This window comes from Larimichthys crocea, chromosome XXI (assembly GCF_000972845.2).
Source record: "Larimichthys crocea isolate SSNF chromosome XXI, L_crocea_2.0, whole genome shotgun sequence".
Classification (NCBI taxonomy): Eukaryota; Metazoa; Chordata; class Actinopteri; family Sciaenidae; genus Larimichthys; species Larimichthys crocea.
The window spans coordinates 17,492,650-17,636,828 of NC_040031.1; the positions used below are offsets into that span (position 1 = coordinate 17,492,650).

General features: G+C 38.9%; 5 protein-coding genes across 12 annotated transcripts in view; 3 read left to right on the top strand and 2 right to left on the bottom strand.

Moving 5' to 3' along the window:
* The window catches only part of sema4ba (sema domain, immunoglobulin domain (Ig), transmembrane domain (TM) and short cytoplasmic domain, (semaphorin) 4Ba), a 70,729-nt gene extending 58,890 nt beyond the window's left edge, over positions 1-11,839 (top strand). For all 6 annotated transcript variants that reach the window (XM_027272642.1, XM_027272643.1, XM_027272644.1 and 3 more), the window contains 13 exons: positions 1,619-1,779; positions 1,971-2,033; positions 2,697-2,795; positions 3,353-3,464; positions 3,699-3,815; positions 4,037-4,194; positions 6,952-7,133; positions 7,585-7,735; positions 8,017-8,227; positions 8,323-8,438; positions 8,892-9,049; positions 9,176-9,267; positions 9,463-11,839. In XM_027272642.1, coding sequence (XP_027128443.1) covers positions 1,619-1,779; positions 1,971-2,033; positions 2,697-2,795; positions 3,353-3,464; positions 3,699-3,815; positions 4,037-4,194; positions 6,952-7,133; positions 7,585-7,735; positions 8,017-8,227; positions 8,323-8,438; positions 8,892-9,049; positions 9,176-9,267; positions 9,463-10,235 — 2,393 coding nt within the window. In that variant the 3' untranslated portion in view covers positions 10,236-11,839. The remainder of the gene's footprint in view (positions 1-1,618; positions 1,780-1,970; positions 2,034-2,696; positions 2,796-3,352; positions 3,465-3,698; positions 3,816-4,036; positions 4,195-6,951; positions 7,134-7,584; positions 7,736-8,016; positions 8,228-8,322; positions 8,439-8,891; positions 9,050-9,175; positions 9,268-9,462) is intronic.
* A 1,145-nt stretch (positions 11,840-12,984) lies between these two features.
* Positions 12,985-22,441, top strand: rasef2 (RAS and EF-hand domain containing 2). 2 transcript variants are annotated; one of them, XM_010734319.3, is made up of 17 exons: positions 12,985-13,633; positions 14,744-14,896; positions 16,518-16,608; positions 16,948-17,043; positions 18,390-18,467; positions 18,547-18,662; positions 18,763-18,831; positions 19,039-19,120; positions 19,266-19,336; positions 19,438-19,588; positions 19,726-19,827; positions 20,921-21,065; positions 21,150-21,231; positions 21,337-21,451; positions 21,533-21,646; positions 21,755-21,831; positions 21,917-22,441. In XM_010734319.3, the coding sequence occupies exons 1-17, from the start codon at positions 13,323-13,325 to the stop codon at positions 22,017-22,019; spliced, it is 1,956 nt and encodes a 651-aa protein (XP_010732621.3). In that variant the 5' UTR covers positions 12,985-13,322; the 3' UTR covers positions 22,020-22,441. The 2 variants fall into 2 exon arrangements, with proteins under 2 accessions (XP_010732621.3, XP_019111387.2); XM_019255842.2 differs by having other exon boundaries at positions 12,990-13,633; positions 19,438-19,627.
* A 124-nt stretch (positions 22,442-22,565) lies between these two features.
* Positions 22,566-88,041, bottom strand: LOC104921709 (peroxisomal membrane protein 11A). 2 transcript variants are annotated; one of them, XM_027272650.1, is made up of 9 exons: positions 87,447-87,560; positions 51,127-51,686; positions 50,714-50,883; positions 49,804-49,892; positions 28,679-28,896; positions 26,045-26,226; positions 25,701-25,778; positions 23,170-23,307; positions 22,566-23,084 (listed from the first exon to the last, which is right to left on the bottom strand). In XM_027272650.1, the coding sequence occupies exons 2-9, from the start codon at positions 51,557-51,559 to the stop codon at positions 22,998-23,000; spliced, it is 1,395 nt and encodes a 464-aa protein (XP_027128451.1). In that variant the 5' UTR covers positions 51,560-51,686; positions 87,447-87,560; the 3' UTR covers positions 22,566-22,997. The 2 variants fall into 2 exon arrangements, with proteins under 2 accessions (XP_027128451.1, XP_027128452.1); XM_027272651.1 differs by lacking the exons at positions 22,566-23,084; positions 23,170-23,307; positions 25,701-25,778; ... (3 more) ...; positions 50,714-50,883; positions 51,127-51,686 and adding exons at positions 82,384-85,010; positions 87,702-88,041 and having other exon boundaries at positions 87,447-87,565.
* On the top strand, positions 54,884-81,065 carry LOC104921702 (RNA polymerase II elongation factor ELL). Its single transcript, XM_010734318.3, has 12 exons — positions 54,884-55,182; positions 59,345-59,392; positions 70,825-70,952; positions 71,350-71,504; positions 73,925-74,163; positions 74,824-74,948; positions 76,619-76,733; positions 77,229-77,685; positions 78,203-78,266; positions 78,664-78,835; positions 78,940-78,984; positions 79,929-81,065. The coding sequence occupies exons 1-12, from the start codon at positions 55,045-55,047 to the stop codon at positions 80,037-80,039; spliced, it is 1,797 nt and encodes a 598-aa protein (XP_010732620.2). The 5' UTR covers positions 54,884-55,044; the 3' UTR covers positions 80,040-81,065.
* A 22,200-nt stretch (positions 88,042-110,241) lies between the features above and the next one.
* Positions 110,242-126,579, bottom strand: gnrhr4 (gonadotropin releasing hormone receptor 4). Its single transcript, XM_019255840.2, has 4 exons — positions 126,375-126,579; positions 125,354-125,971; positions 111,287-111,491; positions 110,242-111,200 (listed from the first exon to the last, which is right to left on the bottom strand). The coding sequence occupies exons 2-4, from the start codon at positions 125,867-125,869 to the stop codon at positions 110,737-110,739; spliced, it is 1,185 nt and encodes a 394-aa protein (XP_019111385.1). The 5' UTR covers positions 125,870-125,971; positions 126,375-126,579; the 3' UTR covers positions 110,242-110,736.
* Positions 126,580-144,179: the final 17,600 nt, after the last annotated feature.

A 144,179-nucleotide genomic window follows, 5' to 3' on the forward strand; every position in this document is an offset into this window, starting at 1 on the left:
AAGTGCAGTGCAGATTTCCTCATGAGACAGGAAGTGGAAGTTTTTTATTATTGTTTTATTTTTATTTTTATGAGGGTTCGTGCAAAAGAAGAAAGAGGGTGATATGTGTTCTTTCTTTTTGCTGATTTATATTTTATTTCTTCATGAATTATAACCAGGCATTGCCACCTTCACAAACTGGAAAGAAAAAAGTCACAAAGTTGCCACAAAGTTAGCCTGTTATAGAGTTTAAATTTAAACTCTGTGGGTCCAGTTCATTTATGTTCAGAGCAAATCTTTATGAGCCAATAAATTGATTAAAATATTTACTGTTTTGTGCCATACATTTGTAAAATGTGACTAGTTCCATGGTTTAAAATGAGTTCTTTGCCTCCTTTTGGTTATTAATTAGTTGAACCAATTCATCATTGATATACAGTATATATGTTTGTTTTTTTGGAGGTATTTTTCTGAGTCAAAAGGAAAAGAGGAGTGTCCAAAGAAAATATTAATTCTGTTGAGTACCTTGCTTATTTTTTTAAATTTAACATAATGTTCAGCCCCCCTCCCTACCACAGTTGTTTTTGTATACCTACTTTGAGCAGTAATGATATTAAAGTAAATCACAGAGAAGAACATTCCTCTTCATAAATGAAATCACATCATTGAGAAAAACAATATTAGAGGACCTCGCTTAATAAAATAAATAGTCAGTTTGGTTCTTTGCCACATTACGAGGGCAAAGGTCCTGTACCAGAGCTTCAGTCACGTCAAGTTTCCATCAGCTCCCTGCTTCTGTTTATGCTGGCATGCAATTAAGGCAAATTGTTCAAGCTGGGCCAACAGCGAAAGCCTCCGGGCTGCTGCAAATCTGAGATACACATGGGCCTTTAAAGCAGTGATTAGGAGAGTTGATGATTTAACCCTTGGCTTCACTTAGGGGGGTGTCAGTGTGGTTGAAGCGAATCATTCACTTAGAGTAGGAGAACTATGGGAAATACTTTCTTGTTCTTTTCCTATTGGTTTCTTTGTTGTGCTGTAGATCTCATGTAGTGGTTAGATTGAGTATTGAAATAATGAAATTTTCTCAAGCATTTATATCCAACTGGACTATCCTGGTTAGCACATCCTCTTGATTTTAAATCCAACCAGGACTTTTGATGCACGTCACCCACCTCTCTGTCCTCATTTCCTGTCAGTACTGTCAGATAAAGGCAGAAGTGCCATAAAAAAAATAAAAAAAGGGGGGGTTTAAAAAGGGTTTCTGCAGAGGTAGATGATCTGTCATTTAAGGATGTATTATGCATGTGTTTTTGCTTTTGATATCTTTCGGTAGTGTTAAAACACAAAATGTTTCCAGGCTGTGAAGTTGAGCTCAGTGAGGCTTGTTAGGAGTGGCACATTGTGCAAGGGTGTAAAACAGAATATCTGCAGTATATCTCTGGTGTACATGCGATTTTATGACCACTTAAAACATCTTCAAAATGCTTTAATTTGCATATTCAAGTGCCATTTTTTTGCATTTTCTGTCTTCAATTGCTTGTGATGGCTTTTATCAGTCAGAATGTGCAGTATCATATTCATCATGGTCAGATTAATTCATGAATTACACCCTCTGTCTGTGCCTGTTCATGTCCAGATGTGAAGGAGAGGACAACCAGAAGTTTCTCAGTCGACGGAGTCTCCAACTATACCTCTCTGCACCTCAGCAAAGAAGACAACATGCTGTACCTTGGAGCCAGGGAGATCCTCTTCTCTCTCAACCTCACTGATATCAGTGCAGTCAAGCTACAGAGAAATGTAAGAGCCAAGCATCTGTAAACCGTAGTATCGTATGCTGTATCAATATAAACATAGTTAGAATAAAATCCCAGAGGTACATTATGAATATGTTTGTAGATATGATATGATCCCAGAAGTACAATGAGAATATTACCCACCTCCCTGTCTTATACCTACAGTATGAGTCTGACAGTGTTTCTCTCCTGCAGATCACGTGGAAAACTCCAGAGAAGAAGAGAGATGAGTGCAGTTTCAAAGGCAAAGACCTGCAGGCAAGTGAACTGCTGGTGTAAAAGCTCAAGTAACTAAACTCACATGGTTCAGACTGTATTTACACGACTGCAGGTCGGCCTTGTTGTGGCATGGCACTTTGGAAACGGACCTAGGGCAGAACCCTGGAAATTTCCTGTCAAAGTGTAACTTTCCATTCTAACAATGGATTTTTCCCTTCCTCTCGAACAAACTTTTCTTCTATTACACTCTTTCTTTTATCAGCCTACCCCACTACCACTTGTAAATGTAAACATACAGGCTTAGAACCTTGTGAAGTTTTGATTACTCATTTGTTAGGAGGGAACACATTAGCGAGGGGACTCAGTGTTTTTTAGATAATAAAAACAACCTGAGAATTACTTGATATAAAAATAAATGGCACAAAAGTCTAAGTGGAGTAATTTAATAATACAATTTGCAACACTAGTTTGACCATTTTGCTGCACTGTGATGAAGTCTGCAGGCTGTTTGTGTTGTTTCTAATAAGCTGCCATGTATTGAGACAGGAATCAAAGTAATTTTTGGAAAGATGAGTGTGTTGTTTGGTGAAAATAAGTCAAATCCAAACACAATCAGCCTGATTTATCTTTAGAAATGCAGCCTAATCACCTATATTCTTTAAAAAAATGTTCATGAAATTCTTTTCTCTGTGTCTAATACAGACAGATTGCTTCAACTACATCAAGATTTTACTACGCATAAACAGCACTCATCTCTACGTGTGTGGGACATACGCCTTCAGCCCCACCTGTGCTTACATAGTAAGTATTTATGTGAAACACGTCACACCTGCTGCATATAACTCAGCGCTACCTGTGCATGCCTTGTTTTGTTAGGATCTAAAAAGCTGTGCCATTCACTGTTTGTTTGAGATAGATGTTGATTACCCCGATGCAGGACTTCATATCTGACGTTTATTTATTAGATTCTAGGGGAAGAGCATCTAAAATCAGATGCACTCTTCCTGCCTCTCAGTTCACTTAGCAGGCTGGCTGAGGCCCATGCCCAGCTGGATACAATATACTGTTATGTGCATTATTTTATTATCTCCTGCGCCAAAGGGAAATGGATCAAAATATTTAATGCATGTAATCAGATTATATGAAGAATCGACCCAGTTTGCAATCTTTTCCTACACATCTTTTAAAGCCTTTTAGAACAATCCATAACAAACACAGAGACATGACCTGTGCTTTACCCAACTTTACCCAAGACAGACTGACTGACTACCTTTTCACTGTGGGACAGACAGACAGAGGTGAATGTCAGAGCAGGTTACATTAAGCATAAGACATTTGATGTGTGTGTGTGTGCGCAGAAAACTGCAGACTTCTCCCTCGTCAAGAGTGAAACCGGTGAGATTGTTACAGAGGATGGACGAAGCCGCTGCCCATTTAACCCTGAGTACAAGTCGACTGCCATCATGGCTGGTAGGTCCCAGAATGATTATCAGCTGTTTTATAAAGTCAAGCCTTTTTTTGTTTGTTTTTTTGTTTACATTTTTCTGATTTGCAGAAACCACTGTAGAAATCAGCAGAGTAACTAGACACAGGTGGAGACAAATTGGGGCATAACCTCTGGATTTCATTACTGTGTATGACGCAGAAGCCCATTCCCCCCTGGTAAACACTGTCATCATGCTTGTCTTCTTCATCGCATTGCAGATGGAGAGCTGTACGCTGGTACAGTCAGTAATTTCCAAGGAAATGAACCCATCATTTACAAGAGTCTCAGCCAAGGAACGGCTCTAAAAACAGAAAACTCACTCAACTGGCTGCAAGGTACGGGTCTTTGGCCGCTTTTCATTATATCTGCGTATAATTAAAAACTTCAACACCATTAGAAATGATGTAGATGCAAAGTGTTTACCTGCAAGTCCCTGATGCAACTGAATTTTCCATTTAGTGCGTTGATGTCAGAGGGAATAGGGACGTCTCTCCCTAGATGGTAGAATTTCATAAACTGTAGGTTGACAGTATTGTTCACGTTGTTTTTCTTTCAGACCCAGCTTTTGTTGGCTCTGCCTACATACAGGAGAGCCTGCCCAAGGGCAACCCGGTGGGCGATGACGATAAGATTTACTTCTTCTTCAGTGAAGCAGGAAAGGAGTTTGATTTCTTTGACAACACCATTGTGTCACGCATTGCTCGCGTGTGTAAGGTGAGTGATGTTGAAGGCAGATAGTCCATCTAACGGGGCCTTTTTCCCCTTGAGCAGCATCATCCTCACACCCCCTTCCATCACTATAGGAATCTATCAGACCATTGCAATGCATTACATGTGCGTATATGTTCCTATATGGACCTATATGTCGTCCTCTGACAGCATGAGCAGCATGATGAGTATGAGCTGCACAATCTTTCTGGGCAGTGACGCAGGTTCTCTTGTTACAGAAAAACATTCCTCATGCATGTTTCGCTCTGTTTGATTCTTTTTCTCTCGACCCTCTCCTCCCCTCAATTCTTATCACGTTTCCCCAAATATTTGTGTTCAGACGGGACTCAGTAGCCAACTCAAAATGTCTTTAGGATTACTGCAGCACAAGATCCGTGCACAGAAACAGATTATCACCTGCTGAAAAAGTTAAGAAGCTTTTACAGTGAAACGCAGACCTCACACAATTTTTGTTAATATTTTTACATCACACGCCAGTTCTGCAGATTGCAGTGCAGCTTGTCTGTGTGAAAACGATCACATTCAATCAGTTCAAGGACAATGAACAATACTAGTTGACAGTTCAGAGATTATGTCATCTTAGAGCTGTTGTTTAACGTATGTAAATTGTATGTATTTTTTCATTACTGTTGCAACTTTTGGGGAATCTACATGGCGAGCCAGTATATCTTTTGGTAACACTTTATTTGGATAGAAGTTTTTGTAACATTTCAATAGTTTCAACAGATACTCTATCAACTATCTATAGGCAGACTATCTAAACAAAGCGTTTCCTATTTTTATTTTCAGACAACCTCCAGGTGTGTGTCTGACAATCATCCTGCTGTCATATAAAGGCAAAACACCTACAGTGTATGCATCAGATGCATATAAACCATGAGGTGGTACCATAGGAATCTGTGAATCACAGACACTGCCCACAGGGTTATATTTTTTTCATCCTAATGCAATTATCCACCCAGTTTTTCCATACATCCAATTGAAAAAAAATCATTCCACTTAACGGACTTATATAAACATTGACTCATGCAGAATGTTGATGATGGGTTTTCTCACATATGCTTAAAATATGTGCTGAATATAAAGTACCCTGGTGCACCATAAGGAAATGAGTAATAATGTGACACTTTTTTTTGCAAGTGTGCTTCCCAAATGAAGGTCAAACTGATTATTAAAATGGAGTACAAAGCTTTAAAATGAGGTAAATGCTCAGAGGACAGATGGTGTCATTTCCTTTGAATAATACTGTATAGTGACCCGTGTTCAAATAAATTACTTTACATTCGATCCCATCCCTATCTCTCTTATCCCCTGTTTGTCTTCTTATGTTGGCTGCAGTCCACCTCTTGTTGTTTATTCAGGTGTTTAGTACGCAGGCTAACTATGGAATGATAAACAATGTTTGGCTTGAAACAAACAAAACAAAGCATTTTCTCATTTGCAGGATTGTTCAGTTTCCCTGAAAGAAGTCATTACTGCCTACATGTTCATGGCTTTTTGAACAGCCTTTTTGAATAAAGGATGCTTTTACAAGGGATTAATGAACAGGATGCATTTGCTTCAATTATTCAGAAGTCAGTTTAAGCACAGAGTGGCATTAAATTATAAAACTAGGTTCAGTCAGGAGGATGAGAGACTATGCTATATGTTGCTCGTTATCTGCCTGGGTTGCTAGAGTAAGTAATTGCTTCAGAAGCTTAGTATTGGTCATGTGTCATTTCCCTTCCCATCCAGCACTACCATTTCCTCTGATTAATGTAATACTAAAGTGGACTCAATTGAAGCTTCATGTTAAAGGTTTTCCTGTAGAGTAGATTACTGAGTATTTCTTTTCGGTTCTCCGCTCTGTACCTTTTTAAAACACTGTGTACAGTTGTCATTATGTTAGATCTATGCCTGTGAGAAAACTGGAATAATTGTTGCCATGATCTGAATGTAAACAGATGGTGGTTTGCGCAGGTAAAACATATGTAGTCACCTTCCCGAGGCCCGTAACTCCCTGTGGAATTTAGTCTGCGTTACAGTCATTCATCACAGACTGTAAATCACTTTCACGTCGAGGTTTGAAGATGTAGATGCGCTCCAGTTTGCACTGATATCCTATTGTGTAATCTGTGTAGCCAAATTAGTCTGCGTGTCAGGAAGGTCCCGTGCCACACATCACTTTGAAGGCCAGTGCCAAAGGCGGCAAATCACAGCGGTAGTGTCAGTGAAGAAGGATTGTCGGGGCAATCCTTCCTTTTCCTTTCATTTAAAAGCATTTGCCCTCCTCAAACCCCCAAGTGTGTGTTTTTTGTTTTTTTTTTCAAATCTAAGCCAGTTGTGATGATGTATATTGTTTTCATGACCTAGAAGTCTGCTGCCTCGGGGTACATCTATGTTACACGCACATTTGATTTATCTCGTTACGGTTTTACTATTTGAGGTTAACGTTTTACAATTACATCAACTCAAGCTGCTTCACCTTTGAACACAGCACTTTCACTTTCTGTTTTTAACCATGAAGAAGAAGGTTTTAAGAATTATTTTCTTAATACAACATAACCTATAATGTATGTACTGTATGCAATGGTATGTCAGGTCTGCTGCATAGTGCACATTATTATTTCATGCCTTTTACAAGTCAGATCAACAAAAGGATTGTCAACAATCACTGCCTTAGACACGTGTCAATCTTATATTCTTGCACCCTCTACTGGCCACGTGTTAAACAGGTCCAAACCTACTATATTTGTGTTGCAGGGTGACATGGGAGGTGAGAGAGTCCTGCAGAAGAAATGGACGACCTTCCTGAAGGCTCAGCTCTTGTGCTCTCTGCCTGATGATGGCTTCCCCTTCAACATAATCCAAGACATGTTTGTGCTGACGCCCAGCCCCGAGGACTGGAAGAACACTGTGTTTTATGGAGTCTTTACGTCTCAGTGGTGAGGACCAAGTATACAGTATATATACACACACAGTTTTACATCATTTTTCATTTATGTGAACTAATAAATTTAATTGACTAACACCTCACTTTACTAATGCAATGATTGAGCTCCAAGATCCTCTAATAGTTTGAGTATTTTTGGTGGACTTGTCCTTTACAATACAATTGACAGTGTACAATTACACACACTTTGGTTTTTTAGCGCTGATTCTGATATTTATTTGACCGTTTGTCTTTAAATTTTACTGTTTAAGGCATAAAATAAAGTTCAATTAATTTAATTAAACAGTGAAAAATCATTTAATCTCTTTACAGAATTGTTTAGGTTTTCTGTGTGAAATATCCCCTCTGTAAGCTGACAGACAGCTTTCTTAAAGGTTCTACAAGATCAGGATGAAATAAATGATCGACTGGTGTTGTTGAAATGATTGTTTCTATCTTATTAGGTATAAAGGTGCTTCAGGAAGCTCTGCGGTGTGTGCCTTCACTATGGACCAGGTGGAAAAGGCATTCAACGGGCGATACCGTGAGGTCAACCGAGAGACTCAACAGTGGTACACATACAACCATCCGGTCCCAGAGCCTCGGCCTGGAGTGGTGAGTACCATCCTGCTGCCCTCTGCTGGAGAATCTGTAGACACATAAACATCAGCTGCATGTTGATTTACATTCTTGTCCGCTCAGCAGTCCTGGGTTGATCTTGACTGGCGATCAGCGTTCAAACAGATATCTGTTGACGTGATTCTGATTCCTATGAAATTACTGGTGCATTCATTTACAGGCAGGCTTATCAGAGCGGAATCACCAAAACATTGGAGGTGTAGAGCTGCAGTTCATGTCGCCAACGTGAGTGAATGTGTGATGTGTTGCCTCCGCAGTGTATCACAAATGCTGCCAGGGAACAGGGCATCTCCTCCTCGCTTCACATGCCGGACAAGGTGTTGAATTTTGTCAAAGACCACTTCCTGATGGACAGTGTGATCCGCAGCCAGCCTCTCCTACTGAAACGCAATGTCCGCTACACGCAGATCGCTGTCCATCGAGTCGTACCAGCAAAAAAGGCGTATAATGTGCTTTTCATCGGCACAGGTAAAGAACTCCTATCTCACTAATAAACTGCTTTGTAGCATCCTGTGTTACTCCTCCTTCGTTACTCTATTTACAAGTTATGCTATGTCTTCTAGATGATGGGAGACTTCATAAAGCCATTAACGTCAACAACAAGATGCACATCATTGAGGAGATGGTGCTCTTCCGTGATTCCCAACCAGTGCAACACATTGAGCTGGACACTGAAAAGGTAGAGCGGAGAAAAACAAGCCCAGCGTGTTATTTCTTTTTTTCTTTTTTTTTAACAGAGGTTTCTCATGGTGTAAACTAATAACAAGCTCAGTAAATGCATTTATTGGCAGTTTAGAGATTTCATGAGCCGTGAAGAGTCGCTGCCTAAAGCAGACCTCATGTTCAATGAGCTAATTACATACAACTTTCTCTCAGGGGATCTGCAAACAGCTAGGGTTTTAACAGCTGGAATTGTGACACTTCCTGCATCCTGGCTCATCTTGGATACTTACTTACTTATATAAATATATTTGGGCAAAGAAATTACTATTAAACTGGTATTAAGAAAAATGAAGTGTGCTGTGTTTAGTTCAGGGTGAGACATGGAAGATTCTGGATTATATTAGTAACCTGATCATTGTATTTGGGGCACTTCTTTCCTGTCCCCTGTTTTGTTGTCTCTCCTCCACAGGGTCAACTTTATGTTTCCTCTTTCTCTGAACTGGTGGAGGTCCCAGTAGCCAACTGCACTAATTATCAGAGCTGCGGGGAGTGCATCCTCTCCAGGGATCCATACTGTGCCTGGAACGGGGGGCAATGTGTGGATGTGAGACAGGCTCCACCAAGCAAGTATGCATTCCTCTGCACAATAATCTACAAACAGCTCTACAGATGAAGCCTTAAGACAAGCACTCCAATACTATGTAAATATAAGCATTTCAAAATCCCCCTTTCTGATATACATCTTTGTTTCAGCACCTGGCAGCAAGATGTAGATGAAGCAGACACGTCAGCTATTTGCAACAAGATAGCGCCAAGCCCACGGTTTGCTAGACCTTCACCTACACGTAAGTGAACTCCTCTCCTCTGGACTGTCATAGATTTACAAAGCAGCACTTTCAGTTTGAGCCTTGATTGTAGGCTGATGATGCGTTCCTTTGTGTCAAACCATTATTATTCTGAATTCTGCACTAGATAAGGCGGTACAGCTTATTTCATACAATATCTGACTCGATCTATGTCCCTGCTTTGCCTTTCCGCAGGAATGTCTTCATGCCAGGTGATCATTATCCCAGCCAACACGTTCAAAGTACTGCCTTGCAAGCTGCGCTCTAATTTGGCTGAAAGAAGGTGGGAGTTCAGTGAGAGCGCAGGTCACTTCCATTACCCCAGCCCAGAGGGGGGGCTAGTAGTGGTTGCTCAAGCTGACAGGCAGGAAACCTACGAGTGCTGGTCAGTGGAGGAAGGCTTCAGACAGCTGTTAGCAAACTACTGCGTGAGGGGCGAGGCCAGACAGGAGAGCACCACCCTGACAGGCCGTTCACGTACACCCCAGATCTCCCAGGAGGAGTTTATCATCCTGCCAGGAGAGACCCGCTCGCCGCAGATCAACACTAAGACTTACTGGAACGAGCTAATAGTGGTGTGTGCCCTGCTGGCGTTTTCCCTTGTGGTCTTCTCTCTGTTTGTGGTCTACAGGAACCGCAACCACATGAAGTCCATGCTCAAGGAGGGAGAGTGCCCCAACATGCAGCAGAAGAAGCCCAGAATAGTGGGTAAACCGGCTGAGAACTTGCCACTAAATGGCAACGCAGTCACAGCATCAGTGTCAGATCACAAGGGCTACCAGACCCTTAACGACAACTACATCTGCAGCACTCCACCGCACGAGTGCTCGTCGCCCGACAACAGCAAGAGCTTCTCAGAGTCAGAGAAGAGGCCACTGAACTTAAAAGAGAGCCACGTAGAGATTTCTCCCACATGCCCGCGGCCACGAGTCAGACTGGGCTCTGAGATTAAAGACTCTATAGTGTGAGGCCGGCTCCATGTTGTGTGGAGTGACTCGTTTTGAACTGAAATGAAAAGAGTGCACTTGCTGAGAAAGACAAAACCCTATAAGAGGGAAAACTGAGGAACATTGAACTCTTCAACAGAGACATATTTCATTACACAGATTTTGCACTTTGTCTTTTCTTCTTTCTTTTTTTTTGTTCTGTTCCTGTGGTCCATGTGCATTTAATTTTATTTTCCTCTCACTGCCCCTTTATTCAAGTGCATTCGAAGCACACTGAAGAAGTTCCAGTTTGCCTTCAGACTTTTTGACGCTTTCACATACGGCTCACAGGAATGTAACAAGCGTAGAGGTGGCGTCACAACTATGATTCAGTGATTGAATTTCATAGCGTTGCCACTCAGTCCGTCCATGAAATCTGCTGGTAATGCTTTGAAAGGCAGGGTGATAGTCAAGCATGTTCCCACTAACGGCTGACACAGTGTTTGCTGTTGTATTTTCATTCTGTCATCTGGTTAAAAGCCTACCCTTCCCTGAGGCTATGCACTATGTACTGTAGCAAAGTAAACACTCACACCAGAATATACACTATCCAGTGGCAGGCAAGAAAAAAACAAACAAAAACGGCCTGTCATAGATTTTTTTTAGATAGCCAGTGTGTATTCACAAAAATTTAGATTAGACTTAAACACAGGAACACAGTCAAAGAAGGGTTGTGGTAAGAGTTTGAAAAGTGAACGAAACAAGTGAAAATGTTGTCGAAACTCTTACCACGTCAATCACTACACACCAAAAATCATAAATGAAGACACATTATGCTTTTCTTTTTAAAGTATTGGTATTATTAGTCGATACAAATATTCCTCTGTGGAAGCCTGACGTTCGACAGGGTTTCCTGTCACCAAATGTGATAAAGGGAAAAATAAAATCTCATTCCAGGTATTATCATGCTGTTCTTCACGAGATGGGCAGTCTATGCAAAGCAAATAATGTGAAGTGAGGTGAACGCCAAGAAAACCTCACCTCGAGACTGAGTAAGCACAAAGGTGTCGCCACTGTTAATTGCTTTAGGATCAGTGGAACTACAAACACACACCCATGTACACACACTCACACTCTCATTACACTAACGTATGCAAGAGATTTTTAGCCATTATAGGGAGGAAGATTGGCCAGAGAGACATTTTTCATCATAATTCTTTAATGTTTTAAATATCTATCCCTAATCTCAACAGGAAATAATAACAATACATATTTAAATACACCTATTCATAATCTGATATAAATAACACACATCTGTATAGTCTCAAGTTTGATATACATATTAATTGATGAGAGTTTGTGAATGGAAGAAAATGCCCTCTGCTTGCTGAAGTGGTTTTAAAGGCAACCATAAAGGCAATAATTTTTATTCCCATCCAGTAATAAACAGAGGAGCTGTGCATTTTAATTAACTTGATTAGTCATCTCCTTTATTCAGAAATAAAGCATATGATCCACCACATTTATGAGCCAGACGTTGGAGTAACCTGAAAGCATTTTTCATGTCATTCAATATTATGTAAGTCTTACATGAGTTTGGCTCTAATGTTGTGATGCAGCCAGCAAAAAAAAGAAAAAAGAAGAAATCACAGATACAGGAAGGTCGACTCACAGAATGCACAGGATTTGCACATGATGTTGAAAAGCCTTAGTACAAATGCAGGTTATGGGTTTGATAACAAATCTGCCTTGGGGAAAACGGATAATGCCTTCTGAAACAATAATCAAGAGACGTGCCTCTTGGGATAATAAACTAACCAGGTAGTAGTGTTGTAGAGTCAAATGCTACACTGTAGGTGTGACAGGACTGGCTGAGCTCAGAAACAAGAGTTAAAACATGGATTACATGTACTTTAATACTGTCAGCGTTGTACAGTATGTGCTCATGAGGTGTCTTTTTTTTAATTTTATTTAAATGTTTTTGTTACGGTGGCTTCAACCTCAGTCAGGGACTAAATTTTATTCTAAAACTGTAGCACATAAATAACCACTGGCTGATTTTAAAAATATTTGAATTATAAATATGCGTTAGTATTACATTTCTTGTAAATGGCACTGCAAAAAAATGACTCTGTGAATTTCAAAGACTGGTCAGCTCTAATCAATCACGCAGTATGAAAAATTCATGCTTTGACTGTTATTGGAAACACAAATGGCAGCTTTCGGTGAAGCGGCTGTCATCTTTGAACAATATTCAATTTGCTAAGTGCAGAACAAATATAAAGTGGCAGTGATTTAGTAAAATATGTGCAGGTACTGAACATGCTTTTATTTGAATACAAGCCTAAAGTAATAATGCCACAGTGAAAGTATCGTCGTCTGCTCTCTATCAATAAACCACTATAGTCTGGCCTTCTATTTGTGACAGTACAAGTTGCTCAGACTCTTGTCAACATGTATTGTAAAGTAAAACGAGTTTTTATGTAAAATTGTTTTGTAAATTCAGCTGCCAATGTAAAAAAAAAAAAAAAAATTGTGAATTGTATTTTTTTGTATCATACATCACTACTGTTTTTGTTTTTTCTTTAGTTTTTTCTTTTGTATTGTATATAAAAAGCACTTTATTTTAATTTTTCAAATAAAGATAAAATGAATAGTTTGTTTTATTTTAATGGCTCATTATTTTATAAAGTAAAACACTGTTTTTTACGCAGATTTTTTTTCTATATTTTTACAGTTTTAATCTGTTGAGGTGGAGTCAGAAAACACCAGAGGGACAAAGAGGAGTGTCTGATAAAACTCTCACATGCACCACACACCTTAAAGGTAAACACAGGCGAGCACCTGCGTATGGATGACATCCACTCAGGATTAAATCAAACAGTTATAAACCCGCAGCAGCAGCAGCAGTGACTGATAGATCCCAGGTAGGAAGTCGCACACTGGGTCCATTAATTCGGATGATACCCGCCTACACGTCGATCTGGACCAATGAGTGGCTCTTTGGTACCTTTGTGACACCTTCATTGAGACGTTCAGGCCTTTATTTTGTCAGGACCCGCGGCTGAAAGGAGTTCACGAAGGAGTTTTTTAGCTTTTTATATGTGTTTTTAATTAATATATTTCACTATGGACCGACCCAGCCTCCGGAGACTGTTTTCTGCCTGTGATGTGAACAAGTCCGGTCAGATTGAGTATGAGGACTTCACGGTTGTCTGCAGGGAGCTCAACGTCCCCGAACCTGAGATCAAATCTCTGTTTGACAAGTTCGACCCGGACGAGGACGGATACATCGACTACAGCAAGTTTTCCTCCAGGTTTCGGGAGGTTTCACAGACTCTGGACCTGGCGTCTTTTGGCAGTGGGTCGTCCCAAAACCAACCCCTGCCCTGGGAAGAGTTTGTGGGCGGGATAGATGAGAACTGTCTCCTCTCTGAAAGGTAAAACCTGCATCCGGCTGCCCGCGAGCTAACAGCTAGCGGCGACAGTTAGGTGTGGAACGTTTTTTTTTTTAACGTACGTCAGTTACACGTTAGACGACGTCAACGGTTTTTTTAACGTACGTCAGTTACACGTTAGACGACGTCAACGGTTAAACCGAGGACCTTTAATTTTATTGTTTTACATTAAACTTATTATTACGTTATTTTATATTTATACATTAAAGTCCTGGTGACTCATAAGCCATACACAAATGATACACAACAAGTAATTTAATTTTTTTTTAATAAAGCTTCGAACCTCTGCCCTGCGGCACAGATTAGTCATACCTTTTTAAAAGTAGTGGTTGTTATTAAATTACATGTTCAGTCATCTTATATAACCAGTACATTCCCCACAACTTTGTGTAAAGTATATGAGAAACAAAATAAAATAAATACATAATAAATAAATAAATTAATTAATTAAAATGATAACTTTTAAGTCGTGTCTTAATGATTGAGTTGGCTCTGTTGTCATGGAGATAGCTCAGTTGTTATCATAATACTACAATAAATGGACACGCATAGCTAAGATTTTATAAAAATGTAAACTTATGTCACTAATCAGAGTTCATGTTGATATATTTGTCAGATATATTATTTCTGTATGGATAACAAAGGTATTTGTTGAAGATATATTATTTCTGTATGGATAACAAAGGTATTTGTTGATACCAAAAAGCAAATTCAAGCTGTTAGATAACTGCAAATTGAATTTTTTTTTGCACTTATTAGTTGCTACCTGGTTGTTCAGGTCATATACTATAAACACAGATATGTCTATAAAATGTTTAATGAGCTTTATGAACATCCACCTGTTGCTTGAGCCAAACGGCGTGAAGTTAATGATGATCCCCGTGTGGGATTTTGAATACGCAATCATAATATTTGTTTATTCAAATGCAGGTCAGTTGCTCAGTATTTTGCATGTTTGCAGACATTTACATAACATTCAATGGTATTTGACACTAGAAAGATTTGGTATCCATACATATCGTATTGACTGATTGTGACACTGAGAAAACAACACTGACCTGTTGATGGAAGTAACTATTTGTTCTTCCACAGTCTGAGGGATCAGCTAGGAGATCTTTACCAGGCCATTCATTCCTCTGCAAACATGACGCTGCTGCAGCAGTATGAGGAAATCATCCACTCTCTGATCAACCAAAGCCTGGACAACAGACTGGAGTGCGAGCAACTGGAGACCAGTTTAAAGCGGTGAGGTCAAATGTCATGGTTTTCTCATTCAGGGTCAGTACGGTTCAAACTTTGTGACCTGTGAAACAGAATGATTCATGTTTTGATGAAACAATGAGCCATTATTTAAGCAATAAGTCACCACACATAGACATTAATCCTTATGGACACTCTTCTGTGGTTATAATTTTTATATGAGCAGTGACATTTAGATTAAGCATTTTAAAGTAAATGTTCAATTCGAATTTGTTGGGAAGTTTAGTTTTTTAGTAAGCCCATACTGTAACCAAACTGCATGTAAGTGGTGAATTGCTGCTCTCTTGTGGATAAACCGAGTCACTCACTCAACTGGATCAGCTGGGATTAACTGCTTGATTTTTAAAGCTGCATTAATTGATTTTATTAACTCACTAGACTAGACGAAATCCAAACAAGCAACTGATATCATCACCTCCCAGCTAATATGTAGATACAGTAGCCATGGTGTAGCATTCATTTGAAACCATGTTTCTGATCATGAGACAAATGTGAATTCAATGTTTGTTCAGTTTTTAATCTCAGTTTTGGTCTCCACCAACTCCTGAAAACTGCATGTCTATGGGTTCAGCTTTCTTGACCAGCTAATTGCTAACTAGCACTATGAGCAATTTATTTTATTTGATTCAGTTCATGTTGATTATGTATTAAGTATCCTTTTTTTCTTGTGTTATTACAATGTAATGTGCCCTCTGTCAGCGGGCTCACTAGTCACTATAGTGATTTAGCAATGGAAGGAAACTGAAGTATATCTATTGGTCGGCCAGTATCATTGGCGGTCACAGAAAGTGGTCCACTACCAGATAAGATATTATCCTTTTTATTTTTATGAATTTATTAATGCATTTTTTTATTGACAACCTGCATTAAACATACGTGATACATGTCTATACAATGTATTTCAGATATAGTAAATTAAATATAGTGACGTTTGTTATTGCTGTTATTAATAAAGTCATGAGCAGTAAACAGTCAGGGAGTGTTTATTTCCCTTACATGATCATTGAACCTTGACTACAAAATCAGTAAATCTGTGAAGTGATCCCTCACGAAGTTCTTTGACCCGATTTAATTTCAGTGCTACACATGAAAAGGGATTGCGTGCCTGGGCTGTTCTGCTCTCTCTCTCTGTGGTTCAGTAAGTGCACGGCATGAGAAAGGTGACATTCCTCGTTCAAGGAAGTAGAAAGAACTTAAAATTAGAAAGAACTTAAAGGTGCAGCCCTGCCTTGTGCTTTTAATCTTATTACTAACTGAACATACCTATAAGTTGTACCTATAATTTCACAGTCTGTTGAAATAAACTTTTGAAATATCGACAAAAACTTAAACTAAACTAAATCACATGTGAGTTCTTATTTAGAAATCTTCCTGACACTCACCTATGGAATCTGCCTTTCAAAGGCTGTCCCTCCCTCACTTCTGGTTGGTTCATGCGTTGTCTGACGAGAGCAGAGCAGTCTCAACGGCAACATGTTTGAAGTCAGTCAGGTAGAATTGACATAGCGGGTGAAAGTATTTTTATTTTTACTCTTGCTGTATTAAGCTGTCGGACTACTGTTGGGCAATCTGCTTTGATTCAGCAGCATCTGTTGTGTTCAAACAGAGCCGAGGAGATGAACAACAGTCAGCTCACAGAGCTGGAGGAGGATATACAGCAGCAATTGGCCAGAACAGAGGAGAGGGTGAGAGACGAGGTGAGTGTGATACCGGCAGTGTTTATATTTCCTGTGATTTACTCTAATATTTATAGAAACCCAGAGTTAAATGTATAAAAAAAAAACACAAGACTGTAGCTGTTGTATAAGCAGCTGCATTTAATTATTAAACAGCGCACAGAGAAATGGACTGAAAGAATCTATTTTATTTCACAGTAAAGTAAAACTTCTCGTGAGCTACCTGCATACTTGTGGTGCAGCACATAGCAATAGGTTACACGTCCCCTCACAAAGAGCCTCTGTGAAGGCCGGTGAAAGCACCTCTTCAAGGCCTGAGCCCGTGTGCACCTCTTAACTGCTTTGGTTTCATGTTCGTAGGAGCGAAAGAAAATGGAGGTAATGTTGGCGACTGTGCAGAGGAAGCATGAGAATAAGGTCACAGACCTGCATGCAACTCTGGACAGGCTGTTAAAGGTAGGTTTACCCACACAACATGGATTTACTTTGTCCCTCCATTGTTAACAGATTGTATGAAGGAGGCATAATGTTTTCAGACTCTTGTTTTTAGGCAACCTTTCAAAGAGCATCTACCTATTAAGACCCAATATCTTGCACCCACATACAGTACAGTACTTCCACAGTGCATCAAGATCCTTTTAGGTATTTCTTCTCCACTTACAAAGCTAAACTAAAAGGTTAGTTTGCACAGCTAATTAGTACTGCTTAAGGTGCTGTTTGTATACAACTTGTGGAATGCTATTGTTATCCCACCAGGCGTGCTAGTTCACATAGTACTATACAGCTACATGCTATTTCCTGTTCTGCCTGCTTTTCAGTCACTTAACAAAAAGTTTTGTTAAGTGCTACCTAAAATAATACAAAATAATTAGTACCATGCACGTTCTTCATCTTAAAAACTGAACATTATTTTCTCTCACTATATCCAAACTAACCATTATAGCAGCTTTAACTTACTGAACACACTGAAGTAGTTGTATGTTTAAATTAAAGCTTCATACTTGTACATTCATAAGTTATGGCAGAGCAACAGACCCTCTGTGTATGCAGTAGCTGAGCTGTAGACTGTACAGGAATCAATGCGCACCTCCTTTTAAAAAAAAAAAACACTCACTGCATTCAGTGCTACAGTTGCTTGTAAAGACTAAAATAACTGTGGTCGTCTCATGCAGCTCGACGACTGCTGATAGTGAAGACCAACATTGAGCATCTCAAAGACAGGCTCTGGGATCTTTCTCTTTTTCAGTAACACGCATCTTAGAAAAGCCTGCTCACAGAAGTCATGCTTTATATCACAAAGTGAATTAAACAACGTGAACACAATTACTAAGCTATTGATTGCGCAGCACTCGTCTTCTATGCGTTACTCGAGATAAAGCAAACCTTCCCATCGCCTCTCTACATCGCAGAGAAAATAAATCAATAATTGTGCAGCATAGAATAAAAACACCATATGTCCTGATAATGGAAGACTATCTATATTGTGTTAAGTGGGGACTATGAACAGAAGAAATCTGATGCTGTACTATAGGGCAATATCAGCACTGTGTCTGTTTTACACCACAACGCACAAAAACAATTCCAGCTCGAGCATTTCCCCTTTTTTGTTCCAAACACTTTTTTAGCTTTTACAAAAATAAAATAAAAAGAACATACATAAACAATACCAGGCTGTTGTACAAGGTGTATTCTGTTGTGATGTGCTATAAAAACAAAGATGGATTCAGAATAATAGATAAACCTGACTGACTGACTGACTGACCTGAAAAATTGTCTAAACTTGTGTAAATGTTTTTCTTAAGAATCAAAACGACTCTGACATCAACGAGTCAAAGGAGGAGGTGGTCCAGCTGAACCAACGAATCAGTGACCTGTCACAGGTAAGTCATTTTGGAAGTGACTGTTTTCGTCGAGTTTGCGCATACAATCGTTCCAGTTGTTCACTAAGTCTCCTCACAGGAAAATGAGCAGCTGCGGGCGTCTCTGCTGCAAGCCCAGACAAACATCGCCGTCCTTCACTCAGAGCTGGACAAGCTGAAGAACATGTATGCAGACCAGAAAGCTCAACACCAAAGGTGAGGCACCATCTCTCATTGTCAGGCTCATGTCCGCTGATACAAAATACATACTGTATGATGCGGCATCCAGCACAACGTGTGTTATATTTCTTTACAGAGAAACAGACGAGTTGAGGAGGATGGTTGTGGAGTACCAGTCATATGCCAGTCAGATTCAGGTTCTCCAGTAAGTTTTATGATATTTGTCATTTTTATTAGGTGCATAGTAAATCCATGAAATTATATTCATCTGTCTTTTTAAAACTTTGCTGAGATCTTTTTGTTCTTCTCTGCATTGTTCAGTCTGGAAAGTTAGACAAGATCAAAACCAGCCCTTCGATTGTTAACACAACTTGTTTACCACACCTGTCTTGTATTTCCTTGAACGCATTAGGGAAACGAACAAAAGGCTGTATGACAGTAATGATGGGCTGCGTTCTGCATTAGCCAGCGAAGCGGTTGCAGCTAAAAGGAGGGTGAGTCCCTTGTTTTTTGAAGTTCTATTTCCTCCTACCCACAAGCTCTACATCAGATAGAGGCTGGCGGTAAATTGTTTTCACTAGTTCAAGTGTAAGAAGAAAAAAAAAGTCTCCTCCTTGACATTCCTAATCTGCTCGACAGCTCTCTCCCCAAAATGAAATCCCAGCCCGAAGGATGAAACCCCTCCGACAGAGCACCCTCAACCACAGCAGGTATATAAAGATTTTTTCACACCTCTGTGAATCTGTGGATTGATCTTGACGAATTAAGTTGTCACAGCTTAAAGCTAAAGTGTGTTTGTGCTCTGGTGCAGCTCAGAGCCAGATCCCACCAAAACGACCTACTCTCATGTGGCGACCTGGGCTGATAGGTACCTGGACAGTGGAGTCTCCTTGCCGATGGACATCGTTGACAGCGCAGGCAGCGACTATGACAGCGATGACAGCAGGAGCTCAGTGGAAACGGTGCACCACAGTTACTCGTATGTCCCGTCTGATGTGGAGGTCAGGAGCAGACATCAGGCTCAAATAATGTGTCAGGTAATGCCAATGTGCTGTTGAGCTGTGAGGACTAACATTTGGATTTTCTTTGTCTGTTACAGATATCAGAGGTGAAATCAGAGGCCGCAGTCTCAGTGGCTCCTAGCAGAGCGAGCTCAATTGCGTCATCGCTACGAAGACGTTTGTCTGCATTTTCCACAAAGGTATAACGGATTTTTAATGCATGCGACGTCCTCAGCAAGCACAGATTTTTGTGATTTAGTGGCTTGTTCAAAAGTAGACCACAGTTTGTTTGTTTGTTTTTTAGCAAAGTATGACATTGTCAGTGGTTCAAAGCAATTTCCAAAGTTACATATGTCTTTCTGTTGAGGTGAGTTTAATCAAAGTGTGATCTATTGAGTTGCACAGTCAACCTCCCAACCTCCCAGGTTGGGAACCACCGGTGAACTACGACCGTCAGGTCAAAACTGGAGTCATCCTCTCCTTTGTTTATGACCAGATACATAAAACAATAATGACATTCCCATTAGCCGTTGTATTTAGTGCTAATGGCAAATGTAAACACACTAAATTAAGAACATTACATACATTAAATTTAACGTGTCAGCAATTAGCTCAAGTTGTTGCATTACAGCCAAGCTGCATGTCAAGGCTACAAAAATTCACTGGCCACTTCATTAGGTACACTCTTATGTACCTCTATTATAAATTCTGTCTATAAAAAGTTGTATGTTCAGTTTTGATTAAGACTGTCAGAGAGGTATTCATTCAACTACACATTAAAGCTGTTATAGTGGTTGTACTGGTTCACATTAAATTGTACAGATGTACCTAATGAATTAAACAGTATAACCAATGACTAGATTTAAATGTGTATTTCAACTACGTGTTGAAATGTGGTTATTAAAATTCTGTAAATTCTTATCATTATTATTTTTTTTTTTTTTTGAGGACTTTTGCAGATAACTAAATCAATTTGACAAAAAAAATCTCAACTCAAGGCCCATTCACAAGGATCTGGAGATTTCAGTCACATCTCACCGGTCTTCATCAGTGGATGGCGTTAGTTCATGTGATGACAACTGAACAAAGTATGGAACATCGTTCATGTGGTGGTGTCTGTATAATGCCAAAGACTGTGAGATGTGATTGAAGGACACGGAAAAACGATTAAGTGGACACTGAGTTTGGGTCAAAAACTGCAACTAACTACATGTTTACTGTTTTCAATTTTATAAATAATCACAAATTAAAATAATTGTCACATTTAACTGTGTTATGTTTTTCTTTATGAAGCCTTTAGAAGCAGACATAGAAGAAACCGAGGAACCTGTTCCGATGTACCGTCTGGTTTTAGCAGGAGACGCAGGAGCTGGAAAGTCGAGCTTCCTGCTGAGACTGACACTCAACGAATTCAGAGGAGACATTCAGACAACGCTGGGTGTGTGCCACAGCAAACACATCATATTTACTGCACTGACACATTCTTGATTTCAGACATTTAAATCTGCTTTTTGGTTCACAGGAGTTGATTTCCAGATGAAGAGGATGCTCGTGGATGGGGAGAAGACGAGTCTGCAGATATGGGACACAGCTGGGCAGGAGAGGTAGCGCACCAAGTCTCATTGTCTTTCTTAAGTAGTCAACAACATTTTCATCATGACTCAAGTATGGAAAATACACTAAAAATATTTATTGTTTTTTTACTGCAGGTTTCGAAGTATTGCCAGGTCTTATTTCCGTAAAGCTCACGGAGTCCTGCTCCTCTACGATGTCACTTCAGAAAGCAGCTTCCTCAACGTCAGAGCATGGGTGGATCAGATTCAGGTAACTGGAAATACTGACTGACAAGAATGACCCGGCCCAAAAGCAGGAATATATTTTACAATGTCCTTTGTTTTTATTCAGGATTCAACGGAGGAGAAAATCCCCATGTGTGTTATTGGAAACAAGGTGGACCTCCGAGAGCAGCTTCCAGAGGGAAGCTGTGTGAGCAGTATGCATGGAGAGAAGTTGGCCAAGGTGTGTAGCGTTTCACTCCACCTGATGGAAGAATGTTAACAGCCACCGGGCCTCCCAGGTGTCTAAATAAACCAACTTCAGTCAGGTATGTCAATGATTTGCTTGCAGGCATACGGCGCCTTGTTCTGTGAAACGAGTGCCAAGGAAGGAACCAACATCGTTGAGGCTGTGCTTCATCTAGCGAGGTAGGAGGCCAGAAAGCGAGTTGAAAGTATTTTTCCTTCACAAACTATGGCAACATTTAGACTTGTTTTTTTTTTCTTTCCACAGAGAAGTAAAGAAAAACGTCAAACTTAGGCGAGAGTCAGATTCTCAGGTCAGACTGAGTCCAACCAGCCCGAAGAAGACTTTCAACGCCTGCTGTGGGCGGTAAATAGTTCAGTAGATACAATGGAGCAATGAAGGACACCAAATGATTTTTATTTTGTGATGAAGAACATTTTCCTACATGTTTTAAACATTCAAATATTTAACTCTTTTCATAATTTCTCTGATCAAAATGAAGATTTCTGTTCGTGGAAACATAGATAATGTTGTAATCATATTTGTTTTTTCTTAGGCTTTGTATTTATTTGGTATTAAAGTAGTTTTATGAAATAAATCAATAAGAAACATTGATGCCTCATGTGAGATTAAAGTTGAAGAATTTTTAATGCTTTTGTCAAACAGGAAAAAAAAAAGCTTTTTAAATGAATGCACGTTTTTCCTCTTTGAGGCCAAACGTGAAGTGAAGTGACACAAAGTGATTGGTTCGTGAACAATCGAGAGAAAAGGACAAAGTATGTTTTTTAAAAACATTTTTATTAAGCATCGCAAGCATTGTTTATGTAAGAAATATTACATTTCAGCTTAATATTTACCTTCAATTATCGGAGCACTGATCAAGTACTTGTCAGATTGTGATGTTGAAAGTTTGTTTACTTAAATTACTTTTTTAGTTTGGTTACATTCTTAAAAGTTTCAGGGTTTCTTTTTTTTTTTTTTTTAATCTGTGATAGAATATTTTCCAGGACTGATATTTTTTTTTATGACACAGAAATGTAATTCCATTTCCAAATAAAACAGGCATAACTGGAAAGACAACTGTTGAAACTTCTGTATTATCCATCAGCAGAAATCTCTAGTGGTACTCACTCATTGCTGCACATTTTCGTATACTGTACAACTTTCACTGAAACATTTTCTACCTTGTGAAACACACATAAATACAACACAACTTCAGGCTTCTGTGCTGCGGCGTTGCGTACATTCTCATGTCCTCACAGTATAAAACTCTTTTTAAATAACTAAAGACTGGATACCAAACTCTGCGGCTGCACATGATGAGGATGAGTGCCTCCTGCAGAGGATTTCAGTTTCTTGCAGTCAGAATCACTGACGTCACTAAGCTGGCCAAGGCCACAACTAGAGCTCCGAGTATAAACTTCCAGGAAATTCCCTAAAACACAACAACAAAGATGGTCAAAATCCAGTTTGCTGGAAAGTAAAGTAAAACATATTCACATATTTTAGTTATGGCTTACAGATGGCTTCTTCTTAGAAGGAACCACAAAAGGTGCGATGTTGTCTCCAAGCATCTCTGCTGGTTTAGCTTTCCATTCCTGAGTGTCGTTGCCTCCTGATTGCCTTCTCACGAGTTTAGATAACTCAACGTGGATCGCCTAAAGACAAGCAGGGGGGGGAAAAAAAACACTATAACATATCCTGAAAAAAAGCTGCTTTCTGTTGGAAAGACGATATAAAACCTTTTCTAGTGAGAAAAAGGTGAAGTTGCAGTTTTTAAAATGTCCAGCAGGTGAGAGCAGAGGTCTGAAACACAAAATGGACCTTAAATATTAAGACCAAATAAACACATAGCATAATAACCCTATTTTTATTTATTTTTTTCTAAAATACACTTTAAACTGTATCCCAAATGTTTATGCAGAGGACTTTCATGTTACATATATTTCCTTTTAGATTTTGTAACTTGCCATAAAATCTATTAAAATAACACACAGAAAGCAGCACATGTATCTTGTTTACAGTCTGTAACTACACGCTTCATGTTTCTAGTGTTCACTCACAAACTACTGTACAATAACTTTCTCACAGGGCAGCTAAATAAGTTTTCTCCAGAGTATTTAATCCAGCATTGAGAGAAGGGTGTAATTACCAAAGCAGCAGATATTTTGGTTTTGTCTAGACAAGACCAGACATATTTGCAACAGTGGCAGAGTGCCCTATAGGTCAGGTCACTGTAATACTGGCAGCAGTGTGCTGTAAACAGCTGGTGAAAATGTACTCCTCACACTTCATTAAGTCTTCCAAATCAAACCCAGCCTGCAGTCACTGAAACCAGTGAACTAAAATAATGTTCATAAACCGAGATTGTTCATTTTTTGTCGTGATCAGGAGTAGACCAGAGTAGTTATCCTAATTATACAGTGAGTCTTTATTGTAGCTATGAGGGTGGCTCTGGCTCTTTCTTACCTTCACTTAACTGCTTTTATAGCACAGGGCCGACGATATTTAGCTCATATGTGTGTGTTATTTTTACCAAGTTTGCTGGACAACTCTGGCCAGTGTGGTCACATCTGTAGACTGCCAGATGTGCAGTTTGCCAGATCCTCTGTGGAGGATTTGGCAGATTAGACAAACCACACAAACAAGACAGAACAGGCCTTCAACAGCAGAGCGCTCACTGGGATCCTTCTCTTCAGGCGAACGTGTGAACAGCTCTGAGTCCTCTAAATTTTCATATTGAACATGAAGGGGACTTTCTTCGTGGTGATGAAATGGTGTTTACGATCTCACACAAATGTTTTCTTGTAACTGAAATGCTGCGGTAAGTAAGTGCGTAGATGAATGTGAATATTGAGAATATTGTGAATTTAATGAGTTGAAAAATGCAATGATTTGTATTCTTGACTGTGCTTTGTATCACAATTTGCAACAAGCATTTGAAAAAGTAACATTTTTTTGTAAAATGAATGAACTGTAAATAAAAATCATACATTTATGGAAAATAACATTTTTTACAGTAGTTTACTTCTTTAATTTTGATGTGTGTATGGGTGATTGTGCCCGGATACACAGTATTGTTAAAATTTGAATTATGACATTTTAATTTTTAACCGTCAGCTGATCTAACCACTGCTTTGGTTCGGACTAAAATATCTCAACAGCTAGATGTAAGTATGATACAAACATTCATGTTCACCAGAGGATGAATCCTGTTGACCTCAATGATCTTCACATTCTTTCTATAGCGCCATCACTTTGTTGGATGGATGACATTTGATTGACACATTCAACTGTTCCCATCAGGATAAACTGTAATGAAAACTGATCCCTTAACTTTTCTTTTAGTGCCACCATCAGGTCAAACCATAAAATTTGTACTTTTTGTTTAAAACCTGTAAAACTAATGACATCCCATCAGCCTTTACTTAGTGATTAGTGCTTATTTGAAAATGTAAGCATACTAAACACTAAATCATAAAATGGTTCCATGTTAGTGTGTGTTTTCATGATAAACAGCCACCTGTTAAATATCAGTAATAAATGTTTGTGTAAACATTGTGAGCGTGTGAGCATGCTGACATTTACAAAGCCATCGGTGTCAAGTCTTGTTAAATTAAGTTTCCAGTTATTATTTAGATGCTATTGTTGGATAGCTCCTTGGACTCTATATACAGTAGACTGTCCAAATTAATATTCCATCCTTACATTGAGTGGATGGTATACATTACAAATTTTCTTTAGTTGTTGATGTATGAGCACAAGAAAATAACTTTTTATATAGTGACTGTTTTTTTTTTTTTATCAAAATCAAAATACAGAATCTACTTTTAACCTTTTCCTACAAAATATTTGAGGTTTTGGAATAAAACTACAAATTTAATCGGCCATCATTCATTTGTATTGATTTGTAGATCTGGTGGCTCTAATATTAACAGTGTCCTGATTTTACAATGACATTTCCTATGTGTGTAAGGAATGGATGAGATTCACAGGCAGATTTAAAAGAAACCTGGCGACGGGAAGGACCAGCTCACCCACATAATCTCACCTTGGTGGCCGGCTCCAGTTTCAAGGCCTTTTTTAGCACCTCCATCGCCTCTTTGTATTCACCCATGTCTGACAGGAGCTGAAAAAGATTAGAAAACCTACAGTATGAGCCATGCTGGAGGACCCATAAATCAAAAACAAGGCAGAGAACAGATAGCAATAATGTCGCAGCTATTTTTTCCTCAAAAATAATTAAATCTAATCCCATATTAAACAAATCCCCCCTCCTTCCAGGAACTCTTCCTGCAATAATCATGTATGAATTGATAAGGATCAAATTAGATGACTCCTCGCAGTTGCAGTGATGTTGTCTCTCAGTAATAATGCAACAGGATGGGCCCTCACCTTTCCCGTCCTGTAAAGGGCCTTGACATTGTTTGGCTCGAGGGTCAGGACGTCACGGCTGGTGTGCAGCGCCTCATTGTACTGCTCCAGTTTGAGCTGAGCGGCGGCCAGGTTGTTCAAACACTTCACCCGGTATTCCTGCACCTCCTCCTCCTCTGCCTTCACACTGCCATTGATACCATCTGTACAGAGACAGAGCCACACAACCTCTGATGTTTGCTCTGCTATGAACATAAGGTTTCTATATTGGTCACATAAATACTGTACACACACAAAAAGTGTTTATAAAGAGGACTTATTCAAAAATCCTGCAGAATACACAAAAACTCCCATCGGGTGTCATTATAAGGATAGCTCATGTTGTGTTTTTTCACTCAGCTGGATATTATATCACTGTCCCTGCTGTATGGTTTCATCATTAGACCCAAACATGTCCAGCTGAATGCAGTAGTGACCCAAGTAATGCACTTGTTAGTGCAAAGGAATTTTGATACTTGGCCTCGAGTATAACAGGTGATAAAATTTAGTAGCTCAGGGACCACATCTGCTTGGATGATTTTTATTACACTTCATATATTAAATTTACAGTTTAATTTATTCAATTCCATTAAGTATGCTCTTCCAAGTTGAATTCTTTCTCAGCGTTTACTGATTTTTTTTTTTTTTTGCTCTCTCAGGGTCAACGGATCAAGCTGTGAATGTGACACACATTATCACCTTTTCAAGTTCGTTCATACGGTGAACTAAAAGCACTTGGCGTTAGCAATTACACAGCAACATTTGTGTTTCTGGTGATCTGATGAATTTACGTTCCATATTCACTCTCCTTTTAGCTCTGTCTTTGGTCTCCACAAACTCCTGAGGGAAATATCTCACTCTTTAGCTGCTAAATGATCCACTATGTTCACCAGCAGATCGCTGCTGCCTGCTGTGGATGGAAATAAGTTTGAGGAGAGACGTGAGCTAACTTAAAAAGCGTAGTTGAACTGAGTTCAGAGTGATACTGACCAGTGGTTTTGTCACAAGGAGGGACATCTTTCACATTATACAAAGTCATTTGATCATTTGTTAATACAAAAATATTTATAAGTGCAGCTTTAACCTTCTCTTAATATCTTCCCTTTTTATGAGGCAGTGAGTAATGCCTAACACATTTAGGTATTCATTTAGCTGTTTAGCACAATACCAAAGCAGTGATGCCTCACACAGAGTTTGAGGTTTTGTCCACTGAATGACAGAGTTTAAATTTTCTAAAAAATTTATTGATCACTAAATCTAAATACTGATTTTTAAAGTTAATCCCTGAAGTTGGAAACCCAAACGTAAAGGACCAGTGTGGAGGATTGCGTGGCATCTAGTGTTGTAGCTGCTGATTGGAAGCTCCTTGCCTCACTGTTTCTTACAGCGTGAAGGCGAAACTATGGCAGCAAAAGGCCCTGTGTAGAGCCAGTATTCAGTTTTTATGTTCTGGGCTCCTGTAGAAATATTGATTCAACATGGTGGACTCCATGGAAGATGAACTGCAGCATCTGTAGATGTAAAAGGTGTTTATTCACAAATGAAAACATTGTTTATGCTATGCAGTTGAATTTGATGCTTGAAGTGATGCTTTATGCATATTATATTAAACTTCTGTACATAGAGTCCCCTGAATCACTGGACCTTTAAACGCTGCGATTTATTTGTATGTATATGACTTTCAACCACATGCCATGGTGAAAAAACATGTAAGTGCACATTGAGTTAAGTTTTCTTTCATATTTTCCTTCTTTCTTTTTGGTAATTTAGTCATTTCTGCACTGACATGTGATGAAATTATTTTAAGATGAATCCTCACTCACCACTGATTTATTTATTTCCAATAACACAGCTAACTGTAAAATTCTTGTTAAAATGATGCCGCGATCATCTCTAATGTTTATGTGAGTGCATGTTCAGCTGGTTAATCAATTAAAATGATTTATAATCTCCACGTGTCTCATGAATCATCTTTGTAAAAATACATGCGATGGATCCAAAAAGACTTTAAAATGTTGGTGTCTTTGTGTCATAATTGTCTTTTTTTTCCTGCATGTCCTAACATCTTTTAATTACCTGATCTCTATGCCCTGATGAACTCCTCTCTTCAGTGCCACAGTGAGTTCACTCACTGGTTCACCATCATTGATACATTACAAAACAGTGCATGTTTTTCTCTTCACTGACTTGTTCAGTCACATTTCCCTCACGGGCCCACCCTGCCTCTTCAGTGATTGAGGTGATTAAGAAGGTGGAAATAATATGAAGGTTGATTAGCTTTGATTATGCAAAAGAATTAGGCAAAAAACATTTAGCGTGGCACTCAGCGCAGATACATGTGGCTCTGCATGATGAACTAGTGTGATGGCAGACTGGAGGAGAGCACTTAACTGTTATGTCATTCTGGGCTGAGATTGATGTTGAAATGTTGTGCCTGAGGTCTCTATCACATGCTTTACCTTTCTAATGCGTGTGTGCGTGTGTGCACTTTTATCTGTTTTCCATTTTCACCTTTTCCTGAGAAGATAACGCTCACATCAACTCCTGCAACACATTCAGTCCGACAGTATGGAAATATTTTCTATGAATAAATTGAACCTTTGATACAGGTTGTACCTTTGCAGCGTGTGGTTAGCATATCCAGGGCCATACAATAGGCTCTGGCGGCCAGGCAGTATTCCTCCCTCTGGAAATGAAAGTTTCCTCGCTCTCGTTTCTGGTTGCCGATGCGGATGCGGTCTGCGATGGGCAGAGTTAACAGATCTGGTTTCTCTCTGATGTCCAGCAGCTGGAGCTGGTAGAGTAAAGGAGCCCAGGCTGGAATATCAGGCTCCCTGTGTGTAACCAAAGACAAAAAAACATGCACATTATCAATATCATCACAAGAGCAAAGAAATTAGGGTCAGGAGTCTTGTAAAATCCAACAGAAAACACATTGATCTCTCAAAGATGATTCAAATCGATCACATAATTCATTTCATTTGAATTAAAAAGCACTGCACACCAAACTCAAAGCTTTGTAACTCATGTATGAAATTTAATGACCATGTGTGACTAAAAGAGAATATAGCTTTAAGCTTCTGAATTTATGATATAAAAAAGTATGACATTTAATAGCTTTGTAACAAACTTAAAATGATTTATTTGCACCTCAAAGAGCACCAGTCTGTATTCTTATTTCAGTCTTTATTTCCCCCCTCAAGATTTAGGGGGAAAGCATCTGTTCTTTCGAAAATAAATGAATCAACATTGATTATAAGTCATGTGTTCTTATTGTTGTGCTTTCTTTCTACATCCAGTTCAGTTGTATTTGTATAGCTGCAAATCATAACAGAAGTTATCTCGGGACTCATGGCTCCACACTGGCAGTAAACACATGGTAAATGTCAACAACAGAGATGACCGAGGTTGTTGTATGTTGGACCCACACTAAACAACACACAGCTGATATCATCAAGCAGGAAAACACTGCCATGCACCTTCTGCTGCTGCTCCACAGACCTGTTTTTATATCAGAGCTCTCCTTTCTTTGCCATCTTATTATCCAGTAAAGACAAATCCACTTAACTCACTTACATTTTTACAAAAACATAGGTCATAAACACACAGATACAGACTTTAAAGTGCCGTCTGTTTCCCTCTCTCTATCACACGTATGTATTAATTTTTATGTACTTACATGTTTGTATGTATTTATGTTCTAAGTAGTAATAAAGTAAAAATTCCCCTATATTATATCAGAAAGTTTAATTTGCTTAATAGAAAAACACAGTTCAAGTTGGAAACTCAACAATATTTGAGTGACTGGTTGAGTTAAAATCCCAGATACATTGATCTAATATCATATTATAACACATTAACCGCATTATGTTAATAACTGTGACATTTTTAATGTTAAATAGTTAAACAGCATTAAAGAGGACTTTATACTTTTTATTCACTGAAATCATTCACCATGATTCAATGCTATCATAACGAGCTAAAATAATTAAACAGCTGCGGTTTAAGTTAATGTCATAGGTTAAACAGCTCAAATTGCTCATTTCTCACACTCATAACCTTCATATTACTGTGTTTTTTATCTGTCAGCACCACTAAAGAATACCGAGTGTTTCAGGATTGTTTTATCAAAGACAAATGCAGTCTCCAAGAAAAGTTTGTTATCAGTATGAGATACACAGTACAAACTGAACATGATCATGTACAGTATGTGTATTTTTTGTAACAAGCTTTTGCAACTGCTCCCTGTGCAGATTACAGTTATTTACAAATGCTGAGTCACATTTCTCTTTTTCTAAACTCTTCACACAGTCAACAAAAGTCACCGTGGACTAAACTGATCCAACTGAATGGATCACTTTTCATTGCTTTGACACAAAATGCATCAAAAACAACCCACCAAATCTCTTTTTTCGTTTTTACACATGTTTGCATACTACTGACAAAATGTTACATTTACATTCAGAACTAAACGTAACTAAAAAATAAAATACAACACTGATCATTTTCATTACTTGATGACCTTTATAAAAGACTTGAGCCAGGTGAGGAAAGGGGGCAGGTGAGGCAGGATCCAGAACTAATTTATAATTGTATGTGACGATGTGGCGTTTCACCACCTCTTCCAGTCTCAGACTGGTTTACAGCTCATCCCCGGGATGGTCTCACTTTTCCTTCCACTTTACTCTTCATTCCTCAACCCCACACAGGAATTCTTTTCTTCATAGATGTGGAAAGTTTATGACCACGATCCACATGATCAGATGTCCCTCTTGGACACAATGAATGCTGGATGTCTGGACATATCTGCAGAAGATTGTCAGGCATGCAAAGACATTCTTTCCCAGGTGTCTTGCAGGAGAGGACAGAAAGTCTGATGAATTGTGACCAAATGCAAAAGATAGGGTTAACTGGAACTGCTGCATTTTTATATCTGTGGTTGTTCTACACAAGTATGTAGTGAAAATAGTTAGCATAGTAATAGTAAGGTGGCACAAACCATGCAATAGAGAAGTGATCTGTTTTCTGGTGGTTTATGATAAATACAATGTAAGATATGTAGATATAAGGACAATAGTGGCATATATTGTACTGCTACTTAATGATCTTTAAGTAATCAGAATCAGGTTTATTGCCAAGTAGGTTTTCACATACTTTACATGCTTTGGTGAATTGGTGGATAACAATAATAAAAACAGCATGGAAAAGTATAATTTAAAGATATAATGACAAATGCTATCAGTTTTTGGGTCCACGTGTTGTGCAGAGCTTGCATGTCGGTAAAGAGAACTGTGTGAAGAGTTTTGAAAACTCAAGAAATATAAGTTAGCAACTGTTAAGAAAAATCCCTGCACATCTCACTGTATCAAGCAGCTCACACGCTTTAAAAGCCGTCTGAGTGACTCTGGCTCATTTAAGCAGACAAGAATTTGAAACTGGTACGAAGCTGTGAGCCGTCGACGGCTTCAGCTTACTCAAGAGTCACTCAGAAGGAAAGTTAATTTGGTTTTCAATCATCGGGCTCCTGTGACCACACGGCACACAATGGGCCATTATCAGTTACTCTGTGGAGGCTCTGATTCCAAAGGTGTGTGTGTGTGAGAGAGAGAGACTGAAGGGGAATGAATGCAATGACAGCATGAGTAAGTCTTGAAAAGCTGATTTCGAAGTGGTGTACTTTATTGATTGCAATAAGACAGAAACATTTAAAAAATACTGTATGTTCCATGTTTAAACACACAAACATGATGCTGCTAAAACCTACTACAAATTCTTTGGCTTTAAAGAAGGATCCTGTCAGTTTTATGAACTCAAAGCAAGATACACATCTAAAACCAAGTCATTCAGGAGGAAGTACCCCACCCAGTGACTGCGTGCTGCAAAGTGATAGTACTGGGAGTTGTGTCAGGTCATGAATTATTCAAACTGGTTGTGTCAATGACACAATTTATGTCTGTCTAACAGAATTAGTTGTATCCCCAGCTACTGGGAGGTTGTGTCAGCAGGTGGGATCAAATTACCCTTTCACCTCTCCTCTCTGGAGACCACGTCCACTGTCACAGGACGCACAGAAGTGTGAAACCTGCAGCAGATCCGAGGCTGCCGAAACCTGACCCGAGCTGGATCCCTGCACCCAGGACTGGAGGAAGCGCCGTTCAGAGCCTTTTATCTGCATCTAGATGCAGATCATTTAGAAGCCGGTCTGAACTATTTTTGACGGCAGCGTTTAGTCCTGTCAACTTGTTTTTGCATACCACTGCATGTTTACAAGTTGCGTAACAGGTCGTGTAAGAGCAGCAGAGGAGAAAACAGCTGATTCATTTATGAAGAACGTACAGCACATGGCTTGGGTTACACTGGGTAATGATAGTCTTTCTGAGACAAGCTTCATACATAGACATCCTTCTTTTCTGATAATGTCACGCATTTAGATACTAAGAATGTGAGTCCATCACCACAGTTTATATAGAACATGCACACACTGTAGCTACTTGTTGTCCTTGAATATTTGTCTTTACTCTTGTCTAAAAATATTACACAATATTCCGAAGGCTGTGCATTATGTAACAGTGCTCAGTGAATAACAATAACACACACAGTGTCCAGCCCACTGTGCCCTGCTAGTGACTCCAGACTTTATACATTTATCAGAGCAGGCGCAGTACAATGTGAATGAGAAACCTGGTAAGTGACTACTTAGGAGTCATTTTAATATATATATCGTCAACTTCCTAAAATAATGATGCTGGCCACCTCTGGTAAAATCGCCTACATCCTCAGTTAAACACAGATCATGTGATTTTACCCTTCTGTAGTATAATGGCCTATGTCAATATATGTAATATTTGGTTCAGTTTTTTGTGTTTTCTGAAAGATACTCTTCTTACATAAAACCAGCAACACAACAAGTCATCAGAATGTCCTTAAAGCATCGAATTCAATTCAGAAAAATGTAGTTGGTTAATTTAAATGTTTTTTTGTGGTTAAAGCTACAGTAATGCATCAGATTATATAAAACAATCATTTTTGTGTTGATTCATAAAGTAATCAGTAACTACATGTGTTAGATAAATGAATTTCAATATTTCCTCTAGTATAAAACAGCAAACTAACCATAACTGACTAAATAATAGGAAAATTAAAAAATCTTTTTCTTTCCCAGTATTCGGAGTTCACTTGTATTTTTGACTTGATAACTTTATCTTATGTCAGTTTTGGGGTTCCATAAAGTAACGAAAATGGAAATTTAGAAGTAAAGTTACATTCCCTGTATAACACGCAGTCTGTTACTCTATAGTGAATAGTAAACACTTCAGACTTGTATTAATCATTATCATTTTTAGTCATCATCGATACAGAATCACACAACTTGTAATGTTCAAATCCATCTAATTTTATCAGAGAGAAGTGTATGTATTTCACACTCACACACTCGATTTAAACAAGAGTAAATAATGACCATGAACTCTTCAAAAACATACCAGACTTCACTAAGGCAACAATAGAAAACAGCACATATATCATCAGCTGACAATGTTGGCTCCCAATAACGGATTTACTGGATGCCTCATTAAAGGAAGGAAAGAAAAAGGTTATTCTATCATATCATTATTACAAACTCGACCTACAAATGTTGCATGGTGTGTTCAACATTGTTTGGTTTGTAAATAACTCAGCAGCAGAGGCTCTCATGTCATAATGTCGTTAGATATTGATTTCTTTCAGAGGAAACACACCCATTTTGCAGCTCGTGACTCACACAGATCAGGACGCATTAGATGAGACGTGATGAGTCATTTTTATATTAATCAATGCGAGTACAGCTGCTTCAGTGCTAACTGAACAAACAAAATGTGCCACATCAGAACTTAATGAATCCCAAATGATGTGTTATTATCCTACAAAGGAAACAGGGGTCACACACACACACACGCACACACACACACACAACCACACACACAACCACACACTACCTCCTTAATTTCACATGTAGCATTCAACAGGTGACCTTTGAAGCATTATGTCATTGAGGTCAGCAGCTAGTATGAACAAGCAGTAAGCATAAAAACCCAGCAGAACACCAAATACGGACGTATGTCTTAAACATGGTGGAATAACGTGAATAACTGAGAGCTGAGCCTCCACTGTTGCCATCATAAGCATTAAATAAAATCGGCATGAGTGGCGAGCTGTCGGGCGTAATCTGAGAACGCAGCGCGCTGACAGATCTATACGGTTTATGGTGTCATGTGGGTCACTGGTGATTAGCACCACACCAGTGTGCTGCTGTGCTGAGCTCAGCCAATGACCCCCCGGGGTCTTATTAGTGCAAACAGGAAGCACAGACTCGTCAACCGGGTGAGATCCCTCCGCAAGATGCTCATGAAACCTGAACCTGCAACTTTAGACCAGGTCCAGGTTTTAAAACTGGGTGGCAGAGCCGGCCTCCTCTTCCTTCTCCTGTCAGCCTCTCTCTGAGACTCATCACTGACTCATTAGTTATTAAGACTCTGGTTGGCTTGACATAGTTGTTGCAGCAATATAGATTTTGAGTATTATTATGTAGCTTAAAAATAGTCACTACTGTTTCTATTTTCTCAGGGTACAGTACGTGGGGTCACAGAGGGTTTCTAAGACTAATATACTAAGATTTGTTTTCATCAGTGGTGGGTTAAGTAGTCAGTAAGAATACTACAGTGTAGAAATACTCGTTAAATGAGTAAAAGTCCTGCATTCAGAATTTAAAATAAGAAAAAGTACAAAAGTATGAGCTAATTATATATGATTAAAGGAATATCTCAACTAAAAGGAGAAGTTTGACAGATAAAACAATCAATAACACTCGAAAAAGAGATGTCAAATGTGAAGCTTAGCATAAAGACTGGAATCAGACGGAAACTGCTCGTTTTCTCAAAATTCAAACTACTCCTTCAGGAGTTAAGGCACCTTGCAGCAACTCGTGCAGCTGTGTCGGGCTTATCATCGTTTTGTGGTGATTTAATATCTATTTTTCCAACTAATGCACATGATGACTACCTCCCCATTCTTAATCCTGTCTGCAAACCTCTGTCATCAGCGAACACACTTAAATAACAGAAATATGTGAGAGAGGTCAGGCTGGTCAAAAGCATATCTATTACTATTATTCTCTCTATATAACCTTTCAGTCCTTTAATAAAATAAGCAGAGGTCTCCTTACAGTTGTCACTGTGACCTTCTAGCAAAACGTTCGATACCAAACAACAGAAATTAATCAAATGTCCAATGACTCACCCAGCAGTGTTTTATTGTCTGACGTTCGTGTGACGTGGTTGTAGTTCTTGTATTGTGACAATAAAAAGATTAAAAGAGAAATATTTCCACTGTCTTTGTGTTCATATTGATGACGTGATAAGGACAACAAGCTTTCCCCTCTTGTCTCATGGGAATTAAAGCATTCATTATAGATGAATTTGATTCATGTGTTATGGCTAAGCAAACTTCCTCATAAAGGTGTATGATAGTGCCGCTGACTCACCCTGTTATCTGTCAAGCAGGCCCCTCGCTGCTCTGAATGAAAGGAAAAACTCCCTCAGAGGGAAAACAGTGGTCACTTTGACGTCATTTAAAAGACGGAAAGGCCAGCGATGTACCTCACACTGGTTTCTATGGTTACAACCTCAGATAGTGCACTAATACACCATAATAAATGTGGTGTGCAGCTTTGATAATACGAAATCCAAGAGGATTTATGAGGTTGTTTATTTTATTTATTTTTTTACAGGTCTGCTGCTGCTGTTGTTCAGTGTCTGTTTTGACTTAGATGAACACACGGCACCAATGCAGTCCTGCAAAGGAGCTTAGCTTTAATCCTGGTACTGGTGAGACGTCACAGCTGTTTTTCCTCGCCTGCTGCCATACTACTTAATTTACAGCAAAACAACCTCCCATTTACAATCAGCGATGTAGAATCCATTGAATGAGCTCCGAGTGGCAGCACATTGGTGTGGGGCTAATCACCACTGACCCACATGACACCTTTCAGCTTCTGTCTCAGCATGCTCTCCTCTCCTTTTTGTTTTTATTTCCTCCTCCAGCAATGAACCAACGATGCTCGCAGGGATCAAGGACAACCACTGCCTACATCCTGGCTGCTGAGCTCTTCAAAAGTCCCCATATAATCTACTGCAGATTTCTTTAGCCTGTTAAAATGAATCCAATCTCAGCCCTGGACTACCTGCAGGGCAAATAGTGGCTGTTTAATAGCAGGGATGTGCAGTCGCCAGGCCATTTCAGAGAGACTATTTGGTTACCTTAACTTTATTAAGCCAGCTTTAAGTAGAGAAAGTGGAGTATATACGGTCGTTTTCTGCAGGAGGAAGGATGGATGCCAGAACCAGTGCCTTCTGTAAATGGGACTATTTGAGGTGTGAACGTATGAGTACAGAAAAATGTGCAAACATCTTAATAAGTACAAAGTCTAGTTTTCTTATGAAAAATGATGTCTACATTGTTTAATGCTAAATAAATTGACTGGGTGATTGAAAAAGAAGCGTAGTGGCTCACATTTAAGTCACGCTATATGATGTGACCTGACATGACCTGAATCATGACCCTTCAAGTTTAGTTTTCCCTGGTTTACTCACATAACTACAGTGATTATGTGTTGGGCTCTGAGCCCCGGTATTAAGTGTAGGTGACCTACACATAATACCGTGCCTGAACACATCCTATGTAGAGGTAAAAAGTCCAGCAACACTTGTATAAGGAAGGATATCGAACCGCTTTACTGTTAAACTGACATGTTTTGGCTTGTGGCCTTCATCATGGTCATCATTGGTAAGTATGAAAAAATACGAAAGACAACTAATTATATACACCCACAAAAATATCAGCCAGCCAATGGGGTACAGTTATGTTGTTATATGTATGTTGGTATATAGTCATGCTGTTGGCTATATGCTGATGTTGCTGCTCTGAGGCTGAAATACGTTGGCCTAACAAAAGTTAGTAAGTTGTTGCTGGAGTTTTGACCTCTTCAGACCTCCTCTTCTCAATGCACCTTGGAAGTTTTCTTCAGAAACATCTACTCTACTTCTTCCGCATCCTATGTGGCATGTGGTTAAGTCTAACTCAGGTTTTAGCTTTAGTCTCCACCAGATCTTAAGACCAAACATTCATTTACTTTAATTCTGTTTCATTCTCAGGATGCAGCAGCAGACTTTTTGTAGATACGGTCTAAGCCTTGAAGCTCAACCATTCAGTCTATATAAAACCAGTGAGCCAAGCCACAAGTGACCTTTTTAAATTGCACAGTCATTTATATTAGAAAAACATGTCACTTGATGGAGCTTAAAACAAGAAATCCTCACATCACTGCACATGTTCAATAGTAAATGGCAAACAAAGTGTGATGAATTATAAATAATAATTAACCATCACGTCAAGCTTGTCTGTATCAATTTTCCAAGTCTCACGTCAAGTTAATTCATCAATTTAATTAGACTGAAGTCAGCTGTGAGCTCCACCTCTCTGCAGCGAGTGAATGAATGAAGAAGGTTCAGCGGCTTTACTCTCACAGGTGAGAAGGACAAGTTTCAGATTCTACCTTATGCAACAATCTGAAATCTCTCTCAGGTTTTGGGCTTGGATGTGGCAGCGTCTCGATAAATAATTCCTCAAAAAAAAGTTCAAAGCTCTCGGTCTGCGTTGCGGGTGGATAAGAGCGATATGTTTTACACATAGATATATTCCCAGAGGTCATTATCAAGACTATCAACCTTGCTGTTAACTGTAGAAGATATCTCATCCCAGAATTCTAAATCCATAATCAATCGATATAAACAAGCAGACATCTCTGAGATGTGCACGATGTGGTCAAGTGGCAATTTCTCATGCAACCCTGGGTAGTGACATTTAGTTTAAATGGATTTACAGCAAGCTAAATGTGTAGCTGTAGTTAACAGCAATGACAGCTCGGTTCTTTCTTTGCACAGACGTTATGTCTACTGTTTATATAAACCGAATCGCTGCCAGTTTTGGATTTCACTTCTGAACTTCAAAGCTTTCAAAGTTACGACAAATTCTAAGCGAGGAGCCAAAAATCCCTTTCTTTGAAGGATGAAAGTCCTCCTCTTCCATTACTCTTATACTTTTCACATAAATGTCTGCCTACTTCAGCGGACATATAAATCCCTGAGTGTTGGGAGAGTATTTTTTGCTTTCTATTTAGACTAACAATTTAATTTTCACTCAGATAAAAGATTCATTTTTTTCTAAAAAGTGTGATTTGGGTATGAAATATGGTGGAGACGTTCATTATCACTGTTTTCCTCCCACTGTGGTTTCAGAGTTGTGAACATTAATGTTTTGACCACAAGCTGTTCATTGCTTTATGTGTGACATTCTGGTACAGGAATAAATGTCATAAAGAGATACTGATCAGAAATTAATTTCCCTCTGAAGTCCAAGCTGTCACACATGCATGTGCTGAAACCAGATAACCGCAGCTGAGAAAATGTCACCTTTTCTCGAATATCATTTTGCAAATTGAGCGCCCAACAAACAGACAGCAGTTATCAGTGCTCTGACTGATGATTAAAATAGATGTAAGGCAGCAGTTGTAACTCATATGCAACTGTACAGCTACACCTGGCCTTCACGTCTTTAATGTTGGACATATTTGAAGAGTCATTTACAAGCACATACATTATGTGCACATGTTGGCTTTTCTGAAGTTGTGCAGTGTGTGTACATCAAACAAAAACATCATTATCATTCACTGTCGCCCTCCTGTCGTTTTGCTGTCCAGGAGAAATATGACTGCCTCTGTGAGTGTGTGTCTGTGTTATCTAACCAATAAAGATTCAGCTTCCTTTCAGCAGCAGCAGCTGCAAGCTGAAACCTCTCTGTGTAACCCGTGAATCAATAGCAGCACACTGAACTCCTGACTTATTAGTCAGGTTGTCACGGAGGAGCAGCCTGTGTCTGTTGGCTGAGTAAAGCAAATGCAGCGATGCCATTAGCACGCTCCTTTAGTCTGTCTCCGATGGCTGTGTAGCTATGAGACCAGGAGCGTCACTCATGAGTGAGGGAGTCACATTTCTTAAGGAGGAAGGATTTGACTTTACTTGACCGGAGCCAGTGGCAATGGCGTAGGTCACTCTCATCACAGAGGGGGCTGCACATTAACAGGGAGTTTCATGCTGTTTTCCAAACAGATGATGTTCTTCTATACATGAGCTCACTTGTATTGTCCTTCAACATCTGGAAATCTGAAATGACAATATGAAACCATACCAAAGTGCAACTAATCCTATAAGAGCTATAAAACAACTGCAATGGTTTCATTTATAATGAGATCTACTTAAATAATCCCTAATGCACATCTGATTTTGATTTTGCAGTGAAGATGTCAGAGGGAGTCTGCCAGTCATTAACTTTGAGTGGAATATTTTTAAAGTCTATTGTGTGTGTGTGTGTGTGTGTGTGTGTGTGTGTGTGTGTGTTTCTGCATGTGTGCGTATGTGTCTGTGACAGACCACTGCAGACGAGTGATGACGGTGCACTGACGTCTCAGCGAGATGAGTCACACTCCACGTCCCCACTGACGGTACTGCTTCACCCCCCTAAGCACAGACACACACACATACACACACATACACACACACACACACACACACACATGCACGCACACACGCACACACACACCAGCACCACTTGTTCCTTTGCTACAGATTTCTTTCCTTTAGGCTCGCAGGCAGCACCCGCCACCTCACTTCCCTCCACAGCAACAGCAGCACCACGCAGCTCTACAAACACTTATTTGCTCAGATGCATAGTCGTCTCTACTTGTGGCACAGTACGTGATGAATTCAGCATGTTAACCTGTCGATACAGACCTGTTACATACTGTATAACTGTGTGCCTGTGTGTGCACAGTGTGTCACTGTCAGTAAGTAACAGCTTGCCCATCCACTATCCCATCTGCTTCCATTCTAGTGGAGTAACAAATGAGCAAAATGTATAAAGTGGGTTCATGAGTTGCCCGGCAACTCTGTGCCTGTTATCACCACTCCGTCTGTTTGAGCTCACGTTACGGGAAAAGTTGCATTCTCTGGTAGATTGAAATGTGTATCTTAAAATGTACAGTTGTAATAAGAAGTGACTTCTGCAAGCCACAAATGACGAGTGGGACTGGGTGGTCCAGGAGGTCAAAGAATCCCAGAACCAGCTTCTGCATTTGAGCAGTGACAGGAGACAGAAAGCAGCTACGAATATAAAGTCATGTGTATAATACAGGAGAGTAAGAGCTGCTCTAAGCTACTAGGAAAATATAGCTTGTGCGGTGTGTTGTAGACAGTGTTTATAGCTATTCTGAACTCACAGGCAGAGTGAAAAGAGTGCTGTCATACGGAGTGGGCGAGACCAAGCAGCAACCTCCGTGGCTGTGAAGTGAAGCCAATGTGGATGTGTCAAAAACTGCAGTTCCACGAACGTCCACTTGAGGCTGGCTACAGAACAAATCAGTCTCCATAAGGCCCACATGTTAAAATGTCCAACTTCACGGCATAACATGTTCACAGTCTGGTACAAAAAATGGTTCGGTCTCTATAGCTAATTTGGCGTTGATGACTTGTTTGAGCACCAAGGCTTCATTCATCCTGCCTTAGGTCCACCGATGATCCATGTCTGTGCCCATTTTTAGATTAGCCGTGAGGTGGAAGACACAGGAATGCCAAGATGCTGTCAACTAGAGCCAACACACTCTGAACTTTACAAAGACACAGTAAGGCTTTGAGCTACATAAAAAAATGCAAAAAAAAAATGTTGCTAAGTAGCCAATCAGGTAATGTTTAACTGGATCAACTTCTTAGTGAACGTGCTAACATGTATGCATTTGCTATTTAGCACTAAACACAAAGTATATATATAATTATATATAATTTTGTTGAAGGTATTTGGGCCATAAAACAAAATATTGGATCTGATGGTTGAGCAGCTGTGGCTCAGGAGGTCAAGCGGGTCGTCCACTAATCAGATGATCGTTCAATCGTTCGATTCCCAGCTCCTCCTGTCTGCATGTCGAAGTGTCCTTGGGCAAGATACTGAACCCCAAATTGCTCCCAAAGGCTGCACCATTGGTGTGTGAATGCATATGAATGGTTAGCTCCTAAAACTGATGAGCAGCAGTGCCTTGCATTGCAGCCAGTGCCATCAGTGTATGAATGTGTGTGAATGCGTGAATGAGATATGCAGTGTAAAAGCGCTTTGAGGGGTCAGAAGACTAGAAATGTGCTATATGAGTACAGTTCATTTACCATGATGGCACTTGATTACCATGCAGCCTGATGGAGGGACACTAAATATGTTTGTACCACATTTCATGGCAATTGGTGCTAGAGGGAATGTCAGGTATGTAGGAATCATCTTCTGAGAACCACAAATGTTCATAGAAATCAGTTGTTGAGAGATTTGATTCTGAGCCAAAGAAGTGGGCTAGACTGGACGGATACTGCCATCCTGAGAGCCACATTGCTGGCATGGTTACAAAGAGAGCTAGAGATAAAATTTCAAAAGCTATTTTCTTCACCTCTGCACACCTCAGGTGGAGCGTAAAGTGGACATGATTATGGGTTTATCGGTTTTGAAAAGTAACAAAAATGGTCAGGTGTAGCTCCCATAATTCTGACTTTGGAAAGGTGTTACGGGTAGGAGGTTTCAGAGGCTTTCAACCTTTACAAGGTGAGTGATTTCAAATAATGTAATTGTTTGTTTTAATGGTGGCTTTTATATTTTAACTTGGACATCATTTGTCCTAGTCAGATACATCCAGATAATAGCACACAGGCGAGTGCAGACTTTCCTGCTAACAAGAGCATTAGGTTACTTTTAAAACCAGTTCTATTTTTTGTCATGCACCACTAATCTCTCTCACTCTCTCTGTCTGTGTGCATTGTGCACAGCAGGGATGGAAGATTTAAAAAAAGAGAGCCTGGCATGGGTACGAAAGGTACTGTTGAGGTTGAAGTGCCATCTCATGTGTGTTTATCTTGTGTCCCTCTTGCATGCCACGCTCTGGAAAACAGACTCTGTTGCAACATCATGGTTATACAACACAGCACAGGCTCAATGGACAGGGGATGATGCCAGTGAAGCATGACAGTTTTGTCAGTGTTTCAGCACAGACGGCATGTTTTGACACCAATGTATGAGTTACATATCAGAGGTGAGAGTCTAACAAGATAACCCATATTTTTTGTACAGTAGTATTTATTTTTGTAGTGTGAATCTCGTCACCTTCAGTGGAAATCTTGTCTACATTTTTTTTATTTCAGCAGCCTGGATGATGAGGATTAAGGAAGCAAGATAAGAAAAAGAATGAGCTGAAAAGAAAAGGTTGTGATGTCAAAGGGAAGACAAACGACAGATTATTGATGTGTTACAACCAGTGGAGGAATGTTAAACCAATAATGTGAGAAATATAATAGTTAAACTCTGATGAGTACTTTTATTTTTGATACATGAAGTACAGTTTGCTGATAACATACCACATCTGTACTGTTAAGGAAAGTTTGAGTGCAAGTGGTATTTAAATGTTTTGGCCACTAGTAGTGCTCTGGAGTATTACTATTTTTACAAGTGAGTTGTCATTTTGTTTGTATCACACATTTACATCAGCACTCCCGTGACTCGACACACAGCCTTTCCGCCAGTTTACACTGTTTTGTTGATCAACAGTTTGTAGTTGTAACTCATAGGGAAACAAAGCAATGCAACAAAGACAGTGAAGAAGAATAGGGCTAGTTAAAAAATTAAGCATTTACAATATTTCATAAATCAGCTCAGTGTGAGATGTGTAATGTAAAAGCGCCTTGAGTGGTTGGAAAGAAAGGTGCTGTATAAGTACAGTCCATTTACCATTTACTTTGACACCGGTGTCTGTGTGCAGGAGGGACTGTGGGGAGTGAGGCCTCTACAGCTGGGCAGGTTGTATACAGTTGACAGTTGTATAAATGCATATTTTAATATACATAATACCTGAACAAACTTGTGTCTAATTAATAAACAACATGACCATTTGAAACTGCACTACAATTCTGAGGACACGATGATGTTAATTCAGGTCTGGTGGGTTATTTCTGCTCTTATACCACAGACTGCACGTCTCCTACTGCAAACCAGTCATAGCTAAAATGCGTCCATGGTTGTGTTACATTGTTTCATTGGTGTGTCAATAGGAAGTGGTTTGTTTTATGCTGACTAATGTACTGTTTGCTCGGATCATATTGTGGCTTCTAGTGTTCTTCTGATGACACAAGTTCCTTCCAGTGAAAACACACCGACCTTGGTCAACATCTTTACTGGGAAGGTCATGTAGTAGACCAGGTTTACCGCACTCTTTAAATAGTTTGTCGCTCCAAAATGGGAATAAACTGGGACAAAAACAAATAAACAAAACTATTTAAATCTAAACTAGCGTTGGCACCACCAACAAATCTGTAACCAGAGTCACATAACTTTACTCCACCAAGTGTTATCAGCTCAGAAATAGGCTATCTACCTAAAATGAAAAAAAAAAAGCACAGTGGAGGAGATTTACTATCCCGCTAAAAACTCCCTGACCACTGAAAGCAGAAGTAAATATAACTGAGGGCAGTGCTATATTACCAAGGTTGTGTCGATGAGAGAGATAAGCCTGCCAGCAGTAGGGGAAAAAGGTAAACATCCAGGGAGATTAGATGAGGGACATGAACAGTTCAAACACTGGTCTGAGTGGCAAAATATTGCTGCGGCGCCAAAACAACCCACCATCTAGTTTCCAGAGGTAAAAACAAAGTCTGTTCAGATTAAATTCACACATTTCTCTCTAGTTTTAGTTCAACGTGTGAAGCCTCTGACTAATGTGGCAGTGATTGTGGCAGAACAGAAGAGCGAAAGCTGGCTGGGAACTAAGCCCGATCTTATCTGGAGCGTGCTACAGCTGTCGGTGCTTGCTGGCCTGCTCCTGGAGCGTGAGGTCTGGGTGTGGTTTCTAGTCAGCCTGCTGTGTCTGTGCTGGGAAAGACACACACACAGCCAAAAAACTACAGTCAAACTTGTTTAGGTCACATGACTGCAAGGGTAAGAGTTCAGCTGGAATCCCTCATACACAACAAAGAAACATGTTCTTCATACCGGTGTCAGTTACTGCAAACAAGAAATGATTTTGTACTGACAGGAAATATCAACGTGGAGAAGACTGGTTTAGATTCATCATTGTGCTTCACAGGGGAGCGTCTGAATGGTTACATTATTCATTTGACCCGAGCGACTCTGCAGAATGAGTCACACTACCTTCAGCACAGAGAGGAACTCCACCTCATGGATATTATGAATGGACAACATGCTTATGTATCTAGAGATTGGCGTGGAGGGCTCAAGTGCATAAAAGTGACACAGTCCAGTCCAGCTCTGTTGTGAGTGACTCACTGTACCTGTCTGCCAGTAAGTGCCTGATTAAATGAAAAGCAGAACTGCCAGTTCTTGCTTGCACCATGTTAAACTGGCCGATAGGAAGGGAATGGTTTGTAAAAAGAGGAAGAACACACACACACGCCATATTCACAAATGGAGCCAACATTTTAATTGATACAAGCAGTTTTACTTCCTTTGCGTCTTCCATTGAATACAGAGACCGAATGTGTCATAAGTCACTGACATCAGTCACGTCTTTCAAAAGGTGGCTACGCCTACATGCATCCTCACTCATCCTCACTGATCCTGCTCATCACATTTCCGGCTTGACACTTTCTCACGTTGACACTGCGTCTCTCTCAGTCTACATGCCTTTCTGCCCTGAAAAATGTCACTGTTATCTTTTTCAGCTGCATTCCCCACTGGATATGGGTGTGCATGAGGGAGAGGCATCCACACAACCCAACTCCTTCAAGAGTGTCAACAAAGATTCCCCTTGAGCACATTCACAAGAAGACGCTAATGCATGTTATCTATTAGTTCTGGTTAAATAGTTCATTTCGTATGCCAAACATAACAGTTGCACATAGACCTAAAATTTAAATATGACATTTAACAATCAGCTTGAGATACTAGCTGGATGTTCAACACAGGAAAATTGTGATCCAATACCAGTTTGGATGGAAACACTGTCTGATGTAATGGTTGCATAAAAACAAGATAAATGCGCCAAAATATGGATTTCTTGTTTAAGATTGTTGAACTTTTTATGATTCAGACACCAGCAACTATTGGATCCATTGTCATCACATTTGATTCACACATCCATGGCCTCTTTAGCATTATAGAATGAATTATAACCTAGGCTGACACACTGTAAGAAATGTCTATAAATTTTACAGTGAAAAACTGCCAAACCATAACAGTAAAAGTATGCAAAGTATGACTGTGTTTTCCTGTATAACAGTCATATTTCAAAACCTTTATTTATCCACCATTTTAAGAGAATTCACACAGAATAAAGTAGTATTTTAGCACAGTAAATAATCTTTTACTGTCATGATTTTATATGAAATATGATAAGTCAGTCTTGATAAAGTTTGGTGGACTGGTGATCGATAATGTAAATAAGTCCAGAATTTTATCAACAAACAAGACTGATATGTCGCATTTTAGAAATTCGTTCAACCAAACCAAATTACAAAACCAAGCGCGCCCTTTTGATGTAATTACACCTACACTATTCTATCTACTTGTACACCATGACAGCCTGGCCATCTGACAACGAACCACTAACATACATGATCAAATTAAACTGCACAGCTGTCTAACAAGATGATGAATATTATGCAATGAACATCAATCACCCAGGTAAGAGTTACAGTATTTTCCCACGAACCAAAGCTTTTGTCACCCTGCTCCACCCTGCCGCTGTAGTGCCAAAAGAGTAAGCCTTGTGTAATCAAGGTTTCAGCATCAGTGCCACCTCCTGATGGGCTCAAAAGGAGGGAGATTCGTCTCTCTCCACCCACCAGTAGGACTTGTTTGTTTTTCTCTGAAATGGAAGGTGATAGCCATCTGGTGTGTCTCCACAGTGTCTCCATTAAAGGGTATTTGTTTAGTATGTGATTATCTACTATACTTGCATGCTGTAGTCTCTGCCAGTTATTTATTATCTGTTATTGTTATTCCACATGGGATACAGCAAGGTTCAATTCTGGGTCCCTTACAGTTCTTTCTGTAAATGGTAATACTTGGAAAAAATGATAATGACAATACAAAACATGTGACAATCAAGCTGAAATGACACAATTTTCTTCACCTAGAATCAGCTACTGCAACATATTACACATGTGTACACACATGTGTAATATCTGACTGTTGCTTCCTGTGTTTAGTGAGTGCACACTGGCGCACCCAGCTGTAGCCCCCCAAAAAATAGGCCATGTTAACCTGACCCTGCATGTTTGAAGCATTTGTGGTTGATGTGCAAAATAAACTTGAACTGTAGTACTTGATCATAAATAGCTCACAATCCCCTCATGACACATTAATGCAACAGTGGAATGATTAACTGGCTGACATTGTCCATCTGGACTTGGATTAAACTATTAATTTAACTATGACACATCCCAGTGGTCTAATTAACTCCACTTCAGCGTGTGCCATTGAGGTAGCAAGTACAGTAACATCTTTGCTGGCAGCACCAGGATTTAAGCTTGTAAGTTTGTTGACAGACAGCCAAAGTAACCTCACAGTGCACCACATCACACTGAGGACGCATTAAAGTGTGTAGACTTTTTTACATACAGCTCACATGAACGCACTTTATACTGTATAATGGAAATAGTGCAGCCTCATTCAACTATGGTTTCTTGTTTGGCAAGTGTGGTTGTATTCAAATGAAAAATAAAGCAGCTGCCAGTGACACATAATGTTGTTGACTTTGGGGTTGTCCGGGGCTGATGAGGCAGATTCCCTCTGGCCCCTGGAGAGTTTATGAGTGTTAAAGTTTAGCCTGTCCAGAGATCCAACAGATGTTAGCTTCCACTGCTCTCCGATAATGACCTGCTGACTGAGGGGAGGCGCTCTGCATCTCTGACTAAGTATTATGTCTCAGTAGGGGATAGTTTTGACGCAGGCTGCTGTTTCGTCACAGCTCCGCTTTCACAGGCTCTTGGCTTTAATGACACAGGGAAAACGTCAGTGATTCTTTCTGTAAAATTAGTCCCAACCAGCATGTCTGTTGTTGTGGTCAATCAGATAAATGTTCCAGACTTTTTCAGGGGTTTCATTATCCTCTAATTCCCCTTTTTTTCAGGCGCTCTGATCACATCAGGCTCTGCAACCAGCCCATCAGCCGCACACTGAGCTACAGACCACTCCACTGTGTTGTGTTGAATCATACTGTCTGACCAGCTTTGCACACTGTTCTTATAAATAACTGTGAAGTGCTCTTAGCGGCACTGTTTGCAACAGACGACTGACAGAGTTCAATCAATGCATCTGCCAGAAAACAGAGAGAGGCTAATGAGATTTTCCCTCATTGTCTCGCTGTCATTTTACAACACAGACATGCTGCGCCTGTCAAATCTACTCTGAAACATGATGTCTGTCACTGCTTGTGATCCTTATTTTTGCCAGCTTATTTGCTCAAATAAAGGATTTATTAAATACATTAGCAATAGAGCTTAACAGAGAGGTTTAGCAGATGCGTTTCTCAAGAGCAACATGCCATGAATGATAACCCAGGAGTTCTGTGTCATATTTGCTTTGCTTTTCCAAGAGTTAGACGAAAAGATCAACACCACTCCCATGTCTGTATGGTAAATAAGGAGCTACAGCTACAGTAACAGAGGGTTAGCTCTGGAAAGAGGAGTAAAGAGCTCTAACAAAATCTGCCTATTGACACCTAAAGCTCAGTAACACGGTTTATTAAATCTGTGCAAAAAACAAAAATGTAAAGTTAAGTGTCTTTGCCATGACTAGTAATTTCTTTGAGTTTCCGCTTGTGCGGCTACTGCTCAGAGTCAAGAAATACTCCAGCACAGAGCGTATTGTAAAACAGCGAAATTATCATTTATTCAATCTACGGACTAAATAAACAAGATACAGTGCATCAATTAGTGAGTTTTGCTTAGCAAAGCTAGCTGGCTTATCAAAGCAAATAAACATATGTCCTCAAATGCCTCACTGTTCCTTTAAGGCCCCCTCAGCAGAAGATTTTTCAGGGTTTTATCTTTCTAACCTGTGTACCTTGGAGTTTAGCTCAACAGGCTGTATCATTGTGCATGTTCTTGATTGCCCCACTAGTCATACCAAATCATTAACAAACATATTTAACCTCAGTGACAGAAGGAAATCACAACCCCGATAACTGAATATTGTTTAAAAAGCTGGCATGAAGCCCTGATTGTCAACCTTATGGCACAGCTAAATTTGACTCCACAGCACACAACCCTAATCAGCTGCATCAAAACAATCATTAACTAACCTCCCGCCGCCTCCCTCCTTTTTTTTCTTGGCCTCCTTCTCTGCACACGACAGAGGGCGAGACTCTAGACAACACCTCAAAGACTTCTCAGTCTCACCTCACATATACCCTGTGTCCCATCATTCCCTTCACAGACCTCCATAAAACAAACAGGACCTCACACACACAGAAGAGGCTGTAACAGTAGAGTACTCACAAAAACATGCTTTCACAACACAGTGTTCAGTACATTTAGTTATGTTGTCAACACAGCTAAATGTACTCTTGTTGTGAATGTTGTGAATGATGAATATAGTTCTGGATCCTGCATGTTTTAAGGCTTTTACCGCCACATGATAACTCGTGGTTGCATGTTTGTTTTTATTCATTACTCCTCTGTATAGCTACTCTGTTAATGGTACAGTATGCCTTACATGTAGCACCGCACAGAGCTTCAAAAATGCAGTCCAGCCCTGTACTTTAGGGTTTTACCAAGCTTTTATATTAACAACATTTTGTTTTAGTTGACTGGAGGACTGTTGTCCACTCACAGAGCACAATGTTGGCTTCAGGTTGAGTGTGTGAAGCCACCTAATAAGGTTTAATTTACTCTAATGGGTGTGGGCTTTTACAAACACTGGCATAGAGTTGATAATATTGCTTTCAGAATTAAATTAATGGTCATAATTTTGCTCAATATAAAGTATATTACTGTCTGCTTAAACAGTCTAACAGTGGCGGGAACTACAGTAAGTAATTTGTTCCGCAATCAAACAGCAAACAAATCAAATCCCATTAAACACATTCATGTTTTCTGTCTAGAGCCGCCTCAAACGGCTTTCCTTTCAGATATTTTCACTTAGATGTCATTGTACACAATCTCATCAAATCACTGTGCTGCATTAATGCCTCGTTCTCGTGTTTTCAGGTTCTCTAGAGTCAACATTAAAACTATAAACAATGGGTTCTCATCAGTGACACACCAATCTCTTCTGTGTTTATACTGGCTCTGTAATGGTGCAAAGGTTATAAACCTTAGACATTGGTCGTAATGTGAGTAGTGTCCTCCCATAGGTTGGGAGGTTACACACACACCCACCATTGATAGGCTGCCTCTAAATGGTGTTAGGAGGAAGCCATCTGCTCCTGTTTATGGTTCATTAACCTCGCTACCTCTGGATAACCAGGCTGCCCCCACAGCAACAGGTACAAGACGCCTGGGACTCTTGTTGGGATGATACTTATAGAAACAATTAGAACTGGCCAACTGGCTTCTCGTGCTCCTTAATTCAATAGTTAACCATTCAAAAACAATAACTGGAAAAATTCTTACCTTCCCAGAAGTCCGTAAGCATACTGTGAATCTGCCAGCAGTAATGTGATCTCGCCCTGCTGCATGGCTATGACACACTCCTCCAGGGCCTACAGGTGTCAAACAACAATCTGTTATTTACTCACTGAGTTTTTACATAATTACACAAGATACGTTCAAGCTTAATTTTATGTTGTGCATCTCAGTGTCCTTAATTGACTTAAACATCTGATGGTAAATTCCAATTCTTGTATATGGAGCAGCTTTTTTAGCTATGCTACCTTCAGCAATGTCAGGCAGTTGGCTCAGATTAAAATATATCAGATGGATTGCCACAAGATTTGGTCCACATACTTGTGGCTCCTGCAGGATTACTTGTGCTGATTTTGGTGGTTGCCTGACGTTTCCTCTAGAGCCACCATACGGTTTTGGTCTCACTATTAAAACTTGGTAAACACATTCATGTACCAGTACTTTTCATCACATTCCTATCAGGTTCAGGTGCAAACTGTGTTTTGTGCTAATATGCAAATGTTAGCACCTCAACATGTTAAACTAAAATGGTAATTTTGTACCTGCTTCAACACCAGCATGTTAACACTGTCATTGCCAACTAGGGATGGGAATTCATAAGATTTTATTGATACCATTTCCATTATCGATTCTGTTTATCAGTACAATTCTTTATTGAAACCTGAGCAATTTTGGTGTGGGGGAAAAAAGCATCAACACTACTGTTGTTGTTGTACTACTACGGTGTAGAAACAGAGTAGAAAAAAGAGGAACTGATGGGTGTTGGCTGGCTGCAGTCTGAGAGATGGAAATGAAATGAGAGACTATTTGCACAGCATTCATTTCCATTTTGTTTTCTTAACTGGAATTGAAGTAATCGTCGTGTGCAAAGATGTTTGCATTAAAACTTTTTTTTTACCTGGTTTACATCTCCCTCTCCAATAACGAAGACAAGCTTGCAGTCTTTCTCCACCACAGTGCGATCTTCCAGGACACACTGCATCTTCACAGAAACCTCCTGGCCCCAGGTGGGGCTCAGGGCGTTTGGGGCGCTGGACTCCAGCACCTTCTTCCTTAACAGCCGGTCCTCTGCGTGAGGGAGAGGAAGTAAAGGTCGTGCAAGAGGAAATGGGGTTAATCTGCTAGTTGTTAGTAAACACATGCCCAGAAACAATGTTTTAATCTCAGACATGTTCGTGTTCTTTTGTGGTCAGGGTTTTAATCCAAACTTAAATGTAAAAGTTAAAGTTAAGCAAATATAAAGCAGTTATTGATAAATTAGTGATGCACCTATACAAAGACTAAAGTGTGTCTCTCCAGTCACTGATGTACCTGTGATGTCCTGCCAATCTTCAGCCACAAACAGCTCTTCAAAGGTTGAGGTAGTCCACTCCTTCAGTGCATATTCTGGAAAGAGACTCTCTGCTGAGCTATCCCTCTCCAACACATCATCATCTTGTGATGGGTCTTGGAACCGCACCATCTTCCAGCTGTTTGTTTTTTTCAGTTTCTTCTGTTCCTTGCATTCTGTGCCGCCACTTTCTTGCTCAGGATCAGAGGGGCTTTTTATCTCAGTGCTTTTACTCTCTTCTGCACAGCGCTCTGTTTCAGCCAGCTCTTTCCCACATAGATCCTCGCTTTCCTCTGCAGACCCACAGGGCAGTTTGGTGTGACTGTCCCTGTCAGCACTCTCAGAAATGGCCTCAGGCTCTGTGGGCTCCACGACGGGATCTTTGTGCTCTTCACAACATGGCTCTGTCTCCATTTCACTACAGAGTGACGGACACTGTCTACATTAGTCTGCAAAAGAGATGATCCTCCTCGTCTAGCCGATCTTCAAATTAGGTGCAGGTCAGTAGTTCTGTTGTGAACCAACTTCTGCCACCTACGCTCTGTCAAAACAAAAAGAATACCTCCATTATGTAATACTTACAAAAATACAAGTCCAAATTAAAGTGCATCCCTAAATCCTGGCTTCCGTCTTAGTCTACGTAGTCCAATGATGTGGCAGCAACAAAAAATGATCAATGTAAAGAAACTGCGCAGCCCAACGAAGCACTCCCAGCCAGCAGGCTTGTGCTGTGGTAATCTGCAGGATTAGAAGAGAAAAACCTAATCTGCCAGAACGTCTGTAAGCTTCTTAATGACTTCACAGTCGTGCCCATAACGCAGTTTCCATGAACGCAATCTACCAATAAGATCTCAGGAGGTACTAGCTCTAACTTAATTTGCTTTGAGTAACGTTTGTTTTATTTTTTAAGACTTGCAATGACGCTCACATACGAGCAGTGACAACTGACACTAGATAGTAAATATACTCTTTTAATGGTGTAGAGCATTTTATACATCATGTGTAAAATTAATTTGTGGAATATTTACAATCATTCATGAAAACTGTAAAAATTTGTCTGTAATCCATGAATGATGTTTGTTTTTGTCTGGTTCATTGAGAAGAAATATTACATTTGATTATTCTAAGCCTTTAAGTATTCAACTAGTAAGAGTTTCTTCTTTCCGTAAGTGCATATTTAATTCTGCTTCCTGGTTGAACCAGTAAGTTCAGTGGATTACAACTAGGATGTACAAACATTTGTGGTATATTTAGATTTAAAGCGAGACGTGTTTTAAGAAAATTGAGATTTACTGGATATTTGTTCTCCTAACAAAGCACGGAGTCAAACATTAATCTAAAAGCTGAAGTTTTCAGGTCCCGAGCTAGATATGTTAGCTAAAAATATCCACTTGTTCACAGAGGGTCATATAATAACAACATGGATGCACCACTGCAAAGGTGTCATCACTTCACGTTTTACTATATATAAGTACTATATATAAGTATTTGTACGCCATGTCAAGTGCCTTTGAAACATTTTTCCAGGAAGTAAACAGTTTGTGTGGAAACATCAGCAGGAGAACAACTGTACTGAGTGTTGTACTAATAACAGTTAGGCAGGAAACGAGTTGTACATAAACACTGCATTGGTGACCGCGAGGCTGCTCTTTAATCCACAGACACAGCATGTTGTCCTTCAGGGATTAAATTAATCCATATTTGTCTTTCAGTTTCACTGACACAGAAAAATCAGGAGGCAAATGTGTCATTTGTTTGGAGTTTGCTCTTTGATAAATACAATAATACACAATTATGAGATACCTCTGATGTCTCCTCTGTTACATTTCAGATGAAAATATTGTACTTGTATTCCACGGCTTTTATTTGACAGCTGTAGTTACATTTCAGATTAAAACACATGATAATCTTACAACTTATAAAGTGTCATTATGGATTAAACTACCCAACAGTACTAGCAGCTCCAACAATAAAATGCTGCTCATACACTAACATGTCTATAATGTAATAATACATTAATTATAGTTAAAATGATTAATTGACCTATTGACACCTATTTTGACAACTGATTCATCGATTTCGTCAAGCAGACATGACAAACATTCTCTGGTTGGAGCTTCTCAAATCGGCTGCTACTAAATGTCTTTGGGTTTTGGATTGTTTGTCAAAACAAGTTAATAATTTTAATATGAACACTTTGACTGTCATGTCATTTAATTGTCACAGCAGCTCGTATACAAAAGGTGGATAATAAATTGCTCATATATAAGAAATATAAGGAAGAAAGCATGAAGTCATGCTGGTGTTAAAGAGTCTGACAGCTGTTGGAATGAAGGACCTGCTGTAGCGCTCCTTCTTACATGGTGGGAGTAGCAGTCTGATCAGTAGATCTGTTATAATGTACTGTATTCTTACTTACCTGCACTGTGTATATTTCTGTTGATTCTGTGTATAATTAAGCATATTCATATCTACCCTACTTAATGTTTATCTGTATATCCAAGAGCTACTGCTCTTTGCACGCCTGGTTAGATGTTTAACTTCCTCGTCTCGTGCTTGTGTTCTGCGCAAGAACAAAGTTGATGAGGTCCAGTGTGTGAGATCTGTTTTCAGAATAAGGTAGACATGGAATATAATATTCATAACTATGTTTTCAAGCATGTATGATCACCGGAAAATAAGAATCTTTCTGGTTTTTCGTTACTTATAAATTAGCCTTTTATATCTACAGTTGGAGATAACAGACTTTTTCCAATATTTACATCAATGCATGTACATATGCATATATACAGAAAAATATTACATCCAGCAGATCCTGTGAGCTGAAACTCACCAAGACCAACTTAACCCCTGCATTTTCATTTCCAGGCGTGTACTTCTGCTTAAAACTCACCCATAGCTTTGTCTTTCTCACATATGTCCATCTCACAGTAAATTACAAATAAACTATATAGATTAGAGCCAGGGGAGGTTGTACAGTATTTCTATTACATCACATCAAAGAAAGGGAAGTAGCACTAAGCCTCAGTGGAGTCATACGAAGCCTTCTCGCTTTGGCATTCAATAAATTCAATCCATTTATTCCAAATTTTGTCAAATTTGTCCTTTTGAATCCGCAAAGAATAAGTGAACTTCTTCATTTTAAATATTTCCAAAGTTATTCCATACCATCAACCAATGTAGGCGGTACTGGATTTAGCCACCTTCTAGTAAAGAAGGGCCTGCAGCAGCTTTGTATGCTTCACATGTCCCAGAGTTTAGTAGGTACTGAGTCTTGAATACTGTGCTCAATGCTTTATGAATGTCATTCCAACACAAGCCCAGTTTGGGGCAGTCCCAGAATATTTGATAATGATTTGCTACCACATTGTCTCCAACACATCAACATCATACTTTTGTATCTCTTCTGATGTGGACTTTAAATTTATTGATTGAGACCATTTTAAGTACAATTTATACCCAGTTTGCACTGCAGTAATACACCACTTTCCAACCATATATTCGTCTGCAGGTGTATGTGTGTGTGTGTGTGTGTGTGTGCTGCAAAAAGACATATAATGCATTAACCAAAATCTATTTGGACTTAACCCAGAGAGAGAAAATAGAACAAAGACAAAACAAACAACTGGAGACTCCGAGGGCACAAATGACTCAAAAGCGAAAGTAAAATAGTTTCTTTACTTTGTACTTCCTGTATGTGTACGTGTGTGTAGATACATGTGTGTGTGTGTGTAGATACATGTGTGTGTGTGTGTGAGTGTGCGCGCGCGCGCGTGTCTGTAAATGTGTGTGTGTGTGTGTGTGTGTGTGTGTGTGTGTGTGTGTGTTAGCCCCGCCCACAGCCTCTCTCCTCCGTGACGTTTGAGGCAGAATGTCTCCAATAGTGTTCAGTTGTAGAAATGGCAGCGCTGAGACAGGAGCATCGGTATGGGCTCTCCTGTGGTAAAATCAACAAAAACACCCCGAATCAAACTCTCTATCACGTCAAACTCACTGACACCGCCATCCGGACCTTGGAAGCTTACCAGAACCTAAAGGTAAGACCAATCACCGGGTTGAACTTTGGAGCTTGCGTGTATGTGTGTGTGTGTGTGTGTTTTTCTTTAAAGCTATATTTTCATTATCTTAATCGCCTCCCAACTCCGGGAACTGTAAAATCCTCATAGGAGACGCAGCTTGTTTTTCCTTTGTGGTGGCAAATAAAATAGAAAAAGTAAAGTTGAAACAGTTCATGAGCTCAAATCTCATCGACAAAAGCGCTGTTGGCTGTTAAATGTTGTTGTCTGTGATACAGTAGAAAGCAATGAAAGCTTGATTTGTTGTGATCATAAATGGCAATTCAATAGACTTTGATGAATGAAGGGATTTCATTAAATTCTCCTACGGGAGAAGCTTTGAGTGTTTGGAGCAAGAAAAGAAGAAAAAAAAAAGAGGAGAGGCTCAGCTTATTTTAAATTGTGCGTGTCTGTTTGTTTACCAGAGCCAAATCTCCCGAAAAAAAGAAACCCCCGCAAAAAAGCTGTTAAAGTTCCCAAATGACAGAGACTTGTGAATGTACCCTGAGCTGTAACAGCGTGTTTTTAATCATTTTCTTTACATTCATGAGCTGCAAACATTTCGACGTGGATCAGACGTCTGATCAGCGTCGGTCCCGGAGGTCGATACGACGTCTAGTGGCTGATATCAAAGTTTTTTTTTCTGACGTCGGTCTCTTAACCAACGTCGTTTAAACGTTGTATAGACATTATTTCAACTTATATGACATTTACTGGCAAGTCAATCCACTAACAACACACACAGAGGGAAAAATCATTGAGAAAATGTACTCTCCACCCTAAATTTACCTTCGCCTTTATAACTAGACATAAAGCCTCCACTGCTGCTGCCTATAAAGTTGACACTGACACAAAACCTATAAAAAAGAAACACAGCTCTTGTGCTACATGTAGATAATTGTATTCCTTATTCTGTTATATGCATGTTTACTATAATAAGACTTGACTTCTCAATCCCAGCCTCAAACTGCTTCGTGATATTTTGACCCTTTGACCACATGAGGACATCATTCATAAGGGAATCAGGGAAAACTTGTTTTACAGTGAGGGTAAATAAACGACTATTATTCATGATTATTTATGAATACTATAAATGAAACATTAATACATGCTTTAATCTTCAACAAACGCAGTATTCAGGGTATAAAGTGTGTTACCCAAAGTACATCTTTAAACCGGAATAGAAACGTAGAACAGTCCTTGCAGGCTCATACTTAAGTTTGTGGACAAACACGGCTGGTTTGAGTTTCATTTCTGCACAGCAGCTGGAAAGAAGGCATAATAATGTTCATCTGTACAGAGTAGTAAGAGCATTTTTAATCTGTCAACTCCTGAAATAAAAACCTGTCCATCTATCATCTTGTGCATGAAAACGTCAGTAAAAGGAATGTGTAGAGTAAGACATTTGACTGGTCAAAACAGACAAGGGTTTGTCAATGAGCCCAATAAGTATTTTAATACATTTTGAAATAAAGAATGTGCCCTAAAAGTAACTAAAAGTTCACAAGGATAATACACGGGAATTCTGCTTTGCTACCTAAACTAACCACGTGTTGCATTTTCAAGAGCACACAGCTAGCGTGCTAGCTTTCTGCCCAAGTTTGCATGTAAATATATAAGAAAACCAGCTATGACAATATGTCATGTAGCCTCAAATGAAACAGTTGAGCATGCAAATGATAAAACAAACATAAGGCCTTAACTTGCATTTTAAATTCATTCACCTGCAACTCGGGTGCAGATCCTGTCACGCTCGACGTGGATAACACCTGTTGTGCATGCGTTGGAGCTCCCATCTTGGCCATTTACATGATTGTGTATCGCGTTTCCAATAATAACATGTCATTTTTATTTTAAACAGTGTTTATTTGGTTAAACCTTGAAATCACTACTTCCCTAAGATTATGTTTTCTTGTCTACAAATGATAGACGTTGAGTCACCGCATGACTTTATTTCAGTTGGACACAGATCGACTAAATGTTTGTTGGGTTGCATCTGAAATTCATTATTTAGATTATGGGTGAGCACAGATGATTGTTAGTCATTAGATGTTCAAATCTTTTTTTTTGGCTGGAGTAAATTAATGAACAAGCTATCAAGCAAGTTGTTTGACTCCTCTGAATCAGGAGACTGTTTTATTGCTTTTATGGTCCGTTTGATTACACATAGATAAATTAGTCTATCCAAATGGTCTTTCCCAGAGCAACACTTGATAAGACAGTTAGTCGCCCAGTTATGGCTGCAGTTGGAGGATCATTTGTTTGAGTTTTTTTTTCCTTGCTGGATGTGGGAGTCATTGGTTTAGCTCTATAGTCTGCATTGGTCTCTGTGGTAGGGCTCGGCAAGTTGTTGCTGCCGGGCTCTTGTGTATTATTGTTTGTTTGTTCGCCTTTTACACGCCTGGAAGCCCGCCCAGCTCCAGAGCTCATTGGTCTGTGAGGTAGAGTAAACTGCAGAGCTCACAGAGCCTGACAGCTTCCTCCAGGCCAAAGCAGGCAGGCAGGCACGCAAGGGAGGTTACTGCACAAGTTTTCCAAGTCAAAGACCACCCGAGAAAATACTGTTTTTAGACCGCTGGACTCCCACTGTGGTGTGGAGGGAACCTCAACCTGAAAGAGGTTCTGTTATAAGACATAATTCATTTATGTATTTTTGTGTTGTAGGCGAGCAGAAGGGCTATGAAACCTAAGATGAAGAGCTCTTATACGTGACATTGTAAAGTGTATCTATAAATCAAGAAACTGACTTTACTGAAATTACACAAAACTCAAAGGTATTCAAAAGACTAAAATCTAGTAAACTAGAAAATAACCAGTGAAACTAAAAACATATCATAAAGAATTAATCAGTTACCAAAAAGTTGATGATTCATTTGAGCCACTAATTCATTAGTACCATTTTCCCATAAGGAGCCCATAAAGGCTTTACTGTTGTAAATGGCTTTATTAATGGTTAAAAACATAAATCAGGTGCAAACCCTTAATAACAGGTAGTAAAGATACCTAGTGTTTGTAGTGTTTTCTATTACGTATATAGATGTTGATAACACAACACTCATGGTCGTATGTCTGCACTTATGGTGGTTGAAATGCTCCATCTGGAGGAGGAGGTCTTACAAATTCTTACTAATGGCAAATAACTGATGTGCAAAGATTACATGTTTTATTAACATTTTTAAACCTTTTATCATAAACATAATGTCTTATTAGTAAGTGGTGCCAATTAGTCGACCAGTGGTTTCAGCTCTACTCCAAAATCTTTCCATATTTTTCTCACGTTTTGCAAAATGGTCGAGTTCAGACCTTTAAGTCAGTCGTTCCGATTTAGCCCTATGGCTGTTTTGTCTATGTAATCTGTAACAAACATTATGTGCTTTAATATTTATTATTCCATTCAATATTAAAAGCTAACAGATGATGAAGAAAATCACAACAATGCTCCTCAACAGGGAAGATATTTCCCCCAAACCATTAATAATAAATAAAGAGCGCTGTCAATCATGAGCACAGCTATACTTCACAGATAATAGTCCCCATCTATTAACCATGTATCATGTTGCCTCAAAGGCAAATATTTTCTATGATTTTAATATTTCTTTTTCAGTAAGGGGGGCGATATAATGATGGTGAGCTTAAGCCAGGTACACTGTGGTCTTGGAGAGCAGCACGCAGGGGTTATAAAAAGTATCTTTTTAAAGAAATATAATTGGTTTCAGAAGGAGCTTTGTCCTTCCTCTGGGGTCTGTTGTAGTTGTTATTCACTTAATCATTTAGAGGGGAAATCAGCTGGAACATACATACAAAAACATACTCAGTAAACTTATGGTCATTTTCTATAAGTTATAAATGGATCAATTGCACACATTGCTCTGAAGGTAAGGGCCAGGAACCCCTGAACTGTATGATATAGAATAATGACAGTAATTCATTAGGGCAAAGCCTGATGGGAAATGGCAATTATGGCAATTATGGCAATGTTTTTGACATTTAATGAGGAAAGCTTTGTCTTATCAAGCTAGACTGTTGTTAGAACTGGAACAATGGCAATATATTTTCACTCATAATGTATGAGCTGTCCATTAGATTAACATGAACATGATTCCTGACCAGTTTCTTCTCTCTCTTTCTCTCTCTCTCTCCTCAGGCATCACTATCAAATCAGCCAGCGATTTGCTTCAAGGGGAGTCAGGGGGTAAGATGTTTTGCATACTCTCCCTAATGCCTCAGAAATTGAATGCTCTAATTAGTTCTGATTTGCTGTGGAGCGCACTTGTGACAGTTCCTCTGCACATCTTATTTGATTCTTAAGCATTCAATGAGCACATGCGTGCATCCACAAAGAGGTCGGATGTGACTTTCCAAATGTCAGTATGATTTTAGTTTTATTTTAGACGTTGGATTTTGTTGCCTTGGACGGTTTTATTTCCTAAAAATAAAAACTGTGTAGATCCAGTGATCTACACGGAGAATAAGGCTGCTATAGAGTCCAATGCCTGAGGCAAATGTGTCATTAATTTGCCCTCGTTATAATATTGTGTGTCATATTGTGGTTTGTATATACATATACAGAGACGAGGTACATAATCTACTAAAACACTTGGCGCTGAAAGCAAGAGGGCATTCCTGCGAAGCGCCTGTAAAGAAAGATGCCTGTGTCTGACCAGATTAGCCGGGCCACTATTACACCCTGCCTGGCTCTGCCTGCTAGGCTACTACACATTTACCACACAATCGGCCCCGTCTAAAAGGAGCTGTTCTAATCCCGGCAAGAGCCGATTGCATTGACGAAAGTGACTTTGCTCTGTACACAAATGCTGGTCCTGTGTGCTCACACGGGCCCTGGGAGCCCTAAGACAGGGTGCGCTATACCCCCAGGCTGCTAGCCAGGTTACTGGGTCAGGCTTGCAACTGGGGAGGCTTTGTTCAGGGAGGGGGAGGAGGAAAGGGGGAGTTGACGAACCCCAGGGAGCCGTCATGTCTCCATGCCTGTTGTCTCCGTGCAGACATGAAAGATTTGAAATACAGGAATGATACATGAACGGTGGAGTTCTTATCAAGACAGCACACAAAATATGTCCAAAACTCAAATAATATGTGTAGAAATGTAATGAAACATCTGTAAAACGAGCAGCAGATTAACCTGCTCATAAGAGTCTGTCTGTGAAGAAATGTTAAGAGTGCAATTTAAGTGTCCTTTAATCACTGAATAGGATTTGGTGATTATATCTCGGCTGGCACATTACATATTCAAATTGCTTTGCGGAATTCAAGCACAGGCTCCCTCCCCCTCCGACTATAGTCCCCGAGCTGGACGATTGGGCATTAATGAGGTAGCTGCAACCATTGGTGGTGGGGGAGGCCAGATTAAGCCGTTAGTGGGGGGAGGATGTTGGTGAACATGGCAGTCTGGCATACAACAGACAGAGCGGATAACCGATATCTGTGTCTCCATGTTGGGGGTTCAGACACATCACACATGTAGGTCTTCCCTTGGTTTTTTTTTTTTTTAATTTGCTGCATGAGTGTTTGCTGGAGCTCGTCTCTTCCTGAAAAGCAGCGTGAGGTCCAAGAGGTCATGTGTGGCGGGTGAGGAGGTTTGTGTCCACTGACAGTTGCCAGCTGTAGAGCTCGATCACGGAAGCCACGACTGCTTCTATTTGATCTTTGTCTACGCTGGCTCATGTCACATTTCCTGTAAAGGGGCACTTCCAGGGCCACAGAAACCAGAGGAATTCTTCAAATCACTGTCCTGGCGTCACTCCAGGGCTCAGCGGCATCAGGGGCCAGGGCTCCTATCGAGAAATAGCACACTGAGGTTTTTTCGGCTGCCTTTCTCTCTGACCCTGTGGCATTCAGCCCTACTATTGTAAATTGTCTTCCAAGCTTGTAATCATGCGATGAAAAACACAAGCTCTTACATGCCTGTGAAACTGGCTGTTCGAGGCAACTGTGACAATAAATAATTCTGCCCTTGAATCTATCTCATCTCTGCTTTCGCTTGTCTAAATATGGTATAAAGAGACTTAAAACTGGATGATATTGGAGGAAAGAGAACCGAATGGGTTTGATCAATATTGTCTGTAGCAGTGAAAGTTTTTTTTTTTAAAGAGGATGTGATGCAACTATAAAGAAATAAGAGAAGTAGAGCCATTTTTTTTTCCTTTTTTTTTTCTCAAGTTTTGTTAAAGCTGCGAATTGAGGATAAATTAGATTCTGGATTACTTTGAAATAATCACCAGGGATTAAGGAATACATTCAGAGCTGGTCTGGGTTCCCATGGCCTGGAATTTCACATCCTGGTGCTTATTTTCCTTTAGGGCTGGCAATGGCGCCTGCTTGTTGGCATGATCTATATCCATTTAGTAAGAAATGCTTATATATGTTCATATTTGTTGCATCCACGCTGCAGACTACATATTGATTTGAAAATGTGTTTTATCCATTGCATTACAGTGCTAAAAGAACATGCTCCTTTCTTTGTTTCTTACACTTCTGAATGGTTTAAAAGCGCTGTAGCTCACCTATTGGTAATATAGAAGTTTTATCAAGGTAATATCGTCATAGTAAACACAGACATTACATTTAAATGTCGCATGTTGTGCTGTGTCAGGTGTGACATCCGTTTAATTTCCTCCTCTGTTCATAAATGTTGAATTGCATTTGGCAGAGTGATTGTTTTTGTTTATGGCCCTCTCTGTATTTATGTGCACAGCTGTCACATAAAGGCAGCGGCGTTGGGATGAGGGGAATGTAGAAGTGCTCTTAAAGATATTCTCATGACGACTGTGTGTGAAGGCTGAGCTTCCCCTGGGCTCCCTCCTGCCTGCCCTCTTGATTATTTTGCCATTTCACCCCATGCCTTGGCTGAATCCTTGGGAGACATCAGGGCCTCTATCTCACACACGGCTGCTCTGACTCTACCCCCCGCCACCACGCCGCTTTGCTTCGCCTCCCGCTTGCACTGCAAATAAGCTTTTGCAGTGTGCAAGTGTGTATGTGTGCATGCACACATTATTTTTTTTTCTCCTTTTTTTCTGGAAGCTAATTAGAATAACAATAACAGGAATGTGGTTTGAGAGCCGTCCTCTCCCAGTGGCATAGCAGTGAGAGGGAGAGTTGTCCCACGTGTTTCTGAAAGGGCACACGCCACTCTATTCATCCAGATGTGTTAAGCCAGGCAAAAGTCTCTGTCTTCTCTTCACTGTGTTTATGCAGAAGCAGTTGGCCTTAGGATCTTTAGATCATACAGTATATTTTAGGAACAAGCCTCATGCCACAAGAGACTTTTCTTTAGCTCCTCTGTCATTATTGTGTTCTTCAGCTTCAAACAAGGGATTTTGAAGGATGCCATGGTGACTGTGGCAGTATTTCAAGAGTGCTTTACGGTTTCACGAGTGCTGTAAAAGATCGGAAATCAATGGCACAAACTGAGCAAGCGGCGTGACTTAGCGTATATGAAATCTTTTAATTTGCTAGAATTAGAAATACAGTCAAACAGATGCAGAGTTGTGTGTTCTTGTTGTGGCAATTAGCACTAAATATATAACCGTCACCCTGGGAAACATAGAGAAAAACTCACAGGTGGCTGTGAATAAGTGACTGAGGGTACATTTAAATACTGTTTGACTGGTTGATAAGTCATAAGCTCGATATCCCAAACCTAGAAAGAAAGAATCAATATGAGTAACCACAGGAAAACGGCATTGAGATTGGACACTGTGACTGTGTGATATTTGAAGCCGATGATAAATGTTTGTGCAGTGGGAGCTTCTGTGCTCAATCTTCTTGGGTACTGGCATCAGAAACAGCATTATTATAACACCATGTCTTGAGCAATATGAAGATATAATGCTGAATATGTTGTGTATAATTGATGAAAGTGTTCTTCTTTAAATATTTACATGATTACAAAGAAAGTTACTATCTAACAGTCCTCTGATGAATCTTACTGTGCAAAGCTGATTATTAATCATGCAGTAAGACATTTTGGTGTTGTAATAACAGAATCAAGTCGGCGATTGTGAAACATTTAATATGCCGTCTGCGTTGGCCTCTGAGGAATCTTATCACAATTTTTGTTCTTGGAATTGGAAATGCAGCTCAGCAGAACACTAACACTGCAAGTATGCATGGGTGCTGTGTTTGTGTACATTAGTAAGGGGTCTTTAAAGCTTAAGAGTTTGAAACCAACACCAGAGAGATATTGTTTAACAGGTTTATGTAATTCTTATTAGTTTTCTGGTTTTCTTCTCTTGATTTGTCTTATTTTGAGCTTCACCACATTAAAGCTTAACTAGCTTGATATCAGCAGGGACATTTTGAATTTTTCTAATGTATTTTACTCATACTTTTATGAAAAAAATGGGGATACTATTAAACTAATGAAGCAAACCACCTGCAGTCACATGAAAAATCCATTTTTACTTACACCTGTATGTACGTTATGTTTGACAGCACAATGAATGTGTTATTTGGCTTACCTCTTCAGTCCATGTAAACCTGGTTTTACACATCTCACAGCAAATTTTTGGATTTCCCCGTCTTTCTCCAAGTTTCCCTGCAAGTTAATCAGGTTTTGGACATACTTTCCAATGCACAATCTGTGAATTGTTAAAGGATTACAGACTGCCTGCTTGCGTGGAGAGAAAAGTCCAGTAATGGGAGTATAGTGCAACACTCCAAGTGGTTTTGTGGGATTGCTCCAGTGAAACAGCTAGGAATCAACAAGGGAAACACATTACTGTTGTCAGTGCATTTGAGGTCTAATAACCAGCGTGTAAAGGGAATTTCCGAACTTTCACCACATCGTCATTTAATGCAAATGGGGCATGCTTTAGAAGGGGGGAATCCATTTACAGCACAGCCAGAGTGCGTCTAATTGTTTTGTTTTTTATGTGGTTCCCGTTTGCATATGACAAATAAAGGAAGCAGTGTCCTATCCCTTAACACAGGCTTTAAAGATCTCCATCCCTCCGTGTATGAAGAGGAAGGCACCTACAGTAATGGGGGTGGAGGGCTTGTCGGGGGTGGGGGAAACCAGAGAGTGTTTGTTGAGGTTGACAGATTAGCTCCAGCTTCTTGGGGAAAAAAAAGACTGATTCTGCTTGGCATAACAGGCAGTACCTTGGGGGATGCTCGACAGTTGCCCATCCCCATATCCCCACACTAACTCCAGTCAGTCCCCACCTCCCCCTTCTTTTTCTTTCCTGTCTCTACCAACCCCCCTCAATGAATAGATCCTCGTGCACAGGAACCAACACATTTACCCTCACTCACTCAGTCACGGAAAGCATGATTTAGACCATAAGAAGTGATGTCATGTGTTTGTTTTGTTTTTGACAAATTAGTCACAGTGGGATTGTAGATCATACTGTACAAAGCTTGGGGACAGTGGGTAAAAATAATTAATCCGACCCCTGTGTTTCTCTGTGACGCTGTTTCTCAGCATCACTGCACTTACTTGAGTGCATGTGACACTGAAACATGGCCGACAGTCGATTGTTGTTGCTGTCAGAGCAGTGTCTCAACTTGTGGAGTCCACTATAAGACATGTGATCTCAACATTGTTTGACATATAAACCTAAACCAAAAATCACTTTAGCTTTAGCCAGGATCCATCCCCCTCTGCTCTACTGAGCTACTCGTCACATTCCTAAAGGAGGACAATTTAAGGCCATCCTTCATGCACTGGCTCTTCTGGGAGCCACTGCCCCCCCTCCCCTCCATCCACACCCAAACCCCAAATCCCTCCCTTTACCCTCCGACAACACACAGCCACACGTCCCCGCTGTTCATGAATAATCCAGGCGGGCCGACAGCCCATTGCACTCAGCTTTGTGGGGGAAGACGCTAGAACAAAAGACAGGCAGCTCACAGAGCAGCTATGGCTGAGTAGGCTCAGATGAGAAGACAATGGTAACTAGTGTCAATACAGACAGGGGCAGGAGGCAAAGACTTCAGAGTAAATCACATATCCATGCGCCTGCTCCCATCTCAGTGTTGCCATGCCAAATACCAGAGCTGGGAACCTTGCCTTCTTGCTTTCGTCTGCAGAGCAAAGAGAAGAAAGACAGAGAGAGAGAGAGAGAGAAACTATCCTCTCATCTTTCATCTTACAGATGTTTGGCTTGCAAAAGCACAAGACTGGGGGAAAAGTAGATCTCTTTAGTGAAGCTATTTTTTCCTCCTTCACCAAATGGCAGGGTTAAGAACTCTGTTTAACCCCATCAGAGATGAGCAGTTTAAACATGCTCGGGGAGTTAAAGATGAAGTTTTACAAGGACATCACCGGTGGTGTCCTTTGTCCTTGTTCAACTGCTGAACCCCCTGCCAAGATTTTTTGTTCCAGTCCAGTTCACACCTTATAACAGCTTGAAAGTATTTGACATCCCCAAACACACAGGCCCTGGAGTAGCAGATGTGGCTGGGCTGTGGCCACAGAGGCAGTTATTGTATCAGCCTGTATGCTCCACAGGGGGGCTGCACTGACAAGGTGCTAAGCATTGCCGTTCTGAGGCCATTTGGTCACCCTGACTGTAACTGTCCAACGGCTACATTTGACTTGTATCACGATAATGAGCGACATTACAGCGCGCAGCTCTCGCTGCTTTTATGAAGCTGTTCAGTTTTATTAAACTGACCCATGTTAATAAGACCAACTGATGATAACAATACCCCATTAAGCTTTTCTATGATTAATTAATCTTTAGATTTAAAGACTCACACAATCATAATTAGAATACTATGGAGCATGAGTAGTTAAATTTTGCTCATTCTGAGCGGGACAAATGAAAATCGTATAACTTATAATTTAATTTTTAGAAATTTTGGGGGTAAATTCTGTTTCTGTTGTATAGAGCGCTCATTGAAATACATTGAAATAAATTTTGAACCCTGGACTGTGGAAGACTTTTTTTTTAAGTTTCAGTTTCAGCCTGGATATCAAAGTCAATATGCTGTTCCTCGCTCCCCTAAGGTAAAAGAAATTTTCAAAAAATATATGGATAAAATATTGTAAAAAACACACACATAAAGTTAAAGGAACATTTATTTCCAAATGAACAATCAGACATATGTCTTATGTCACAGTGCAAAAAGGGTTACGGTTAGTGTGGGATCCAGTAGAGGCACAAAACAGCATTTCTTGACTTCTGGACAAACAAGGAAGTTTGAGATGCTCTAGCTCACTCTTGACTGGTCAGAGGCCACGGCAACTAGGGTTGCAAAATCCCAGGAATTTTCAAAGTTGAAAACTTTTCATGGGAATTAACGGGAATAAACCGAAAATTTACAAAAACTTAAATATACTTGGAGAAAATATATTTTAGCATGATCTTGACTAGTGCACTTGAATATCTGCTATTCCTCAGTCACATGCACATGCAGATGTATTCATATAGTAGATAGCTAGCTGATCACCCCCAATTACTAAATTACTCCCAATTTCCAGTTAACTCCCATAAATTTCCATAATTTCCATGGAAAGTTTCCAATTTGGAATATTTACAAAATTCCCCAACTTAAGTAGGACATTTGCCAGAAATGTTCTGCCCCTTTGCAACCCTAATAGTGGCACTCCTGCTGATGTGGCCCAACCTTTGTTGATTGGCTGGAGAAAGTCACGTGATTCTGCTCCTTCAGCTTCTTCATAATAAGTATCATTTTGTGCCTCACAGTGCTAGAACATTTACCATCTTGACACGTGCCCTACGATCAAAGTATTGATGAGGATGTTAATATTGCTGAATGTAAACAGTACAAAAAAAACAAACACTTTTTCTGTTTTTTTTCTGTTGCAATCCTCATGTAATGTATGCAGGCTGGTGGAGTCATGTAGAAAAGGCTACTGTCAGTTACATGGATGTGTGTGCATGATTCACCAGGCCTTGCCCTCGTAGTACTGCCGCTGTAACTGTTATTAAATGTGCCTGAGCCTGTGTTTACTTATAGTGACTCGTTGACCAAGTCACTCACATTTACATAGACAAATATAAGTTCAGTGTTTTTGTTTCTATTTTTGTTTGTTCACTGATGATTGTACCTTTTGACTCAACACATATCTGACAGATAATAAGTTACTTTCTATTCACATGGAGCCTAAAACTGTCAGTTAAATATTTGACCTTACTCCCTGCATGTGCCCTGTGGGAGTGCAGGGCTTCCTCTGCTCTAAAAAAAAAGACACAACGACAATAGACACACTCACGCACACACACATAGCCTCAGGGGATCACACCAAAGCTCCATATGGAGAGGTCCATGACTCAGCGTCTCTATGTAAATCTACACCTACTACATGGCTGACAGCAGCTTCAGGAACACAAACCTGTTGGTACAAGTGGTGTCACTGACTAAACACATCAAAAGCCACAGTTAATTTCATCAGGCTGGGTGGGACGATGATGAAAAAAGGCCGCTTTGCATAAACTGGCTGTGCTGATTAGTGCACTCTTTAGTCACTAGTCACATATCACTCTAATTTGTAAACCCCTGGTTGTTCAGGCGACAGCAAAGTTGTTCAGTTGTTTCTTCTTCTTGTTGGTATGCAACCACAAATGTCATTGACTGACCAGGTAACATGACTGTGAACGTGTTATTTCCTGAACTGATAAACATACAAAGCAGTGGCATTAACAACAGAGAGGAACTCTAAACTTATTGTTTTTAGTGTTTAACCACACAGACAATATCATAATGATGTTTTAATTAATAAAAGGTTATACATTTTTAAATGTTTTAGCATTAGAGCAAAACTACAGAACTTTTGTAGCAATAAATAATACATTCTTCCTCTTACAAATTAAAACATTAAATTATAAGCAATAAAATGCACTCGGGTTTCGCAGTTATTTAGTCTGGTAAGACCAGTAGCCAACAGCCTGACTTATACTAGTTAGTTTTATACTGATACCTGAGTTTAATATTTTATATTTCTGAGTTTTATAGAGAGTTTTTTGACCAATGGCCAACAGCAACATTGTTGACAAGGATCCCTTAAATATCCATAAAGCCACGCATTTTCAAACGTTTATCCTTAATCAGGGTCATCTGGGGCTGGAGCCAATCCCAGCTGGCTCCCTTTTATTTTTTAATTAACTAATTGAAAACAGTATTAATTGTGTTTTTTGTTTTTAAAAAATTAAAGTCGACAGTGTTTCTAAATCACCTAAAGATTATTTTCGGCATTTCTGTACCAACATGCACTATTTTTTAAAATAGTTTTTAAATCAGCCAATATGTTGATCTGGCCTATATATTTGTTCAGCTCTTGTGGCTACACTGTCAGCTAATGTTAGCAAACTTTAAACAGGTATCGTTATGTAACTCACATTACTGACTCAGGTTGTTGACTTTATGACTCCTCGCTTCTTTCTGCTTAACACTATATTTTAGGAGCCATTATTCAGCATTATTCAGTTTCACGGGACAGTAATTTCATAGTACTTTGGAGTTTTTGTACAGATTAAACAAGATTTGACATAGTACTTAATAAGTTTGGAAGATTTACTTGCCTTAAAGAGCCATGCTAGCTGTCTTTTTGCTAAGTTAAGATAGGCCATAGATTCATATTTATTTTATAGACATTAGACTGGTATTATCTTCTCCACTAACTTTCTGCAGGAAAGTGAATAGGTGCATATGTCAAACTGTCCCTGTGCTGCACTTTTAGGGTTAAGTTAGTGATCCTGGTGTTAGACAGAGAGGCTCCACTTTAGGAGTCGGGAACAGGGAACTAATGGGTTAAATGACATATGGTTATGAAGCTTGAGAAGGAAGCTGTGAATAAAACGGGGGCGACCTCTGAACAGTCTGACCTGAGTGACATTGATTAGAATTAGAATGTGAAGTGTGCACGGTGGCATGGATGGGGGTGACAGGCAAATCTAATGCAGGAGGGCTGGAGGGGGCTCATACTGCTGCCATCGACTGAAAGCGGGGACATGGTGGCACTATTGCAATGCTAAATGTGTAAATGTGCGCCCTCATCTTTATCATGACCTAGCTTTTGTTTAGCAGCACTCAAATTCAAATGCAGTTCTTCTGCATGCCTTTCTCTACCTCAATAACCCCGTTTTAGTGACTTGTTGCTTCTAATTTTGGTCAAGGCGGCTACTACTTTACTCTCTTAAAGTAATAGCTCCTGAGGACACGGCTCGCCTCTTGTCCCTGCTCACTTTGATGCTTTTTTGGTTGATCATCCTTAATTAGCGTGAAAAAACCCAAAGCAGACATATGCAGGACTCCGCTCTACTACTTCATGTGAACGGTTAGACATAAATAGGTCAGAATTAATGGTCAGCTGTGTGTCTCAAGTGTGCATGGCCTTGTGGGCCGCTTTGCGTTTTGTGTTGACATGGGTGGACATGAAGGAAAGCTGTAGGCTGATGGGGGCAGGGTGAATGGCATGCCTTGGGTTTGAGAAGAGGAGGAGGGGTGTCGGGTAGAGGAGCTGTTCATTGGTTCTGTGCTGCAAAAGAGAGAAAAAAACTGCTTATGGCTTTGCTGCATGACTGGGCATTTGTGACAGCTATAGTCCTGCCTGCCACATCTGCCAGGGACACTGCGCTCTCCGCCAGTCAGCTTATAATCAATCACTTACAACTGATATCTAAAAAGGAAGCTTTAAGCCTGTCTGACTGACATTAGTTTTTCTTGAGACCTGCAAATAAAAAGCGCTTGTGTGCTTTGGCCTGAGGTGGTACCACGAGGTCCGCTACATAAAGAGGTGAAAGAAAGGAAAAATTTGAGCTGCAGCAGCCATTTCACGTTGAGTACAACTCATCAGTAAGCACGTATTCATGCTTTTATAGTATGGGTGATAATCATCGGGCTTCTGTTGAATCTAGGACATTCTATCAACAAAAGTACTAAACTGTCCATTTTCAGGCTGAAACACAGCTGCAGGCGGTGTAGAAGAGAGCCGCTGCCAAATGTGTTTTAAAGGACATATTACCTGTTGGTTAATGACTTTCTGTGTTGAACTGTCCTTTTAGTGAAAGTGGGTTTTTAGGTCATTTTATGTAACAGGTTTCTGACAGAGATAGACTTCACCCTGTTGGCTTGTGTGTTGCTAGGGAGTTGTGGACAGTCTGTGACAGAAGAGGTTATCGCCCAAGTGAAAAGCTGTCCGCTTTACTATTGTTATGTTTTGCCTTTCAGACAGGCTCCTCCCATGACTGGCTGCAGGTCATCGTCTCTGACCTGAGACTTACCATGGAGCCTCTGTGATTGGCTCAAGTGGGAGATTATTTAGGTCACATTTAAGGCGAAAAGAGAAAAGACAAAAAACGAACGAGTCAGGATTTCTCCAATCAGTTTCAGTAAAAGAAGCCACTTTGTTTTTTTTACTTTATCCAGTGTTTTTCCATTTGTGATTATAATTAATCTGATCAGGCTACATCTGGGATGATATCAGGGAGATAAAGCATGCAAATTACATAACACACCACTCATATTAGCAATAATAGCAGCGGATACACTCACACATGTCGAGTGTGTTTGTCAGCGCTGTAAAACTAACATGGCTCGGCTTTAAACACAACTTGGTTGATGTTTTATGAAGATATTTTACTCTCCTGAATAACGTTTCTTATAAATTTGTTTTTTCTTTATTTGTCCTGATAGTACGTAAAGATCCCAGCGCCGACCCCAGAATCTCCCGATGGATTCAGAGTCTTCTCATTCTACCTGTCCAGTGACAGCAAAGACAAGCCTCAGTCGAGTTTCGACTGCATTCACCAGTATGTCTCAGGGTAAGCAGCACACATAACTCTTTCCACAGTCGACCACAAATGGAATTTGTAGTAAATTTAGTGTCAGACTGAGACCGCAGGGCCTTACCAAACAGTGGCCTCTCTCTCTCAGTACTACAACACCAGACAGTGCCACTGTTAGACTATATTCAAACATGACTACAATAACACCCAGAGGTTGTCATGCCACAGCTAACCTTTCAGCCTACATAACTAATGCTTTATCAAACCTGAGCTAAAATTTGCATGCAGACACAAGCCACAGAACCAGTTTGTATGACAGCAAGAATCACTAATGCTTGTGTTTGACAGACAGCCAGCTAATTGAGCTGAGCCAGAGAATTTGTAAGCTTAAACTCTTAAATCTCTTCTCCTTTATTTTCTCCCCTCCACACAGGGAGGGCAGGGATCACCTGGAGGGCCAGGGTAGCATTCAGGACAAGATCACTGTTTGTGCCACAGACGACTCCTACCAGACGACCCGGGAGCGAATGTCTCAGGTGGAGAAGGACATCTGGAGCCGCTCAGCAATCGAGATCAAGCCGGGGCCAAGTGAGCTTTTGCCTGATATCTGTATACCCTGTTTTAGCTTCCAGCTTCAGTTGTGGTAGCCTTCAAGCACACAGGTATCAAGCACAGATTACTGGAGAGCTTTCATATTCCCAGAAATCTTCTAAACCGTTGCTTCTCACCATTTCATCCTGCTGATAATTGCCATATGGTGTGGAAGTTATCACATAATTGATCAAAGTGCTGCGTTGCAATTATTCATGCAAGAGGGATGTCTCTCTCTTTCTTGTAATGTTCCTTTCATTTTGACCAGATTGCTCAGGCAGTGTGCCAACTTGCCTGCCAGCACCATTAATGTGATTGAGTTTGCCAGAAGTATGTGCTAATAAGTCTCATGCTGATGAAGTTTAGCCTAAAATGGAATTACACTGACTGGAGTTTTAATTCATTTTTCATTTGATAAAATACATAATCTAAAGAAGAGCCTACTCTTAACCTGAAGTAATCTGGGCCTAACATGCATGATCTCCTTCATGCAATTAATTTTCTTCATTCACTGCTTCACTGCCTGAGTCATGGTTTTAGAGTCACTGTCGATTAAACTGACCATGCTTCAACTTCATGAATGATGTAATGAGCCTTCATGACATTTAGAGGCGCCATGTGAATTTAAATGCTTGTGTAGATTATATTCTAGGGATGGAAAAATGCTATGAAGACCAGTGGTACAACATGATGTTTAGGGTAATTGCTGTAGAAGCCAGCTGTTGGAAGTGTTCCTGCACATTACATGTCATGCTTTGCTGCAGAAATAGTCTCTTAGAGGCTTTTATGAAATAAACTTAACATATCTGGCACACCTATGCATCAAAAGACATGAAACATCCAGGTTAGAAACATGCAGTTACAGGACAGTTAAACACATAACTGTCCCTCCTTTCTCGTGGAAAGATAAATAGATGAATTATGGATCACAGTATGTGCCATATGCAGTGGAGAGCACACCGTTGTTTTGTGGTGACGGGTGACGTCTTTTTATGGTACAGTAATGCTATACTCATCACAAAAAATGTGCATATACCAACTCACAACTGCAGGTTACAGAGTAGAAAAATGTCCACAATTTACATAATAATTTAGGAAGTTCAATTCAGGGAAAAGGAGACACTGACTAAACGACATGTGATATTTGTGCACACCTGGTGTTGGATGAGTTCGAAAAGTGTTATGAATAAATTCAGCTTGACTCTTTGACGTCATTTTAATATGATATCTTCGATAATAACGATAGAATTTTGTTAACAGATGGTACTTTTAGTGTTTAGTGCTTATGAACTCGCACACAATACCATAAAGCCAACAGTTGTCCTTAATGAGACATCGCTGTCATTATGGGATGTGTCATTCCACAGAAAACAGCCTTGCGAGTCTTAAAACTTCCCTCAAGCTGCTTTAATTTATTACCATCAAACAAAGGTTCTAGTTGCTGCTTGTCTGAAATGTGGACATGCAGGTTGTTTCAGTGCGGGAAGTATATTTGTTTATAATCATAATGTTGAAACAAGCTCCAGCAAGACTGTTGCATTTGGCACAGACTATTTAAATCTTCCAAGTTACTTCAAGTTAATATCAAAATTACTGTATTTAAAGTGTAAATATCTACAGGTTTAACAGTCAAATGTCCTGAATACATCTGATACTTGTACCATGTGGTTGCTGTGAAAGCGCTGTTAGTTGCCGACCTATAGAAACCTCCAAAGTATGGCTTAATGTTGTAATGAGATTACAGTCTGCAGATATCTATAAGCACTGCGTGTCCGGGTTCAACTGAATTAGTACTGCAAGAGGAAGAAAGGGCCTCTCTGTGTTAGTTGCTTTAGTTTCCATGCTCCTCTGTTTATTCAGCAGCAGGCTAACCCTACTGTCAACCCCTTTCACTGTTTTCCACTCGCTGCAACACTGCCTTCCCACACCAAAACAGAAAGGTACATGAGGTACACTGTGTTAAAGGTATTTATGTGTGTAAACTGCCTTTTCAGATCCAGCTAAAAGTCCTTTAAGACAGTGCTGCACCTCCTGTATTTGTTGTGTGTGTGCATACAGCAGATTGTATGACAAGAGAGATATAATGAAGATAAAATATGTGGCTCTCCCTTGTGTGTTGGCCTCTCTTTCAAAATCAGGTTGTGATTTGGATAACTGGCCCGAGGACTGGATTAGTTGTGATATGTTGCCTGCGCTATTACAGGATACTGGGAACGTACATGAATCCTGTTATCAGATCAGTTATAATCATCTAGTTCTTCTCTAGTTTGGTGTTGAGGAGCGGACATTGAAAAACAGCTTTAGATTTCTGCTCCGATAACTTTTTGATTCACTGTAATTGGCAGAAGAAACTTGCCCTCGTCTTCCACAAATGTCACACTGAAACTCTGCTCTGTGTTCCTTTGATTTCATCTTAGGTAAGTGCGTGAAGGTGAGGAATAAGGGTCTGGTATCAGGCTCGGATAGCAGCAACAGGCACTCCCCCAGCAACAAGAGGAGCCTGGTTCCCAGCCCTGTGGCACACCGGCCCCTAAGGGATCGCATCATTCATCTCCTGGCCTTAAAGCCCTATAGGAAACCTGAGCTGCTACTGTGGTTAGAGAGGGAGCGGGCCAGTCCAAAGGACAAGGCTGACCTGACCTCAGTACTGGATGAGGTAACACATCTGGCACATTGTTTACTAATGATAAAACACACTCATATGCAACAACTAAAAGAAAATACTAAAACGTGGCATGTGATAAATACAGATTTAGCTGCTTTTAGCAACAGGTTTGGAAACTACAAACATAAACGAGTCCCTAACTTATTATTTTTCTAATGATGCTAACAAACAGACTAACACAGCACAGCTGTAAAACTCCAAAAAAAGGTGCTGTCAGTACGTTTATTTCAGGCATATATTTCCTGTGTTCACAATGTTTGAGTGTCCCACTGCACTCATCAAGTGGAGACTGCAGGTAGTTGTAATTAGGACTGTGCTTTAATTATCTTTGGAGGAGAAGATTGTGTTTTGACAGGAGAGGGGTGGGGTATCTCCAGCTGGGATCAGACTACTTTCAGAATTGAAAGTGGTTGGTTTGGCTAGATTTGTATCAGTAGGTTTAAGTTGCATAAGGGCAGGGTTAAACTGTTTACCTCAGAAACAATACAGACCCAGTGAAGAAAGGACGTGTTTTATTTAAATATAAGGTGGAGTTACGGCATTGTGGGTTAACACAGTTCTGTGCTTTTATAACCTCAGCTGGCCTCTTTTCCTGTTCTATTCTGTCCTCTTTGTGTTGATTTATAACATTGGGGACTGTCTGTTTTTCAGGTTGGTAAACTGAACCTTAAAGACCACAGCTACTCTCTGAAGGATGAGCTGTACAGACACGTCCAGAGAGACTGGCCTGGATATCTAGAGGAGGAGAAGCAACTCATCCATAGGCTCCTGGTCAGGTGGGTGCTAAGTTAGCCATAATACACAAAAATGTGTGAGAGAATTGGGAATATATAACATATAACAATATGAGCAGTATGAACATAAACAGAGGTTACCAAATTATGAAGTGCAGGTATAAGTACAGTATAAACATTCATGGGATATATATTATAACCCCGGAGGCAATAACATCAATTATACTGGTGATGTGTCACATCCTCATTTGTTTGGGTGCCAGATGACTTTATTTCATATCGTAAATATATCAGAAAAGACAGTGATTATCTTGTGTTTACTTTTTTTAAGCTATTGCTTCAACATTTTTGGAAAATACACTTAAGCTACCACCCACAGCCAGTTATCTTATCTTAACATAAAGACTGGGAACAGGTGGAAACAGCTAATGCACCTACCAGCACCTCTAAAGCTCACTAATTAACACATTATATACAAACACAGAGATTTAGAGGTGCTTGTAGAGGTAGGAGGTTTTGTTACCTTTGCACACAGCCAGACTAGCTGTGTTTTCTGTCCTTGTGCTAAACTAAGCTAATCACCTTCTGGCTGTTTCCCCTGTATGTACCACACAGACGTGAGAGTGGTATCCGTTTTTTAATCTAATCCTTGGCAAGAAAGCAAAAAAAAAGCCTATTTCCCAAACTGTCAAACTGTTGCTTTAAAGTTGCTTTAGACCTTTAGAGAGCCATTTCAGCAGATAATGCAGAAAAGACTAAGGGATGGATGCGTTTTGACAGTGCTGGCGTTAATACAGAAAGGCCACTGAATTAATGTAGAAGTCTGCTGTGATCATGCTGAAAAGGGGAGCTTCTAAATGACTACTTCTCTGCAATGATGAATCTCTTAATGGACACATCAAAGCAGAGTAAAATATTCCCTGTACCATGTTGCCAAATGGCATTAGCATGGAAGAGCAAGACTGAGCTTTTTTAGGGTGAGCTTCCTCCTCTTGTACATTTCTTGTGCCTGCCAGTAAACGTGCAAGCCATGTGCTTCATGAGGATTCTGGATAAAACGCAAGTCATGTTGGCTGACTGCACAACCCCCTCTGTTATCCACCCCTGCTAAGTGTAAAAAGCATACAAATTGTTTGCCAAGTGTCATAAAGCTGTGATATCCTGCAAATACTGTAAAGTTCAGATTTCTTTCCTCTAGTTTATTCATTTCTTGGAGGTGGTCCTGCACTTCCACTTCTTTACTCTGACCATATGATTAAGGGGGTTGCATGAATCCACTTGGGGGGTGTGACATGCTGGAGTGTCGGTTTGAGGAAGGAGCTGTAGGAAGCAGATTAACAGCGAAGAGGGTTTGGTCCTACAGGAGGTGAAATCTGCTGCTATTGTTCTGTTCACTGGACTGTGTTTAGTCTTTGTGGTTGCCTCCTGTAGATTGCCTCACCAGAGACACAAAAATACCAGATAAACAAGCTTTGATTTTTGTTAAGTTTTGTAGTGTCAGTGATTATTTCTTCCATGGAAAAGCTGGCGCTGCTGCTGTCTTTTCTCTGCATGTCATAAATGATAATTGCTCATCCACTTGCAGTCATGAATTTGCCAAAACAAGCTTTATGACCCAGAGTACATACTGCCTCTTCCTGTTCAGCTTTATAGGCTATTTGCCTTGCTGTTACTACCCAACTGAAGTTGCTGTATTCTCAATCTTTCTTCAGGAAACTTCAGCCACTCCACAGTAGCCAGTTGAAGAGTCCCCAGTCCAATCATTCATTCCGCAAAACTCCCGGGGACTCTCCTTCACAACTCAGTCCTGCCAAGAATCTCTCCGTGGTAATTATTTGCCCTGAATGAATTCTATATTCCGACATCTTCTTTCATATAATACTGAGAATAGATAGGGTATGTCCACTTTTGCAGACACACATTCCTGGAATTATGATATTTCTGATAAATCTTTGTGTAATTACCTTGAATCGCTTCAGACTAAATACAGATCTGAGTGGAATTAAAGAATATGCTAATTCACATTCACATTCTTCAGATCAAAATGAGAACATGCATACTGTGATAGCCTATGATATCTTGTATGGTAGTAAATAGGTATGGGAGCTGGATCCGGTTAGCTTAGCTTAACATCAGTCGTCAACAAACAATGGACACTCCAAATTGAAATTTTCCAGCACACAAGCCCTGATAAAATGGCGATTTGTCATTTTTACACTTCTGTTTTTGAATGGATTAAAAATCTCATGTAGCTTGAACTCTAATGTCCAAAACTCAGATTAATCACAATGTTTGTTTTTGTTTTGTTTTTATTTCCTTTAGAAACGCCCATTGCCCTCAGAACCATCCAACTGTCAGACCCCCAAAAAACAAAGACTATTAGACCAGTGTTTGCCTCTGCAGTCACCCTCTTATGGAGACTATGGGACCAATGGGGCTCATAGCTCCTCCAGTAATGGAAACTCTAGTGTACAGATCAAACTGGAGTTTGACAAAACCAACAATCATCTCCAAGGGAGCCCAAATCGTCTGTACTCGCCGCACAAACTTAGCGGGTCTTCTGTTATTCCCAAAACGGAGAGGACAGAGCCAGCCCCTGCTGCACCTAGCTCTAAGCGCCCACACACTGACAAGTCCAATTGCACTGACCAACAGGTCACCAATGGCCAACATAAAAAGAAGAGGTCCAAAAAGCACAAAGACAAGGAACGAGAGCGCTTAAAACCAGACTGGATTGAGACAAGTCCAGACCTGAAGCAGAACCAAGAAAATGTCAAAGGTAAATGGTCATAAAACTAGAAAATCTGTTCAATAAAAACATCTGATCCTCATGTATCCTATTGTGCTGTCATGAATATGTTTTAGATTATTTACTTAGGCATTGACCTTATCAGCTTTCATTTGGCAAAAACAATCCTCAGAGTTGAATTATAGTTGCTGTTGGTAGAAGCCCACAAACAGCAATTCATATATTTTCATTTGAGAGAGCAGTGAGTGTTGTTAGGACTGCAACACTTTCTCGGCTCTCCAAACCTCACTCCTCGCTCGAGTCTGTTGATGATTGACTGTGAAACAGCTGGATGACCTACGGTCGGAGCCAGTCAGCAGGCAGTTTTGCCTCCTACACTGAGCTGCTGACGTGACTGCTTGCCTTGGATCAGATCTCTTATCGGAGACAGTGATAAATGATTCCATCAGCCTTGATATGATGGGCACATTATCGCATTTGCATTGGCCGATTGCTTTAACCTTTATTTTAATGTGTGTGCGTGTGTGTGTGTTTTTCCTATCTACAGACCACGAGGCAGAGAAAACACCTGTCAATCGAACCACAGCAGAGGAACTTCCTGACTATTTAATGTAAGATTAACACACACTGTGTAATATGCTATAATCCCTGATTCAGGAGGGATTTATAAATCAGGAATGACCTGATTTGTCCCAAAGGTGTTAGGTTCAGCTTCAAAACATTCGCATAAATATAGGGAAGTAAAACACATGTCTAAATGAGCTGTCACAAAACTTTCACTGAGAGTGACTTAGAAAACAAATGATCCTTATGGCTTACATTTTAAACATCTGGTCAACACATCATGCTGTTAAATCAGTGACGTGTCAGGCCTCTCGCCACCATTCTGCAGTGCCACCTTCTGGAAGGATTGAGAAAAAGCAACTTGGTGTCAAGAAGTCAATTCGGCTTTTACGTAACCGCTTTCAATAAGTTATGTTTTTATGTTTGTTTTTTTGTTTAATTTAGAAAATACAACACCATAACAGCACTGGAGCAGCGCCAACAGTACAAGGATGACTTCTGTGCCGAGTACGACGAATACAGAGCTCTTCATGACCGGATTGGGGCTATCACAGAGATGTTTGTTCAGTTGGGCTCAAAGATCAACACTCTTTCCCCAGGAACACAAGAGTACAAGGTACTGTCTGGACCAGGAGCCTTCAACTGCTCTATTTCTAATGAAACAGTGAACAGACCACATACATGGCACCCTAACACTTATCCCTTTTGTACTCTTTACAGATTATGGAGGACCAAATACTACAAAAGTACCGAAAGTATAAGAAAGTAAGACTCATTATATGTAACACTTGTAACAGTATACACTCAGCAGCATGCAAGAACCACTTATATGGACATATTTCTTCATATATAGGATTTAAAAGAATTTATGCATTAAACAATTTTCTTTTATTTCAAACTTTCTTTCGTGATCAAGGCTTAAATCAACAAAAATAATAATTAAATATAAAGTAATATTAAAAATCTCTTCACCTTATCAGTCTGACATGCTTCACGGCTCACCATGTCACTTCAAGTCAACTTCTCCTTTCACATTTTATTGGCTTGAGTATTTTTTGGCACAATTAACACAGTTCAGTACTTGCTCGGAAAATTCTGCCTCAGTCAGGGTTTTTTATGCAGCTCGCTCTCCGGGGGAAAATAATCTGTTAAAGCTACTGACATTTTATCATCACCTGTAATCAGATTTATTACCTTCTATCGTGTCGTGTCCCCTGGACCACCTCCCCTGTTCGTCATGGACTTTTTAGCTCTAGTGAAGACATTTGTCAACCCATTCCTTCTTTATTTGTGACATAGCTTTGATAGTATTGAGATGTCCTGATATCACTAGACAACACAACTATATTTGTTGTTTGTGTCACATTTTTGTGAGTGAAACCTTCCTTCAAATGGATCAGACAAATGAGCCTTGTATAGCATAGCGTGTGGGAGCTCCAATTATACTAATGACCGAATCTCACAAATGAGCAGCTACTCATGAACAGGTGGCATCCATCAGGTCGAAACAAGCAATTTATAACAAGTCTGTGCAGTTAAGAAAGTGAGCTGAATCCGACTTGAAACACTCACACAAATCTCCTGGAGAAAAAATGCTAATGAGAGGTTTATGATGAGAATATATAAATGCCATGGATCATGTTAGATTTTAATGTGTGTGAAACTGAAAGCTCACTGATGCCCCCTTTGCTTTTTCTTTTTCTTTCCAGAAGTTTCCTGGGTATCGGGAAGAGAAGAAGCGATGCGAGTACCTCCATCAGAAACTGTCGCATATCAAAGGCCTGATCACAGATTATGACCGAGCACAGGAGCTCTCCTAGTAACTGGCCTCTACCCTCGACAGGGTGTAATATGACTGGACCAAAAGACTCCTAATGGACCCAAAGACTTACCCAGTTGGGTCCCAGAGTCGCTGAGACACTATTCACTTTACTCCTCTGAGTGTTAATGGAATCGAGGAGCAAGGTTATTTTTTAAAAGTGGGCTGAGACCACCGACTCGTGATCAAATGTTGCCCCTTAACACTATGGTTTTGGATTATCGCTGTAAAGTCTGGATTTTTGTTCTGCTGTAAAATGGTCAGATGACGCAGTGAAAGCCAAATCTGTTTTTTTTTTCTGAAGTGCAAAAGAGATGTGATCCTTCCTCCTTACTTGCATTTTTTATTCTATCCTTTATCGTGTCAGAACTAAAAAGCGTTGATTTATAAAAGTATTAAATTGATGGTACAATCAAATCTTAGGGGAAAACGGAGCTACTAAAGTCTTTATATTTAAACACAGATTAATTTGTTTATTTGCTGTTTGCTGATAGAACACATCGAATCACAAAACATATTCATTAGTCACAGTAATAATGATATTAATGTGGTCGTGCCATAAACAGTTGTATCTATATCTCTCTTCAGACCACATGCAAACAGAACTTATCATCCATATAAACCTATATTTCTGCTAGGCTGAGACCCTTCAAAGGATTATCTCGAGAATACAAAGTGAAGTTAAAAATCCTAATATTCTGAGTTGTTGTTCACAGTGTGCTACAGCATCTGTGGTTCAGACCAGCCTCGTTGGGCTGATCTTGAGTACCTTTCTGCCAACGTCCAGTTTCATTTCTAAGAAATGTTGCACCATTCCTCCCAGTATCATAATGCTGCTGGTAAAGATAGTGCTTGTGCACATTTTGTGTCAATTTCACACACATGTAGCCTACCATGAACTGCCTTTTCATTATCAACTCACACGTCTTCTGGTTACAGGTTTGTTTACTGACATAGTAATCATACTTTATTTACGCTGTAGATGAATGACTACAAGTTGCTCTATGAAACAACATTTACATGCAATTTTTTAAAAAAAGCTTACAGGGTATATTCATCTTTGTAATCAAGCTTGTCCAAACATTTTTGATTTTTGATTTGATGACTATGATTTTGATTTGGTTGAGAAAATTTAGTTGAATAACAGTAATTCACTTGAGCGAGTGTTGATGTTATTCTGGTGGATGTGATAGAGATGCCTTTAACAAATTGGACTGTGTAATTTTTAGCCCCATGTGTGAAGCGTGGGGAGGATGGCACTGTGGGTCAGTCGTTCCCTTCAAACCACTTTAGTTCAGCTGGGTGTAAGGAGCAGGCTGACCTCTAGAGGCTGCTAGCAGGACTTTTTAGACTCATTTTAGATTTTCTGGATTTACTTGTACCGTGAAAGGTACATCTGAATATTCACAGCCTGTAATTTTAGTTCATTTAAATTAGCTGCGGCCTGAAGTAGGAAGTAGTGATCAGATTTCAGTGTTCTCTGGACATTTGCATCAGTGTAGCTGTACTCACAACTGTTGTCTTAATGATAAAAAATGGGAGAATGAAGCTAATATTTGCCTTAACATACATGTTCAGACATTTCCAAGATCCCTGTTCTGAAATGTTCCTGGGTTTAACCTGCACAGTTCAAAGCATTGTCAGACTATTTCTTTAAGTGTATTTTAGTTTGAAGGAAAGTTCAGTTACTGGACAGCTGTTCTGCAACAGTTATCTAATCTGTTTGTTGTTTTTCGTGTATGTCTTAATCATTTTCTGTTTTAGCTTCATTTGTTGTCTCATAATCTGTCGGATAATCATGAACTGTAATGAGATTTAATTCACTGTCCAATCCTATCAAGCACCACTACTTGCAGAAATCTATATGAAATAATGTGCTTTACTTCTCTTGATTTCTCAATGCAAATACTCTATACTGGGCTTAATGTCACATTTCAAGCAGCTCTTTTTCATCCAAGTAAAATGTTTGTTTTATTTTTACATCTGGTATTCTGGGATGGTTGAAGGATTAGCAACAGTTGCTCTGTCTTGGCACATATAAATGTTTCCAAGAATATTTATTAGCACTGACTGTTAAAAAAAAGGAGAATTATAAGCCAATTTTGAGAATTAAATATCATCAAAGCTAAAAAAAAAAACTAAAAAACTGCTGGATCCTTAAACGTCTGGTACACCCACATAAAAAAAAACCCAACATTATTCTGGCTTTCTGTATCTCTTCTCAGAACCAGACCTCACGCTGTTTTAGGATTCAAATGTGCTACACAACCTGAGTACTTGTTCTGGTACTATATTTGAAAATCAATGAGTTCCGCTGTATTTAAAGACAAGAGCACAAAGCCCGCTCAGATATACAAAGTCATTTATTTATGTTTCACAGAATTTTCTCATTCATCAACAGAAAAGGTACTGAGACATTTTTAATGACGGTGGGGTGGAAATGTCTACATGACGCCATTCAGACCATGAGACCATAAAATAACAAATTACAGAACTAATTGAAGTTAAGGGCTTTCCATTTACCACTAAATATGTAATCAAACAAATTGCATCATGAGTGACACTCCCTGGGCAAGTATGAATGAAGATACTTGTACGATTCATGTTCATGTGTTTTTTGGGAAACCAGGCGCTTAGTGAGGGTTTTTTTTTTTCACTGTCGCAGAAGCTGACTACTGAAGGTGCCTTTTACATTCAAAGAGCAGGTTGACTCTGCATCTAACATCATCGGTATTAAGAAAGAAAAAAAAAACACTTGGGCCAGCAGTATTTACACATCTGTAGTTTCACACTGTTGCCACTTTTCAAAGTGCTTTGTTCATAATGTTTTGGATTGAGTTGATATCAGATGCCTTGCAAAATGTATGTTATTAAGTGTATCGGCACTGACATATGATATTTAAAGACCAGGAGACCAATTACACTACATCTCATGTTTAGCTGTTTTAACTTCCAATTTCAGCCCAGCAAACTGTTTCAACATATTTCATAAAGGTGTGTTTAGTATGTTTGTTGGTACTGGAAAAACAATGCCCCAACAGAAATGTGAAATCGAACATCATGAATCACTGCAATTGATCTATTTAGGAGAACAAATTTCTTTATTTATTGCTTTGTATGTGTTTGTTCTTTTATAGGATTCATCTTTGCATAGTTAGTTCCTTTTGTTTTCCCACAGCAAAACTCAAAGTATGGTGAAAGGGAAATGGAATATATTTTTGCAATTTTTTAAAGGTGGATGCTTTATCACGATGTCATCCTCTTGAGAAAAGCTTTCAGAAAAAAAAAGTGTATTGTTGTCTCGGTATAATTGAAAAATAAAACTCTTTTCAATTCTACAAGTGTCATGTTTCCCCTGTTTCCCCAAGAGGGCAGTGCTACTCTGTTTATAATCTGTATTACAACTGTTTGATAATGACCACTGCTCAGAGTTAGTCATTAGTAACATTATTAAATATTACATATTAAAGGTATATTAGTAACATTATTCATTATATAGTTTTATTATCCTGTCAAAAACAATTGTGAGATTAAAATATTTATTACATGTGATAATTAATATAATGTGCCCTAGATTTAGAAAGAAAACCCAAACATACAACAATATATTAAGAATTTAATTGTAAACACATGATCTGGGGGGCAGTGGAGGGGTTTGTACTCAATCATTTCATTACACTTTCCTGACGTTAACATACAGTGTGATCTGCAGGCAGTCAAAGTCCTATCCTACATGTCTTGCACGCAGGATGAAAAATAAATATCACCTGATATTTCTCAGCTGTTTTTTTCCATCTGCAAATGTGAAAACTTTTTTTTTGCTGAGAAGTAGCTCATTTATTAATCATTGAGGTAAAACCTTTAGCAGCATTTTATCACTGAGAGTAATGCACTTAAAGTGGCAACACCACTCAGATTAACTTTTTCTAAGAGACAGGAGAAAAGCATCAGTAAGAAGCCCTCATTTGCAAGTACAGTACAGTAGTTACCAAACTGCTGGTGTTATACACGATGTGTTGAAGAACACAGGAATGCACACAGGATTAGCCTTGGCTACTAAAAATAGAAAACGCTACTGTCTGAACTTGATTGGCTCCCTTTAAAACCAGTGTTTTAAAATTGAACTGGTCCCCGTTCAGTGTATTTTTCATAAGCATGATGTAATGAATTCAATCAATTAAAATATTTTTAGAAAACAATCAAATTCATTCCAGAAACTTGCAAGCCCTTCTGTTATTGCTGGCTTGAGTGCAAAACATACAACGTATGTCCAACATAATTGTTACAAAGTGTCCCTGCGATGTGTTGCCTGATCTAACTGTCCAACACTACAGCTAGCAATCTGTCATGATAAACCTGCTTTATTTGCAGCTAGTTAGTCAGGTTTATCTCCGCCCTCGTTATCACGGTTTGATTTTTAACTTGGGTTGTGCAAGGGTTACAATCCCAATCAGTGAGGATATCAGGCCACAAAATCCCACCACTCCTGCATTTGATTTGTATATACCCAACCTGTCTAAAGGAATGAAGAGATCACAGGTATTTTTCAGTGTGTCTAAGGCGACAGCCGGGTGTGATTTTAGGCTCTCGAGCAGCAGGAAGAGTAAAGCATCCAACTGAGGAATGACAACTTCAGCTACTTCAGGATTCTCACTGAGATGCTGATCCATTTTCTGTCTAAAGTGCTCATCTCTTGCTTTCTGCACCATTAATTGGATGATTTCATAAACATCTCTGCTCAGATTCATTACTAGCGAGAAGAAGTAGCAGCGTGAGGCATTTAGGCTCCAGTGTTCCTTGTCAATATCGCGGATAAGACCGACGCTTCTGGCCCAAAGTACATTGTCACAGATAAAGTAGAGGGCGCGGTTGATGTTGGCCACAGTAAGGCACAGGCACAGCACTCGGTCAGAGAGTTGCATGGTTCGCTTAGCAGCCTCAATGGAATTTAATGTGTTTCCCAGCCTGAACACTGACAAAAGAGGAAGGAAAAAAGGAGGTATTAGAGCAGTATTCAAGTTTATATGAAATGTCAGGTCAATGCAGAAAACAGTTAAGCTACAGTATTTTTCATCTTGGTGTACATTTGTTCCTCTGAGGGAAAGAAGTGTGGGCACTTGCTTGCATTCATTGCTTTCTGTAACCTTCAGAAAGTATGCTATAGCAATTCACAAGCCAATGTCACAGGTACATTCACCTCTTATACATGTCTCCTCCACAAACAACCACTGCATCCAGGCATAGATGCAGGAGAGCCCAGTGGCTGCCGCTCTAATGATTAAGTGATGCACAAACAGAGCCCCGCTTTAGCCCCAACACAGCTCCACTAGGTCTGACCCTGATCTATTAGACAGCACCTTATCATATCTTTATTTCCATGTGGCGCTTATGTCAGGTCAGTTGACAAACATCACAGTCAGCATTTTTCAGTACAAATCTAAATTCATATTAAAACCATAACTGTGTCAAAAATTCACCCCGGGTAGTAAAGTAAACTAGACCATGAGCTGTCAAGGCTAGTCGGGTCATTAGTGTTAGAGCCACAGGTCCATGTGTCAACACACAGTGTAGTCACTCACTCTCACACACACACATAAAGATTTTCCTCGTCACCGTTGCCAAGTGAAATGTCGGGTCTCTGTAAATAACATTATAAAGAGTGCGGTCTAGACCTGCTCCATATGAGATAACTTTTGTTATGATTTGGTGCTGTATAAATAAAATTTAATTGAAAATTGAATTACAAAATTTCAGACAGTATGTAGGCAGAGGTTTGTTATAAAAAGATTGGTAACGATTTTGCCGTAAAAGAGAAACAAAATAAAGAATTTTAAATAATGTTGATGCTTATTGATGGCATAATGTATGCAGGTTTTATGAACACACACCACCTTCAATAACACTATAGAAAATGTAAATATTTACCTTCAGAATAAGAGTGCAGAGGTTCTGTAGAGAAAAAGCTGTACGTGTTGCTACTGTTTAGACCATCATCCACTAAACTGAACATGACTTAGCAACTCTGCATAACAATTTCCTGAGGTAAACCCTGGTAGGTCAGAAGGTTTTTGCAACAGAGTCATGCATTTTGCTAAATTCAGTTACATTTTACCACACTACATATGTAACTTGTAGTTTGAAAATACACGAGGGTCATTGTTGAAAATGTGACAACTTTTGCCGATATCTTCCATAAACACAATTGACACTTAGGAACAATTGTCCTAAGCATGCTCAATTTATTCTATTCTTCTTCTTTTTTCTATTGAGGTAATTGTAATTTTCGAGAACAAAGTCAAGTGACACAATTGACAAGTTGTTTGCTGTGACTTGGCTCTTGTCTTGGCCTTAAAAGAGATGTGCAGTCAAGCGCCCATCCTGACCATGCTGAAGAGATATTATTGTGTTTTTAAAGAAAATAATCAACAAGGCGCTTCAGAAAGAAGCTGAATGATTTAAGATGATTATCCAGAAGCCCACGGTGCTATTATGATGCGGCAACAGAGGGATGTAATAATGAAGGCAGGCTTTGTTTCATTCCACTTGTATGTATGTTGAAAATGTAGGAGGAGAAATAACCTAAATTCAGCGAGGCAGCTTAGAACAATATATACAGACAGAAAAATCAGGAAATCTAACACACACACACAGAGCTAGTGGTGCTTATGATTAAAAGACAAAACACTAAAACATTTTTCATGATCAATTAACTGTTCATCATCATTAATCAAGCAAAAATGGATGGCTAGGTGCACCTTCCCAAAAGGACAACTCCAAGGGCCCACGACTGACAGGGGCCCCCAAAAAATAGGTAAACATCAATATAAAATTATTAAACCATCATCATAGAGTATATATATTTCAACTATAATAATGAAATTAATGATCTCTTTGTTTTTACGTGTTTTGGGCAGTAAAAGTTAAATAAAAATGTATGGTGGCTTTATAGTGAACTGCACTGCATACTGTATGCAGAGTTGCATGCATGTACAAATCACCAGCAGTAAATATTGTGCTAGTACTAATATTGAACTACAAGACGCAAAAACAGTTGCAAGCCTTTAATTAATTAGAGTTATGTAAAGCTTTTGATGGGATAGTTAGGTCCTAGAGATGTGGTGACAACAGCTGCACAGAGGGGGGGGCCCGATTTGATTTTTTTGTCATGGGGCCCAAAATTCCTGGCGGCGCCCCTGCTTGTATTGTAAGCGTAGTCTAAGTTTCTGGTTTAATTTTAGACCTGAACACACTGTACATGAGGACATGCTGAACCACGATAACTTATACAGTACATTCTCAGTTGGGTTGAATTTTAATTATGATATTTGTTCATGAAGTTACTTTATTCCTCATTTTGTTTGGGACCCATTAAAACCACCCCTCCCTCACTTCACAGGTATATACTCACATTTTCGTCCAGCGCTCATGGTGGCTTCAAGACTTTTAAGTTTGGCCACAAGGTCCTTTCTTCCTGAGCTCTTCTTTTGAAGTAAATATACGGACAGGGCACACGCATACTGGGTTGCCCTGAAATGAAGAAAGAAAGAGGACGGAGAGAGAAAGTTGACATCCAATTAACAGCTCCCGAAGTCACCAAAACTTCATGTTTCTACTAATAAAAAAACAAAGTCGAGCAGGTTTTTAAAACTCTAAAACAACTCACCTGAACACACGGTCCCTTCCTTGGCTTTGGTTTGTGAATTTAACCACGGCGTCCATGGTTTAATCGATCAGGAACAACTTGTTCTAGTTAGCTCGGACGGACAGACAGACAGACGTTGGTTTGTCTCAACCGCTGACAGAATGTCAGTTACTTCTTCGGTTCCGTTTACAAAAAAAGTCAGCAAAGGTGGTCCACCTGACGTTACTGGTTAAAACTCAAACACACAATCTGATTTTTTGTTGTTTTTTTTACTTCTTCGACGCTAACCCTAATTCAACAGTCTCTTTATTAGTCCATACCACATCACAGCTGAGCACAAGGTATTTGTTTCACCACGGACGGATATTCGAAAGGGACCAAAAGTCGAACGGACGGACCAGCGCGTTGCTATGGTGAACGTACATCTCTACGTCACAATGTCAGTTAGAGCTCAGCCGAGACATAAATAAATAAAAATTAAACTTAAATGGTCAATATCAGTGTCTTAAAACACTACGAGATGGAAATAAGCAAAGCAATGTGCACAAAGAAACGGCCACTATAAAGTGTTATTAAGTTCCACAGACGCATCAAGTCTACATTAATGTGTTTACATTAATTATCTTTGCTTACTTGAGGAATAAATAACGTATATTTGATTATATGTGTTGAAACTGTATGTACCTGCTCGTTTTAAACGATAGAGGGCACTGAGGCAGTTGCATTGACACAGGTCGTATATGTTTTCAGCGCAGGCTTTCTTACTAAGGTTATCTGGCACAGGGTGTTGGATGATGAACTGGACCTAATACACAAGATTTACTGACCCTAGAGGATGCCCACATAGATAAAATGTGACAAATCCCGCTCTTTTGTGTCCCATAAGCACAGTTGTGTATGTTTCTCTCCCTTGTTTATCCTCCTTGCCTCCTTGCCCTCTGTGTCCTTGTGTCCTCTCCCTCTCTCTCTCTCTCTTTCTGTGTGTGTGTGTGTGTCATGCATTGTCTACAGCCTAATTTAATTGTATATAGTTTTTTTTATATAGTATAATATATATTATATTATTATATAGTTCTCTTTCTTATTTCTATAAAAATGTATTTCTATTTTTACATATAGTTTTGTATTTGTAAATATCTTAGCACAGGTTTAATCATGTAAGGTTTCATTTCTTTGTACATGTTGTACATGTTTCATCTATCTATCTATCTATCTATCTATCTATCTATCTATCTATCTATCTATCTATCTATCTATCTATCTATCTATCTATCTATCTATGTGTATTCTGTACGTCTGTGTCTGCATGCCTGGGATACCTCCTCTGTCACACTTTCTGACATTTCTTGGAGTTTTTAATTATCTGAATCGAGCGAGAAAAGACAGAAGGCGTCCCTTGAGGCACATTTGTGATCAGTGGTTTGCCATCTGAGCTAGATGAAAGTGACTTGACTTGACCACTACAGGCACCTTAGGGTGCTTTTTCAGTATAGAAAACATGATTATATGCCCTCTAGGTTCCCAACCTGGAGGGATGCGGGGATCAACAAAGCTTTATGGATGGTGAATCTGCTCAAAATATAAGAAATCATTCATTTCAATTACAGTCTGTCAGGTGTTCAGTACTGTCATTGTTATGCATTGAATATACAGTAATATGAAATATCCATATAATATGTCAGTCAGGTGTCATTTTACTTAATAATAGAAAAGGGGTCCCTTAAGGTTGAAAGCAAAGCTCTAGGTTGCCATTTTATTGAAGAAAATGTGATGTGGCACTGTCCTACATGTTAAAAAGGGTTTGTTAACTGTATCACAATGAATACATGATGAATTTCTTAATGGCTTGCAGCTAGTTCCCTTTTTATGTTTTCCACTCCTGTCCCTCAGACACCCTGATCAGTCACTGCAAATAATATGTCTTCACATCCAAAATGATCACAATTAACTGTTGGTTACATATTTTGAATAACAATTTCAGACAGACAGAGTTTTATGATCTGCTGCAAAGATTTACAACACGATGACATTTATATTTTTCCTTTGTAGATAAATATAGCTGAAACATGTGAGATTGTCTGTGTGTTCTCTCATTTAAATGGGGAACAATCAATCACTGTAACGTTAATATGTCACACTGTACCACAGCCATTTCAGTCTAAGCCACATGGCCAAAGACATAGATAAATGGCTGCATGTGACAGTAATATGCAGGGGGAGCAGAAGCATTTCACATTTTATGCATAATGTAATATCTGAATTCTGAGCAGATATTAGTGACAGCTCACATGGACTGAATGAATGAGTTAGACTTCCACTGGATCACAGCTCGCCTGTCTAAAAGTTGAAAATATATCAAACTCAAATTACACATTATGATGAACAAATTGCAACAAGTCTAATACTGAGTAATGTGTGAATCAGTGGCTAAGTCTCCAACAAGTTAGCTCCTTTGCCGCAGGGGTGCAAACTGTTTGTTCCACATATGTAGAAAAACATATTATGCACATATTATGCACATATGTAGACTACACCTAATTATTTTTCAGTTGGCACTGGATATACTAAATATAAATCCCCTACAATGTGATTTTTTTATTTAGTACTGTTCTGAGAGCCATTTTCTGTGAATGGATGGAGTACAGGAACAGAAGTACTCACTCTCTTTCAAAATCCATAATTATGTAGTTATCTCACTTGTCTGTGAGTTAGTATTTATTGCAAAAAGAAAAATAAATTCTGCTCGTCTTGTGTGGCTAATGTTGATTTCTCAGTGGTCCTTAATCCCTGAAGTCAGGCAGCAGAAGTTAAGTGACAATTTGAAAACACAATTGGCCCATTTTCAGGTGATCTAAATGTGCAGGTGGAGTCTTACATGTCACTGTTTTCAAAAGCCACGTTCAAAGCTTTAGATAAATTACTTTAATGGACCATTGTTGTCGATCAAGGCCACCATGTGTTGAATATTATAATCTAATGCAATAACCAAAGTTAGGTTCAAATATATGTATGTGAAAGAAAGAAAAGAGATAAGAGAGATTAAGAATCTGTATTTGGTTGTATGGTTGTTCTAACTTCTTATCACTAATTATACCACAACAACAAGGTGTGTGGGCAGAACTTGAATTCTTGAAACATTGTAATAATTATTATTATTATTTAAATATAAACAAAACAAAATATTTTGGCTACTAAACAGGACATTTATCCTTTGCTTGTAGGATTGCTTTAAAACAGAAACTGGGGGAATAAGTATATAAGAGTATACCCACGTTTCCAGGCACCACTACACCGCTATCCATTAGTCAGCCAGCGAAAGGCATGAATCAGACCCTCGGCTAACTGAAATAACTATGTTGTTTCACTAAAAAAAAAAAACTGCTAAATTGCTGCTAACATTACTTACTTTCCTGTGACTCATTTTATTCAGAAAGTAGAAAAGCTGCAGCAACACTTGAGTGAACTGGATGAAAAAAAGAGTCGGGCTAGTGCAAAGGGAAACATCAACACTCACAAGCTGCTGTGATCACTGTTTCTTGTCAAAGTGTATTACAGCTTGTCTGTTTATACATGGAAAATCTATTAATTTGTGTGTGTGGCTACAGAAATATTGTTGCAGGGAGAGAAGAGATAGGGGAGTTTAAAAGAAATAGCAGGAAGAAACCAGGGAGGAAAAAGAAGAAAAGACATGATGTTGAGAATGAAATCCAATTTCTTAGACTAAAACTGACTGGGAGCAAGGACAGATCTGGACGTGTCAGACAAAATTAATCTTTGCTGGATGTGTGCAAGATGGTTACCAAGTGTTCCAATTCGCCAAGTGAGGTTCAGTAAATGATGCTGTTGATGAAGTATCATATACAGTTGAAAAAGCAAGTAGATTCATGTAACAGACAGTCATACGGTGTTCAGGATGAGTGACGGAGAAATGTGTGCACCTGTTATGTTACATTTCATATCAAAAATCCTGCCTGACAAAGAATTCTTGTATCATTTCAGGTCAGCAAGTGCTTTTGTTTCCAAACTAATTAAGAACAGACATTGTTGGAAATTTGCACACAGCTTGTTTAGATGTAGAAATAGTTTGTGGGTGCGTGCAGAAAGTCATGAAAAACAGAAAGGATACTCTCCAAAGCGAAGGAAATATATGGTCATGCAGTAATGCAGGTCCAAGAGAAGGCTGAGCCTCGCTGAAGCAGCCAGGGAAGAAAAGAAATGGGAGAACAGATCACGTAGGAGGCATGATGAATATTGCTTTTGTAAGGACAAGATTAAGTTCTTAGCATTTCTGGCCATGGTGCTGCTGAGGTGGAAAGGAAGTCTGTGAGAAAAGACATAGTTGTTAATGCTGTGAGAAAGTTTTGGGATATTGTGGGAATTACTTTCAGAGCCTAAACTGAGTAGGCATATTGTTTTAAAGAATAGGATGAGGAGTGGGGGAAGAAGTCTTCAATCCAGTAGAAAGCGGTAATGCAACATAATGCAACCAACAAAAAAGAAGAATTTCCAAGTGCATGGTATAAGAACACGCACTGGTTTGAAAATAACACTTAATGTTTTTCCTGCTGTCACTATGGTCCATGGACACAGCCCTAGTTTGTTTCTCTAGTCTACAGTTTTTCTAATTAACTTTGAACTTCGGAAACTTCAAGGATAGGGTTAGAGTTCAAATGTTGTCAAATATTTCCACAATACTCATAAAACTCCTCTTTGTGAGGATGAAAAAAATATTTTGAATGTGACTTCAATCAATTTAAAGTTATACACCTGAAGCACAAACTGGGGTTACAGTGGACCATCACTCTATTGTGCTACTTTCAATGCCTTTAGCCACCAAGGTGTAAGGACGGATTCTTTAAAGAGCAAAAACTGCAGTAAAAACTGGACTAAAACAACCCTGAGATGATTCAACGCCCACTGTTGTTATAATATTGAGTAAAGCTGTATTTTTGATATAAGTGTTATTTTTCTTCTGCTGTACTGTAGATTAAATGTAAACATCGACATCTGTTTGTTTTAATATTTCTTGACCTCACACTCCGTGCTGTTGTATTGTGGCCGTAGCAATTACAGTGTGTTCTCTGTGTTGTGTCTCTGTGCACATTTTGCTTGTGTGCTCAGCGGTGTGTTACTCATCCATTTGTATGTAGCTGAGTAGCAGTGCAGCGTCTCCCACCACATCCCCTGAGGTTCAAACATTAGACTTCTTGTGATGTTGACACTGATTGTTGGATTGTGTGGCTGATAAATAAGACCCCATAAACATATCCATATTTTTGTAAAATTACTTCAGTGCTGTTACAGTGGGATAAATAGCTGATCCCATATTTATTGGCAAAGAAGCAGCTCATGGATCTGTTATTTCACAAGTGTGGCATGTAAACAACTCATATCTGAACATGATTTATTGGTGCAAGACGGTGATATCAAAACACACCTGCAGGCAGACCTGCAGAAACCTGGGTGCTGCCATATGAAAATAAGTATGTTTAATATGTTCCATGTAAATGCCATATCCTCAACAACACCAGCATACTAGCATGCATGTAAATGCACTGACTAATGATAAATTATAGTTCCTGCATGTGACTTTTTGTGCTTTCTGTGCCTTTATAACCTTCTCAATATGTTTGTCGGGTTGAGTTTAAATATAAGTTTCTAGTATAATGCAGCAATACCAAAAAATACCATGAGCAGATTATTGAATTTCGATAACATTGTTTTGTACTGATGCTACCGATAGCTGAGTAGTTAGTTAGAGTAGTGTTAATCTTGACCAAAAGCATTGCTGTGATTATCCGACAGAAAATTCAAGGTTTAATACAATTATAAGTTGGAAATGCAGTCATGGTGAGCATGAACAGAATTTATGACAGCTTTAGGCTGAATGAAATTAATGACAAACCATTACATAAAAACCCAATTAAATACTGTGTCATCGGTCCAAAACAAATAAATCATCACAGAAATGGCAAATTACCTCATCCTCCAGAAGGAGGCTGCTCCTGATAATATACAGGTATGCACAGTGCAAAGTGAAATGATGTCATTTTTTAACGGTGTATACTTGATAACTTGGCAACAGCCTCATTGAAATATATTTTTCCATCATAAATCATGCAGAGCTTAAAGTCAGTGTAAAGGCAATTCTGAGATTTCTTTCAAAATACATTAAATATGTTGGAAAATAGTTGCTGAAAACACGTGAAAAGACTTTGAATGTATATTCCTGAAATGTGGAGTTAGAGGTTAAAACAGTTTTCAGTTCAGGATTTTTTAGGCGGTCCTAAAGGGTGGCTTGATGACGCACTGAGGCTACCCTGAGCATATCGCTGCACCCCTAGCAGAGAGATAGAGATTAATTCATCTCGCTCAGAGTGTTTCAAAGTTAGTCATGTCGCTTCAAAATGGCGGCTTGACTGCTCATTTTTACCTGATTTTGACACCTAATTTCATAAACTTCTGCTCATTTTTACCTGATTTTGACACCTAATTTCATAAACTTGTCAGGACTTTTAATGATTCAAATTTGGCAGTGTGACACATTCTTTTCTTCTTTTCTTTGGACAACACATTTATTCTCACTTTACACTGACTTGAAGTTAAAGCATTCAAATTTAGGCACAAATAGCAGATCATTTGATTACTGTAAGTACAGTATAACATTTGATTTGATTTGAGCCTTTTTCATGGTATAAAGAATAGGAACACATGTGGTAAGAGGGGTTTTGTGAATTTCTTTGTGAAAGCTCTGTGAAGTGATCATGATTTGATGCACTACATGAGAAATATTTTTGGCTGCTAACATGTTGTCTCCACTGTATGTGGTTTGTCCACATTGTTAGATAATCTGTTCAAAATTCCACATACTGATTCCAGTATTATGTTTGAAAGTCAGGCTCGCATGTCGTGTTTCTGAATCTCCTCGGCTCTTTGTAGATAAGGTTACTCTGTATCGCAATATCAGTTGGAGTAATTTCCATAGAAGTGAGGCCATTGTAGTAGTGATCCAGGATAGAATAAGTGACCTTGAGAGATTCTTTTGCCCCACCCCCTTTGATGACCGTTTTCTCATAAATTCTATATCTTCAATTAGAATTTCAATTTTGCGAACAAATGTGTAACTTATTTGAAGCAAACGTCAGAGTCAGACTTTTGATGACATTTCAAGGCAGCCTGCCTGCCAATCAATACAGCCGCCACATCTAGTTTCCACAATAAAAACTGCTCCTAGTACCAGATGAAGGGCAGCTCACTGCACTCACATTTTTATATAATAAGTAACTTATTCTAGTTATTCTAATCATTTAAAGTGCCTATATGAGCAGTACTTCCACTAAAGTGGAGAGTTGATTTTGCAACAGTTTATCAATAGATTTCTCCAGATATTAAAGGTTGAGATGAAAAACAAAAGGAGGTTTAAGAAGTGCTATCAAAAAACAAATATGCAATCCCAATACTTCACAACAAAAACATAGTACAAAAAACATAGATGTCAGAAGACAAATTTAATAATATTGATCACCTCTAGAAACTGTAGAGTTTTGCTTTTCAAAGGCAACAACAAATTCCTTGCTGAGAAGAATTATTTAATTAAATTCAATTGTATTTATATAGCACATAAATCATAACAAAAGTTATCTCATGACACGTACTCTCTACTCTCCTAATTCCCCCATGAGCAAGCACTTGGCGACGGTGGCAAGGAAAAACTGCTGAGATCTTGAGCTGAACCTAGCTCATTGGTAGGCGACCAGTTGAGTTAAAAAGAGGGCACAGCAGCAATAACATAATGATAACTGTAACTATTAACTGTAATGGAGATATGACTATAGGTAGTAATAACGATAATGATAATAATTGCATGCAGTGGACATCAGGCAGGACCAGAGCAGCAGGCTCGATCAATCGCTGATCTAGGTGTAGCCAGCATGTAGTAACATGCATTAATGGGACATGAGTGTGCACGGAGAGGGAGAGAAGAAGAGAAGAACTTAGCATTATGGGAAGTCCTCCAGCAGTCTAGTACTATAGCAACATCACTAAGTGATGGTTCAGGACTCACTTGAGCCAGCCATAACTATAAGCTCTATTAAAGAAGATTGTCTTAAGCCTGCTCTTCAATGTGGAGAGGGTGTCTGCCTCCCTTTTGTTCAACGAAGAGGAGCTTGGCTCCCAATCTCCCTTTGAAGACTAAAGGAACCACAAGCAACCCTGCATTTTGAGAGCGCAGTGTTCTAATAGGGTACTATGAGCTCTTATTCGATTGTGCCTGACCATGAAGAGCTTTGTAGCTAAGGAGAAGGGTTTTGTAATAAGTGAAATCATTAATAAATTGAATTAATATGTTTGTCGAAAGTTTGAGGATTAATACTCACTATTAAAAAAAACCCTTTTCAATCTAATTAATTTTAACTATCCCATTGTTCCTAAAGTGCAGACACCGTTCACATGGTAATATCACAGCAGTGTACTTAGGCTCATGATTGGATTTGATTGGATCAGTTTTGCACACAAAAGCTTTACAGCTTTAACCTTGACTGAACAAGGTCAGGACAACAAATATTTGGAACATTTTGCCAGCAGTTTACCTGTCCAATCCAATCATGGATTGTGCCTTCAGTGTGAGGTAGCGAGTGTGAATAAAACAATGTTTTGTCAAACTATTGCGTTTTACTGCATCTTTAGAGACTCCTTAAGCAAACCTTGACACACAGTCACCCTGCCAAAACCTTACTGCCTATTGATTCAACGATATTTCCATTTTTTTATTTGAAAGTGGTATTTATGTTTATCTACTACAATTTATACAGTAAGGTTATTTAAAAGGTTATTTGCTTTTCCTCTGGAGATGCTATTGATTAAAGAGGAGGTGGTCTTTTCCCAAGAAAGTTAAGATGAACAACCTTGTATCACAAAGTGTCAGCAGCCTCATCTGTAGCTTGGCTGTCAGTATATTGTTATTCAGGCATGTTTCATGTTTATCTTATTATACAACACCACTTACATTTAGCCTTTTCCACAGAGACTGTACACTGAATTTAGCAGCAGCTAGAATACCACAGTATCATATCAAGTACTCTTCCTTATCCTCAGTACTATTCTATTTACAATATATTTAACAACTTCAATATGAATACATCCTATAGAACAATCTCTGTTAATTTAATCTTTCTCATGAAGGTCTTACAATGGAGAAAAAGTTGAAAGGGGCTACAATATTCTACCAATTCTGCCACAAAAGCTAGTCTGTAATTATCATCTTCACTAATTTAGCACAATATGTCATTAAAACTGGGTGAAAGTAGAATTACAAAAAAATGTTCATGAAAATATACAGAAAAGTTGAAAAGTACTCTTAATTAGGCCTTGTCATAGTACAATTAATCTTTCAAGCATTTAATGGTGCTGTGTTATATGCGACTTCTCATTAGACTTTAGTACACCATGTGGTCCTCAAGAGAATTTGATATAACGATATGTTTTACATTCACACTTTTTTTTTCGCAGAGAATTGTGTTGATTGCATTTTAAAATACAGCATCAGACACAAAACAGCTATTGCTTATGGTGTTACAAGGACACAATGACTCATAGCTATTAGCATATGTTCATTATGTGAAAAAAGTTTATTTCTGAGGTGCATTTTAAAACACCACAAGTTCAATAATGTGCAAGAACAATAACACGAATAGCTCTCGATGCATATAAAACAATCAATACACCAGCATTATGTAATACAGACCTACAGGTCAAAGGGGAAAAACGTATATAAGACCAGATCATATAGCGTATGAGGCTGTACCATGATGTGGGTGTTCCAACCTTAAACACCTGATCTGCTTCAAACTTCAATCATTGAACAACAAAGAGGGCTCTTTCAAGGTTATGAGCAGCTTTGGGGTCGAGTATAAGCGTAGGAGTTCAGAACTGTAAGCAGGCCATTCCAAACCGAGCAACAGAAACTCGCTCGATAAAAAAATCAGTGAATGAGCATGTACTGGGCTGATGTGCTCTGGATTTAGTCCAACATCAGCTTTCTGTCTCTAAGAGTTTGTTTTTAGTCTAGATGTCATTAGTCACTCCAGTTCTTTTTGAATGATTCCTACGGGAACCGCTTGCATTGCTGATACCAAGGCTCTGCATGTAGTTATACTCGCTATGTGAATGTTGTCTTGTATTCCAAAAAGAAAACAGTTCAAGGACTCTTTTGACAAAAGCAAAAAAGCCATTTTATTATCTAAATGTGAATCTCTTTCAATGCCAAAGAGAAGAACACTGTGCAGTGCATATAATACACACTTTCTAACATAAAATATCTCAGAATATGTCCAGGTCCAAATGCACAAATCATTGCTTTTTGTCCAAATATATATCAAACAGTTGAACGTACATGCTGTATATGCTGAAGTGACAACATTGCTTTGATTGCAACATTGCATGCATCGTTTGTGAAGCTACAGATAGAAGAATAGAGATTTTTCATTAAAGATGACATCGATCTCAATATGACTCACTGTGACTCATCTCACGGATGCAGAGGCCATATATGGGGTTAATTATGTCCATCACTACACCTGGGGTACCCACAGAGCAGTCTTGTCATATATATAATATAACATATTCACTGAAAATGCAATCACACATTGTACTGTAGCCTTTTTTATGAATTACAAATATAGACCAATGCCTAAAATGCCGTTCATCAGGGTCAGCAATACTATTTTTCATGAAAACTTTTAAAGTGCTGCATTTTATAAACAGCTGGTGGCATTAATAGTAATCTCTTTGAAGTCAAGTTCTCTTTTTCAAGAGAAATAGGAAACAGTCATAAATTATAAAGCTAAAGCTGTAAATGTTTTCTGTTACATAAAGGACTCTAGTTTTGTAGTTAGTACCTCTGAAGTAAATACAGTTCCAGTCACTCAGAATTGCCACCCACCAGCAGCTACCAGCCAGATATATCCATTTATTCCATTCAGATATGCAATAACCTGTCATGGACCTGTCATGGACCAGCCAGCAGTTCAAGGCGAATGCATTTGTGTCGCTCAGTTTTCCTCTCAGACATTTTGGTCTGACAGAATACAGTTAATCATGTCCAGCTGAGTACTGCATTTAATCTATCACTTTGCCTTCTTAGTCACTATTTTTTCAAACTCCCACTTCTTACACTTAATAAATATGCTTTGGTTTTAACATTAAAATTGCTACAACTAGATCCCATTCAGTAAAAATCATTTTTAAAAAATTTCTGGGGACTCTGAGATTTATCTAATGTAACAAGAAAAAGAGGTTAATATATTTGGCTTGAAATAATCCAGCCGGGGATGCCTCTTTGCAATGCAATATGTCTTATCAAACACAAAGACCCTCAAAATCACAGAAAAGAGCCGGAGAAACAACAAGGGAATGGTGCAGGTCTTTATGGACTAAGACTAGTGGCTTTTAGGTCTTAAGTGACTCATCTTCACTCTGCTATATATCCCCAAGCAATAAATCTCTTTTTCTTCAGTCATTATATTAAATCTTGCACCACAAGAAGAACCTGTGGCATGTGAGCTGTCAATCTTTATTCCATACATTCATCAACTGCCGGGAGAAACATGCACAGCAATACAGCGTGTGTCTTAAAGGCAGAGAGAGGCAATCAAGACAGAGAATAATGAGAATGATCTTTTTTTTCTGACAGTTGCAACTCAATAATCATACTTTTTTTCTCCTAGTTACTGTATGTATGAGTCAACCGAGAACTTCGATGACAAAAATAAAATGTGAGATAAACCAGATGTTCAACAATACTAACACAGAAAGCTATAGCGCTAATTGAGCACTAGACAGGGCGAAATACATATAGTTCCTTTTTTATGCAAATGTAATCACTTTAATCTTTCTTCATGCTGTCGCTATGGCATGTACAGTTGTCAAGTTAATTTTAAAAGGAGACGTTCAGATGCTAATCATTAACCCAAATTTGCTTCATAAAACACATATTACCTTAGAGTTAATAGAAATTCAGATCCAATCACACAAGCGCTTACTGCAATCATTCATACAGTGAAAGATGACCTACTAATGAGTGACTTTCGTTACAATAAAAGAAGGCCATACTGTTATTATTATACATTAATGAAAGTATTTTTAAAATGTTCTGATCTGAAACATGACTGTATTATGGGTTAAAATACAAAGGTAGTCTATGCAATCGTGAAAAGTCAAGGTTATTTTAAATGGACTTTTCCCGTAAACATTTCTGACAGCTAGCATGACCGGCTTGTCATTTATGCTATTAAAAAGATATTTGTTTTTTTCAGACCCTCATTAGCTTCCCTGAAGTGGTTTCTAGTCTTCCTGCAGGCCACAAATACACACGCACAAAAAAAGATAAATAAATAAAAAAAACTAACTCTCTCAGTATCGAAGGTAACCAGTGAAGCAACAAAAATTAAAAAAAAGCAACCAAAGAGGTTCCAGAACAGCAGTAACCAAAAATCTATGGTGGGATTCATCCATTTTTATTTTGTGAGTTTCAGAGAGAAAATTTACTTTTGGTCTCTCTGATGTTTGGTGTCACAGTTCAAGCAGGGACACAGGGGATGATGGGCAATATCTATTATTATGCATGTGAATGGAGTGCTGTGAATTATACAGCGATATGTTATACATGTCTCAGTTTTGTTTGAAGTTGATAGCAAATACATGTAAACCATACCACTGTAGAGCCGACAAAGAACACAACAGGCAAAGTGATGTAAAAGAAAATGAGTTGTGCTGCTGTCCCTCTACTCATTATAACTAAATGTGTAATACTGTGTAGTTGTCCCTTATTAATCTGTTTATCTCACTAAACCACAGATTGGATTTTGAAGACAAAGTACAGACAAAATAGAAAAACATTGTTTGTAAGTGGGAAAAATTTAAATCAATATGTTTTTGATTAAAACCTGCCATTATTAGATTTACTCAGTATTACTACTTTACTACATTTCCACTCATCGGTGGCATTTGTCTGTAATTTATGCAGGTAAGTGAATGAAAAAAGGTTGATTCTTCCTGAATGACTCATCTTATCCTTCTAATACATCAAATAATATGAATGAAAAATGATGTAACTTCATTGCGTGAGGCCATTGTGAAGCTCAAAGTGTGGTGACAATAGCTCTAGAGTGGAATCTTCCAATATAATAAGTTTATTTTGATCTATCCATGTGTCGCACAGAGAATGTATATCTAATTGCCCACTTACTTAAATGTGTATGCACTTCATCACACGTTTTCAGACCCTCCTCATTAAATTACGAGCTATTCTATTTTTAGCATAAAAGACACAAGACCACCTGTGGGTATATAAGCTGTAGGCTTGCACTGCATTCTTCAGTGTGTTCAACACCTGACTAATGAAAGTAAAACCACTTATGAGGAGCCTCTTAATGCAGTTTTCATTTATTCTTTCAGGTAAGTATATATCAGTTAAGATTTACAGTCACGTAGGCTTTTAGTTTATTGTACCGTTATACATTGTAGATGTGATTTGTTGTTTGTAAGTGCTATTTGCACTTGCTCAGTCTCCTTCACGGGGAGTTGGCATTAGCTTGGTGTTTATTAGAAGCTGTTTTTTCCGTCATATTACCTGAATGGCGTCATTATTAAGATTTGCCAACATTTGGATTTAATGTTAAAGTGCTTTGTAGTTTATATATATATATATATATATATATATATATATATATATCTATATATTATATATTATATATATATAATTTTTTTGTCATCTTAACAGCATATTCGTTGTACCCTACGGTTAGTTTTTTCTTAAAGGTCAATATAATGTAGACAGCTAGAGTCAAAACACAAACAGTTCATTAGCAGTGCTTTATGTGATGGTTGCCAAGACTACCAGGCAGTTCACAGGTTGATAGTCACCTGTTAACAAAAAGGATGAATGACAATGTACATTAAATTACTTATATGAATGTGTTGGGAATAAGATAATGGTTTTATTGTCTCAGAGGATGAGACAAGCTTTTCTCAGAAATGAAAATCCAATAAACAAAATCCTGAACTAAGAAAGAAAACAGGAATGTTCAGACACAATCAGACACTTTACCAACAGACAAAGAATCATAGAAAACAAAGGAACTAAATAATCAGGCAGGACAACTCTACACAGGTGAAACAAACCAGAACATAATAAAAGCTTGGGGACATAAAATCTGATTGAAAAACAGTTTCTACTTAAATTCCTGCTATTCTTCTGATGAAAATATGAAAAACAGTAAGCCGAAAGACAAAAACTGAAATAAATGGAAAAGAACGTTCAAACTCCCTCATCCTTATATAATTAAAAAACCTCCAGAGATCACGACTGGGGTTATCAAGTCACTGTGTGGATTAATGATTTCTAGTAACACTGAACTCAGAGTGGCTCATGCTTTTCCTGTCAGAGTCTTGTCACTTCGTCGTGCTCACAACTAGAGATCTGAATCTACCATGAACGGATTGAACACAGAACATGATGTTTGCCATGGGTCAATTTATTCTGCTACTCAGGATCTCTTTTATATTTTATTACTGATTTTTATTATTGATTATGAGTTCAGTTTAACTTAGCTGCTTCCTGTTGTAGTGGTGTTTGATTCTGTAATTTATATAGTTTCGTGTGTTTATGTTGAGCTCAGTGAAATTCCCTGAATATAAAATGGGTTACAGTTTGATGAGTGATGGGTGGATTGACAGGGAGATACTTGATATGCATAAACACAGTCATATTTCATGATTTTAAGAGAATTTATATAGAATAAAGTAGTATTTTAAATAATGGACTGTTAATGTAATGTTAATTAATGTAATTTTTAGGAGTATTTATTGAATGTTGATGCCATTTTTGTGCAGTAGCCCAGAACAGAGAAACTGATCTAGATATAACCTTTTGCTTTTAATGTGAATTTGAGTTTTTCTTACATGCTTGGAAGGCGAGGGTGGACTGTGGTACTGTAGTATAAATCCTACACACTGGACCATTAATTGTAAAGTAAAACACTGTAATATTTCATGGAAAAAGAAAAAAAGTTATAACGTATTTATTACAGTAATGTTCTGGAAACTACAGCTGCCAGATTTTTTTCTGATGAATTAATTCACTGAATGATTGGAACATACTACTGATCTATGCACTGATTAATGTTTTGATTAAAAGATCAATTAAGTCTCGTTAGATCAACATGAATTGTGGCAGGCTGACATTAGTAAGTGGGTTGAGTTTCATGTCCTTTTGACATGTCTAAAATTACACTCTAAATGTATACAATTAACGTACTGTTGTGAAATGCACTGAAATGTAATTCAACATGTAGCTGAGGTTTATTTTTACCCTCTGAAAAGGCTGAAACACAAGTGGATCACTAGAGTACTATCAAACCAGCATAACACTGAAACACACTGAACAGTCAAAACCACCTCAGAGTGTTACGAGGTCAATGATTATTCTGCAATCTTTTATGAAGACTTTATTAGAAATATTGAATGGAGCTTTTATAATTTGCTTAAATCAGGTTTCCGTTATGAAACAAGAATTTACAGAGTAAACGTTGCATCCAGGTTGGATATTAGACAGTACAGTACCTTTGATGTTATTGCATGTCTGAAAAAGTGGAGAAACGTTTCTCTTTTCAGCTTAGGTTATTTGAACTCTGCTTTGTAGTGTTCTTTTGTATTTCTTGTCTTCAGCAGGTCAGCTCAGTTGAGACTGCCAGCATACATTGTACTCTTCGATATCTATAAACTGTCAAGTGTCATCAGAGTGTGCGCTGTTTCAGAAATCTCGCCTGTGCATTGAATTTCTAATGGTTCCTCACACAATACACTATATTAAATACAAAAAGGTAGTAGTGGAAGGTGTTAAATCTACAGAACGTTGTTTCAAGATGAGGTATAGGGCAGCAGGGTGCCACATGTTGAAGAGAAAACATCACGCTGGCCTATCCAGTAAAAATAGGCCGACTTTTTATTTTTAGGGGGAAAAAAAGAAAGAAAAGAAAAAATTGAGTGAATCCTCTGGCCCCCTTTTATCATCAGTTATCGTGCTGCTCTTCATATCCATCCATTTTCTGTAACCACTTATCCTCATCAGGGCCCCAGGGGGCTGGATCCTATCCCAGCGGACAATGGGCGAGAGGCCAGGTACATATAGGCCATCATCATCGTCATCGTAGGGCACATTGAGACAAACAACCATTAACACCTAGGGGGAACCAATGGTTCTCAAACTGTGTTACAAAACCACTGGGGGTACGTGACTGTCCTGTAGTGGTACTTGGAATAATCCCTTAAATATTGTTAAAAAATCTAATTATTTAAAAACATATCAGACAAATTAACAGTTTGAATTAAATTGAACTAAGATATCCCTGAAATGTAATTTAAAATAAGTTTTGCATTGCCTGAAATATCTTGTTTCAATATCAGGTTGATACGGTGTCAGGTTCATGTGCAGTAAATGGCTACAGGTCGGATTCGAGCCCTGGACCGCTGCAGTGAGGACTGAGCCTCTGTATATGGGGAGCACACTCTACCTACTACTCTACCACTAACCAGCGCCCCCCCAGTAAACAATAATTAATCTTTTTAACAGGAATTAAGCTGCCTCCTGCCAAAACTGTCCATAGTTGAACAGGGTTGGCCTATCAGTTGGATTTTATTGTCTGTCATGATGATTGTACTTGCAGAGATGAATATTTTCTGAAGTGGTATGTGGTGCAAATCACTTGGTCTGAACTAACTGTTGTATAAATCCTCTTTAAGCAGCAGCAGGTCATGTCTATAACTTCATTTTATCATGTTTTTAAATATGTTTAATTAATCCGTGATTCTCAAACTGGGGTCCCCGGACAGTCTGCGAGCCATAGGTTGGAGGTCCCTGAAAAATTTTTGCAATGAATTAATAAGTTATGGCGTATAATTTAAAAAGTGCATGACCATGAATGGGAACCACTATTCCAATGACACTCACTTACATCAGGTTTATGACATTAAAAACTCCAGAGACGCACCACGTAAATCTGTCACGCAGTTAATCTAATTAGCACAATGGACACATATTTAAGTCCTTCCACTTCATCAAGTGATGCAACGGCCAAATCTGCTAAACTAAAATATGATGACAGTTACCTCAAGTTTGCTTTTATTGATAACAACAATGGAAGAAAAAATGTGTGTCTTCAGGTACTAGCAAATGAAGCTATGAAGCCACCCAAGCTAGAAAATAGAAATTATTTCCATGGTATCTAGGAGCGCAAATGGCAATTGGAATTTTTTCTCTCCTGCAAGGGGTCCTTGGCCCCAAAAGGTTTGAGAACCCCTGTAATAAATTTCGATTTTGACTACAGTTTTGTGTCTTTCTCAACTGATATTGTAACTAAAATGACATTTTTTTAAAACTGTCCACTCAGAATCAGGATTTTCAAGTAAAATAAGTGTGAAATTGAAAACAGTAACCCGTCACTGCCAATTTGAATTACCAACAGTGCATGTTAGTAATGGACATTATTAAGTTTCTCTAAAAGAAGTCTGATCTCTCCTTGACAGGTTGTGTGGATGAATACGAGTGGAAGGACATGAGTATTTAGATCAGATTAGATTGTACTTTATTCATCCCACAATGGGGGAATTTACTTGTTACAGCAGCAGAGTGTGATATACACTACAGAATTAAAGTAGAAAGGGCAAAAACACAACCAACAGACATAAGTATCTTATAACCTACACAAAAAAAGCAAAAGAACAAAACAACTTGCAAACAACAGACAATGTGCAAAACAACAAGTACTGAAGGTAAAAGTGGCATGATATAGATAATATTGTAAGGTAAAGTAACCATGATATGAAAAGATTACAATGTAGAGTGACTATGATATAAATAATATTGCAGTTAAAGTGACCATGGTATGAATAATATTGTACATTATAAGGAATCGGAATGAAAATATAAGTACAGATAATAAAAAATAAAAAATAAAAATAATACAGCCATAATGAGTAGTAGTGAGTAGAGACAGCATCAGGTGGTGCAGGTGAGTCTGACAGCAGGTGGAATAAAAGACCTGTGGAACCTCTCCTTCTTCTACACCGTGGGTGTAGCAGTCTGCTGCTGAAGGAGCTGCTCAGTGACCCCACAGTGCCCCTTATCACTCTTCTATTTTATTTGTACACTGCAAGAAAACACAATTTGTCAAAAGAAATATGTATTTGCAGACGTGTTGTATTACATTCAGTATCAGCTTTAGTTGACACTCTCTTATTACCTCTCTCATTGTATTTAGTTCGTTGGTATTATAGTTATATATTTAGTTATTATATGTACATTTTGTGCTGTGTATGCTGTTTAAATTATAGACTTTAAGCTTCATTTCCTCAATACAATGAACGGCAGTCAGGCAGAACCTGACTATGTGGAAAACTTTCTCTCTGTCCTCACACTTTCTGATAACTTAGGCCAAAGATTTTTAAACTTTAGCTTCAATTTGAATTTTGATGCAGAAGAGAAGATTTACACCGAGTAAGGGCAAGCCCCCTGAGGTTTATAGGGATAATGAAAGATATTAGATATAGAGTTTGCTCTGAGATTTCATTTCGGAAATCCCCATTTTATGAATGATTGGACTGAATAAAAATACCTGTGATTCGCGGCTGGTGCCGATGTAATAATCCTCATGTGGGAGGAGAGGGAAAGTCGACACCCCCTTCTCCAAGTAAACATGTTTTCAACATTTTGTGTTTAATTACACTGGATCCTGTGGAGGTTGTACATGCGTGCACACATTTGTCAGATAAAAGAGACAGCGGAGCTAGAGGGGGAATAAACTGATGAGATGCAGGTTCAAAGTGAGTGTCAGCACATTGTATAACTATGTAAAAGCTGTATAACAACACTCACGTAACAATATCATTGGCAGCATGTTGTGTATTGTTTTTAAGTTCATTATTTACGAGTTTGTCTGGAACGAGAAAAAAGAAGTTGTCTAGCAGCCAACCTCCACATCACCAGCAGTCATCCAGAAGGTCTGTCTTTGGGCTGCTTACTTCACTAAAACATTAAAACATTGTCCTGGATAATAACATAACAATATCATGAAGCTGGCTGTCTTTGTTGACACTGTGGTTTACAACAAATGAATGAAGTCTTGAGACGAGATGAAATGTTCAGGTGAATTAAAGACAATAATAATAATCACATAATCAGGGCGATCCTATTTATGAGATTTTTACTTATCCACCCTGTATATTGTGAGCCACTTTAACAAGTGAATTTCCCCAGTGTGGGATCAATAAAGTCTATCTTATCTCATCTTTTCTTATATTATCTTATCTTTGCACATAAAAAGCAGATTAATTAATTATTACTGGTCCTTATTACTGATCTCATTATTGTCAATTTAGGGGGATTTTCTCAGGATCCTATTGGATTGGTAACTGTATTTTATCAGAGATCAAATTGGTCAGCGTTTGGGCGATTGATACGCATTGATATGATACTCTGAAGTGATCCTTCTCCAGCAAGCTATGCAGCACATACAGACTGTGCACACCTATAGATACCAACAGGAGTTAGTAAATGCAGAGCCTCACTGTTTTTCTCTCTCTCCTCCTCCTCTACCTCCAAACGTCAGACTGGAGAGCTCACCCTGGGGAAAAGACCAATCCTCACCAAATGTACCATCCTCAGATGTTGATATACATCCCCTCTATGGCTGTCCTCTGTCCACACAGGAGCTCTTTTTTTCCCCTTTGCCTTTTGCAATGATGCCCTGAGTTTACTATAATTGGATGTTTTTCTGATGTTTGTCTTTGCTCTTGCTGAGGGGAGCAATTTTGTTCGACACCAATTTTACTTTTGGTGTTGTTCTTGCATGTTTTCACACCACACAAATGACATATTGTCAATCCTAACTGCTCTTACGGCTGCCTCTGTCTCAGGATCCGTGAACCAGAACATTTTCTCTTGCAACTGGTCCACTCAGAGAATCACAGTCATGAGTCCTCTGATTCGGTCTCATCTGTAAATGTTATGTCGTATAACAGCCAAGCTAGAGTGAATTTCTGAAGGAATGTTCCTGTGACAGGCGAGAGAGCTCCTGCTAGGTTTTGGTTTAATAGTGTCACTCAGCAATAAGACCCCCTTGAGGTAGAACTGCCAAGATTTATGACCTCATCAGTCTTTGTAGCATCGCATATATGCTCAAGGTCACTAACGAGGATTTCACTGCGCATACCTAAGCGTGTACCTGTCATCCACATCCTATCAGTTTCCAACAGGTTCACCAGCCATGTCCCGCTCACTGCTGAGAAGAAAAGCGGCAGTAGACTGAAACTTTTAATTTGTGCCAACATTAAGGGAGGAGATTAATTATGTTACCTCACATGTACTCATGACAGCCCATTATGCTGGAACTCATCATGTATGATCCACACCACTGTGCATCCGAGTAAATAAAACAAATTAAAGTTGTATTCAACGATTGTCAGGCACTGCTGAGGCATGCGTACCTGATCCCCTTTTTCGTAATTAAAGCCGTTGTTCGACAAGTTCGGGGAGTGTAGGATGTGTGACATAATGAAACACAAGTGGTTCACATCTGGTGTATTGAAATGTTCATTTTCACACTAAATAACACTTAATTATTCAGATAACCGCTATCTAGCTGCAGAAAATTTCTGGCTTAAGCAGCTTTGCATAATTATGTGCCACAATAGAGTCACACTAGAGATTAACTGTTAATGAATATATATTTAAATATTGAAATAAAAATATCTTGACCACCTCTCTTTTAACACACCATGAACAATCCCCCTTGATTGATATAAACCCCAATTTCCTCTTACAAATTCTCAACAATGACTTTTTTGCAGTGAACGCAGAGCGACAGAAACACTTATGATAGTGACAAGGAATGTTAAATCCAACTAAATCCCTAATTAAACAAAAAGACAGAGACAGTTGTATCACTTCACTGTGTAGTATTTCAATTCCAAGTATAAGCTTTTCTGAGACAGTCAAAGAACAAAATTGGCTTATTATAGAAGTGTTATTTTTCATGACAATGGCCGGATCCCAACTCAGATTGGATTCTTGACATGTAATCAGCTCTTTCTTTCATAAAAAAAGCAGGGCTGGATAAACGTTATTTTCTTTGGCATCACTACGGAATGAAAGGACACTGAAAGGAAGAGGAAGATGATGTAATTTTGAAAGAGGGAATTGTCTGGATTGTGGTGTTCACAGCACCTGCTACACTGTGTAAATGAAACATTTTAGGGTTTTACTGTAAATTGACTGTGCCTGCAGCTTTTTTGCCAGCAGCAATAGAAGTAATAGACAAGTCAGACGAGGTTCTTGCGAGGGAAAATAACTGAGAATCAGCTGTAAAAGTCCTCTCTGGTGGTCAGGAAGTGCATTCTTTACCTTGTAAAGAGCAGCACCACAAGGTTGGAGCTTTCGATAATAACACATGATCTTTATGAGCAGATGGAGTTGTCCAGCTGTTTGAATTTCTATTTTTCTAGGAGCCTTTAGAGAGTCTGTTGTATAAAAAACTGTTTTAAAGTTCCCCCTTGAAAACGGGAAAACAGTCTCCCCCATGAAGTCTGTTTAGTAGCTGTCCTATTGTTTTCGATGCTGTTCACGATGTCAAGAATAAACTTCCACTGAATTTCTAAGAAATAAAGAAAAACATCACAACCAGATAATTCAAATAAACTAAATGGATGAGCAGTTATTCCATTTTTTGATATATGAAAGATCAGATATAAGACACGTAGCCATCGTATACTGAAACCAACATCTTCCCACAATTGTGAAGACTTTCTCATTTTCTCTAATTTATCTATTCCCAGCTGCTGACATGAGCTCAGTGGGGGGTGGGGGTGGTCATTGTTTGCTCATTACACAGCGTGGTGAAAAAAGCTATTTTTATTCAACAAATATACACATTGCAACTGTACATAACAACATCTGCCATAATTTGCCAGAAAAAAATATATAATATCAAGCAAACAAATGGCATTAATCTTTCTTTTTTGTTGGGGTGTTGCAACAATGTAGTAAAGTAAATTCAATGTTTACTGTCAACTTTACAATATCAAGCTGTTCCATTTCTTTGTCACAGAAAGCAACACAATTCACAATATAATAACTCTAATAACACTAATACTAATATAAAAAATATAGCAGATGGTATGATGAATTAATTTACAGAGCTTTTTCTCACATTTTGACATTTCAATAACACATCAACAACATGCTACATTCAATACATAATACTTTATGCCATAACATTTATTTAAAAGGCTGACATGGTCACTAATGATCATGTCATAACATTCATTTTGTAATGACACAAAATCACATCTCTTATATAGCACACACAGCACTACCATTTAGACAGTTTAGAGCAATTTAGTGCAATTTCTAGTCGATAAGCAATGATTGGCAAAGGACCTCATGGCAAGAAAATAATCTAATATGTAATAATTGGAGAAAAAAATGCCTACACAGCAGTCACCCAAAATGAAAAATAATCTCTTTGAAACCTCCATTTTTAGCAGTGCAGCAATTATTTTTAATTACAGACAGTTTATATATATAATTGGTTAACTGTGATCACATACATACGTTTTGTGTCTGTGGTTTCCTTGACACAGGAGATAATACAAAAGGGGAGTGATTGCTATCCAACCTGTCAAACATAGGAGTTTTTTTTAAAGCCAGTTAGTGATGCTTTTTTCTCCCACATGAGTCTTTAAGCTTTGTGAAAATCTGATCAGCAGTGTGTGAGTTGGTAAAATGCTGCATAAAAGCAGTGACATGCAGAACTTTATTGTTATGTCAAAATCTGTGGTATTATGTGTGACTAAACAGAAGATGGAGAAGAAGATTGAGAAGAGATCGATCTGACAAACGAGCAGTAGCTTCAGCATTTCATTAAACTATCATCTGTAGATATAGACTAAACTCAACACTGATTTAGAACAGATATTCTTTGTATTGAAATTCTTTAAAGCATTACATCTTGCTCACTGGGATGATTGGTCTTGACACACTTTTCGTGCTGTTATTGTCATTACCCTCCTCTATGTCCGTATTATGGCCACCTGAGGCAGTCTGCCTCTTAGACGACAGACGAGTCATGTGTACAAGGCTAGTGTTTTTCTCTAACTCGGTCCGTGTGTTTGCATTTCGACAGCATCTCTTAAGACCCTGGTGAAGATGAATGGTAAACAGACCATAAGTGATGGGGTCCAGACAAGCATTGAAGAGGCCAAAGATAAACAGCATATGAGTGAGTGAATGAGACACCGTCTCCTCCATTTTTTCTGGAAACAACCAATACCACAGACCGAGCAGGTAGTATGGCGTCCAGCAGATTATAAATGATGTCACGATGACAATGCTCATTTTAAGAGTCCTCATCCGAGCTTTAGGGATGTTGTTATGGGAGCGGCGGAGGTGAACATCTCTAGACAGCACTAGAAAAGAATAAAATACAGTATTTGTCACACACAACTAATCATACTTACTTACTTACTTAGAAAAAAAACCCCACAAGACTTACGGTTGTTCCGGGCCATGCGGCTGGATATCTCAATAAGGATTCGTGTGTAACAGAAGATCATGATGACCAAAGGCAGGAGAAAGAGGCACACAAAGGTGAACATGTTGTAGAGGGTCTCCTGCCAGTGCTGGACGAAACTACCGTGGGTGGTGCACTGGGTAAAGTTCTCTGGGACTGTAATGGTCACATTGTGAAATATAAACATCTGCAATAAAAAAAAAAAGAAAGACAAGTTTGACAAAGAGATTTGCGTAGCGATAAATCTAAATCAGTCAGACAGACAGAGCATGTGATTTTCATTGAGGTCCTCTATTCTCTCTCATGTTGACTGAAATTAAATGACTGTTGACTGTACCAAATCTTTAATTGCATCTTGGGGGAGATGAGGAGAGAGGAGGCTTTCCAAGAAGCTTACAGCATGGACTCATACTATATAGGTAGAGGGTTTTTTTACCAGACAGCAACAGAAAGAAGTGATTACCAACACTTCAAGCAATCACAGCACAGCTCACAACCCCCACATGCATCGATTTGAAGTGCGTCAAATATCTCGTCGTATCTCATTTAATCGTAAAACTTCAGATTTAGCAAACTACAAGTGTAAACAAGAATAGTTGTAGCACCATCAGCGGCTCTGTAGTTTTTCATTTCAATCATGAATGAATCATAAACATGCTTTTTTTCCCCCCACTTTTTTGTCTCTTCTTTTCTTCAGATTATTTTCGTTATCCTAACATTTCTCCAACATATCTGCACAGTTGGTGTAGTGTAGGGTATACACAAGTATACGGAGTGTATGCCCTTCAGTCAGCACTGGGTCTAGAGCTCTCTGATGTGCATCATCCAGTTCTGCAAGCTGATTTTTTCCTTCCGAGGATGATGAACGTATGACCCTAACCTAACCCTAACCCTTAGGCTAGTTGCTGAATGGATGGGGTAAGAAGTAAATAATACTGATGCCATAATACCAGAATCTATTGCAAACTCTGAAACTCTTGCGTGTCTAATGTTGATTTCATGATGATCTTTACTCCCTGCAGTCAAGTAGCAGTATGTGCAAATACTACTGGCACATTTTTGTTAGTCTGAGTTAAATATGCAAAGATAGTCTGTTTATAACACAGAGTGTTTATCCTTTGCTGGACTGGCCACTTCTCCAGAGGTAAAGACCCACAATTTCCAGCCTGAGCATGTAAAGGACAGACTTTCTGCACATGCAGTCTTTCACAGAAAATTCACAGAGCTTATTTATAACACTAATTGGACTTTGATTGTTGCCTCAAGTCCAATTAATTCTCTCTGTAATAAACACTATTAATTGTTTCTTTGGTTTTTCTCTCAGTTACATTCCATAATGCCCTGACGTAATCTATAACCAGTATAATTAGAGCAGCAGTTATCAGGAAGTTCTTAATTATCTCTGCACATTAAAGGGCTGTGGGGACGCTGTGCGTCATCAGTATTTGCATCTTTTCAAAGAAAAATAGTTTCTGTATAGCAAACGTGAGTCAGCACGGCACCTCGCATGGCTGATCCACCTCCATCGTGCACATGGACAAATAAGAGAGAATTGTAAAGTGCCTCACAAGTACAAAATATTCTTTGTTTGCTAAGTGCCATAAAAGTGTAAAAAGACACATTCACCTTTTATCACATAAAGGTATAAAGTCTGAACGTGTCTCTGCCATTTTGAAAAAAGGACCTATAGACAGGTGCAGGTGTGAGACTGAAACACTAAAACAATCTACACTTTCTTTGTGAACACAGAAAGCCTTCAGCTGTGTGCGTCTAAGAGAGGATGTTCCCCACGAGGCACCTGGGCTCCTGAAACACTGCTCCCACTGTGAGATTATGTACACTTGATCTGCTTGGACCCAAAACCAGTAATTACAATTCTTGTGGACAAATTAAATAAGCTCCAAAAGAAAAGAAAATCCTGTGTTTCCTCTGAATCACTTAAATTAATTTGATGCCTAATTGTGCTCTCAGAAAATTAGTTAAAAACACAATGTTCGGTCAACAATGTTGCATGTCTCCCTAGATGATATATTCATTTAATTTTTGTTCCTGTGCCTCTCTGCTCAGGAAAACACACAAATGAGAAAAATAAATTGCAAAAACATTATGTTGTATACGTGCTAGAAACTGTTCTATGTACTACGACTTATATGTTCACAATGATGATGGTTATGGTGATAATAAGGTTTAAATGGCACTTACATTGTGTTTTTCCTGTATAAAGAGAGGTGGTATTAAAGTGGTCCAAATCTCAAGAGGGAGTCTTACCTTCACCTAAGATGAATTTGGAGAGTACACTGGACCCTCGAGCAGAGGAAATATAAATAGCAATATCATTTCTCCTGGCTATTTCTTTTTATTAAGATCATTGTTGCAGTTTGTTTGACAGCACCAGATATCACAGTGAAGATAAATGTCCTGCACAGGCTGAGCTGTACACCAGCTGAGCCAATGGAAGTAAGTATGTGGATAAATATGACTGAGTCTGCTTTTTAGCTCCAAAAGCTTTCTTTAAAAAAAAAAAAAAAACCCAAACAAAACTGTGTATATCTATAAAGCTCATATGGACCTTTGAATAAATGCATGAATGCATAAATGAAATTAATTTGAAAAGTATATTACTTTTCAAATGAATAGAATAAACTTAGTTTTGCACAGACATTCAAAGGCTAAAGTCGACCAGTTAGCCGCTCAGCCCAGAGGAAAGTGTCAAGATAAAAAGGAATACATTTATCTGTTTCCGGCTATCAAACGTGATTACAATGTCTCTGTCTCTGGATATGGCTTTAAACACTTTTTTCTACAACTTCAACCTTGCTGTCACTCAATGTCAGTCGGCACAAAATCATGCTCTTTGGCCAGGTTTATATTACATACTAGTAGTGAACCTAAGGGTTTTCAAAAAATACCAAATATGATGTGCTGGATCTGAAAAAACACGTAAAAAAAAATGCAACCCAAAAACATCCAGAACATTTCCATTTGATGTAACAGTGTAGCTGTATAAACATGGAGTATGGAGTTTAAATATTTAATTCAGTCCACTGCAGCTTGAAATGTTGATACAAGCTGATAGAATACATGTTACGTGATACTGTCACACAGTGTAGAATGATATAATATTTAACCTCAGATTTACATATATAAGCATTATTATTAATATGTTTGGGCGCCCATTAAGACTGAACATGAAAAAACACTTCCAATATACCTGCATACAACCATTGATTAAATGTTTAAATAATGCTTATAATTGGTATTTTTGTTATTCCATATATATATATTGTTATGCATACATAGTTTTATACCTTTAAATACTGCAGATACACAATATGCTGCAGTGCATTTAAACTTATTGACAGGCAGTTGCAAATTGTGCTGACCTTTCTGAATTTAGGTAGACGGATAAAACTTGAAAAACACAGAGTTTGAGTGAGTGAGTTACAATCACAGCTACCTGAACTTACCCATCGAATGTGTCACATTTAAAAAGTAATCTAGCATGAAGCCATTAAAGCTGCATTCATATCGTAGGGTGTTTAATACTTCATGATGTTATCATATATACATTATATAAGTCAAATGATTATGTTGATGCCTGTTTGTATCTGTTGCTAAACATACAACATTTATCAAGTATTTATATAGTACTAAGCTACAGTATCTGTAGATCTCTGTCTTGCAGCAGGGTCAGACGGGGTGAATCACTGAATTTATTTCACTGAATAAACAGAATATATGTGCCAATTAAAGTGGAAGTTATCCTTCTGTTCACAGCCTCAAAAGTGATTAATTATAAGTCTTTCAACCTACAGTAATTTCTTCATCGTGACAGACACAGATATGTGAACACCTACATAGACCTTAATTCTAAATCACTTATATTCCACAATGATATTAAAAATATTGCATATGCTAAAAATGTTAAAGGAAGAATTCAAAGATCACATAAAGCATGACACCGTGGATGGTTATGAGTCAAACCTTGATGGTTAAGCTCAAATCATATAAGCAGCTGTCATCTTTAGTAACAGGCTTCATGTTTTAACAGTTAGATTTCTCAATGTTTCCAAACACCGTATGTATACAGCACAAACTAATGCTAATATATAATAATCATATGTAACCTACAGTTGTCAATTCAGTGGTCAAAAAGCAAATAAGCCTCAATGTCTGTGTCAAAAAAAAAGCAAAACAAACATTCATTCATTTTCATCGTCTGTACTAAATCTACACTTGACACTGACTCAGATTCAGGTATGACATGAATTTATTTCACCGATGCGCTGTTGTTGAAGGAACAAAGCCAAAGGCTGTGTGCTGCAGATAAGCAGAAGAGTGACATTATGAAACGTTATAGTCCAACCTTGAGTGCAGTCACGATTATCTGGTGAGACAGATATGCAAACAAACTTAGTGAGAAATGTTAATGAATGATATTTCAGAGCCATTTATACACCAAGTAGACCATTTCTCTTCTTGTCCTGGTGGAAGAGGCAGTGACGCACAGACTGTGAGTACTCGTCTGAGGGTGTCTCAAGGTCTGTCTGAAACTTTAACTTAAGAAGTTCATGCAAAACTGAATGTGTAACTGAATGTGTGAGGCCATGGCCTGAAAACGGTGGAATGCTTCCTCTAGGTTGGGAGTAAGTTGTTGCCCCAAGAAAAGGAGTTCAAGTAGCTCATGGTCTTCTTTACGAGTGGGTTGTAGCAGTGTTGGACCATTGTGGGGAGGGGGGAGCTGAGCCGGAAGGCAAAGCTCTGAATTTTCCAATCCATCTATGTTCAAGTGACTGAACTGAGCTTCCTCCTCCTCAGCCTTAGAGAAAGGGTTAGGGGCATGAAGCATAGTTGCTGCTCCTTCACATCAAAAGTAACCAGCTGAGGTGGTTTGTGCATCTGATTAGGATGCCCCCTGGGCACCTCCCTTTGGAGGTGTTCTGGGCACGCACACCTGGGAGGAGACCCCGGGGCAGACCCAAAACCCACTGTAGGGACTTCATCAGCCATCTAGCCTGGTAACGCCTCGGGATCCTCCAGGAGGAGCTGGAATGTGTTACCTGGGGAGAGGGATGTCTGAAGCACCATCTAGTTTGGTTTGTCTGTTCAACATGATGGTCTGTGTGGACAAGGACCCTTGGCCTCTATAAGTATTGTTCGTTATTTTCAGGGGATTATACACTAATGAAAACATAGCAGATTATATTACATTTCTGCTATGTATGTGTAATAGAGCCCTCTATAATATAACACACTGGACCTTTAAGACCCTCCTGTGACCCCTCGCGTTAAAGTGAAGAAACTTTACATGTAAATGAGTTACAGCAGGAACAAGCCTGAAGGGTCATACACTGAGAAACTCTCATTATTCAGCAGTTCAACCTTCATCCCTCCAGGGAGGTTCCGACTGAAGACTTAACACATTAATGTTTTCATAAGGCCTTATGAAGATCGCCTGAGATTAGATTAATTTGACCTATATAATTTATATATTTATACATATTTTTCTCTCTGAGGTAACAACGATGTAACAGGTGAGGTTGACGGCTGTATTTACGGCTTGAGTACAGTGAGAAGCAGTTGAAAAAGTTAAGTGAGTTTAGTTGATTGATGACAAATAGTTTATTCACTTCATATCTAATATTATTATCTATCATTTAAACCAGATGTTTCAGTCATTGAACATAAAGTATTACACTTCATTGAGATGTATATATATATATCCTTAAACACTGAGAACAACGCCTTACAGAAATGATGAAAACACTGAATGATGCAAAACATTACAACTGTAGCTAAATATAGTAAATCGATAAAAATACCTTTTACTCATACCATGTCAACACAGTTACAAACAGAGAACATAATGAGATATTAAGATAAATATCAGGGTGACTCATGGACGTTACTAGATATCGAGTTCACACATTCTCGACATATTCAATCTCCCCCGGGTTTCATGCTTTCTATAATCAGGTGTCAAACAGAAAAAATTACAGGATTAGCTGCTGGCTACAGAAATCATTATAGCACACCAGAAAATAGTCATAACTTTCCACCAACCTTTTTAACCTTTTTTTTAGTGGTGAGGAAAGAAAAGAAAATGTTTAACCGGAGTGAAGTAACTGCTGTGTCTTTTTAGGTAGTAGGCAGTATTTTGCACTCTGTATAATTCTTTCCATTAAATAATCAAGGAAATTAAAAATACAAATTAGCACCTTGAAACAAAACAATAGTTTAAACTTTAGCCATCACATCTGTGTAAGCCGCTCCACATTCAAAGAAATTAATGAGCTAACTGAGCACTTTCCAATCAAAAACAGTTTTAATGACATTTAACATTAAACATCTCATTCAGTTTTCCACCGTTCAGGCTTCAGGCTTGACACAACTTAACACACAGCTGGAAACATTTCAGCTCACTTGTTTGCTGCTGCCTCTTTGTGACAGTCAGACATGCTAGAGGGTCTCCTGCAGTCTGTACACTGGGAATCACTGATAAAGCGGAAATTGACTGTTTCTTCAGGGGTCTTTTGTGATACAGGTGCAAAGCTCAGAGTAGAATTGCCTTGTTTTTTTTTATTAAACTCAACTATACTAAAGGAGAAAAACTAACTCTCTTCACCTTTTCTAAGATCACAGCCTTAAAAAAATGATAAACTTGGTCCAAACTTGAAATTTGGTCCTGTGACCTTCCACAGCAGAGACAATGACATGTCCGTGTGATGAGTCCAATATTCAGTCCAGTGCTCCTGCCGCATCTGTATTACACCTGGTGTTAATACAGATGACTAAATGTCAGCTGTATAACCCTGAGATTGATTCCAGACGTCTTGGTATTTTACATTCGGATTCAAATTAAATCTCCCTCCTCCTCTACCTCATCTTCCTGTTCTCTTGTCCTTCATCACTAACCAGTTTTAGAAAACGAAATCTTTGAAAAATCACAGGCATAAATTTTACTGCGTTCACACCAGTACTGAAACAAGAAGAAAAGATGCAAGGGGCCATGGTGCTGAGGTCTGGTTGCTATAGGTTACCATCAGTGAGAAGACGAGCTGTAGACAAGAAAGTCCAGATTAAAAGCCACTGCACAGGATTTATACTCCTACGGCACAAGGCCAGATCTTACAACTCTTATTATGTGATCGATAATCTTCTCCTTTGTCTTTAAACTTGCAAGGTGACACAATTACATATTGTTGAGCTGTTGTAAAGAACGATGTTGCACTCCCACATAACCAGAGTTGTGTCGTCAGCTCAGCTCGTTGGCTACAGTATACACACTATGCTCAGGAAGTATGTGTCTTTCATGGAGGTGGATCAGCAGTGGTGGAGTGGTCTCTGGAGAAGTGGGTACCTAATTTATATCCCCGGGTTTTCAGCCCATCCAGCAAAAGGTAAACACTCTGCATTAGAAACAAGTAAGACTACACTGCCATATTAAGTTTACCCTATAATATGCCAGTAGTATTTGCACTCATTGTGCTGTTTGTTTCTGTGAGCATTAAACATTATGAAATCAGCGTTAGCCACAGAAGAGGTGCAGATTTTACAATAAGTGCTGTCATGCCTACGCCATCCTAGAGTTCAGCTCATAGCTTATTATAATGCTGAGCATCAGCTGGGATTCAGAAGTGGGTATACTCAGTGTTGACAGAAAAATACTCCCCCTGCACTTCACCGCTGTGAATGGGCATGTAGAGCATCCAACTCTCATGTATGGTACTGGAGTTTGTTACAGACATCCATGTAGTATTTTGCTTTTAATCAAGACACAACACTGGAATATAATCTGATTTTGATACTTGTCCTGATTTAAACTTGCCGATATTTTTATCATTCAAATTGTGGTTTTCTTCTTTATTCTGCCAAACTCATATTTATTCTTACTTTACACAGACTTCAAGAAGTTTTGTTTTGTGTCTTTTAGCTCTGTTCTGGTCTCCACCAACTCCTGAGGGACCTTTACCTGTTAAATACTTCACCGTGTTCACTGGCTACTTGCAACCTTGCTCTATCTGCTGTTTGGTGTAGGGCAGATAGTGTACAAGTGTTTTGTTTAGGTTTTTTTGCTGTCTGTTGAGTCTAAGTGACACCTTTCACATTTGCACTCATTTAATACATCGTTAATATAATAATACTGATTGCAGCAGCTTCAATGATGGTTATGATGATTATGATATTACTTCCTCCTTAATCACTAGTTACAATTACTAATACTGTAGTTGCCATATGATAGGGTGACATGGTTGTTGTTGTTTTTTAAGCAGTACTGTTAATATTATGAACACAGACACAAACAAATAATGAGCGGTACAGAAGCCAGCTTTCTAATGGTACGGTACACCTTCAATTAGTGCACTCAGCTGATATAAGGGCTGCATCATAAATCACTATAGTCCTTGTCCAAAACATAATTTAGCCAATAATGCCCAAAATGCCAAAATTAAAGTAAATAGCACACACAAAGAAGTCGTATTTATGTATCCATCAAATGCTCTGGCTTTCATTTTGCACAAATTATTCCCTGATGACTCTTAATACCCAAACGCTGCCCCCTTTTGATCTTTAAAATGGTTCAAAAATACACAGCAAAAAGGTTTTTGAGATAGCTGTTTGCCTTTGCAGAAGATTGTCAGCAGAAAGTGGTTTCTCAGTGGTCAGCGGTTGTCCGTATTCCCCACTGTGATAGAGTACAGGTGCAGAGAGAGCGTTATATCGAGGGATATGGCATTTTTTCTGCCACCTTCACTGAGACAAGGCTTCAGATGCACACCAGCAGGACCCACTGAGACTTAACTGTGTATTTTTGTTTATGTATTTTCAGTTTACACTCTCAGCCAGTCTCTGTCAGGTGAACGTTAATAAAGTCTAAATCCGGCCACATCACATGTAGGGTAGCAGTAGTTTCATGAAATCTGAAAAACATTGCTTGGTAGTACACACAGCGTCCCTAGAAATAATAACTGCACATACACTGTAAAAAGGAGACGTCTGTTACATTACTGCTACATACATTATTATTAGTCTCATATGGCCGTTAAAGGTAAACGATTTTCAAGTGAAACTTGGTATTTGTCACTTCAAGATACAAACCACTAAAAATGTCTAATCCTTACACTTGCATTTACTAAAAGAAATTCACTGAATAAGAATTTCTGTTTGTAATGATGCCTTTTCATTTGACTTGATTGATAACTGCGATCCCTGCAGCTCTACCCCCTCAACATGTTTTTACCTTGTGCAGCACACAGCACAGTTCTCAGTTGGACTTTTCTTTTCTTTCTACCTTTCATGTCAGTGGTTGGTGAGTCATCTTCCTCCATTTCTTTATAAAACAGAGCTCTGCATGATGTCGCCTTTTTTTTTCTTTTTTTTTTTTGTAATTGTACTACACATCTGGCACGCACAGTCTGTGAAAATCAACATCACCCACTTGTTGGTAAGTAAAAAGCTGAAGGGGTCACACAAATATCACAAAAAGATCATTTTTATGACACTTGAATCCACCTGTGAAAAACAGGAAAGCACTCATAATGAGTCATTAATGCAGACAATTAGTGCATGTCATCATGTATGAATTAGACCTAATCAAGAGGCTTTTTAGCAAAAGACTGGCTATCAGTTTAAGAGCAAGCAATGGCTGCAATCAAGTCTGAAGGTAGATGCAGTTTTCTGTTATCTCTGTATTGTGTACTCCCCCCAGTGAGCCCAGCTTTCACAGTGAGGGGTTAATCGGATTGAGAAGATACTGCTGAGAGAGACAGGGGTTTCACAAACACTCCACTTCAAAGGAACATTTACTTCAGTGTTTAGAAGGATCTATTGGCAGAATATGGCAGAAATTGAATATTGAATGTTAAATTTTCAGATGACCTGTGAGGATAAGCCTCCTCTACTTCATGTGTACGACTCATACAGTTTAAGGTCCTCCATAGGATCCACTACTCTAAAGCTAAACTTGCACAAATATACCAAAATGTATCGCAGTTGTGACTGGTGTAGACCTAAGCCACATGTTCTACCTTACAAACTTTCTGGGGCATTTTAAAAACATTATTTGATATTCTTCACCAGTGTCCCTACATTGCCATCTTTAAGGTCCCTGTTGAGTTTTCAAACTGCATGCAGAGGTAGCAGACATAGGAGGATATTACTGTCATGGCCTCCATTAGCATCCTGCTGGCTGGGGACTTAATATCTTTTCTCAAACTTCAGAAAATCAACTTCACATTAAGAGGTTCAGCAGAGAAATTTTTTGTCAGGTGGTCCTCTTTTCCTTTTCCCAAGTTGTCGCTTACTTATTTATTTGTTTTATTTTGCTTATTTATTTATTGCTTTATTTCTTTCCAATCTTTGCCATTGTGTTATGTCTTATTCTTTGTTTATATAATTGTTTAAAAAATGTAATAAAAATTGTATGGGGAAAGAAATGGAATATTAAAGAATGTCTTCATTGTGTTTTTTTTTCACCTTACTTCTGCTACGTTGCACTGGCAAGTTTCTATAATAGGCTATAACAGACAAATAAACACTAGCGTGAGTGCCTTTCCTGTTTTTCTCAAGTTTTACAACCACTGTAGTTTGACCTACACTCACAGCAGGAGACTGAGACCAGGGATGTTGGGTCAGTTGTAATCTGCAACTTCACTGTTAGATGCCAGTAAATCCTACACACTGAATGGAGAGGCACACACTGACGTGTGGAAAAGTGACTGCTGACCAGCTAAGTAGAAACTGTTATTATCTATCTTCTCTCTATGTGGTCAGACCTCTCACAGAAAATCAGTTGCCTTCAAAAGAAAGTCTTGATCGTATTGACGATATGACAGAAAGGCTCAGCGAGCGCTTTCTCTTCATTTTAAACTACACAGTCCAAAGGGCAGCTTAATACTGATATTTTAACAGCGTATAGACACCGTGGCAAGGACAAATGACAAGGACAAACACATTACAATGTCCCAAAATGGTTCCATCAAGAGTAATGGATATGCTGCAGCTTCAGAAATGATGCCAATTGAAAAATACAAAAGATGTGTGTCAGAAGACCACGAAATAATACAAAAAAAACAGAATCCCTGTAGCAGAAAAACAGTGTGTATCCAGTCAGAGCAATGGAAGTTCTCCACGCCTTTTTCTGTAATATTTTACAATACCAAATGTAAAAACAGAATACCTAATTCATTGTCTTTACTTCACTTTTCTTCCCACTACAAAAGCAACACTATTTTGTCTAAGCCTTGGTCACACAGTCTTTTTTTGCTCAGGTGGGTTCCTATCTGACTGAAATGACCTGGAAATGTTTACGTGACAGCCATGATAAGAGCTGTTCATGTTCTGCAAAGGCTAAGGAAAGTTGCTTCAGTGCTTCCTTTCTTATCTCCATTAGTACTGGTCCATCCTTCATGAAAGAAAGATAATGCAGCAGCAGCTGAAAAGTGTTGCACCATTTGGAAATTCACAACCAGGCGTTAAAAAACCCCATCAATTAATAAAACTTTTTTTCGCTGCAGACTGATGCAGAAAGAGATAGACCATGTGGATGAGCGAGAGTGTGTGAATCTGGACAGAAATGTTGGTGTGATATAAAACTTTGATCATAAAGCCTGATGTTACTCTGCAAAGCCAGTGTAGACTGGAGTGTGTTAATAGCCAAACAGACAGAGAAATCCTCATTATATACCCTCATCTCCTTCGTGAAACCTGGTATGTTTCCTCTATGTGCTGCATTCTTATAACTCTGATCTGTTTCTTTGTCATCCAGTCGCTGTCTGTCCTTTTCATCTCCTGCAGCTCTGCAATGTGCTGCTTTGACATACAGTTATCCAACCCATTCAAATTATTGTATAAAACATGAATACCGCATTTTGTGTGACGGTCAATATCTTCTCCAACTGTGACAGATTTCCACCATCCCTGTAGATTATCATGGAAGTTGCTTATTATAGATCTTTTGCCATAACTTGGCAATATATATGAGTGGACATGAGGGTGAGCGTGAGCAACCATTAATGTGACAAACACTTTATTTCATGTTTGTGACAGGTAGCCTAAATTATTTCGGTTCTGACCTTGATAATGAAGTCGTCTTTGTTGCTTATGTTAATATAGCCTGCATGAAACAAAATCCAAAACGTGTTTCTTGTAGTCCATCTTCTGAACATCTTTCAGTAACATAATTATGTAACACTGTGTAAGTGCAGTTTGATTATTATAGCATCGCATGTCTTTACCTACATCCAAATGAATTCTCCTTCCTGTCTTTTCTTGAAACCATGACCATTGAGCTTGAAGAAAAGTCTTTAAGAAAGAACCTGGGATGTATTTTTTGGACTATTCAACCCCAATGAAAGTATAGACAATGGGCACAGAATGAGTGACGTCACCCGTAGGTTTCCAAAGCGCTGTTTTGAAGTTGAAAATATGCAGCACTGGCCACCACCATGCTGCTTCTTCCACAAGGACATGGATTCTCTAATAAGCCATCTGTAACGGCATCTGCCTGTCAATCACGCTGTTAATTATGCATAACTTTAAGCCTTAATATCATCTGAATGGGTGAGTTAAAAAAAAAAAACACCCCCTCACAGTTGTCATGGACGGGAAATTAGCTATACAGACCAAAACCATTGTCTGAACCAGGCCGTAAACAAGTTTAATTCTGCTTTAAAGTTGGACATTTTAATATAGCCGCTTATGGAGCCTGACTCACTTCTGCATCCTGTCTCAAGTGGCTGCTCAAGTAATTACAGTTTTTAGCACTTCCGCATTGGCTTCATTGCCACTTGGTTCAACCCCAGCCCTGGTCTCTTTCTCTTGGGTTCAAAGTCAAGCTGTTTCCCTCAGCACTCCCCCTAGAGGCCTGGAGAACTTCCAATGCGTTGACTGAAAACTGTTGTTTTGATGTTTTTCAGTATTTGTGTGATGTGTTTTGCATCGTTTTCTCTCATTTGCAGCATGTTTGCTGTTTGTTTGTTGGCTTTCGGTAGCACCTTTTTTCATTTGCATTACATTTCCATTGTCATATTTGTTTTGAATTTGTGTTTTTGAATTGAAGCTGCAGCACTTTTTTCATGGAAATGTGTTGGGTTGTAGCACATTTGCCCTTGTTGACCGCTGTATATAGTGACATTTCCAACCATGTGTCCCTCTTATTCAATTTATTCTGTCCACTGGGCAACCATACAAGAAGTTTAGTAGTTTGATTTTGACTTCTTTCGCCCCAGTGTGGTCCAGTCCCACTGGATGTAGTTGAAAGTAAATAGGTAATCTTACACCTCATTAGGTATTTGACAAGCATTCCTGATATTTGAAAATTTCTTGAAAGCCTGTCAGGTCAATGATCCTTGAACATAATGCTGCACCTCATCGGAAAATAAATTTGACAGGCAGCCAGCACTTCAAACTAATTCAAGGACTCAGTTCAAGGATTTTATGATTCAAGGATGATTTTCACTTGTTTCACAAGCAGAACCTTGTACTTGTGTGTTCTGAAACAAATCATATTAATACTACTGCTGCTGAAGATTGTGAAAGCCTCTAACAACTTGTAAATCGAAAGCCTACAACCATTTTTTAACATAAAAAATTATTGCAGTTAAATCTGACAATTTGAGTGCAACAAGTAAGCAGGTAAAGACATAAAGTACATATTTGTAGTATGTGTTTTGTTGTGCAAAGTGGATCAATTTAGCAAAAAACCTGTTTACATGTTTTAATTTTGGCTATATCTGTATGGCAAGCAGCAGTGCAGATTTTGAGTGTCTGATTACCTGAATGTTGTTCTGTCTTGTTCCCCTCTGCATAATTAACACATAATTTAATTAACCTTCATCCACCTTTTTCAAAATCAAAACTCTGCAAGCTTAATTTACTAGACAGCGCATAATGCTGCTTTATGAACAAGGTTTCATTTTCCTACACATAAAAGGCCAGTGATGTGTGAGGTGTACAACCAGGAGCTCAGTATAGATTTGTGTGCAGGCAGGGATTTATTTGATTTAAATCCCCAGAGTGGCAAAACATACAACATATGTTGTGCCTTACCTGTGGGAGGGAGAGGATCACACTCATCGTCCAGGCAACAGTCAACATGATTTTGCTTTTCCTTTTGGCTTCACTGATGCCCAGAGGATTGAGGATGGCAGACTGCCTATCCAAGCTAATGACCACAGTTACAAAAGCGCATGAGTACATGGCCACCAGTTTCAGGAACATCAGCAGCCTACAGGCGACATCTCCCGCCTGCCACTGCACCGTGATGTTCCACACCGCGTCAACAGGCATCACGATGAAAGTCACCAGCAGGTCCGCCACCGTCAGATTCATTATGAGGATCCTGACGTGTGATTTGCGTTTGCCGCCGTTGCTTGCAGCCCACAGCACAGCCAAGTTGCACATAGCTGACACTGCGCACAGAGTAAAGGTGATGATGACTCTGACTTTGGCTGCGGTGGAGAACGTGGGCAGCTGGAGCGCGTCTCCATCAGCGCTCTTATTGCACGCTGAAGTGGGTCCCTGGCAGCTGCCATTCACTGTTGGATCCGTCAGCTGGTGAAACATAATGAACACTGGAGTCTGACTGAGGTGAGCTACAAATAATTATCCGGGCTTCTCCTAGACTGTGTATTTCTTCTCCATCTGTATCTCCAGCCGGAACTTCAACTATGAAAACCGAGAAAAGAAATACATTATTTGAATATTTGTGATTTATTCATGCCACAAGGTACAGAAAGTGTGCCACGATGGCACCTGTAACACTGTTAAAGTGTTCTGTAGGAACTCTTGGCACATGCAGCATTAAATTACGCACAATAAATGTCCAGATGGCTTTTATCTGATATTCAGAAGCATGCAAAGTGATCACACAGACAGCGACAGGCATGGCACTAACCCTAAATTAATGAAATGGGAAATAAAATGAGGCATCAAAAATGACTAAACGCACAGGTGAGAGTAAATAATGCCATTAATGACAATACTGAAGTGCAGTGGACTTCTAACCCTCCTCCTCTTTAATTTTCTCACACTTCCACAGTCATTGTCTCTTCTAATTAAAGGTACTCACCTCTTATTTCTTCGAAGGAAGAGAATAGGAAGAGAGATAATTAAACAAAAAAAGAAGAAGAAAGAAAAAAAAAGAAAGAAAAAAGAAATCACAATTTAAGCTGTTTTCGACCTGAAATTAGGAGCGGAGGTGTCACTGTGCGCGTTTCTGCTGCAGTCACTGCAGCTGTTGCTTCTGTCCGCTTCATTCCTCCGCTCTGACGCGCACACTGACAAACGACAGTCTGAACCGGGTTGGTTTGATCGGTCCATGTACCACAGGAGCATATTGTGAAGGGGTGTGAGGGAGGGTGAGGGGAGGAAGGGCCAGCCCGCCCTCCTGGCCACAAAGGACATATAGATGTTTTGCTTTATTTAAATAATCTCTGATGATAATAAATAAAGTGTTGAAGTGTGGATGCGTTATTCTGTCTGTACATTTAAAGGACAAAAATGTATATGGTTTTATACTTATCTGTCCGGACATGACCTCAGATAAAACTTTAGAGGAAGCAACATAACCTGCCATGACAGGGAGAATAATATATAATAGCTATTCTAAAAACAACTGGCAGCATAATGTGCCGGTATATATATTTATATGTGGGTATTGTGGTGACCTTGAGACAAAGTATTTAAAATGCATAAAGTGTAGTGAGAGTGGTGCTGTTGTACATCAGGTGTTGGTGCCAGGTAGGTTTTATTCTGTTAATGCAATGTTCCTTGGTGCTCCATCTTGCTGTCTGTGACTTGGAGATAGTCACAGACAAGAGCCAGGCAGGGTCCTAGTCCCTCAAGACCTTTGGAAGCATGGGTGCTATCTTGTGGTACATGGTTGATTACCAAGAAGAGGACGATGAGTTCTTTGATTTCGGTATCTTTTTCACAGCTACACTTTACGGCTGCAGGTATCAGTTCCACCTACAGTTTCATCACCAGGTCAATCAAACTTGACGTTTTTGATGAATTATTCTGCAGTTTTTACTGCAAATGAGCAGCCAGAGTGAGACCCTGAAAACAGATGACACAGTTCCACAGAAAATGTGTGCATAACATAAAACCTCGCTCTCCCCTAATAACCCTCAGAACCATCAGTTTCTGTCTTCAGCTGGTGTCTCCATCCAAAACGCCGGGTAACCGAGGTAACCGCTGCGCACATCACCTTTATTTTAACCAGCCCGGCCAAAGTGCTGCATGGAATTATAAGGTTAATTTTAAGGTAGGCATATGACTGATGAGCAGCATCCTGTGGTATCACAGATTATTCAGGCTCAGCTTGTGTTCTCTGAAACAAAAGATGTACTTTTTAAATCAGATTTATTTGTGGATCGCGTTCAATGCAAAGATTAAAAGATTCAACAATTTCGTCCTCATATTCTGAGCAAACCTCAGGCAAAAACTTAATAATCTTTAACTGGAAAAGTGCATAAGTCAACTTTCATTTAATTTAATTTATGGCACTGCAGTGGTTTGAACTGCAGACGATCACAACAAGCTGTTGCGCATGCCATCAGATCTTGAAAGTGTCCATAAAAGTGAACCAAACTAAAATAAATTCATCATCATGTGAAACTCTGAATATGTGAAACAACAGCAAGTCTCTTCTGTGGAAAACTCTCTGCGTGGTTCCTAAACTGTCAGTGCGTCATGGCGACGTAATTATTGCAGGGAGCACACAGAGCACCACGTGTCAGGGCATCCAGCATAGTTTGTGGCTCTAACCTGATTGGCTGTTGCTCCCCAGTGCTACAGTGTGATAATGTATTCTCTCTGATCCTCATTAAGAATTATAAAATGAAGTAATAAGTATTTGTTTTCTTTAGAAAAGCCCCAAATTGCATTTTACTTTCTACTGTGAATCATTCCCAGCATTCTATTTTACAGCACACTGGGATGATAAGAAATACCTTTTCCAGGCTGAGTTTTCTTTGCAGCTGTGCAGCTCTCTTAGGAAAGTAAAGCAATTTTCTTCAGGACAGAAACAGAAACTGGTACAGATCAAACGCTGTACTCCACACTTCCAGAAAAGCAATCTTGTGTATGCTGTCCAATGCAGGGTGGAGTGCACAAACTTACACGTACATCAACAAACGCACGGCCCAACACAGGAGGGTCAACTCATTAGGACTACACTCTGCAGTTTTCTCCCACCTAGGGATGAAGGGACACCTTTTAGTGACAATAATGTTTGTATTTTGGATGGGTGGTTTGAAAGAGGAGTGAAGGAGGCTATCTATGTAAGAGTAGAGAAACCAACCTCAGAGGAGGAGGCCTCGGTCACCACTTATCCCCCAACTACAATGTTGTCATTTGATCCCTTACCAGAAAGATGAGCAGCATTTCACACTTGGTGACTCCTACAATCATCATCCACACTGGAGCTCAGGTGACATTGTAAAATCATCCGAGGTCTGCCGTTCACAGCAGACCTCAAGTGATTTTACAACAATGAACTCTAACAAACCAAAGTGGAAACTATGGCTGGGTCTACAATCCTGCCTGGTCTAAATACTCAGATATGCCCACTAGTCAGTCAGAACTGATAGACTAAAATGATAGCAAGTAAACTCAATGTGCTTTACATTAAAACAGCAGCAACCTCCAGTACTGGGAAATGAAGCCAATGCGGAAAAAGTGCTAAAAACTGTAATTCCTCCTTTATACAGACTGCAGAAGTGAGTGAATCTCCATCCAGTGCCCATATTAAAATGGCCAATTTCACAGCAGAAATAAACATGTTTACAGCCTGGTTCACGCTACAGTTTTGGTCTTTATAGCAAATTTCCCAGTTCATTACAACTCTGAGCATAATTAACAGCATGGCAGCTTGATTGACAGTTGGGTGTTGTTACAGATGGTTTATTCAAAGGCGTCATTCAGCCCAACTCAGGTCCGCTGATGGTCCACGATGATCTTTGCCAATATTTAGATTAGCCGGGAGGAGGAAGAAGCAGTACATCCGAAATGGTGGCGTCTAGTGCCGCATGTTTTCAGGCTCTGTCCATTCTTTATACTGTCATTGATCCAGACAATCCACAGACATCATCTAGACACACATGTCCAGGGACAAATCAAAAGGAAATAGAAAGGTTTTCAGTTTGCTTTTGAAAGATGACACAGTGGTGAGAGATTTCAAGCAATCTCAGTTCAGGGTTTCCATCCACTATCCATCCACTTATGAATTATGAACCAGGTTGTGCAGTTCCCCCCAGACCCCTGGAGGCTGCAAATTCATTATGTGTAAGTTTGTTTTGTGGTAATTTGATTGCAAATTTGTTTATATGCACCATCTTTCCTCAGATGAGAAGGTCTCAAAGCTTCTTTGCTTCAGTCTCACAGCTTGGTTCGATCCCCGGCTCCTCCTCCAGTCTGCATGTCGAAGTATCCTTGGGCAAGGTTCTGAGCCCTAAATCCCAAAGGCTGTGCCATCAGTGTGTGAATGGTTGGCTCCTAAAAACTAAGCAGTTGGCACCATACATGGCAGCCAATGGCATCAGTGTGTGAATGAGATATGTAGTGTAAAAGCACTGTGAGAGGTCGGAAGACTAGAAAGGTGCGATATAAGCACATATACCATTTCCATTAAGATCTCATAGTGTTGTTTTTGGTCATTTTAGCAAAAACAGCCTTTAAAAATGTGCTGCATACTGCCTTCTCAACATTAAAAATCAAACAGCAGGCAGGTAAAGTTAATAGTTACCTGTATCTGAACATCGTGGAGTGTTACAATATTATATAATATTTCCCCCAGGAGTTGGTGGTAGGAGACCAAAAAAAAAGAAAAAGTGATCAGAAACAAAACTCCAAATGAACGATAACGTATGCTGGATGTGTAAATATGCAACTGTTTGACTGCTATATCATCTTAATTAAATAAAGTAATTATTTAAACAAACAGGTAATTTGGGTCAGTGAGTGACACAGCTAATCGCTGTCCTCTAGAGTCCTCTAAAATCTAATCTAGCCTTGGTTCCACTGTTATTTGTTACATGAGATCATCATCAGTGTAAAATAAAGCGTAAAGCTCATGATTACACTCATGATTGTCGATGAATGATGCTAAATTATTAAATTATCAAATGATACACGAGTGATGGAAACTATTTTCTTAAAGTGTGTGTTGTTAATACTGTGGCATGGATCTCTAATATTAATATTAAAAGAAAACTTTAAAAACAATTTACAGCAAGCTACGGTGTCACATATCATAAATAAGACCTCATATATTTAAATTAATCAGAATATCGACTTACCTTATGCAGTGCAGTTTGTGCTAGTGTTGCTTTGTTAATTTCATTTGTTCATCTCCCACTTAACCGCCTAACCCGCATGGCATTATAGTCGGATCCACTTGAAGTGGTTAGGCAAGGTGGCAATGATTGGTACCACTTCCTGCACCTGCCAGTAAAGATAGCCTGTTGAAAATTTGGGGGTTGTGTAACCTTCAATTAGATGGGCTGTTTCAAAATCAAGTAGGTCAGGTGCAGCACTTTCTCTCCCCCCTTCTTCTGCTTCAGTACAGACACAATTTCTGTATTGGACACAAAGTTCCAGCCCTCACACAGTTTTAACATCTCTGTGGTAATGACGTTGCGGCAGACACCACATGCCACAGATTATAATCTCCTCTTGTGTTGCAGTAGCCTGAATCCTACTGTTCACATCTTTAACTATTATGGATCACATGGTGTCTTCAGAAGATATCATCTTTAGACACATTTAGAAAGTAGGTCATGCATCAAGAGCGACTAGAGCTACAGCCCTGTTCTGAAGAGTGTCAATGTGTGTCATATGGTATACAGCAAACAGCCCACATTGGCAAATGGAGCAGACTCACATTTCACAGCAACATGTCAAAGACTGGTTATTTTATTGATTGAACCTTTGATTTAAAAGTTGACACATTGTCATTAAAAACTGTTCATATAATCCCATTAATTGAATATCACATTGATACACTGAACAAAAATATAAACGCAACACTTTTGTTTTTGCTCCCATTTTTCACGAGATGAACTCAAAGACCTAAAACATTTTCTATATACACAAGATAACCATTTCTCTCAAATATTGTTCACAAATCTGTCTAAGTCTGTGATAGTGAGCACTTCCATCCCACCTCACAGGTGTGGCATATCAAGATGCTGATTGGACAGCATGAATATTGCACAGGTGTGCCTTAGGCTGGCCACAATAAAAGGCCACTCTGAAACGTGTAGTTTTATTGGTGGGGTCTGGGGGGGGGTCAGAAAACCAGTCAGTATCTGGTGTGGCCACCATTTGCCTCACACAGTGCAACACATCTCCTTCGCATAGGGTTCAGGTTCAGATCAGGTTGTTGATTGTGGCCTGTGTAATGTTGGTCCACTCCTCTTCAATGGCTGTGCAAAGTTGCTGGATATATACGTCGATCCAGAGCATACCAAACATGCTCAGTAGGTGACATGTCCGGTGAGTATGCTGGCCATGCAAGAACTGGGATGTTTTCAGCTTTCAGGAGTTGTTTACAGATCCTTGCAACATGGGGCCGTGCATTATCTTGAGGTGATGGTCATGCATGAATGGCACAACAATGGGCCTTAGGATCTCGTCATGGCATCTCTGTGCATTTACAATGCCATCAATAAAATGCACCTGTGTTCGTCATCCATAACATACGTCTGCCCATACCATAACCCCACCGCCACCATGGGCCACTCGATCCACAACACTGACATCAGAAAACTGCTCACCCACACAACGCCACACACGCTGTCTGCCCTGAACAGTGAAAACCAGGATTCATCCATTCACCATTGAATTTGAGCATTTGCCCACTCAAGTTGGTTACGACGACGAACTGGTCGGGACCCTGATGAGGACGACGAGCATGCAGATGAGCTTCCCTGAGACGGTTTCTGACATTTTTGGCAGAAATTCTTTGGTTATGGAAACCGATTGTTGCAGCAGCTGTCCGAGTGGCTGGTCTCAGACGATCTTGGAGGTGAACATGCTGGATGTGGAGGTCCTGGGCTGGTGTGGTTACACGTGGTCTGCGGTTGTGAAGCCGGTTAGATATACTGCCAAATTCTCTGAAACGCCTTTGGAGACAGCTTATGGTAGAGAAATTAACATTCAATTCACGGGCAACAGCTCTGGTGGACATTCCTGCTGTCGGCATGCCAATTGCACGCTCCCTCAAAACTTGTGACATCTGTGGTTTTGTGCTGTGTTTTAAAACTAAACATTTTAGAGTGGCATTTTATTGTGGCCAGCCTAAGGCACACATGTGCAATACCTGTGAGGTGGGGTGGATTATCTCGGCAAAGGAGAAGTGCTCACTATCACAGAATTACACAGATTTGTGAACAATATTTGAGAGAAATGGTTATTTTGTGTATATAGAACATGTTTTAGATCTTTGAGTTCATCTCATGAAAAATGAGACCAAAAAGAAATGTGTTGCATTTATATTTTTGTTCAATGTACATTTTACTGAAATCCTTTTATCTAAGCTTATAAACTGAAGTGGTCAGCTATAGAAACAGAGGCCTCTGTTGGCACATAATTATTTTTTATTGATCTCACAGCTGTAAGTTCTAGCCAGGGAATGTCAGGCTGTCCTTGATGACTGTAATGGATTAATCTTCTAGGAAAAAAATCAGCGATTTGCCCACTGTGACACCAACATGCACATGCACATTATCATGGACATTAAAGTGGACAAAATGGATGCAGTCTAGCTGGAGTTAGTTGAATTTGTCACAATTTGTTGTGAGTCAAAGCAACAGATTAGTCTTTCGTAGCTTGTTCTTGCATTCACACACAGAGTTAATAATAGAGAGACAGGCTGAGGGAAAAAACTAGAGAGAAAATATTCACAATTTCATGCATTTTACATTTTTCCTCTCTCAATCAGCCATTTCTTCCTTTCACAAATTCATATGATAAGCCCAAGTTCATCTGAAAAAGAGAATTATCCTACCCATAGGCTATAGCATACAATATCAGCTCTATTTCAACACTGTTGTGAGTAAATACACTGTTAGTGATTTCCTTGAGGGCACTTATCTCTGTTGATACAGCCAGATAAAATGAATGTATAGAACACATCAAACAATAAACAGTTTAAGTAGTATCTTTACATGTGATTTACATAATAATGTACTGAAACACATCACACCGGCTGTCTTCCATCTACAAAGTGTTGAAAAAAAATAATGGAAATATTAAAAAGCTTGACGCAACGTTATGTAAGATCTTGTTATAGTTTCAGCTTTCATTTCACGTGTGCACTGCTGTTTTAAATATGAACAGCTGTACATGTGTTATGTTTACATACATACATGATTCCATCTCCCCCGCAACCCTGATAAGAATAGGTGGTTTCAGAAAATGTACGTTTCAAAAATCATCTGCTAACAGTCAAACATGAAGCAAGCGCAACAAAACAAGACAGCAAACTTCTCACATTTCTTATGAGTCCAACGACAAGAAGTCCAGCTCAGCATCTGTCATGCAGCCTTTTATTTCACAAAGCTCTTGGCAACGACTAAAAAGTCAATCTGAGATTAACTCAGCTTGTTCCCTCTCTCCTTTTCTCTCCTTAGCTTCCTTTGTCAACGTCCAATTAAGTCTCCTTGGTGCTGTCACGTCGGCACAGGCTGCTCAGCCCACTGGTCCAACCTGATCAAAGATGGTAGCACTATACATCCACAGCCTCCTTGATCTTGCTGTCCACTGACACACTTTAACCTCTTTTCTGTCTGTGCTGTGTGATTTTGGGCTTGTTTGTTTTTGTCCAGGATCCATTTTGTTTCACTGATGTAGTTTGCTCTGTTGCATGTGATGCTGAACACCATTGCAATTTCCGTCTTCTGGAGGTCCAAATACCAACATCTGGTATATGACTCATGGGTCATAACACCAAGACAGGAGGACCCATTGCCCATTGGGACTCCTCTACTCAGCATCAACAACCAGAAAATACTAAAAGCCAGTTCACACCACGGCCTTCCCTCAGGCTGTGACACTGCTTAATTCATTCTCTGCCTTCCATCCATCCAATCCATTTTTCATAACCACTTATCCTTATCAGTGCTGTGGGAGGTTGGAGTCAAACCCAGCTGACATTGGGATAGAGGCGGGGTACACCTTGGACAAGTGGCCAGTTCATCACAGGGCTGACACAGAGACAAACAACAATTTAGAGTTACCAATTAACTTTTGGACTGGGGGAGGAAGTGGAAACACTCAGAGATGTTCTCTTCATGGACTTTGCACACATAAAGGCCCCAATTGGCCATCTTGCTACAAGGCGACACCATTAACCACTATCTGCTACCTGAGTGATTAAAATATACATCCACAGGTTTTTTCATGTCATAACCAAGCAGTAGCCTCTGGTGCTGAAGCGCTAAAAACTGTAATGCCTTGAAGGCCACTTGAGACAGGCTGCAGCAGTGAGTCAATCTCCATAAGCACCCATATTAAATTTTCAACTAAATAACGGGGAAATAAACATGTTTACAGCTTGGTTCAGGCAACAGTTTTGGTCTCTATAGCTAATTTCCTGTGAGGGGGGTGAATTTTTTATTTTTTCTTGACTTGAAGTTCTGACATTGCCTGTATCACTGGTAACCATCTTTCAGCAAACCTGTCTGTTTTTAACTATAACTTTTCAGGAAGCTAAAATAGTTTTCTTTGCTATTAAAAGCAGAATTCTCAGTAAGAAGGTCAAGTTCCTATCTGTCATAATGTCACAAGCGATACGCAGTATGTATAGTATATAGTAATGTCAATACCCAAAACATGTTTCATTTCCTTTTAGGATATTCTTCCAAGAATCTAAAATCTTTGCACAGTCCCAAACCAACCCACAACTGCTCCAACACATCTCAGAAGTATTACTGTACTTTGAAGTGATAGATGGAGTGATAACATTCCTCATTTTGATCTTCAAATTAAATATTAAGGCTTAAGGTTATGCATAATTAACAGCATCGCCACTTGATTGACAGGTAAGTGCCGTTACAGATGTCTTATTCGAGTATCCAGGCGTCATTTGGCCCGCCTCAGGTCTTCCAGTGATCCATGTCTTTGCTGATATTTAGATTAACCAGGAGGCGGAAGAAGCAGTACATCCAGCGCAGCATATTTTTGGCTTCATATCTGTGCTTCAGAAACTTCGGGTGACCCATAGGTCATTGGTCATACTTTTTTTTTTTCTCTCTCTCTCTCATTACATTTCCTGTTTATCTTGACCTTCACTATCAAATAAAAGCAAATATTACTGTGGATTTGGGCATATACACTGTATATATAAATAATTTTGGTTGTTCTGCTTCTCCAGTATCTATCACATCGTTGTGGCTTGTATGTCATATTTCTTTCTTTGCCTTCAAGGCTGCCTAACGTATTTACATGTTCTCATTAATGAAATTCTCTATACAATAGGCATATAAACACTGGAAAGCTTTTTCATTGATTTCATTCATTATTCTATCGAGTGACTCATTTATCAGGTTCATCTCAGTGCTTGTCATTATCACTTCAAACTAAAAAATCAAGAGCTTTATTTTACACTTCAATCCTTACATTGACATGTTTCTTGTGTTTCCATACACCTACAGCACTCCTTCTGATGTCCAAAATAATGGAAACACCAGAAGTGCAATACTGAGGACCTGCCAACATGGTATTGTACAGAACAGCGTCGAAGCCTGTGAAAGGCTGAAGTGGGATAATGAACCCCCTCTCTTGAATTTGTTTATCAGTATAGAGTCAGTATCATCCGGGAATATGACACCATCATGAAAAAAACATACTCAGCACCACAGGGTAGTGAGCCAGCGCCTATAAAATGTATACATTTGGTGTTAAACACCCAGGCAGAATAACCTAATGACACCCAGAAGATGGCTGCCAGCACCATAATGCATCTCGTATTGTTTAACAGGTGGCACACTGTGGGTTGAATGTGACATTTGGCTCATGACAAACATAAATGTGGTGATGGAAACAGCTTGAATACACCCCGTACATACATACATTTAAAGTGCACATATAAAATCAGACATCTGACTCAGAGGTTGTGTAATATTCATGTACTATAGGAACTCGTCACTTTGAGTTTCTCTTCAACAGTTTCTGTGATGAAGGTTCATTCAGTTAATAACGTTGCTGATAGACTTGCTCCACATTTATGTTGGATTCTGTGAATACAGCATAATGTGAATGGAAATTGAATCTGACGTCTCAGAATCAATTAATTTCTTGCTGCATGTACAGGATGTATCAGATAATTTGACATCTTATTCCATTAAATACATACACATTGAAGTGAAGTCCGTTTTAAGGTTGAGAGTCTTCTTTCTGTTTTGTGCCTGATGTATTTTGCATCATTAAAACGTCGTCAGTGATGATTTTTTAAGAAATGTTTCTTTCTTTCTGATTCTCTCTTTATTTTATTTTTTTACAAACATATGCAAACATACGCAAAAATAATTAAACACAACACAAACACAAAACCACGAAATGAGTCTGGTGGAGCCTCTGCAAGGTTTTGTCTTTGGGCTATTTGGGCCGTTTTAAAAAGTTTAGATTTTTCCTTTATTTCCTTTATTATGTGAAAACATGTTAACTATGCTGATGTTTGGTATCTTTTTTTTTTTTGTTCGGCCAACATCCCCTATAAAACCTGAGAATATATATATATTTTTTTTACTTTGACATACTGATGCAACATTATGGACCCAAAACAACAACATCTAATTTTGAAAATTGATTAAAATATTTTAATTATTATTTCAGAAACAATGTATGCTCAATTCAAATTTTTGCCACTCTTCTAAACAGTTTATAAGAGACAGAGAGCTACATCACAGGCCTTGCATTACAGTGTGTGGGGTTCCTCAATAGTGTAAATGTAACATATAAAAAGGTTTTGTTTTTTTAAAAAGAGAAAAATCTGATCACAGATCGCAGCTTTTTTAGAATTTGCAAATCAAAGCCTGAGTTCAGGCAAATGCGGTCTGGAAGATGTCACAATTACAAAAAATATGTCTACCTAATGTAATCCTCCCATGTCAAAAGGTGCATTTTATCTATGCTTCAAACAAATCAGTTTACATGAGACTAATGCTAAATATTCTGTCAGTTTATCCCAGTTCAGATGTAAATCACAGTATTGTGCTGTATCCCTGATCCATAAAGACTGTTGATGAAAAAAGTCACTGCATCATGAATTACCTAGAAATCAACACGCCCACTTAAATCATACGGTTTCTACAGCTCTCTACATATAATAATACATCTAAATGTTCCTCTGCAGTACTGTATAATGATGAGAGTGCTTATTACAGAGGCAGTACATACACCATGGCACACATTAGCATTGAAATACATCAATCAATCATATTTATTAACTCTAAGGGATGTACAAAAAGGGTGGAGAGTCCTTTTTTTTTGGTAATAATTAGTGGATTTGTTCATTTATTACTGGAGTTGAAGTGAAAGGAGACTCAGATGTTTCCTTTGATGAAGCAAACGTAAGAGGTGACAGACTAATATCAGTGAGAACAAGCTTCAAGGGAGCTTGACACTCGTGTGTATTACGCAATTATCGGATTTCATAGCTGCTTTAAAAGTCTTCTGTCGAGCAAAGCTGAATTTTCTGAATGTATTAAAATTCAGAACTGGCTTTCATAGTTCTCAGCATAAATGTAAAGGAAATCATCGTTTTGTAATATGTAAATTAGCAACGGTTCAGGCTCTTTTCTGTAATATCTCAAGGCTATAATAATTCATGCAGATGACGGTAGAACATCAAAGAGCAGAAAATGACTGTACAGTTGTTATATTTCTATACTACAGTTAAGTCAAGTGTGTCACGTGGCTTTACCTTTCTGTCATTCTGATTACATTTCATAACGAGGTTTAGAAACAAAGACCATGCCTTGAACTCCCATTACACATCTAAAGTACTGAAACACACCTCACCGACTTTTTTCTTTTTCTTTTTTCTCACTCTTTTTTTCCCCCTTCTCTGTCTTTCGTTCAAATTCAGAAACCACTTGAGCTCTTATCTTATCCCAATCTCCACTCCCTCCTAGTTTCTGACCATCTTCCCGCCACCAAATGACATCGGTCCATTTCCAAACTCCTCTATCCATCCACAACCCCGATTTCTCTTCTCATTACTTCCCCCTCCATCACTCAATCCTCATCCCTCCTACACTACATCATATTGGTTCACCTGCATCCACAACATGCAATAAGTATTATTTATTATTATTATTACCCGTTCTAAATATATCCATTGCTGTGGTCTTTGTGAGTAAATTCAATATTAAAGGGGACTTATTAATAAAAAACTTTATCCGTGCTTGTGCATGTACTTTACATTAGGGTATATATTGACAAAAAATTGACATATACATAATTGAACCCATTCGAAAACAGGAAAAGCAATGACAGCGAAGAGGCACTATATCTTATTCTACACAAAGCAGAAGCAATCTTTTGACAAAAAATGGTCAAGAGCACTATAAACCAGGATAGCATCTGGACACAGGACCAATATAACCTGGTGGCCTCTCTCAGTTACATCTGCTTTGATAAAGTAATGAGTGCCGTCTGATTTAAAAAAGAAAATGTTACCAGACAAACATTTACTCTGAAATAAACATGGTAGAATCATGATGGCTTTCTACATTATATACACGTATACAGTATGTGTTTATTCTCTTGACCTTGACACACAAACAGTACCTGTCAAAAGTATGGTCTCACCTTTTCATTCAGTGTTTTTTATTATTTTATACATTGTAGATTAACACTGATCTCTTTTTGCTTTGACAGCAGCTTTGCGCACTTTGGCATTCTCTCGATCATATTCATGAGGTCGTCACCTGAAAAGCTTGCATTTAACTTAAATTCTGTTTGAGGACATGAGTTGTGTTGTCTAGAGGTAGTGTTGACATACAGTAAATAGCTCTATTCAGCTACTGTAGTAATCATATTATGACAAGAACTGCTCAAATAGGAAAGAGAATCAACATCCATTATTTCTTTAAGACGTGAAGGTCAGTCAGTCCAGAAAATATTAAGAACTTTGAATGTATCATAATGCACAGTCATAAGAACCAACAAATGATCTGATGAAACTGGCTCTGCGAAGACCTAGAGTTACCTTTGAAGGAATACAAGGAATGGACTTCAATCCAATCCAATCCAATCCGCTTTATTTGTATAGCACAATTTTTAGCAAACACAAGGTTTTCAAAGTGCTGGACAACAAGATAAAACCCAATAAATAACACAATAGAAACACAATGAAAACATGAAGTAGATAATAGAAAGATAAACGAAACAATAAGATAAAATAAATAAAAAGCACTACCTGCACAAGATAAAATAAATAAGATAAAAATAAGTAAATAAAACTTCTGACCAGTGGAAATCTGGATTTCAGTCTGAGGAGTCAAATCTGACTAATCTAAATTCCCGTTAATCTGTGATTTCTGAGGCTGGTAACTAATGAACCTATCCTCTACAGCAGAGGTAACTCTTGTTGTTGAAAAGACATTATGAAGTATGGATGTTTTTTTGTACTTTTCAATGTATTAAATTGTTATTTTGTGTTTTTGGATGTTTATCAGCCTGGATGGTTTGGATATAGATGTGCTTCATATATAATGTAAATATATAAATAAGTGTCAAAGTGTTTTTCTTATTTTATTTTATTTTTGCCTTACACTTTATGTGATGTGCATACTGTTCTTTGCATTCAATTCACTCCTTCCTACATCAAGTGCAATCACCCAGAAGTTGTAAGCAGAACAGCTACAGTAAATTACTTGCAGGCATTAGAAAGCACTTAATATAGATAAACTGTCTGTTTACTGCCAATTTTAATGTTTTAATGTTTTATTTTATTTTATTTTTGAAACGGTGAAATTAACAACACTTTCTCCAAATAACAGTTTGGTAGCAATTACTAGGGTTCAATGCAAAAAGGTAAGAAGTCAGTCGCACAAGGATTCTTAATTGTTTACGTCTTCTGTTGAATCTGTAAATGTAAAAAAAAATAAATAAAAATTCTTTCATCCTCTCTTACCAGCTAATGTATGGTATTGACATGGTACTGTTCTCCCGAGAGTGCTCCTCAGTCCATTTATATACACACAAAAGTTTTCAGTCCACAGAAGATCTAAGGATGTGAAACAAAGTAAAGGTCTCCTTTTTTGTGTTAAATCACTTTAGACTTCAACATCTAACCGAGGCTTCTTGGAAAGAGTTAGATGAGAATATCTATATCACTCATGTGTTTGTGTGTTACATATGAAGCTATGTCGACTATCTCCGCTTACCATAAAGGATGTAAACAGGCATAAATCCTGGCTCTGTTCAAATGTTTGTACTGATTTAACAAACAAGATACAACATGCTAATCAGTGAGCTTTAGTGGAGCCGGGAGGCTGATTTGTTGGACACACACAGGCAAGCTGTTTATATTTGGCATAGAGATTTGAGAGTGGTATCAAAAGAAAATGTTGAAGATACAAAGTCAGAGTCTTGGACCTCTTTTCCAATTCCTTTTCACAAATTGTCAGAGCAAGCAGTTTATTCTTTCACAAGAAATAAACCACATAGTCAGCTCCAGAGCAAAACTGACGACAGAGCAACATATTCTTGTATTCCTTCATCTAGTGCTTTGCATATCTAAACAGTGTACAAACTAATATAAGCATACTTAAGTTACCACAAGTGGATATATACATGGACATGTTGCAGATGTTGCACGTTCAGATATAAACACTGTTATAGGGACAGAATTACATTTCAATCTCAACACTCAGTTGCCAGTTTATTACAGGCAGTACACCTGGTAAAAATCTAATGCAGTAAAAATGTTTCTATTTCTTTTTAAATTATTATTTAATATAATTTATATCCATGATGGTAGAACACAAACACCTCTCTGTGTAATGCAATAAAACTCAACCGCACCACAAACTGCATCCTCCAAAACAAACATGAAATTTAATCAACACAAACAGCTCACCTTCACAAAGGTCGGACTTATTGCAGAATTATTGTTTTGAACTGCATTAATTTTTTGCTATATGCGCCTAATAAATAATGTATCTGCTCTTGTAAATTATTCGTATACGTATCCTTTTTCCTGGGAAACAGGCTTGACAGGGGACGGACGAGCCAGTATTCATGCAAAAGATGCGAACGGTAATTGATGTTTTTTCATTCATCAGGATGGGTCAACATCTTGTTTTCAAATTCGACATGCAGATGAACTTAACAAGGTCACAGCCGCTCTGTGACATATCCATCAAGCAGCGTCAGATGGTCGTTCTTGTCTCACGTAGTATTTGCCAAAAAACATGTTATAAACAACTACACAGCTGCCATGCTGTATACCCAAGATACAATGCTGGATCCTCCCATTTGCTGGTCCATTCCATTTCCAATTTCTGGAATATGCACAAAAACAGGACTTCTTGTAGGTCTTAAATAGTTGTTTCCAAGCTAGCTGTTAAACAATAAGAGGCCATACGAACATGTGGCAAGGAGATACTGATCATCATCGTCATGTCCCCAGTGTAGTGGCTATCTTCTCCAATTTCTCCCTCGTCTTCCTCTCCACAAGCTTCTGAATAAGTCAAAGCTTCCTCACAATGCAGCAACAGACCAAAGAAGTGCAAGAGTTCACAGTTCACTCACAATCTTTAGTCTTTGTTAATAACTAATTTTAAGGTATCTGTAGTCCTTGCCAGTGAAAGATAAACTTATTACAAGAACATGTGACTTACAATCAGTATGTAAAGTAATCCATATAGGTTTTAAATTATGTGGTGTGTCTAGGATAGAGAAGTAAACATTGCCAGCTCTAACGATTGTGTTGTAATATCCGAAGGTTTGACAACAAAGACTTGCTGCTTTAAGATGGAGGGCAATATTGATTCCGGGTAATGAGTGTCTGTTTGATGTGTTGGATGTAGGAACGGTGAGGAGATATTTGGTTGAACAGAGAGGACTCTCTGTGGTTATCTTTGTAAACCAAGTGTTGGTGTGGCGCCAGGATAATACCTCCGAGAAATTCATGTCTTAGTTTTGCGTGTCAGCATGCTAACATCTACTAATCCTGCATTTAATTTAAAACCTCAAATGTGAGTCTTATGTTGGCAGTTGAGGAAAAATCTGTGTTCTTTATCCTCTTGTAGTTGTGTTATCGTTGTCTCCAGTGCCACATTGGTGCACAACATGTTTCTTCATTACGATGAACACACACACAGTGAAGTTTGTTTTGAGTCACTACCATATATACCATCCTGCTGGTAGAAATACTTCCATAATTCCACCCAACGTGTATTAATCCCGTAAACAACAAATGCATTACTTAATCCTGTTTGAGTGTTAAAACAACTCCAAAATGTTATCTGCTGAAACAGCTGGGCACTGTATTTTTTAGCAACTGATTTCTCTCGTAATAAAAAAGTTGGGCTTGGGTCTGAGGCCAGAAACGAAGTAGAAAGTCAGAAATTATTAACAGGCAAATCAACACTTATTTTGTCTGAATTGGATTTGTTGATGAGAAGAAAACTGAACACCAAATTCATTCTCTAAAGCATGTAAAGTAACACGTAGATTAAAAGCATCATCTTTGTTTATGTTCTTACTTAATTTAATTTTTTAAACAAAAATGTTGCATTCAGCTACACTCTTCTTGCTCCTTTAATTGTTGTTTTATTCGTTTCATTTTTAGAAGCTTTGAAGTTTTGGTTCTCTGTCACCAACCGTGCTCGTGACTTTATTTCATCTGCAGCAGAACAATAATAATGACTGAAGCAGCAGTGGAAGATTCAGATGTCAGTACACTTTCAAAGCGAGCGAACAATTATTGTCCTGTACATGCAGAGTGAAACATATTAACAACTGCAAGTGAGAAGAGTGTTAACGATGATTGACATTCATCTGAATTTCTGAAATATTAAACTTACATTAGATTGCCTGTAAACTACGGAAGCTCTAATTCACACCTTATGTACACACTTTAGACAATGCACTAAGGGAACTACACTACTCTTATAACACATGTGACATAATTAGAGATCTCGGGGAATAAAAAGGATAATAGCTGTTAATAATAGCTGTTATCTTCAATAACATGCACAATCCCGAGCATGAGCATTCTCCATTTATCTTTATTGACCATGAAGTTATGATACAACTTCACAACTCTGTGCTGTGGTTCTACAGCTCCACGCAAGCTCTATTGACTGCCCCTCAGTACTCTGATCCTTGTCCAGCATTACTTAATCCATGTTCATTATTACATTACAGTAGTATATTAAATCATTGCAGGAAACATCATTTAGTGTAAAAATGTCAGGAACAATCAGTCACATCACGTAACATGTGATGACACTGTCACGCTCATCATATTTGATTTGTTATATCAGAGATCTCACATTAATTATGTTGTTATCTCTGGAAAACAAAGTCAGTTACCTCGAGAAAATGGACATATAAAATATATTAATGCACAACCGTTTAGGGCTTCCCTATGTACCAAAACTGATCATTCTTAAATTGCCTCGTGTTTACATTCAGACTTCTTCTAATCACAGATACAAACTTGTCAAACCTTTTTATTTGCCCAACCCTTTTAAAAAGGTCCTTCTGGTGAGCAGGAACCACAGGGGTGCCAAATCAGCAAAACACTCTTCTGAATGCTTTGACAAAGTGTCAGTGCACACATCATTCAACACCTTGCAAAACTGAGTCAGAGTTGAATGACAGGATGTTAGAAGTGCTCTAATGGCCTGCT

Bases quoted from the DNA above. Each gene is read 5' to 3' on its own strand.
- rasef2 (XM_019255842.2), top strand. From the start codon at position 13,323: ATGGACCGACCCAGCCTCCGGAGACTGTTTTCTGCCTGTGATGTGAAC. The intron at 13,634-14,743 runs GTAAAACCTGCA...GTTCTTCCACAG, and splicing joins AACTGTCTCCTCTCTGAAAG to TCTGAGGGATCAGCTAGGAG. The intron at 19,337-19,437 runs GTATATAAAGAT...GCTCTGGTGCAG, and splicing joins AGCACCCTCAACCACAGCAG to CTCAGAGCCAGATCCCACCA.
- LOC104921709 (XM_027272650.1), bottom strand. From the start codon at position 51,559: ATGGAGACAGAGCCATGTTGTGAAGAGCACAAAGATCCCGTCGTGGAG. The intron at 49,893-50,713 runs GTAAAAAAAAAG...TGACACCTGTAG, and splicing joins GAGAGGGAGATGTAAACCAG to GCCCTGGAGGAGTGTGTCAT. The intron at 23,308-25,700 runs GTGAGATTATGT...GCTTGTCTTTAG, and splicing joins AACTGGAGCCGGCCACCAAG to GCGATCCACGTTGAGTTATC.
- LOC104921702 (XM_010734318.3), top strand. From the start codon at position 55,045: ATGGCAGCGCTGAGACAGGAGCATCGGTATGGGCTCTCCTGTGGTAAA. The intron at 74,949-76,618 runs GTGGGTGCTAAG...ATCTTTCTTCAG, and splicing joins ATCCATAGGCTCCTGGTCAG to GAAACTTCAGCCACTCCACA. The intron at 77,686-78,202 runs GTAAATGGTCAT...TCCTATCTACAG, and splicing joins GAACCAAGAAAATGTCAAAG to ACCACGAGGCAGAGAAAACA.
- gnrhr4 (XM_019255840.2), bottom strand. From the start codon at position 125,869: ATGTTTCACCAGCTGACGGATCCAACAGTGAATGGCAGCTGCCAGGGA. The intron at 111,492-125,353 runs GTAAGGCACAAC...TTTTTATTGCAG, and splicing joins TGATCCTCTCCCTCCCACAG to ATGTTTATATTTCACAATGT. The intron at 111,201-111,286 runs GTAAGTCTTGTG...ATTCTTTTCTAG, and splicing joins CCGCATGGCCCGGAACAACC to TGCTGTCTAGAGATGTTCAC.